We start from the raw sequence: 144,179 nt of genomic DNA on the forward strand, positions 1-144,179 counted from the left end.
GTAAGTAAGTATATGTCACACCTGAATGGTCACTGGGGAATCTAACAATTATTGTAGCTATCGGGGCTAGTGCAGTGATAGCTGCAACCTTCTGCCTCCAGCTCAGATTCCATGCAAGCGGATGCCCTTCTAAGCACTGACCGCAGGAGGCTGCACACTCATAACTGCCACTATTTATAGAAAGCCTTGTACATTGTTCAATGAATACAAGGTGTTCTCTGATTGGGCGAGGTGAAGAAGAGGAGAGGTGACATCATTATCTCCACCTTGTTCAATCAGAAAATGCCTTGTATTCATTAGCTCAGAAGATTGCGGTTATCATTTTAGTAGTGGTGACTACTACAGTGACTATTAGCTTCCTCAGCAGACACTGAGATATAAGATATGCACACTTTCATTGTTTCAAGCTGGGCTATAAAAAAGATCATACCTGGGGTTCAGCTTTAAGCTATACAACTTTTTGCCAGGACCTCCCCAGCCTGTGATAGAGAAGCAGCACACTGATAAAGTCATCTATTTTCTAGAAGATTACAGATGGCCGATAGGAAGACAAATCAATGGCCTTGTACTAGTTCTAGTGTTCAGTACAGAAATAAACATCCTAGGCAGCAAGCGGTTAAAGCTGCAGCCATCATCCTGGTACCATTTTTTTTTTAGTGCTGGTGATCTGCTTTCCATAAAAAAGTGATTGAGTGGCTTTACAGCTGCCTGATCACTTCACAGTGTTTCCAGGCTCTCCTGTTTCACCTGTAAATGGTCAGGTCAGCTGTGCACAGAGAGATGGACAGAGAGATGGAAGAACATCCATTCACCGATCTTCTCTGTGAAGAATGAAGCCAAAAGTGACGAGGATTTAGTCACTTCCAGTTTCAATGCTGTCATTCCTTGCCCGTCAAAGTTAGGGAATCATCTAATCAAATAAAACTGCCGAAGAGATATCAGGGGTCTAATAGATATCTCTCAATAAGGAGTACCTGTCACTGCCCAAAGTAATCATAAATGGCTTGTTCTTTTCTTGTGATAGCAAGTTAAAAGAAAAAAAAAATAATAATAAAAAAATACAAAAAAGTGTAAAAAGAAAATAAACACCCCTATAAATAAACTGAGATATATTGGCATGGACCATGGGGTATTCACCTGGATACTAAACTAGTTATGGGGGCATGTGCAAAGTGTGGTGATAAACAGCGAGTACTCAGAATGGCCTGGGCTGGTAAGTGGGGTCCACCAAGAATATGTCCTGAGACCAATTCTGTTTAAATTATTCATTAATGATATGGATGATGGGATAAATGTCTCAATCTCAGTAGTTGCAGATGATACAAAGCTAAGCAGGGCAAAAAAATCTGTGCAGGATGTGGAAACCTTACAGGAGGACCTCAATAAAATAATGGGGTGGGCAACTACATGGCAAATGAGGTTTAATGTTGAAAAATGTAAGCAAATGGGTGCTAAAAATGCATGTAGCACTAACCCCCAAATGAGCTGCTGGTTAGATTGGGCTTACCGTTACCTTCTTTCTCCTCACTTCACGTCTAGGGGTGTTCCGTGGTAGATGGCCCAGTAACTTGAGGGACTGACGACAGATCCACTTAAATGGATTTTATTTGCAAAAATGTAGACAATGAAATAAAATGGGATCAGAGGGTTGGAAAGGAAAGTTCAGGTACTCTTAGTGTCAAAGTCAATATTGAAGAAGTTGCTTACTTTGACTGCATCCAGAGAATAGCCATTTGCAACTGGATGTTCTCAGGTTGGATAGTCCCTCTCTCACAAGGCCTAGCAGCCAACAAGGTGCTTAAATCAGGAACAAGTCTTTGCCACAAACGTTGTTGTAGAACATACAAGGATAAGTCTCTGCCACAGACGTTGTTGTAGAACACGTAGGAAAACTAAACTTGTAGAACACTCGTGGGATACCTGGATCTTTCAGCCAGCTTGGCAATATCCATGAGACCAGATTCTCTTGGGTACTTCAGCTCCTCCAGGCTCTTGCTAGGAATCCAACCCGTACGTGGCCTTTTTTTGAAGAGTCCTCCCCTGGACAGCATGAAGTCACTGGGTCTCTCCCAAACCGGAGACGGCACCCAACCACCTCAGAATCCTCCTTTAGTTTCCTTGCCTCGGGCTAACCAGCCCCGAGACAACAAGATTGGGTGGATCCGCACCCCAGGCCATAGCCTTCCTGGGGGATGGTCAGGAGGACCAGGACTATGAAGTTAGTACATCCTTCTGGACTGGAACCCCGAACCACGTGACATCCGCATCTTAAATACCCTCTCCCAGAAAGCACAGCAAGAACGCCACTCCCACTGGGCGGGCCCCGAGAGAAAGTAACTTAAACACCCAACCAGACCATAGTTCCATGCCTGCCAGAAAAGACAGCGCCCCCTGTGGCCAGGCTGAGCATCTCATAGTCCAGTCAGACTGAAGTCCAAATTTAGACAATTGTACCCAAACCAAACTGTAGTTCAGGTGTAACCTTAAATTTGAAAAACACATAGCGAGTGCTCTTCAGGAGTCGGCGCTACATGCGAATGCAATTTACTCTCTAGGGGGAGAACCTCTGAAATCAAGGAAGGAAAAGGACCTTTGGGTCCTAGTAGATGACAGGCTCAGCAATGGCATGCAATGCTAAGCTGCAGCAAGCAAAGTCAACAGAATATTGGCATTAAAAAAAGATTCATTTCAGAGATAAAACGATAATTCTCCCGCTCTACAAGACTCTGGTCTGGCCGCATCTTGTCGTCCAGTTCTGGGCACCAGTCCTCAAGAAGGATGTGTTGGAACTGGAGAGAGTCCAGAGAAGGGCAACAAAGCTAATAAAGGGTCTGGAGGACCTTAGTTATGGGAAAATACTACAAGCATTGAACTTCTGGAGAGGAAACGCTTGAGAGGAGATAAGATAGCAATGTACAAATACCATATTGGTGACCGTAGCATAAAGAAAAAACTTTTCAGTGGGAGGGAGTTTAAAAAGACACACAACCATTGATTGAAACTAGAGGGGAAGCAGTATAGCCTTAACCACTTAAGCCTTGGACGATTTTGCTGGCCAACGACCAGAGCACATTTTGCGATTCGGCACTGCATCGCTTTAACTGACAATTGGCTCCCAGACAAAATTGACGTCCTTTTTTCCCCACAAATAGAGCTTTCTTTTGGTGGTATTTGATCACCTCTGCGGTTTTTATTTTTTGCGCTATAAACAAAAATAAAATGACAATTTTGAAAAAACACATTATTCTTTACTTTTTGCTATAATAAATATCCTCAAAAAATATATAAAAAAACATTTTTTTTCTTCAATTTAGGCCGATACGTATTCTCCTACATTCTATATAAGTGTTTATTGATTGGTTTGTGCAAAAGTTATAGTGTCTCCAATATAGGGGTTAGTTTTATGGCATTTTTATTATTATTATTTTTTTTAACTAGTAATGGTGGCGATCTGCGATTTTTATTGGGACAGGGACATTATGGCGGACACATCGGACAATTTTGACAAATTTTTGGGACCATTGTCATTTTACAGCGATCAGTGCTATAAAATTGTACTGATTATTATAAAAATTACACTGGCACATTCAAGCGTCATCAGGAAGCCTGACGACGACGTTTCGCATTCAAGCATCGTCAGGAAACCTGACGACGACGCTTGAATGCGAAACGCGTAGGAGTTGTGGGAGACATACTATCTTTGAACACAAGCCAGGAACAGGTTGGTCCAGTGGAGGAAGAACATCACCACCTGCGGAACATCATTGGCTTGTCCGATTCTAAACGGTTTTCTCATTGCTGGAAATGCTTGGTGTCAGCCAATAGACACATTGAAATGTAAGTGCAATATGTTTTTATTGATTTTCCATTAAAGTTGAAACGGTTTTACACTATATTGGTTCTATTTAATTTTGTATGAATATACGGACATTTAGGAATTGCTAACGGGAGAAGTGCATTGAGGATTGGTTATTTGTTGAATGAACCGAAGGCTTACTGGTTGGTGACGTCTGGTGAGTGGCCATTCTGCTTGGTGACGGTGGCACAAATTTGGTTTTCTTAGTTGACACATGTGGACTTTCTACTAGAAGATGAATGGAGATTAAGATCGCACAGCTGGAGGGGTCGCATTAACTATCGCACAAGAAGGACGCTATTTTTGCAAACGCTTATATGTTGTTATAAAACTATTGTGTTGTTTATAATTTTAGGACACTATGGTGGCACAGTGATTATTCAGTATAAGTTACTTAGAAGGGGGTGGGTGAAGTAGTGAGTGAGTTGCTATTTGATGGTAACTGCTTGTGTAACTGTATGTTTATGTGCTTGCTCTGGGGGTGGGGATCCACACAGACAAAGGGACCAGGATCTTAAGTCTGTCTGTGGTGCCCAGAGGGCAGTGGCTGGTGGTGGTATATTTTTCTTTTTTTGGGGGGCGGGAGGGAGCAGCAAACAATCCACCAGCCGCCACCTGTTTAATCAATAGTTCTTTATTGGAGTTTTCAGAAAAGGTACATGCCTGGTACATGTTATTGGCATAACTGTTGCAGCAGAAATAGATGTTCCAACTGGAAATATGCTCTTCTAACAAATAACACTGTGTTAAATGCAAACATTAACATTTGAAGTGGGTTGGGTGAATCAAGGTAGCTGAGTAATGAGAGAATCCAAATGGAGAAGGGGTGAGGGGGTAAGGGGGTTAGGGTAAAATGAAGGAGGAGGAAGAAGGGCACCAGCAGACCAGTGCGAAAGACAGAGACGTTCAAAGAGCATTTCAGTATAATTATACTTGAACAGTACTTTTTGGGTGTTGTAACCAGAGTGACCACATGGCCATACATTTTTTAACAGCCGCCACCTGTTGATGACTTTTGGCTTGTGTTCTGGCTTCACTCCTCTTCTTATTGGGTGTCACCATGTTCTAGCCCCTAGTCCTCTTCTGGTGGTCCTGTCATGGGAGAGATGCCTAACAACACAGATGGAGGAAGCAGAAGCAAGGGGGAGCCGGAGGCAGGACTAAGGGGACAAGCCACAGAAACCAGGTACACGAAACAGAGTCCAGTACAGGGCAGGAATCGGATCAGAAACGGGTTTCAGGCAACAGGTCAGATCAGGCAGGGACAAGGCTTGCAGGGAGGAATTATGAAGCCCTGAGCCTCAGTGAAGGGCGGGCTTATATGCTCCCAGCAGTTCTACATCAGGTGCAGCATGATCATTAGAATTTCCATCTGCTGGGAAACACCCGCTGGTGGCCACCAGAACTGCACCCTTTGATGCTGAAAGAAATAGTGACACCAGCAGGTGATCCAAGCAATAACACTGATCTTGACAGGTCCACAGTCATCTGTGTCCTGCATCCAACAGTTGGCAGTGAACACAAAATCAGCCCTTATGCCACTCTGTGTCCTCACATCCCCTGTCACCACCACATGGCCTCCTGTAGGGGGCCCAGCACACAGTGGGCCCGAACAGCATGGGGATCAGTGTGGAAGGTCTGGAGGACAATAACAGGATGATGCACTGTGTCTGTGTCTCTCCCTCCAGCAGCTGTAAGCCAGTTTCTCCCCCTCTCCCTCCCGCTGGCTTTCAGCAGCTGGAGGGAGAGACACAGACACAGTGCATTGTTCTGCAATTGTCCTCCCACACCAATCCCCCTCCCTTTGCTGCCCACATCTGATTCCATCCAAGAGGTGCAAGAGAAGCCCCCTCTCCAGTTTGATCTCCACCAGGTACATAATAACTATATTCAAAGTAAATGTACAAGTGGACTGAAAAATGAAAACCTTAATGAATTACTGAGCTGAAACAAGTGTGTAGATCAGATGTCCTCATGGTACAATGTCTGCATGCTTATTTCAGATTAGTAACACACTAAGTGGTTGAAAGAAGGATAAGGATGGCAGCCTTGTTGCATTGTGTCTAATGCTGCGTACACGCGACCGGACTTTCCGGCAGAAAAGGTCAGACGGTCTTCCCAACGGACTTTTGACGGAGTTATGATGGACTTCCGAATTAACGGACTTGCCCACACACGAACGGCCTAAAGTCCATTTGAAAGTCCGTTTGTTTTGAACGTGATGATGTACGACGGGACTAGAAAAGGAAGTTCAATAGCCAGTAGCTAATAGCTGCCCTTGCGTTGTATTTGGTCTGTCGGACCAGCATACAGACGAACGGCTTTCCCGATGGGAATTGAGACATGTTCTATTTCTAGGTCCGTTGGATTTTTTTTTAAAGAAAAACGATCAGACGATCCCACACGCGATCAGACCTAGTCTGCCGGAAAGTCCGGTCGTGTGTACACAGCATAAGGTACATCCTGTGTCTACATTACAGGCAGTGCAGACTACAATACAGGTAGAAATACTCCCATCTCTTAGCCCCTGTACACACGGTCGGAGATTTCCACAACCAAATCCGTCGGATTTTGCCCGTCGGATTTTGTCCGTCGAATCTTGTCCGAAACTGTTGCATACACACGGTCGGACAATGTTGGCGAAAAATCCGATCTTTCAGAACATGATGACGTAATTTTGTTACGATGGGACTACATTCAGGCTACTAGCCAATAGCTTTGATGTAGGAATTTGATCTGAGCATGTGTGGCACTTGGTCCGATCAAAATTCTCTACACATGATCGGAGTATGTCCGATCGGCCCAGTTGGTCGGGAAATATTTCCAACATGTTGGAAAATTGGGTCCGACGGAGATTAGGACGGAATCAGTCCAATGCATACCACACACAGTCGGATTATCCGACGACACGGTCCGATAGGACACATTCCGACAGATTCTCCGACCGTGTGTACAAGGGCTAAGAGCCATTGCCCCGTGTTGCCATTGTAGCCCTGTTGTTAAACACTCCTAGATGTGTCTCTCTTCAAGCTACTAAAACAAAATAGGGGGAATAAACTAAGAGTGGCACAGGCATACAGCTTGTCATCTTTCTATCCCAATGAATGGCACTGCCATTTATAGAGCAGGCGCTTTGACATGCGTTGTGGCAATGTGCGTTCTAGAGTTCATACAACACACAAGTTTGAAAAAGTTCTCAGAACTGTGAAGGGATTTACCACTGATCAACCATAACAGTATGACCACCCACCATAACCCATCAAGCCATGGACTCTACTCTGGCAGCAAGCCGTCAGTAGCAGATCCTTTTAGACCTGTAAGTTGCGAGGTGGGGCCCCAAGGATCCGACTCGTTTTTGTCAGCACACCCCACAGACACTGGTGGATTGGATTGAGATCTGGAGAATTTGGAGGCCAAATCAATACCTCAAACTTCTCGTTGTGTTCCTCAAACCATTCTTGAATTCATTAGACCAAGTCACCTTCTTCCATTGCTTCACGGTCCACTTCTGTTGCTCATGTACCCATTGTAGAAGCCTTTGGCTGTGGACACGGGTCAGCATTAGCACGCTGATCTTTCTGCAGCTACTCATCCCCATACACAACAGTCTGCAATGCATTGTGTATTCTCATACTTTTCTATTGGAACCAGAATTAATGTTTTCAGCAATTTGAGCTATAGTAGTTCTTCTATTGGATCGGACTACACGGGCCATCCTGTGCTCCACATGTACATCAATGAGCCTTGACTGCCCATGACCCTGTTGCCAGTTCACCGGTTTCCCTTGGACCACTTTTGGTCAGTCCTGACCACTGCAGATGGGGAAAATCCCACAAGAGCTGGAGCAGTCTTGGAGCTGCTCTGTCACAGTCGTCTAGTCATTACTATTTGGCTCTTGTCAAAGTTGTTCCAAACTTTAAGCTTGCCCGTTTTTTCTGCTTTTGAAACATCAACTTCAGGGACAGCATGTTTACTTGCTGCCTAATATGTCCCTCCCATTTTAAGGTGTCATTGTAATAATAGTATCAATGTTATTCATTTTACCTGTCAGTGGTCATAGTGTAGCATTTGTACTGGCCGAGCGTTCAAGTTTATACACTTACCATCTTTATCATGGAGGAACAATAATGACCAACCGGGAAAATGTATTAGGTATTTTAGATACATTGCGTGGTAGGGGGTTATTCTTCAAATTAGTTTATAAATGTTCCTATCCCAAAACAATTATTGGAAAACAAATCTGTTTATTGCACAAGAAGTTTTTTTTTTATTATTATTAATGTAGATTGGTCGTTCTTTTTCATCATTTGCCTTCTCTCCCTGTAAACTTTTATATATTGTGCAATTATTCCAGGATTTAATTTGCATTTTTTGCGTTTTTAATAATTACTAATTCTTACAGAGCACTTTGCATAATTGAAATTAAAGTCACATTAAGACCCTTTTCATATAATTTAATTTTGTTAGCAGAGGAACATGGAGATAATGGCTTGTCTCAAAGCACAAATGACTGACATTGTTTTTCAAAATAAGTTCCCATCCAAATTTCACTCATTCCTAATCGAATCCTTGTTTACTGGAGACACAAAACAGCCGCAGCCTAAATAAGTTATTCCATTTATTATTTTTACTTGTTACAGCAAAATAATTGCTGATGCGTGTCGGTGCTGTGTCATGCATTCAGTTGGGCTAGGTAACTGTTTGCATGATATAGCGGTACTTTTGGTCACTGCCTTGAGATGCACCAACACTAAAGGACAACGTCATGAATTATACTTCTTCATTACATTCTACAGTCGCAATGATACTAAATAAGGCATTTTTACATTATTATCCTTGATTCACAACAAACCTAAAGAGTTATTTGAACCGTTTGTTAATTGAAGCTCTTCATAGAAGTCTGCAACATCCGCCATAATCGTTCTCCCCTCCGGGACTAGTAAGGGGTCCAAAGGGCTGACTATCTCTTATCACTACTAAACATTATTATCCTAGTAATGTGTATAAACCATTAGTGTTTAAGGACCTGGAACACCTACGGGTTGCCCTATGCTTCCAGGAGATGGAGTTTGTATTTCCAGTTTCCACCAGTGGGGGGGGGGGGGGGTCTCTCAGCAGTCAGCAGATTCTAGTAATCTCCACCTGATGCTGGCTGGTGGGAGGGTATTTAGTCCCTCCTCTACTATTACACTTTGCTTCAGTCTTTTGCTTTGCTAGCAAGATAATTTATCCTACTCCTGATCTTGCTCATGTTCCTGCTGCATTATATCTGCTCCCCTTGTTCCTAATCGCAGTCCCAATTCCCCCCTTCTCCTGGCGTCTCAGCTATTACCCTATTTATTCAGGGCTTTTTTTCAGTGGGAACATGGGGGAACACAGTTCCGGCACCTCCAGCACTGCATGTATGTAACGATATTGAGTGCTGGAGGGTCTATTGATGCAGGCTGCTGGGGATCTATTGTCGCAGGTGGGTACTTTGTTGTGACAGGGTCTTTTATTTCTGGGGGGATCTGTTGTTGCAGGAAGGGGTCTATTGTTGCTGGGGGGATCTGTTGTTGCAGGAAGCAAACTATTGTTGCAGGAAGGGATCTGTTGTTGCTGGGGGATCTATTATTGCAGGAGGATCTATTGTTGCAGAGGGGTTCTATGGTTGCTGGCTGCATGGGATCTATTTTATTGTTTTTCTTTTTATCATTATCAAATTCCATACAAATGAATTAGCACCACAAAATGATACTCGGTTCTTTATTCTCTAAAAGGGACGTTGCTGGGAGGTGGGTAGGGAGTGGATCCAAGGGATGGTGCTTCGAAGGTGGGTAGGGGTGGAGATAAGGGGTGACTCTAAAAGGGAGTACCTGCACCTATTCTCTGAGAAAAAGTTCCTGTGTTTATCTATATTCTCCATTTTTGTACACATTTTATATAGTCAGTTTGTTAGTTGGGCTTCCTTTTAGTTAGGTTGCTAGTTAGGCATTTTGATTATATGGTTATGGTTCACTTGTATCTTCACTTTTACTGTTTGCTGGTGTTAGAATGTTATTTGGTGTCATAAACCAGATGTGACCAGAACTGTGTGACTGCGACAGAGGGAACCAAACATAAGTAGGTGAAAGTAAGTACTTTTATTAAAGGCAAATGCATATAAATGTGAATACACCACCAATACAAAACAGAGTGAGAAAACCAAACAACCAAACAGTGATAATAAACCAACTAGCATATATAGCAAAGGGGAGTACCAGAATCGTAGTCAAGCCAGGCCAGGGTCATAAACAGGAGGTCAGCAAATGGAGGGCCAGGAGTAAACAGGCAGGGACAAGATGGAAGGGATCAGGCTACAGGGCAAGGATTCAGGGATACAGGAACAGATACAAACAGGTACAGAATACAGGTATCAGGGATCAGGATCAGGATAACAGGTAAACAGGATTCATGTCAGGGCACAAGGACAATGCCAGGGTAAGGTGTGTGTGTGCACTTGCCGGGTATGTATACTATTACTTGCCATCAAGCTCGGTTGATGCCTGACTGCAGAGAGTAATATCTGCTCCACACTGCCAGGATCCATCCGCTGGTGGACACCAGTACTGTGGCCCAAAGGGGACATAATACCAGCAGGGGAAAGCTCTCCTGACAGTTCCAAACTGCCAGGAGACACCTGCTGGTGGACCTCAGTACTGCATGCCTGATGATAGGTATTACCAGCGGATGGAACCTTTCCTGACATCTGGTTTCATTGAAAATAATAATACAATTCTTAAACATACACAGGGTGGCCCCAGTTACCTAAGTGAAGCCACACAGACCTAGCCATCCCTGCTGCTGATTCCTGAAATAGTGGCATGTGCACTCACAGTGGCACGAGCTTGGCATCTGAATTAAAGAGCAAGTCTTATTGCCCGACAGCATGTGCATTTACTCTTCCTGACAACTTTGTCCAGTCTTCAAAAGTGCAGTTGAAGGCTGGGTAGATAAGACATATCTCCCAACATTTTGAGATGGGGTGAGGGGCACCTACTAGCAAACGTATGTAGGTATAGGACACGCCTCCTGCCACACCCCCTTGAAGGAGAATTAACCAAAAAAAAAGGTTAATTAAATCCACAAGGGCTTTTTTTAATCACTACTATTCCTTTATATTGGATTTTAAAATTTACAAATGCAGCAATTTAGAAATTGGATGAAAGGCTTAGCACTGGGAAAGACTTTTTGAACGATAAAAAATGCATTTTATATACAACTATATAGATCAGACCAAAATAAGGGACAGATGAGGGGGAAAGAGGGACAGAGGGACATTGCTCCAAATCAGAGACAGTCCCTCAAAATCAGGGACAGTTGGGAGCTGTGGATAAGACAGGGACCCTCCTTTTTCTATATGGCCATCCAGCAACACAGCAAGCAAAGAGATGGCTTCACTGATAGCCAATGCTTGTCTTTGGCTTCAAGCACTTTTCCAAGACAAATGAAGGCAAGAGGAATGCAGGATAGGGACATGTGTTATCCACCCATCCTTCTGTAGCTCTCTTGCCAAGGTTTGTCAATGCAGTTTTTCCACTTCCGCATTGTCAGACATCTGTGGGGGAAGGAGGAGAATCCTGTTGGACCTCACAGCTAGCAGCAAAGAAATGTCTCATTTCTTTTTTTTTTTTTCAGTGTTCTGTCCCCCAGGGTACAAAGTACTACATGTACTACATGTACTTTGTCCCATCCTTCTTTGAGCTTTTGAAGGATAGCTACATGAGCAGACAGGATTCTCCCCATTGCCCCATGGCCGCCTGACAACGCAGCTAGCAAAGGCATGGTTGCATTGAAAGCTGGTGCTTATTTCTAGCTCTAAATGCTGTGAAAAGCTATTTACATGATAAGACAGGAACCCTCCCCTTCCTCCACAGCCATCCAGCTATGCAAATAGCATGGAGATGGCTGCACTGATGGCCAGTACTTGTCTTTGGCTCCATGGACATTCCCAAGACAAGGGACGGCAAAAGAAAATCCGTAAGGAGAGGGCTGCAAGTTATCCACCAATCCCTCTGTAGTTCTCTTGCCGATATTTGTCAATGCAGTCATTTCCTTGCTAGTTGCGTTGCCAGTTGCCTGTGGGGGTAGGGGGAGCATTCTGTCTGACCTCACAGCTAGCAGAAGTCTTTTTTTTTCCTACGGGGTTCTGAATCCCAGAGGACAGTGTACTACACATATTATATTACTTTGTCTCATCTTCCTTTGTGTTGTGGAAGACAATCTATGTGGTCCGACGGGAATCCCCCCCGCCTCCTACAGTAGGGTGACCAGACATCCCCGGTTTCCAGGGACAGTCCCTGGATTGAGGACACTATCCCCGAACCAAGTCTGTCCCCAGTTTTGTCCCCTGATTTGATTTGAACAGGGGCTGGGGCAATTTCAAAGACAGTCAGTGCAGAATTTAAAAAATAAATTCTGAATTACATCCCCCCCGCTCCACCACACCTACTAGCTTACAAGCTTACGGGTTGTATTTTTTCCATTATCTGTGCCCCTATTTGTATTTGATGATCATATACTGGTTGGAATGGAGGGACCATTTGTTCAGTTTGGGAGCCAATCAGCGGCTCCGGCGGACTCGATGTCCACCGGTTTCCACTGATCGTTATGTACACAGACAGAACGGTGGTCTGTCAGTATGGAAGACATCGATCCTGTGTTCCTGCAAAGCAGGTACAGGGATCTATGCCTTCCCTTTAGTAAAAGCACCTCACCCACAGTAAGAAAACACTTGTTAGGCACACATTTAACCCTTTGATTGCCCTGGATGTTATCCCCTTCCCAGCCAGTGTCATTAGTAGAGTGACAGTGCATATTTTTAGCACTGATCACTGTATTAGTGTCACTGGTTCCCAAAAAGTGTCACTTAGTGTCCACTTTGTCCACCACAATATCACAGTCCAGCTATGAGTTATTGATTGCCGTTGTTACTAGTATTTAAATCCCTGGATTTAATTTTAAAAATTTGATAGAAGTGATCCTTGTACCGGACCGCCAGCCGAACACAGGGATACCAGGGTTATGGCAGCTAGCTGCTGTCATAACAACGATATCCGTCCCCAAAGTTGGAATGTACATCAGCGTGCGGCGGTCGGAAGTGGTTAATTTATTGGATATGTTTTATAGCAGAAAGTAAAAATAACTTTTTTTTTCAAAATTGTCGCTGTTTTTTTGTTTCTAGCGCAAAAAATAAAAACCGCAGAGGTTATCAAATACCACCAAAAGAAAGCTCTATTTGTGGGAAGAAAAAAAAAAAAAGGATGTACATTTTGTTTGGGTACAGTGTCACACGACCGCACAATTACATAGTTACATAGTTAGTCAGGTTGAAAAAAAGACACAAGCCCATCCAGTTCAACCACAAAAAAATAAATAATATACAATCCCATATACCCAATTCTATACCCACAGTTGATCCAGAGGAAGGCGAAAAACCCCAGCAGAGCACGATCCAATTTGCTAAAGTAGGGGAAGAAATTCCTTCCTGATCCCCCGAGAGGCAATCGGTTTTTCCCCGGATCAACTTTACCTATAAATGTTAGTACCCAGTTATATTATGTACACTTAGAAAATAATTCAGGCCCTTCTTAAAGCAATCTACTGAGCTGACCAGAACTACCTCTGCAGGGAGTCTATTCCACATTTTCACAGCTCTTACTGTGAAGAAACCTTTCCGTATTTGGAGATGAAATCTCTTTTCCTCTAGATGTAAAGAGTGCCCCCTTGTCCTCTTTGTTGACTGTAAAGTGAATAACTCAACACCAAGTTCACTATATGGACCCCTTATATATTTGTACATGTTGATCTTATCCCCCCTTAATCTCCTCTTATCAAGAGGGAATACATTCAGTTCCTCTAATCTTTCCTCATAGCTGAGCTTCTCCATGCCTTTTATCAGTTTGGTTGCCCTTCTCTGCACTTTCGCCAGTTCCCCAATATCCTTTTTGAGAACTGGTGCCCAAAACTGAACTGCATATTCCAGATGATGTCTTACTAATGATTTGAACAGGGGGGCAAAATTATATCTCTCTCTCTGGAGTCCATACCTCTCTTAATACAGGAAAGGACTTTACTCGCTTTGGAAACCGCAGCTTGGCATTGCATGTTATTATTGAGCTTATGATCTACCAAAACCCCTAGATCCTTCTCCACTATGGATCCCCCAGTTGTACTCTCCCTAGCATGTATGATGCATGCATATTCTTAGCCCCCAAGTGCATAACTTTACATTTAGTCACCCAATTAGACAGAGCATTGAGGTCGGCTTGTAAATTGGAGACATCCTGTAAGGACGTTATTCCACTGCATAGCTTGGTGTCATCTGCAAAGACAGAAATTTTACTTTTGATCCCAGACCCAATGTCATTTATAAATACATTTATTCAAAAGTAAGGGTCCCAGCACTGAACCTTGGGGTACACCACTGATAACCATAGACCATTCAGAGTAAGAATCATTAATCACTACTCTCTGAATTCTGTCTTTTAACCAGTTTTCTATCTATTTACAAACTGATATTTCCAAACCTGTAGACTTTACCTTACATATGAGCCGTGTGTGCGGAACTGTATCAAACGCTTTTGCAAAATCCAAGTATACCACGTCCACCGCCACCCCTCTGTCCAAGGTTTTACTTACCTCTTCATAAAAATAAATTAGGTTTGTCTGACAACTTCTGTCTTTCATATATCCATGCTGGCTGTTGCTTAAAATATTTTTTTCCTGCAAGAACTCGTCTATGTGGTATTTTATTAATCCCTCCAGTATCTTCCCAACTATAGAAGGTAAACTAACAGGTCTATAGTTACTTGGTAAATACTTTGTTCCCTTTTTAAATTCTGCACCACATTGGCCCTGTGCCAATCCAGCGGTACTATTCCTGTCATTAATGAGTCCCTAAAAATGACATACAATGGCTTTGAAATTACAGAGCTCACTTCTTTTAGGATAAGTGGTTGGATGCCATCAGGTCCGGGTGCTTTATCCACCTTTATTCTGTCCAAATATTTCTGTACCATATCACTTTTGAGCCATTGTAGATTTGGGGCTGTGTCACTACCACCCCCATTATGGACATGAGCTCCCCCATGCTCCTTTGTATACACAGAGCTGAAGAAAGTATTTAATAGATTTGCCTTTTCTTTATCCCCAGTCACCCACTCCAGATTATTTTGTAAAGGGCCTACATGCTCAGACTTGACTTTTTTACTATTAAAATATTTGAAGAATTTTTTGGGGTTTGTCCTACTATCTTTTGCAATCTGTCGTACGTTTTGAATTTTTGCGTCCTTGATTTCCTTTTTACATGTTCTGTTATATTCTTTGTAACATTTAAATGACACTAGTGTTCCTTCATTTTTATATTTTTTAAAAGCTCTTTTCTTATAGTTTATAGCTTTTTTAACTTTGGCCGTGAGACACATAGGTTTTATTTTTAGCCTTTTAAACTTATTGCCCATGGGAATATACTTTGCCGTGAGATCACAAACAGTCTTTTTGAAGAATTCCCATTTCTGTTCTGTGCCCATTGATGCCAATATTCTCTCCCAGTCTATGTCCTGGAGAGCAGCCCTCATCCTTGGAAAATTTGCTCTCTTGAAAGCATTTATAGTGTTTTTATCTTTCCCGTATGTGATTTTTGCTTACAGCTAACATCAAATGAAATCATGTTATGGTCACTGCTACCCAGGTGTTCCTTTATCTCAACATTAGTAATACGTTCTGCGTGGTTTGAGATTACCAGGTCCAACAGAGCATCATTCCTAGTTGGGGCCTCAATAAACTGGACCATAAAATTGTCCTCTAATAGGTTTATAAATTTTTGTCCTTTAACTGCCCCAGCAGTGCCATTACTCCAGTCAATTTCTGGGTAGTTAAAATCCCCCATTATTATCACTGTCCCATCCCTTGCAGCCCTTTTCATCTGTGCAAGGAGCTGAGTCTCCACCTCCTCATTAACATTGGGTGGCAATTGTCAGTTAAAGTAATGCAGGGCCGAATCGCAAAAAAAAGGCCTGGTCATGGAGGGGAGGGGGGTAAATCTTCCGGAGCTCAAGTGGTTAATTGTAAGTGGTGCCATGCAGCTGGCTTGGCTGTGTTGCATGGCTGTGGGAAGCTCAGGACTGGATTAACACAAATACAAATCCTTTGGTGGGTAAACCATCTTCTTTGTATGTATTTACGCAGTGTATTTAGCTGTTTGCCCGGAGTTCAGCTTTAATCCATGAATCACGGTTGAAGTGACTGGCAGGAGAGTTTCCCTTTAACTTCTCAGGCTGGTGATAGTTAATGCCTAAATCAAATTCTCTCTTCTGCCTCGTGCAATAATCCTGAGCTAATATTTTAAGCTACGTTGGCACTAGTAAAAGATATTAGTCGGCAATGCCTCACGGGTGTAGGCATAATTATGTAATATTATAATTTCGCTCAAGGCAAGAACCTTCAAACCACAGGAGTAAAAAAGGTATACAAAATGGGTAGATAGTTATTAGCCCTCCATAAATACAAAAGGACTCCTTCTTGAGCATGTCTTCTTCTCCTGCAGGATCATTTTTATCCTGCCTTACTTTTCTTGTTAGAATATTGCAATCGGCAAAAAAAAAAAAAAGGCTTCTTAACCACTTCAGCCCCGGAAGATTTGGCTGCTCAATGACCAGGCCATCTTTTTTTGCGACACAGCACTGCGTCGCTTTAACTGACAATAATTGCGCGGTCGTGTGACGTTGTACCCAAATTGACGTCCTTTTTTTCCCAATAGAGCTTTCTTTTGGTGGTATTTGATCATCTCTGGGTTTTTTGTTTTTTTTGCGCTATAAACAAAAAAAGAACATCAATTTAAAAAAAAAATATATATATATATATACAGTATTTTGTACTTTTTACTATAATAAATATCCCCAATTTTTTTTAAAAAGCTAATTTTTTCTTCAGTTTAGGCCAATATGTATTCTTCTACATATCTTTGATAATAAAAATCACAATAAGCGTATGGATTGGTTTGCCTAGAAGCTATAGAGTCTACAAAATAGGGGATAGATTTATGGCATTTTTATTATTATTTTTTTTTTTACTAGTAATGACAGCGATCTGCGATTTTTATCGGGACTGCGACATTATGACGGACACATTGGACACTTTTTTTTTTTAAATCAGATTATTTTTATTGATAAAAAAAAAAAAAAAATCTCTTCTATTAAACAAAAAACATATATCAAATTGCATTACAGAGGACATAGGATTATCCATACGTACAGCCAGCCGGCTTTACTTCTTATACATCAGCACATTTAAAGTTACAGTCCATATAAAAATAAAAAGACAAATCTTTACAAGTATATATCTGTGTCTGTCATTTTGTTTTATGCTGTTTATGAAGCGCGTCCTCTTAGGCCGCGTACACACGGGCGGATTGTCTGCCCAACTAAGTTCGTCAGACAATCCGACAGACAGTCTGTTCAACTTTTGAATGAACGGACTTGACCACACACGATGAGCAGACAGTCCGCTGAAAGCGTGCGCGATGACGTGTACAGCACGTACGACGGGACTAGAAAAACGATGCCTATACACTGCAATGCAACCTTCGGCCGTGTAAATCCTTTCTGAGCATGCGCCATACTTAGTCCGTCCAACTTGCCTACACACGAACGGACTGTCCGCTGAAACCAAGTTTGGACGGACAAAACCAAGTTTGAACGGACAAAATTACGGAAATTCCGTAAGACTTTGTTCGTCAGACAGTCCGCTGAAGCCCACACACGAGCGGATTGTCCGCTGAAACACGGTTCAGCGGACTAAGTTGGACAGACAATCCGCCCGTGTGTACGCGGCCTTAGGTTGCTGTTCCCCCACTTGGCTCCCGGTCCAATAATGGACTATCGGTCGGGACAGGGGTACTTCCCTCCCCTAAAGAGGGGGGGGGGGTGGGATTTCCAGTTTCTATTTATTAATTATCTTAGAAAATTAAACCATATAACGCATCCTTACAGAGCAAGACAATACCTCATTAGAAATATTATTTCAGATTGATCCACATTCTAAATTCCCATGCTTCCGTCCCACCGTCAACCACCTTGTAAAATCAGTCACCATTCCCCTAAAAGGGGACAGATGACTATATCCTGCCAACAAGTACTCTATCTTGGACCATCTGGAAGGGAGCCAAACCAGGTACCTCCAACCAGGGATCCCAGATATTTTCAAACTTCGTTGGGCTACCTCTGTTGACATGTCAGCTTCTCGCTCAGAAGGGTGCCACTTATGGCCTTAACCCATTCTGCGTGTGTAGGTGGCAATACTGAGATCCATTTTCTAGCAATAATTTTTCTGGCGATAAACAGAACTCTGAGAATGGCTGTGTAGGTGTAGGGTGTGTATAATTCCTTCTCTAGCCATCCAAGCAGACACATTATTTCAGATTGGGCCACATTCTAAATCCCTGTGCTTCTGTCCCACCTGTCAACCATCTTGTGAAATCAGTCACCACACCCCTAAAAAGGGAACAGATGACTATATCCTGCCACCAAGTACTCTATCTTGGACAATCTGGAAGAGAGCCAAACCAGGTACAGTACATCCAACCAGGGATCCCAGATATTTTCAAACTTTGTTGGGCTACCTCTGTGTTGATATGTCAGCTTCTCCCTCAGAAGGGTGTAATTTATGGCCTTAACCCATTCTGCGTGTGTAGGTGGCAATACTGAGATCCATTTTCTAGCAATACGTTTTCTGGCGATAAACAGAACTCTGATGCCGCGTACACACGGTCGGAGAATCCGTCGGAATGCATCTTATCGGACCGTGTCGTCAGATAATCCGACTGTGTGTGGTATGCATCGGACTGATTCCGTCCGAATCTCCGTCGGACCCAATTTTCCAACATGTTGGAAATATTTCCCGACCAACTGGGCCGGTCGGACGTAATGCGATCACGTGTAGAGAATTTTGATCGGACCAAGTGCCCCGCATGCTCAGATCAAATTCCTACATCAAAGCTATTGGCTAATAGCCTGAATGTAGTCCCATCGTAACAAAATTACGTCATCACGTTCTGAAAGATCGGATTTTTTGACAACTTAGTCCGACCATGTGTATGCAACAGTTTCGTCAGACTAAATCTGACGGACAAAATCCGACGGATTTGGTTGGCAGAATCTCCGACCGTGTGTACAGGGGCTAAGAATGGCTGTGTAGGTGTAGGTGTAGGGTGTGTGTAATTCCTCGTCTAGCCATCCAAGCAACCATAGCTTGGGGTCAACTGCAAATGCAAGGTTCTATATTTTATTAATAGAGTTAATCACTTTAGACCAGTACCTTTGCAGTTTTGGGCACTTCCAGAGCATGTGAATAAGGGTACCGTTGTCTACCCTACAACGAGGACAAAATGGACCATCTCTTCTGTGCCATTTGTGTAGTTTGTATGGGGTATGGTAAGTTCGGTGTGTAATGAATAGTTGAGTGAGTTTTTAGAAAGAGGAGAGTGATAACCTAGATACATTCTCCAGTATGGTAGACCATTCCTCATCTGTTATGTGACCTATATCTTCCACATCAGACACCAAATGGCCATATTAGGGTAATGATGTCTAAAAGCAGTTGCAAAGTGGGAATTTCCTGTGTCATAGTTAAACTTATACTTATATATTAAAGGCTGGGGATGCTGATAACATCATTGATCTACTATAGCCCACATAGCCTTATTAGGGCAATGACCTTGACCCAATATGACCATAAGGCCTTATTAGGACAATAATGTCAAAAACATCCCCACCCTTTTGTCTTTTTGCAGCCGGGGAATGGGGGTTCTCTGTCCCACAGCTGCACATACACGAAAAGCGTGGGAATGCTCATGACATCATTGGCCTAATATAGCCACATGGCCTTCTTAGGCCAATGACCTTGTCCTAATATGGCTAATATGACCATATCATGGAAATTATGTCACAATTATGTCTACATGCAGTTGCAGGGTGGAAATTCCCTGTGCCACAGCTGCTCGTACATAACGGGGCGGGGATGCTCAAAACATCATTGACCTACTATAGCCACATAGCCCTCTTAGGCCAATAACCTTGACCTAATATAGCCATAAAGCCATATTAGGGCAGTGATGTCATAAGCATCCCCACCCTTTTGTCTTTGTGCATCTGGGGAGTGGGGATTCCCTGCCCCACAGCTGCACTTACATGAAGGGCAGAGATGCTCATGACATTGTTGACCTAATATAGCCATATGGACTTCTAATATAGCCGTACAAACATATTAGAGCAATGATGTCTATGTGCAGTTGCAGGGTGGGAATCCTCTGTGCCACAGCTGCACATACACAAAGGGGCAGAGATGCCCATAACATTCTTGGCCTACTATAGCCCCATAGCTCACTTAGGCCAAGGACCTTGAACCAATATGATCATATGGCCATATCAGGTAGATATGTGCAGTTCGTTTCATTCCGAATGAAAATTCGGATGAGTTTGTTATTCGGAGATTCGGATGTTTAGTACCGAATTTAACCACTGCGGTGGATTCGTCATGAGATCACTTTTATCAGTGGCGGGAGAGGAGAGAAGAGAAGCCAGCAGTTCTGCATGGGGAGCCGCAAGAGAATCAGAGTCAGGCTGACAGCAATAAGGCAGTACAGCCATCCCTCCTGCTCGGCAGTTGCACGGACCCCCCTTTGGAACTGATGGGGCCCAGGCGCCGTATAGGAGGGCTGGCTGTTCTGCCTTATCTCAGCCCTGATTGTATCTAATCAGATGCAGCCTCTTTGTTGGTATTCTGACAGCGCCAGCTATTAAAATGCAATAGGCGCAGCGGGAGAGCCATCCATCTTTGCTGTACAGTGTGCATGGAGGAAAGCGGTAAATCTGTTAAATCTAAGAGTCTATGCCCAGCTTTTATTAAATTTACAGGTCTTGTTCCTCCCTTGCTGTGAATGGACATGGATGGGCTCAGCCCTTCCTTCTCTGAGCTGGCCGCTCAGCTGTCGGCTAATTGCCAGCTCCTATCTCTCTCCACAGTGACTCACCTGTTGATGCTCATCAATCCTGCCTACTTAAGCCGTCCAGTCCAGATGATCTCTGCCTTCCCCTTGGTCACATCTCTAGAGACGCTCTCCTGTGTTCCTGTTAAAGACTTGCTTGGCTGACATTCCATCTGGCTCCAGATCCTGCTTGCAGTTCTACTACTTCATCTCTGGCTCCCTGATGTTTTGGCTTGTCTGACTATCCACTATCCATTCTGGTTCCTTTTTTTTATTATTATTAAACAAGTGTGATTTAACTGTACTTCTGTCTCAGCCTGATTCATGGTTTCTGACACTTCCCCTCCTGTTTACAGCTAGCTAGTTCAGTCCTAGCTAGACTCTCCCCATTTCTTCCATGTTGTTTCAGTCAGTGTAATGTCCCGTACACACGATCTGAAAATCGGACGAGAGCTCTGACTTTTTTTTTAGCTTACTAGTCACCAGTAAAAATTGAATAGGTTACTAAAGTCATGAAAATTCTCGTACGACAGAAAAAATAATCATCAGTGATGTAATGTGTTGTGGTGTATTTGTTTTGTATTTTTGGATGAAAACTGTACTGACTAAATGAAAATCATACGAGGAAAATTTTCGTGCTTGTCCGATTGAATAATATCGGATGAACAGTTGTGATCGGTGTCAGAAACCATGAAATCAGACCAAGACAGAAGTACAGTTAAATCACACTTGTTTAATAATAAAAGTAAAAAGAACAAATGTAGTCAAAACATAGCCAAAGTTCAGTAACCAAAACGGAGTCAGCCAAGCCAGAAGTCAGGGATCAATGTAGTGGAACAGCAAGCAGGACCTGGAGCCAGAAGGGATGTCAGCAAAGCAAGTGTTTAAACAGGAATGCAGAAGATAGGCTCTGTAATGTTGACCAAGGCGAAGGCAGAGATCCTTTTGGCTGGACGGCTTAAGTAGGCAGGACTGACGAGCAGGATATCATCAGCAGCCGAGTAACTGTGGAGAGATGGGAGCTGGCAATTAGCCGACAGCTGAGCGGCCAGCTCAGAGAAGGAAGGGCTGAGCCCAGCCCTGACAATCTGCTCTCGAAAACTCTGTACTAACAATTCGATTATCATACGATCACGTCCAAATCTGTATTTTTGGATCGTGTTTACGGTCCATTAGTACTTCACAGAGACATGGTTTGGGAAAGTCATTCTTACACTTGAAAATTTTTGAAAAAACATCCTCTGTACTGCAATTATCTGCAGGGACATCTTTAATATTGAATGGACCCTGGGCAACAATTTTCTTGGGGCCCTCCCGAATTCACTAATCAACTATTTGTGGGCAGTGCAGGCTCAAGGGGCAGCTGCTTTGGGCCCCCCAACAATTACTGGGCCCGGGGCAGCTGCCCCTTTTAACCTGTGCTAAAGGCGACCCTGATTATCTGAAGTAAAATTGCATTTGATTCACCTTCTATGTCTAAAGAGTTAAAGTGTTACTAAACCCAGGACTCTGCATTCACTATATCTGGTCTCCCACAGTACACAGAACATGGAAATGCAATAGTTTTAGTAAAATAAACTGATAAATACCTTCTCTCATCAGCAGTATATAGCAGTTTTGTGACTTCTCTCAGTGTCTGGTTAAAGCTTGTAGGAGGAGTTTTCATTCTCCTCTGACTATCCTATAAGGTTGCAGGACCCCGACCTTCTGTCTAGACAGTACTGATTGGCCCTGTGCTGATCACATGCACTCTCCCAAGAAAAAAAAAATACACACCAAACTGAGCATGTGCAGAGGAGATGGATTGGGGACTGTGGAAGAAGGGGAGGATCAGAGAAGACAGGATCAAACAACCTTTTTACACAGTGCAGAGGATTAACCCTTTCCACAGTGAGTATAACAAGCATGCTTTACTACATATACGGACTATGTTAAATGTAGGAGGGATTGGGATTTTTAAGGTGCAAATCAATTTGAAAAATAGTAACAACTATAATATATAAGAATTTTTTTATTTTAGAAAAAAAAAATTAAATTCTGAAAAACAACAATTGGCAAGTACAGATCAACAAGATTTGCTGGGTTCCAGCAGCTGCTTGAACCCAGGGACACACATATGCTGTTGCTAAATGCCAGTCTTATCAATAAGTACTGGCAGCAGTCGTTCCTTGGTATTGAGTCCACTGCAGAATGTTTTTTCAGTCCTCGAATGCTGCCTATGGTCACCTTTAGCACATGGTTCTCTGGACACAGATAGACACCTGTGACCCTTTAGGGATTTGACCAATATTTCAAGAGACTAATGCCACGTACACACACGACCATTTTTTTCCATCAGAATAAACTCTGACGGTCTTTCCAATGGAGTTCCGACGGAGTTCCGCTGAAGCGGACTTGCCTACACACGATCACACCAAAGTCTGTTCGTTTAGAATGCAATGACATATGACAGGACTAGAAAAAGGAAGTTCAATAGCCAGTAGCTAAGAGTTGCCCTTGCATTGTTTTTGGTCCATCGGAATAGCATACAGACGAACGGTTTTCCGGATAGGAATTGATTCCATCGGAAAGATTTAAAACATGTTCCATTTCTAGGTCCGTCAGAATTTTTGAAAAAAAAAAGTCAGATGAAGCCCACACATGACCGGAATATCCGATCAAATTATTCCGTCTGACCTTTTCTGCCGGAAAGTCCGACCGTGTGTATGCAGCATTAGAAGGCCTGTACCTCTAGTTGGACAGCATCCCCTGAAGAAGCCTGATATATGGGTGAAACGTGTTGGGAGTTCCATCTTATAATGCTGTACCCATAAAATCTTGTTGATCTGTACATGCCAACTGTTGTGTTTTAACAATTTTTTTTTTTCTAAAATAAAACATTTCTTACATATAATGCCGCATAGAAACAGTCGGATTTTCCGACGGAAAATGTTCGATGGGAGCTTTTTTTTCCGGAAATTCCAACCGTGTGTAGGCTCCATCAAACATATTCCATCTGAATTTCCGACACACAAAATTTGAGATCTGGATCTCAATTTTTCCAACAACAAAATCCGTTGTCGGAAATTCCGATCGTGTGTACACAATTCCGACTCACAAAGTTCTACGCATGCTCAGGATCGAGCAGAAGAGCCGCATTGGCTATAGAACTTCAATTTTCTTGGCTCGTCGTACGTGTTGTACATCACCGCGTTCTTCACGTTCAGAATTTCCGACAACATTGTGTGACCGTGTCTATGCAAGACAAGTTTGAGCCAACATCCTTTGGAAAAAATACCATGGATTTTATTGTCGGAATGTCCGATCAATGTCCGATCGTGTGTACGTGGAAATTGTTACTATTTATCAAATGAATTTGCACCTTAAAAATCTCAATCCCTCCTTCTACATTTAACAAATTATGGGATGTGGTGCTATTATCAAGTTATCAATAAAAAAATTGCAGATCGCCGCCATTAGCAGTAAAAAAAAAAAATGCTATAAATCTATCCTTGTTATAACTTTTGCGCAAACCAATCAATATACACTTATTGTGATTTTTTTTTTACCAAAAATATGTAGACGAATACATATCGGAGTAAACTGAGAAAAAAATAATTATATATATATATATATATATATATATATATACAGTATATATATATATATATATATATATATATATATATATATATATATATATATATATATATATATATATATATATATATATATTAACTTATTTTTATTTATTTTTTTCATTATAGCAAAAAGTAAAATATATTGTGCTTTTTTTTTCAAACTTGTCACTCTTCCTTTGTTTATAGCGTAAGAAATAAAAACCGCAGAGGTGATCAAATACCACCAAAAGAAAGCTCTATTTGTGGGGAAAAAAATGCCAAAAATTTCATTTGAGTACAGTATAGCATGACCGCACAATTGTCATTCAAAATGCGACAGCGCTGAAAACGGAAAATTGGCCTGGGCAGGAAGGGGGGTGAAAATGCCCGGTATTGAAGTGGTTAATAGAAGCATGTTACTGAGTAAACTGCTGCACACTCAGATTCTATTTCCCCCCGATGACGGATACCCTTTTAACTTGCTGTCTCCTTGTAGAGTTGTATCACTTACAGTTCTTCGCTGATTTTCTATGAAGAGGACAGATGTTTGTTGAAAAGTCACAGCAAGCTGTTAATGAAGCTACGCTGGTAATTGATAATTGAGGTAAATGACGCAGAGTGCATACAAGACTCACTCATGTTTTTGTTGGGGTTTTTTTTTTAGCTTGGGACGGACAAATCATTGGGATTCATCTACTGTTTCCGGACCCCTTACTCTTGTGCTACTGTAACGTTTAAGGCATTTGTTAGCCCACCACTTCATATTCCTGATATGTGCCTGCAATACCATGTACTTGTATGAAAAAAGTACCCCATTCTCTTTGTATTGCTTCCTTTATGTGAGCTCCCTGGTGTTCCTGCTAGTTCCTCTGCTTTCCTATTAAAAACTGACCGCACTAAGCAGGCAAGCACAGTGTGGTCAGTTATCTAGCTATACTGCGGTTAGTCGTGGCTTGAGCGCCTGTGTGCAGATCATCTGGCGTCTGGACGAGTGTATGTGTGTTATACGTATTCGTTTTTTGTAGGTGTTTATTGTTGTCTGGGTTGCCCCACCCATTGGCTATTTAGCACGGTAGGCTTTGGGTTTTCATCGTGTTTGGTGCCAGCGTTTTACCTCCACTGGAGGATATGTGTTTTAACAATTTAACCGCTTCACACAGATATACTGTGGCAGAAGGGAACGTACAGGCAGAATCGTGTACCTGTACATTGCCCTTTAAGAAATCAGCTTGCGGGTGCAAGCTCCGTGAGTGTGATTGCGGGTCCCGCGGATGCAATGTCCGCGGGGACACCCGCGATCGTCTCACGGAGAGGAAGACCGGGGAAATGCTGTTGTAAGCAAGCATCACCCCGTTCTGCCTGGTGACAGTGTCACTGATCACCGCTCTCTGTAAGCGGTGATCAGTGATGTGTCACACACAGCCCCGCCCTCCACAGTCAGAATCACTCCCTAGGACACACTTAACTCCTACAGCGCCACCTAGTGGCTAACCCCTTCACTGCCAGTCACATTTACACAGTAATCAATGCATTTTTAATTGCGCTGATCGCTGTATAAATGTGAATGGTCCCAAAATCATGCCAAAAGTGTTCAATCTGTCAGCCATAATGTTGCAGTCACAATAAAAATCGGTGATCGCCACCATTACTAGTAAAAAAAAAAAAAAAATGAATAAAAATGTCATAAATCTATTTTGTAGACGCTATAACTTTTGCGCAAACCAATCAATATTCGCCGATTCCCAATGTATCAATGTATGGCGCAGCAGGGAAATTACATCTTTTTTGACTGATTTCAGAGGGCTGGGGATCATGGCGAGGAGGGCTATTTCTGGTGTAGGTTGGAGGGTTGTCGCCATCAGCCTGCAGTACAATTCAAATATAATTTGCAAGAACTTTTTGAGAGGGGGGCAGTCCCACCCCAGACGTGGAGCATAGTTCCCCTTAGCCCTTGTACACACGGTCGGACAAAGTTGTTCGGAAAATCCGATAGTTTATAACGTGATGGCGTTATTTCGTTATGACGGGACTAAGTTCAGGCTAGTAGCCAATAGCTTTGGTCTCATAATTTGATCTGAGCATGCGTGGCACTTTGTCCGATCAGAATTCTCTACAAACAATCGGACTAAGTCCGATCGGATCATGTTGTCGGAAAATTTTATAGCCCAGCTCTAAAACGTTGTCGCTCGGATATTCCGACGGAAACAGTCCGATGGAGCCCACACACTGTCGTATTATCCGACAACACGGTCCGATCTGACATTTTCCGTCGGAATGTCCGACCGTGTGTACAAGGGCTTAGAACCCAAACATCTCCAACAAGCGTCTGAAAGGGAGGGGTCAAAAACATTTTATGCTTGCAGGGCATCTGTACCATCTATACAATTTATTCATTGGAATAGCACACTATTATTTATTTTTCATATTGCTCTTTTTCCCCCTGAAAATAAGACCTAGCTTGATTGTCGGTGATGGCTGCAATATAAGCCCTACCCCCACAAATAAGCCTTAGTTAAAGTCCTTGTAGGTATTATTTTCAGGGTAGGGCTCATTTTTGGGGAAACAGGGTAGGGCTTATTGGGGGGGGGGGGGGTAGGGCTTATATTGCAGCCATCACCAGGGCAGGACTTAGGGTGGTGGGGGCCCCTGGGCTTGAGTCACTTTCGGGCCCTACCTTCTATACATTATCAGATTTATCAGTGTATAACACGTACCCGAAGTTTAGGATGGGATTTTAAGGAAAAAAACTTTTAGGAGGGAAGTTTAAGGAAAAAAACTTACATTTAAATGCCGATCAATGCACCCTTATCAGTGTCCATCGGCAGCCTTGCCCATCCATCTGCAGCCTTGTCCAGTGTCATTTCAGCATTGTCAGTGTAGCCTTGTCATTTGCAGCCTTGCCCCAGTGTCATTTGTAGCCTTGTCATTGCAGTCTTGAAGTTTAAAAATGGTGCATCTCGGTGGCTCTCGGGTCCTCTTGGCGGCTGTCGGGTCCTGTCGCAGTCCCCGAGTGGAGCAGAGAGTATCCGGCTTGGCTCACGTTCACGCCCAGTCCCTGAGTTATGTCCATCATAGGGCTGGGCGTGACTGTGAGCGGAGCCGAGCCGAGTACACTCGGCTATGTAGCTCTGCGGGGCCCCCTATTTGGTGGGGCCCATGGGCTTGAGCCCAGTCAAGCCCAATGGTAAGTCCTGCCCTGGCCATCACCGACAATCACGCTAGGTCTTATTTCCGGGGAAACGGTGTTATAAGAGTGAGATCACTAGTGAATAGTTGTCCTGTTTTTACAATATTTTTTTCACTACACATAGGGAGCGCTTAGGTATTTCATACACATTTCTTTACCAATCGTTCGTTGCAAGCAAGTCTAGGGCCTTCAATGCCATTTCCTCTGGTGGGTCCCACTGGGGTACATGCTAGAGGTGACTAAACTTTATTACACTACTTAAATCAGAAGTCCCCCACCCTGGAACAGGTGTCTGAATGGCAGAACAGAATCGTAAATATTACATCAACTCTACATATGGCGATGCAAGTAAAGTCCAGCTAGAATGCTGAGAACAGCCAACCTGGCCTGATCTCCATATAAGCCTATAGGAATGAGAAGCGCAGGGTCAGCTAATGACAAGGCTGGTCAGGGCTTATAATTGCCGTGCCGAGTATTAACCGTCGTCAGCATGACGGCCTGTCTGTAGCCGAGTTGTGAAACATTAAAAAGATAAAGGGCGGGAGACGGAGGGAAATGTACTACATGGAGTGCGGATGAAATGCTGACAATATATAGAAAGGGCTGAAGATGAAAGACATCAACTACACAGCTGCTGCTTCAGCAAAGCTGATGAGCTGACCAAAAGTGACATTACACAGGGACGGAGGAAGAAAGGTCACCAGCCGTCACAGCGCTTAAGCCACGGCGCATTCTGCAAACCTGCTCAAAAATATAGGAAAAAGAAAATGGCTTGCTTCCATCAAAAGTCATCATATTTCAATGCAATGTGAAATATATTCAGTAATGACCCATCAGCTGAAAGCTAAAATCAGGCTTGCCTTGGGAACGACTGGGGAAGGTGGAAATCCAAGAGGGAGAGCTCGGGGTTGATGTCTATGTATCCACTCGAAGACCACAATACATATACCATAAAACCTTGGTTTGAGAGTAATGCCCCGTACACACGATCGGAAATTCCCCCCAGCAAAAGTCCGATGTGAGCTTTTCGACGGAAATTCCGACCGTGTGTACACTCCATCGGACTTTTGCTGGCAGAATTCCCACAAGCAAAAGATTGAGAGCAGGTTCTCTATTTTTCGGTCGGAAAAAAGTTCAGATCGGAAATTCTGATCGTCTGTACAAATTCCAACGCGCAAAATTCCTACGCATACTTGGAAACAATTTGAAGCATTGAACTTCATTCTCTCGGCTCGTCATAGTGTTGTACGTCACCGCGTTCTTGGCGGTCGAAAGTTCAGAGAACTTTTGTGTGACCGTGTGTATGTAAGCCAAGCTTGAGCAGAATTTCGTCGGAAAACCCATCCAACAGAAAATCCGCTTGCGTGTACGGGGCATAACTTGATTTGAGAGTGTTTTGAAAGACAAGCAAAACTTTTAAATACATTTTGACTTGATATACAAGCGATATCAAGGCATAAGAGTAGCATCATGTCTCAACTGAGTATAAAAGAGAAGAGAGGTGCCTCTAAGTGTGGCAATATGGTTACATTTAATGAAGGTACAACATTTAGTAACTCACATGGTTGATGATTAAAACAGACACATCTAAGTATGCATGCATCTGGGGTAAAGCTGTCCACATAGACCGTCCTCCTCACTGCCCTCGATATTATCCCTTCCACACTGCACTCCATTAGCGGCTCAAGTCTTGCTTTCAGATCACTCTACTGCAGGGTAGTCTTCCAGGTCAGGATCGCAGACTGACAGCGGTGAGAGCCGGCGGTGTGAAGGACGGTCTATGTGGACAGCTTTACCCCGGATGCGTGCATACTTAGATGTGCCTCTTTTAACTATCAACCATGTGAGTTGCTAAATGTTGTACCTTCATTAAATGGAACCATATTGCTACACTTAGAGGCGCCTCTTCTCTTATACTCTGGAGCTCCTGCTGGATTTTTCTTCTAATCCCTTTGTGGAGGCTTCCTTTTGTGCAATGGAACATTTTATGGATACACAACCTATCACATTGCCATAATCTTTTTATATGGACTATAAACTGAAGGACTTATGAATAAATGTTTGTGGAACAAATCATTTGCGTTTCCAATATTTCTAAGCCCTTGTACACACGGTCGGACATTCCGGCAACAAAATCCATTGGATTTTTTCAGACGGATCTTGTCCGAAACTGGTGTTGCATACACACGGTCGGACAAAGTTGTTGGAAAATCCGATCGTTCGGAACGTTATGACGTTCTTTCGTTACGACGGGACTACGTTCAGGCTAGTAGCCAATAGCTTTGGTCTAGGAATTTGATCTGAGCATGCGTGGCACTTTGTCCGATCGGAATTCTCTACAAACTTTGTCCGATCGGATCATGTTGTCGGAAAATTTCTATATCCAGCTCTCAAACTTTGTTGGTCGGACATTCCGACGGAAAAAGTCAGATGAAGCCCACACACGGTCGGATTATCCGATAACACGGTCCGATCGGACATTTTCTGTCGGAATGTCCGACCGTGTGTACAAGGGCTCATGGGGAAATTTGCTTTGATATACAAGTTCTTTGGATTACAAGCATGTTTCCGGAACGAATTATGCTCGCAATCCAAGGTTTTACAGTATATACGTTACATAGTTAGTGAGGTTCAAAAAAGACACAAGTCCATCAAGTCCAACCTGTGCTGCTTTGAAGTAGTTTACAGGGGTTATGACTTAAGATATCAGTCATAACCCCAATATTATTTTTACAGCTTTCAGCTGGCTTTCTCATGAAAGCGTTCCGAGTGGCTGGAATGCTTTCAGAAAAGGCGGGAGGGGATGGTTTGCCCAAGAAACGACCCAACGGTGTGGCTGGCTGCTCCCCACATGCAATCAAAGAGTAGATCCTCTTTGATCACCCCTATGGCTTTTTTTTAAGCAAAAGATCAAAGATTTTTTTATTTATTTTTTTGCTTTTAAAGACAACGAAGAGATTTGGGGTCTATTTGACCCAATATCTCCCAATGTCATCCTTATTTCTAGTACAAGGGATGTTTACATTTCTTGCAATAGGAATAAAAGTGATTAAAAAAAAATTAAAGGGACAGTGTAAGAATAAAAAAAAAAAAGTTAAATAAATAATAATAAAAAGTAAATTAAAGGGCCCCATCCCTCTGTGCTCACGCGCAGAAGTGAATGCATACATGAGTCACGCATGTATATGTAAACGATATTTGCACCACACATGTGAGGTATCACTATGAATGTTAGAGCAAGAGCAGTGATTCTAAACTCTAAACAGGTAACCTGTAAAATTTTGAATCGTCGCCTCTGGGGATTTTTCAGTACTGTATTTTTTCGCAATTCCATGAGCGTGCGCAATTTTAAAGCATGACTTGTAAGGTATCTATTTACCCAGTGTAACATTTTACACATAAATTGGGGTATATATTGTGTTTTTTTATTTTTTATTTATTAATGCGTATTTTTTTCCAAAACTATTGTGTTTACAAAACCGCTCCACAAATGCTGTGTGATATAAAAAATTGCAACAAACGCTATTTTATTTCCTAGGGTCTCTGCCAGAAAAAGCCTGGTCTTCAAGTGGTTAAAGGATAAGTTCACCTTTTTTTTTTTTCTAAATTCCAGCTCCCCTTTGTACCAATTTAGCATTAATCTACTTTTTATTTTGCAAAAATATAAAAGTTGTCCATTAAATTTACAGACACTTACTTCACTTGTCCTTATCCATGTTTCCAAACTTATCCATTCATTTTGTCTTACTTCCTGGTCAGGCTTTAGGTCATGACACAGGAAGGAGTTGACCAGCTGACCTCATTAGCACACACCCTGCCTCATCTACCCTCCTATCTACCCACCCATTCCCAGCTGCACATTTTTTTTAAATTAAATACAATCAGTGATTGCACTTACTTTGAAAAAAAAAAAAAAGAAAGTGAACTTATCCTTTAAGTTCACTTATCCCAAGGTTCAAATGTGCCGGCAGTAGAGATGAGCCGTTTTAGTAAAACTGACTACTGACTTCACCATAGCCTCAAATTTCCCAGTGTGGTCTGATTAGGTGAAATTTGTTTATCAATACAATGTGGCTTTCATTTACATTTACAGTTTACATTTTCAAGCCAATAAGAATGCAAAAGCAGCTTGAAGCAGCTTGATGCAGCTGATGTCGAATTCACGCAGAATGAGCTTGAATGAAAGAAAAAGAAGCCTCTCTAAGCACCCCCATAATCCTCAACTCCTCAACTTTATTGCTCAGTACAAACAGAGACACAGAATCCTTCTGCTAACATTACAGCCGGTTCGGCCCTTCATACGACCAGAAGTGGCCAGAAAACCAGGTGAAGATGGAGGGTGACAGCACGCCACTGCACAGCTTCATTTAAAAAGTATCTCTGCCATAATGCGATGCATACTAGCACATTATAGAATTATTTTGCGGGGAGGGTTATTTCGTTTTTGTAGGAAGATTTTGTTCCCGCTTCAAGCAGAGTCCAGCAAGTGGCTTTGATGTCAATCTGTGTTGGAGCTTATGTGCAGAGAAAGATATAGAGATATTGTTTTTTTGTTGTTGATGGTATGTGCCTCCCGTGGCAGTGCCTGGCTTCCCATGCTTTGTTTGAATTGACAACAGTTTTCTTTCAAGCCCTACATGATTGAAGAACAAGAAAAGTGAATCCTCCCGTTCAATAGACATCAGATGGGTTCACTTCAAAGTTTGGAAACTTTGAACTTCATGCAAGATTCAGAAAAAATATTTGTGGACCAAACCCAGGCAGATTCTCTCAACCCGATGAAGCACTCTCAGCATAGAATGCAAGGAAAATATTTGGCTCATTCTGTAGTCAAAGGAGCAGTAATTAATTGCTCTGGTCTGTTCAGAATTTCACAGGCTGGGTTTGAAAGAAGTTTGCAGAAAATGGGGCTTGGGAGAGTCAAATTACCAGACTGAATATTTATCTTGCCCAGGGCCGCCAAACTGGTGGCCCGCGGAGCCCTCTGATGTGGCCCACGACCACCTGCTCTGGTATTGCAGGTTGGCAAGCCCAGATTGTGGGTTGCTGACCTGCCATCCCAGAGCATCGGTGTTGTGGATGGAGCCGGCGGTAGAGGAAGCAAGTGGCTGTGGAGGGAGCAGAGCATAAGCCGATGCTTCCTCTATAGTGCCGGTGTCTTGTCGAATACTGTCCCCTGTTGGATAGTGTCCGCCCTGTACTGTGCTTGCACAGTACTGAGGACAAGGAGATGCCGAGAGTCTCTGAATATGAACGGCGCCTGCGCACTGAGTCCAGGTTCAAGCCCCACCATTCAAGTGGAGATAGAGTTAGAATAAAAAATTGCCGAGCACAGCGAGGCTGTGTCCGAAGCGTGGCGAGCGAAGCGAGCCCACGAGGGGATCTGTTACTAAGTGCTTACCGTATGTCAACTTGCATGGTGGGGCTGAACTCAGGGCAGAAGGTACTATTAAGTGCGCAGGCGCCATTCATCTTCGGAGACTTTCGGCATCTCCTTGTCCTCCATACTGCACAAGCACGGTGCCTGCGCAGTATGAGGTGGACACAATCCAATGGGGGGGGGACAGTTCTCGGCAGAACACCGGCTCCTGTCCCAGGTGAAGTGATACCAAATGTACTTCACCTTGGACAGCAACATTTTCAACAGCTGGCGATTCCTGCAGATGCAGAAAGTGAAGGAAGGTCAGTGTACGAAAATACATTTTGCAATGATTGCAGTATTAGGTTGCTTTCACACTGATCCACAGGTGCAGCGCAGTGCACCTGCTGCTTTCTTGCAGGTTACCTGCACTGAGCCATAGACTTCTATTAAATCCTGAAAGTTAGTGTGCCTTCTAAAAACACACCAAAACCCTTGAATGCAGGAGTATTATTGCACTTTCAAAAAGTAAACTGTGGCATATCAGGGTGAAAGCAGCCTTATAGGGAGCTCAGGACAATAAGGGCTCATTTGCATTGGCGGTGTGGAGGGGGGGTAAAAGCCCATAGTTCATTGTGACTCATGACTGGTTGCTAAATCACTTAAGCGGCCCTCACTCTTCAAAAGATTGAGTACTCCTGAGCCAGTCCCTCGAGAGGAGTGTCCAGAAGGTGGCTGCGGAGGTAATAATTGGTCTAGAGCATTTCTCTGGGAGGGTGAATTTCCTGATGGTGACAACACTAGACTATGCCTATGTAATGTGTGCTGAAACCAGGAGCACAATTAGGAAACAGGAACAGGGTGCTGTCATCCTGTAATGGGATGTGTTTGAACGGGGGTCTTCATGGCAGGAGCACCCGGAATAGTTTTCCGAAAGCTAACAATATAATAGTAGTGAAAATTACATTTACAAATTACATTAACGTGTTAAAGATTCTATGGGATTTTTGTGCTTGGGTTTAGATAACTGTCTATATCAGTAATGTTTGGCTGATTATGTGTACGGGCACCATAAATTCCAACAAGTGTGGCAAACTAGTAGGAGACTCAAGCAAGAGAAAGAGGTAAATCTGTAATGGGCTTCCTTGAACAAATAACGTTTACATAGAGATCAGGCTAATGAAAGGACTCAGCACTCGCAAATATACCCGAACACACTTCTATAGACTAAACAGTTTAACCTTCCACACATTATCATTAGCACTGTGTATATGGAGGGCCATTTCAGGTCTCGCTAAGAAAGGAGTAATTATTTTCTGCTGTGCTTACCCATCTAAACCAATTGACCTGCTCTCATAATCCCCCCTGGCTTTAAACATTGCCAGAGTTAAACAGATGCTGCATTTTCAGGTACACTTACATTAACTCTACCACCATCTTCATTACACGTCACTATGCAGCTTAAGTTGTCCTTGGGAGGGGCATTGCTTAGAATTATGAAGGAACTGGGGTACTTTTGGGGACCCCACAGAGAAATGATGCGCCACACTCTGCGACAAACAGTTAGTGCGGCCAAATTGAACAGTGGGAGGATCTTAAAGGAGAATGGTTACATAAACCTGAGCCTACTTGCTGTATGCAAGGAAAACATATGCCATGGTCCTCCTTGTACCCATTAGATACATACATATACAGTAGAGGGATCAACAGCTTATCAGCAGGAGAAAGGAGGTCTTAATTCTCTCCCCTATATAGGTCTTGTGTTATCACTAGTGAGATCACCAGCAGGAAGAAGGATCCCGATTCCCCTATATATCTTTAGGTATCACTCACTAGAGTGGTAACCAGCAGAAGGAAGAAGGTCCTGATTCTTCTCTATAGATATTTAGGTATCACTGGATAGACATGTGTGCCGTCAATAAATTTGTTTTGTTTCGTATTAGCCGAAATTAAATTTGGATTCTTACGAAATATGAATTTTCGTTAGGTTTATTAACTTTTAACAATTACGAACATTCATTATGAGGAGTTTATCATTATGAGGGGCTCCCACCATCCCTGTGCTATGCTCCTTATGAGGGGCTTCCACCATCCCTGTGCTGTGCTCATTATGAGGGGGTCCCACCATCCCTGTGCTGTGCTCATTATGAAGGGGTCCCACCATCCCTGTGCTGTGCTCATTATGAGGGGCTCCCACCATCCCTGTGCTGTGCTCATTATGAGGGGCTCCCACCATCCCTGTGCTGTGCTCATTATGAGGGGCTTCCACCATCCCTGTGCTGTGCTCATTATGAGGGGCTTCCACCATCCCTGTGCTGTTCTCATTAGGAGGGGGTCCCACCATCCCTGTGCTGTGCTCATTATGAGGGGCTCCCACCATCCCTGTGCTGTGCTTATTATGAGGGGCTCCCACCATCCCTGGGCTGTGCTTATTATGAGGGGCTTCCACCATCCCTGTGCTGTGCTAACTTCCTGGGTTTTTAACTTCATCATAACGAATAATCGTAATTGAGGAACATTCTTATTTTGTCTGAATCTCCCATCGACTACCAGTACCAGTCTCCCACTCCCATATTAAAAAAGGTAACTTTCCCAACCCTCACTTAGCAGCAGAAGGAAAAACTCTGATTGGTCAACAAAACATCAGTCACGTTTCCGTTGTAACGGAATTTTGATCCGAAATTCGTAAACGAAATGTCATATTTCGTACAAAATTCGGAAGCATAGCAATTTGTATTTCGGATCCTCCCGAATTGTAAGAATTTACGGAAATTTTTACGAATTTTTGATTCTTACGAAATGAATCGCAGATGTCTATCACTGGAGGGATCACCAGCAGGAAGAAGTAGGTCCTGATTCCCCCATATACTGTATATTTTTAGTTATCACTCAAGGATATCCTGATTCATCTATATACAGTAGAGCAAATTAGTTGACACTAGAGCGATCACCAACAGGAGGAAGAAAGTCCTAATACCCATATAGAGGTAACCAGCATGAGGAAGAAGGTCCTGATTCCACTATACAGATCTTTAGTTACCACTAGAGGGATCTACAGCAGGAGGAAGGGGATCTTGATCCTTCTAGTCTATATAGATCTTTAGTTAGACCTCATTTAGAATGCTTTGTCCGTTTGGTCAGGGTTTACGCGTTACTCCATAGTCTACTATGAGTAAATCTTAAAAGAGATCCGTTTGAGGCACTCCTTGGCAAACCAATCAATGAATTATTATGCCCAGAACGGCAACTAGCACAACATCTCTTTACTGCGACTAAATTGATAATAGCAAGAGCATGGAGAACCCCAGCCCTGAGTTTTGAGGCAGTCAAGAACCGCCTGAACGATGTTATGGTCAATGAAAAATTGTCTTCTGTTCTTTCGGACACTCATACCAAATTTCTTAGGGTTTGGCAACCATGGATTGTAAATCATTATTCTCCTAGATTCTATGTCACTTTACTATCACTGTAGGAGCTCGACTGGGCATAACCCGTGAACCCATTGACTTCTCCCTCCCCCCCCCCCCCTTCTCTGACTTCCCTTTCTTCTCTCTTGACTCTCACTACTCCTCCTCTACTTTCCACTCTAAAAGCTCTTCTAATCTATTCTTGGCCTTTCGTACATCTCCTTCGTCCCTTCTCCTCTTTTCTTCTAACCAATTTTCTGAAAATGATTACTATGGGCTTTCTGTATGTTGAATGACACTCCTGTGTTGCAGTAATGTAAAAACCCGGAGCCGCCTGGATCCAGGAACTGTGTAAATTGCTAGGCAACAGTTTGCTCAAATTTGTACTATACTGTGAAACACCTGTATTGAAATCTGAATGTAAGCCTATTGTATTGGAACATAAGTCTATACGTTTACAATAAAAACCTTTGTTAAAGAATGCTTTGTCTGTTTCTGGTGGTGACTGGTGAAGACATATGGGACCGCTAACAAATTTTCCCCGAACACAGCCCAGCACACACAGACCCCACCCCCTCTCTCTCTCTCTTCATTGGCTCACTGAATTGGCTCAATGCCAATGGTGGTCAGCCAATGACAAGGGAGAGTCCCGGACAGCCGAGACTCTCTTGCAACATTGCTGGATAGAGATGGGGCTCAGGTAAGTATTAAAGGCACTGTTGGGGGCTGCTGCACACAGACATTTTTTTTTATCCTAATGCATAGAATAGAGCAGGTAAGTATAGACATGTTTGTTATTTATTTATTTTTTATTTAAGTTTACAATCGCTTTAAATCATTACACATCAGCACCAATTTGAATCCCTTCAAAGACCCCAAACTGCCTAGCTGCTGTAAGTTCCAAGACTGTGCATTCTCTCTCTGTTCATCGAAGACCAGCTGATCTTGTTACTCTCCACTAGAGATGGGCTCGGGCGTGTTCGAAAAACCCCACGTTCCCGATCCTGCCAGGAAGCCAACACTGCACAGGGCTAATCACAGCCAGTGAGACATTTCCTGATCGCTGCGGACCGGGAAATGTCTCACTGCCTGGGATTAGCCCTGTGCAGTGGCAGCTTCCTTGCGGGAACGAGCCCCCTTAAACCATCTTCTAAGCGCTTTCTGAACTTGTACCCTAACCAACAAGGTAAGTGATCTCTCCTAAAAATGATTCAAGGCCTTAACGCTTCAAATCCCTGTCTCACCTTTTCACCTAGTCATGTATGCCCTTACTTAATTTTTTTTCTTGCTCGGGGCCTGTCTCTTTTATTACTTTTAAACAATCACTCTGAAAAAACAAAGTGGTTTTAATGTCTTTGATTAGTTACATCAAAACACAATAGGTTGGAGATGTTGCGTTTAAATTGCTTCCTGTTAATTCATGTTATCAGGCCTCATTGCTTGCCGCTGGTGGTTTGATGTGCGTCAAAAGCCATCATAAAACACCAGAAAAGAGTGAAATTATTATCAGATGTGATAAATTGTCCCCTCAGCAGAAAAGCCATTTTCTCTGGATGTTCTCTGCGTGGTGAGTGATGGCTCTCTGACCCTTGTTGGGAATTGTTATTTATTTGACAAAGAATAATTGTTTGTCTCTTTAATGTGGTGGAAGACTGGCTTAAATCACTGGCGGAATATTCCACATCGAACCCTCTGGTTTACAGCGAGTTCCTCGACAGCAACAGCAGCTAGTAACAATTTTTAAAAAGGGAAAAGTATGGAAGCTCAATTACTGTACTGTATAGTGTGCAATCTCTTACCAAATGGTATTTGGTTTGGTAAAGCAAAGTGTATCAAGAGAGACGGATGGGGGAAATTCATAAAAGATGTCTTAGACACCCTGTAAAATTCTGCCTGGGCACAGCACTGAAAACGTCGGTGCTTGTGCCCTATTTATGTATCTGTCAAAGACAGGTACATCAATTTACCCCAGAACAGCATACTCAAAGAGGCACTGGGAACTTTTAAACTTGCAAGTGTAATCAGATGAAGGAAAACTTCAAACAAGCTCAATAGCTTTGTCGAGGTGACTCCCACACAGCAAAGCTTCCCTCAATTCAAATCCAAGAGTAGGCCTCTCTCTCTCACGACCTGGGTAACTTGCTTGTGCAACTGTGCTTTCCAGAGTGGGAAGTTGTAGTTCCAGTGTCCACCAGCAGGCGTCTCCCTGCAGCCAGCAATTTCTAGTTACCAGTCTCCACCTGATGCTGGTTGCTTGGAGAGTATTTAGTCTCCCCTCTGCTACTACACTTCGTGTCAGTGTTTTGCTTTGCTTTCTGCCAGATACTGTGTGCCGTTTATTCTGGTCCTGATCTTGCTCTTGCTCTTGCCCTTGCAGTTAGGCTTCCTGTTACTTAGTTAGGCTTTTGGGTTATATGGCTGTAGTTCACTTGTATCTTTGTGTTTGCTTGTTTCGTGTTTACTGGTGTTTGGATATTTTTGTTTTCTATTAATAAATGTACTTTACTATATATAGTCTTTTCTCAATTTCTAAGTGTAGCCACACAGATCTGACAGTCTCTGCTGCTGATCCCTGACAAGTAGCTTAACCACTTCCGGACCACCCACCGCATATATACTGCGGCAGGGCGGGCCGGCTGTGCAAAACAACGTACCTGTATATTGTTTTGTCTTCCGGGTCTGGGGTGCACCATCAGAGACCCACTTCTAATGTGATTGGACACAGCAGGAGCCAATCAGCGGTCATTCATTGGAGAGGCAGAACGGTAGTCTGCCTATGTAAGGATTGGTTGTATTTGTAAGAATACCAGTGCTGTGGAAGGTTTGACGGAGTTTATTCTGCCACCTACCACCGGTCTCCAGACATCTTTTCCCATCAGGTGGTAGACTCATTCTTGTCTGGAGAAGTATCTGAGCCCTGGGTTTTTCTGAGACCTTGTTTTGAGTGACCACCTTCCAGGTTTCTGCTACACCCAAGTCGGCACATCTCTAGATCCGGAGGCGTTCAGCCTGTACGAGCCTGATTGACCCACTGCCGCTGGCAAGTGGGTCCACCTTGTCTGGTAAGAGTACCCATCTACATCTTCTTAACAGAGTATATTCTTGTTTCACAGCCACATTCACCTTGTTGCTTTACCACTATAATTGATAGAGGGTTCACTAGTCATTTATTTGATGGGCATACCTCTCAGGAAATGTATTAATTTGATGTATTTTTGAACTTCATCTTCACTGATTTGCTTTTTGTATATGTAAACATTGGACTTACATCTTGATGTTTGCAATATGTTTTATACACCAATATTTTCAGTATTTCACTGTTATATTGTTTTTTATTTAGCGCTACAATTTGTTTTTCACATTTGGCTAGGACTGTTGGTTTTAGTGTTTGCAGCTTTTTTCTTTAATTTATTTAGGTCAGTTTTTCTGTCACAGAGGAAGAGAGAGATCTTGTGTTCTTGCTAATCAGGAACACAGATGTCTCTCTATCTCCAGTCAGTCCACCACACACAGAGTTAGAAAGCATTGCCTAGGAGCACACTTAACCCTTTGATCGCCCCTGATGTTAACCTCTTCCCTGCCAGTATACAGTGACAGTGCATTTGTTTAGCACTGATCCCTGTATTAGTATCACTGGTCCCCAAAAAATATCACTTAGTGTCTGATTTGCCTGCCGCAATGTCACAGTCCCGCTATAAATCACTGATTGCCTGGTCATTAAGGGGGGTAAAACCTTCTGGGACTGAAGTGGTTAAACCATAAAAATACAGAAAAGAGTGAATAAATAAGTCCAAGGTACTTTTTATTGTTGATAAAAAAAAGCCATATAAAAACATCAACACATTTCAGGGGCAATACTACTCCCTCTTCATCAGGGCTCTACACAGGATAAATCTTGGATGGACTATGAGGAGAGTTCAATACTGGTCCTAATACAGATCTGTGAAGTCACTGGTTTCTCTGAGTCCATCCAAGTTTTATGCTGTGTTGAGCCCTGAAAAATAGGAGTGGTGTTGCCCCTCAAATGCATTGGCTGTTTTTATATTTTAACTTTTTTTTTTATTAACAATTAAAGTTATCTTGGACTCTTTTCTTCAGTTTTGGTCTGGTGCTCCATTCTGTATTTTTAAGGTGCATGAATTGTCCTGTGTCTGCACTGGGGAAGGAATGTGCATGCTGGCAGGCACTTGACCAAAGAGTTGTATACTAGGGATGGGAGGAGCCTGACAGGGAACTGGAAAACTTTTTCCCCCATCATGTTCATGTTCTTTACTTTTGATTGACAGCACACGGGAGTGGGTAGATCCATAGCCGCTATTTAGTCCAAAAGCTTTCGAACCCGCCCACTGTTGTGTACTGTCTGGAGAACTAGTCTCTCAATTCTCCATGAGGCTCTGCCCACTCAGTGACAACTCATTTCCCAAATATGGGCATCGCCTATATATGGGTAATGACTTCAGCTATATCCCCAGCCCTTTTTGATTACATTTAGCCTTCGGCTGGGGATTCTCCTGGCTGACAGCTGAATAAGGCCATGGATGAAGCCCTCTGAGGGAACTTACAACTTATATGACAGCTTCCCTGCACAGGCGTGGCCCGCTCTGAGTACTGGCGTACCTTTTGTATGCCAGATCAGAGTTGGTCTTAGTTACAGCAAATTTTCCAAACAGAGAACTGGTGATAATTCTTTAAGAATCTGTTACTGCCACAGCAATAGATTCTTAAAGTGGCGGTAGTAAGAACAACCTGTATTTGCCACACGTGCCAGTAGTTATTATTATTACACTGGGCTACAAATTTTGGGAAAATATCGACCTCCGAGATAAAATTTGCTAAGTCTTACATATTGTGATTAGTTGACTTAGAACATTGTTTCTCAACCTTTTTTTTTATCAAGGCACCCTTTAACCACTTCCAGCCCAAGGAGGTCATATGACATCCTGGATTTTGAGTGGGGATATCAGAATAATGCCTGCAGTTACAGGCATCATCAAGATATCATATTTTTCAGCCAGCAATTCCCTGCGCTGTAAGAACAATCATAGCGGAAGTTCAGCCGCTTTGACCGTTCTTACAGGCGGCCGGAGGGGGCCCCCCGCAAACCGGAGAATGAATCGGCTGCCACCAAAAGTTGAGCATAGAGATTTTTGGTGACTAGATGGTCCCCAATCATCTCTAGGACCCTCGCAGGCCCAGGTGCGACATTATGACTTCCGGGCCGGTCGAAGTAAACAATGATGGGGACGCGGCTGGAAAGGCAGAGACAGTTTATTTTTTATCTGTTTTTTTCCAGCTGAAGGAGAGATGTAGGGTCCTATTGACCCCACATCTCTCCATAAAGAGGACCTGTCACGCATTATTTCTATTACAAGGAATGTTTACATTCTTTGTAATAGGAATAAAAGTGATAAAAAAATAGAATTTTAAAAAGAAAGTGTAAAAAAAAAAAAAAAAAAAAAAAAAAGGCGCCCCCTTCCCCGCGCACAGAAGCGAACACATACATAAGTCGTGCCCTCATATGTAAATCGAAAATTAAACATGTGAGGTATCACCGTATGTGTTAGAGCAAGACCTCCGCTGTAACTCTAAACTGGTAACCTGTAAAAAAAAAAAAAAGTAAAGCGTCGCCTTAGATTTTTTAAGTACCAAAGTTTGGGGCCGTTCCACAAGTGTGCACAATTTAAAACATGACATTAAAAATCGATTTACTCGGCGTAACACCATCTTTCACATTATACAAAAAAAATTGTGCTAACTTTACTGTTTTGTTTTATTTTAATTCATGAAACTGTTTCCCCCCCCCCCCCCCAAAAAAAAACATGTTTCAAAAATTGCTGTGCAAATACCATGTGGCATGAAAAGTTGCAATGAACGCCAATTTATTCCCTAGAGTCTCTGCTAAAAAAAAAAAACACATATATAAAGTTTTGTGGTTTCGAGTAATTTTCTAGCATGTAGGAGGGGAGTGCCAGAATATGGAAGTGGTTGGTGGTGACAGGTGCTAATTGCAAAGCAAGATCCAGAGTATAGCCCTCAGTGCTGCATGCAGGACAAGGCATAGCTGGAAACCAGGCTAAATAATGAACTGAGCTGTGGCTCAGAGGCAATGCAGCAGGACCAGTACACAGAAAGTCATGGGTTCAATATCTCCTTGAGCCGCTGGGGGGTGGCTATGCCTGGCCGTTTGTATGGCACAGTAGGAACCGTGACAGAGGCTCAATGAAAACCTGTGACTAAATGGCAGGCTTCATCCACCCACTGGTTTGTATACACATTTTGGGCAATTTTTAGGGATTTTGCACCCCTGGATAATCTTGAAGGCACCCTAGTTGAAAAAGGCTGAATTAGAAAACAGGTGATAAAGGTGCTAGTTGTAGTTTCACAACATTTCTCCGTTCCTCCCAAGACCTCCTGCTATGTAGCTCCCTCGTCCCCTCCTCCCATACTCTCCTCCAGAACTTCTCCAGAACTTCTCCCATCCTTTGGAATTCCCTACCCCAATCTGTTTGACTATCTCTAACTCTATCCACTTTTAGGTGATCCCTGAAAACTTTTCTCTTCAGAGAAGCCAATCCTGCCCTCACCTTACAACTTAAATTTTCTTCATCAGATCATCCCCCACAGTTATTACCTTTTTTATCACTTGACCCTCCCTTCTAGATTGTAAGCTCTAAAGAGCAGGGCCCTCTGATCCCTCCTGTATTGAATTGTATTGTATCTGTATTGTCTGATCTAACGTTGTAAAGCGCTGCGCAAACTGTCGGCGCTATATAAATCCTGTATAATAATAATAATAACAAAGATTTATACACAGGCGGGTGTATTTGCCTACAAGGAAGGGAGGTGTTTGATGATCATGATGCCTCGTAACTTCTCGACAAAGTACGGTAGAACAATGAAAATGAAACCACATGGAAGTGTATAAAATTTATCTTCACTTTGAGACTAAAGATTATTACCTAACTGTAATTTATTGTTCTTTTATTGCAAGGTACATTTGTCTTGGTCAGATCTACGCATCATACAGTTACATCTGGTGGCTTGTGAAAAATGTCAACGCCTAGCATTTCCAAGGAACAATTGTGTGATATTTTCCCACAGAAGCCAAGATGCCTTGAAACTGTGTGAACAATGCAGATAACTTCGGCTTCATTTATGGTGAGGTTGCTTTTGTATCTCCAAAAAGTGGTAAAAAAGGCATACCACCTATATTTTGCAAATAGGGGATCAGAATAAAAGTTGGGCCCCTCATTATTATTGCATTACTTGTGCAACTTATCTGCGTCATTGGCTAAACAAGAAGAAAATGTCCATGCCTTTGGCAGTCCCAATAGTATGGAGAAAATGTCCATGCCTTTGGCAGTCCCAATAGTATGGAGAAACTGTCCATGCCTTTGGCAGTCCCAATAGCATGGAGAAAATGTCCATGCCTTTGGCAGTCCCAATAGTATGGAGAAAATGTCCATGCCTTTGGTAGTCCCAATAGTTTGGAGAAAATGTCCATGCCTTTGGCAGTCCCAATAGTTTGGAGAAAATGTCCATGCCTTTGGCAGTCCCAATAGTTTGGAGAAAATGTCCATGCCTTTGGCAGTCCCAATAGTATGGAGAAACTGTCCATGCCTTTGGCAGTCCCAATAGTATGGAGAAAATGTCCATGCCTTTGGCAGTCCCAAAAGTATGGAGAAAATGTCCATGCCTTTGGCAGTCCCAATAGTTTGGAGAAAATGTCCATGCCTTTGGCAGTCCCAATAGTATGGAGAAAATGTCCATGCCTTTGGCAGTCCCAATAGTATGGAGAAACTGTCCATGCCTTTGGCAGTCCCAATAGTATGGAGAAACTGTCCATGCCTTTGGCAGTCCCAATAGTATGGAGAAAATGTCCATGCCTTTGGCAGTCCCAAAAGTATGGAGAAAATGTCCATGCCTTTGGCAGTCCCAATAGTTTGGAGAAAATGTCCATGCCTTTGGCAGTCCCAATAGTATGGAGAAAATGTCCATGCCTTTGGCAGTCCCAATAGTATGGAGAAACTGTCCATGCCTTTGGCAGTCCCAATAGCATTGAGAAAATGTCCATGCCTTTGGCAGTCCCAATAGCATGGAGAAATGTCCATGCCTTTGGCAGTCCCAATAGCATGGAGAAAATGTCCATGCCTTTGGCAGTCCCAATAGTATGGAGAAAATGTCCATGCCTTTGACAGTCCCAATAGTTTGGAGAAAATGTCCATGCCTTTGGCAGTCCCAATAGTTTGGAGAAAATGTCCATGCCTTTGGCAGTCCCAATAGCATGGAGAAAATGTCCATGCCTTTGGCAGTCCCAATAGCATGGAGAAAATGTCCATGCCTTTGGCAGTCCCAATAGCATGGAGAAGATGCCCATGCTTTGGCAGTCCCAATAGTTTGGAGAAAATGTCCATGCCTTTGGCAGTCCCAATAGCATGGAGAAAATGTCCATGCCTTTGGCAGTCCCAATAGTTTGGAGAAAATGTCCATGCCTTTGGCAGTCCCAATAGTATGGAGAAAATGTCCATACCTTTGGCAGTCCCAATAGTTTGGAGAAAATGTCCATGCCTTTGGCAGTCCCAATAGTATGGAGGGAGCATGAAAATGTTACATGAAAAATAAAAACATGTTATTGGTATCAATAAAAGATATATCACATTTTGCAGAAAAGTTATAGAGCATAATCTCACATCCCCTTGTAATTTTTTATTATTTTGATGCAATTTTGACCTGAAGCTGTATCTTGGAAACTGGAGCCAATTAATACTCAGGACTTCATCTTTATTAGTGACCCAATTCTGGGATTTTTTTTTTTTTTTACCAAAATTGTTTAATTGATCAAAAATAAAAGGAATATGAATGTACAGAGCATAGTTAGATATCAATCAATAGGTACAATTTAGTGTGAAGAATCACATAATGTACATATCAGGAATGGTAAGCCTAGGTACAGTGGTGTGAAAAAGTGTTTGCCCCCTTCCTCATTTCCTGTTCCTTTGCATGTTTGTCACACTTAAGTGTTTCGGAACATCAAACCAATTTAAACAATAGTCAAGGACAACACAAGTAAACACAAAATGCAATTTGTAAATGAAGGTGTTTATTATTAAAGGTGAAAAAAAATCCAAACCATCATGGCCCTGTGTGAAAAAGTGATTGCCCCCTAAACCTAATAACTGGTTGGGCCACCCTTAGCAGCAACAACTGCAACCAAGCGTTTGCGATAACGTGCAATGAGGCTTTTACAGCGTCCTGGAGGAATTTTGGCCCACTCTTCTTTGCAGAATTGTCCTAATTCAGTTACATTAGAGGGTTTTCGAGCATGAACGGCCTTTTTAAGGTCATACCACAACATCTCAATAGGATTCAGGTCAGGACTTTGGCTAGGCCACTCCAAAGTCTTCATTTTGTTTTTCTTCAGCCATTCGGTGGTGGACTTGCTGGTGTGTTTAGGATCATTGTCCTGCTGCAGAACCCAAGTTCGTTTCAGCTTGAGTACACGAACAGATGGTCGGACATTCTCCTTCAGGATCTCTTGGTAGACAGCAGAATTCATAGTTCCTTTTATCACGGCAAGTCTTCCAGGTCCTGAAGCAGCAAAACAGCCCCAGACCATCACACTACCACCACCATATTTTACTGTTGGTATAATGTTCTTTTTATGAAATGCAGTGTTCCTTCTACGCCAGATATACTTGGATACACACCTTCCAAAGAGTTCCACTTTTGTCTCATCGGTCCACAGAATGTTGTCCCAAAAGTCTTGGGGATCATCAAGATGTGTTGTGGAGAAATTGAGACGAGCTTTGATGTTTTTTTTGCTCAGCAGTGGTTTTCTCCTTGGAGCTCTGCCATGCAGGCCATTTTTGCCCAGTCTTTTCCTGATGGTGGAGGCATGAACGCTGACCTTAACTGAGGCAAGTGAGGCCTGCAGTTCCTTGGACGTTGTTGTGGGGTCTTTTGTGACCTCTTGGATGAGTCGTCGCTGCGCTCTTGGGGTAATTTTGGGCGGCCGGCCACTCCTGGGAAGGTTCACCACTGTTCCATGTCTTCGCCATTTGTGGATAATGGCTCTCACTGTGGTTCGCTGGATTCCCAAAGCTTTGGAAATGGCTTTATAACCCTTTCCAGACTGATAGATCTCAATTACTTTCTTTCTCAATTGTTCCTGAATTTCTTTGGGTCTCGGAATGATGTGTAGCTTTTAAGGATCTTCTGGTGGACCTTACTGTGTCAAGCAGCTCCTATTTAAGTGATGCCTTGATTGTGAACAGGTGTGGCAATAATCAGGCCTGGGTGTGGCTAGAGAAATTGAACTCAGGTGTGGACAAACACAGTTATAGTATGTTTTAACAAGGGGGGCAATCACTTTTTCACACAGGGCCATGATGGTTTGGATTTTTTTTCACCTTTAATAATAAACACCTTCATTTACAAATTGCATTTTGTGTTTACTTGTGTTGTCCTTGACTATTGTTTAAATTGGTTTGATGTTCCGAAACACTTAAGTGTGACAAACATGCAAAGGAACAGGAAATGAGGAAGGGGGCAAACACTTTTTCACACCACTGTATATAGCCTCAAAGTTACATATATATAAAACAAGAATATAGTAACATATGAGAGAAAAATAAAGATATCAAGTAGGCTTCTGAGCTTTAGGTAAGGGAGGACTTCCCATCTATTAACTAGTTATGGACCGCCCGCCGCAGTTGTACTGCAGCAGGTTGGCTCCCCTGCGTGAATTGCCATCATTGTATGTTGAGCGCGTACACGCCAATTTGTGGGCGCGCGTGCACCGCCAGAGGAACACCTACGGGCCCAATCGCGAACGGGGGAGCCAACCAATCGCTCCAGAAACAGGCAGAACTGGGATCTGTCAGTGTAAACAAACAGATCCCCGTTCTGTCGGGAAAGTAGAGAGAGATCTGCTGTTCCTAGTCATTAGGAACAGTGATCGCTCTCCTCCTCCAGTCAGCCCAGCCCCCATACAGTTAGCAACAGTTAGCAACACCTCTCAGAAAAATGGACCTAACTCCTTGATCGCCCCCTGGTGTTAACCCCTTCCCTGCCATTTACACAGTAATTGGTGGCTATTTTTAGCTCTGATCGCTGTATAAATAAATGGTCCCAAAAAAATGTCAAAAGTGTCCAATCTGTCCGCTGCAATGTTGCAGTCCCACTAAACATCACAGATCACCGCCATTGCTAGTAAAAAAAAAAATAACAAAAATGCCATAAATCTATCCCATAGTTTGTAGACGCTATAACTTTTGCACAAACCAATCAATATATGCGTATTGTAATTTTTTTTTTTTTTACCAAAAATATGTAGAATACATATTGGCCTAAGCTGAGGAAGACATTTTTTATTTATTTTTTTATTTCAAAATGGTCGTTTTTTTTGTTTGTTTGTTTATAGCGCAAAAAATAAAAACCGCAGAGGTGATCAAATACCACTTAGCCCTTGTACACACGGTCGGAGAATCCGTCGGAATTAGTCCTATCGGACCGTGTTGTCGAATAATCCGACTGTATGTGGTATGCATCGGACTGATTCCGTCAGAATATCCGTCGGACCCAATTTTCCAACTTGTTGGAAATATTTTCCGACCAACTGGGCCGATCGGACATACTCCGATCATGTGTAGAGAATTTTGATCGGACCAAGTGCTACGCATGCTCAGATCAAATTCCTACATCAAAGCTATTGGCTACTAGCCTGAATGTAGTCCCATCGTAACGAAATTACGTCATCACGTTCTGAATGATCGGATTTTTCGACAACTTAGTCCGACCGTGTGTATGCAACAGTTTCGGACAAGATCCGACGGACACAATTCAACGGATTTGGTTGTCGAAATCTCCGACCGTGTGTACAGGGGCTAAAAGAAAGCTCTATTTGTAGGGAAAAAAAAGGACGTCAATTTTGCTTAAGTACAACGTCGCATGGCCGCGCAATTGTCAGTATATGCGACGCAGTGCCGTATCGCAAAAAATGGCCTGGTCATTAAGGGGGCAAATCCTTCCGGTCCTTAAGTGGTTAAACTATACATTAGCGTGAAATAACCATCAAAGAAGATTTGGGGGGAGTGAAGAATAAAGGACTGAGGTGAATAGATTTCCGCATTCTCACTCCTGGAAAAGCAATGGGCAGGGGAGAGCTCAAGAGGGTGTTTTTAAGGTAAAATGTTTCAACTATGGCCGATGTTAGAGGAGTAGATTGAGGACAGGGATATATGCAGGATATATTTTACTGCTTTTCTTGTTATTAATTCAAATGACAAATTCCAAACAAATTACTTAGCACCACAAATCATACTTTGTTCTGTATTCTCTAACGGGGGGTGGTAGTGAAAGGGTGCAGTTAGATTGTTCTCAGGAGAGGCAGAGCAGCGGTCTGCCTATGTAAACAAGGCAGACCGCCGTTCTGTCAGAGGGGAAAATGGAGATCTTGTGTTTCTGCTAAGCAGACACACGGATCTCTATTTTCCCATAGTCAAAGCACATCCCCCACACAGTTAGCAGGCACTCCCTAGGGACACATTTAACCCTTCCCTGCCAGTGTCATTTGTACAGTGACAGTGCTTTTTTTTAGCACTGATCACTATATTGGTGTCACTGGTGGTCAGGGCTGGGCTCAGCCCTTCCTTCTCTGAGCTGGCCGCTCAGCTGTCTACTAATTGCCAGCTCCTATCTCGCCACAGTTACTCAGCTGTTGATGATATCCTGCTCGTCAGTCCTGCTTACTTAAGCCGTCCAGTGCAGAAGAGCTCTGCCTTTGCCTTGGTCAACATCACAGAAACATCTCATGCGATCCTGTTCAAGACTTGCTTTGCTGACATCCCTTCTGGCTCCAGATCTTGCTTGCTGTTACATTGATCCCTGACTTCTGGCTTGGCTGACTATCTGTTCCGGTTACTGAACATTGGCTATGTTTTGACTACGTTTGTTCTTTTTACTTTTATTATTAAACAAGTGTGATTTAACTTTACTTCTGTCTTGGCCTGATTTCATGGTTTCTGACACTGGTCCTCAAAAAGTGTCACTTAAGCCGCGTACACACGTAGCCGTCTGTCCGACGTACTTAGTCTGGCGGACTTCCCGCCAGACTGTCCGTCGGACTTTCCGAACGGGCTACTTGCCCACACACGGGACTTTTTGAGCGGACTAATACGGCGTACTAAGTCCGCCGTACTATCCGCCCTACTTTTCAAATGAACGGACTCGCCCACACACGCGGAGGAAAGTCCGCTCATTTCGAACGCGTCTCCAGGTAGGCGGGGCCCGCAAAGGAGACGTCGCTGGCCCCGCCGCCTGGTATGGACTTAAAGGGGAACCCCAACGCCGAAAAAAATCCACAACAGACCCTTGTCCGAGCACGCTACCCGGCCGGCCAGGAAAGGAGGGGCGAGCGAGCGCCCCACCCCCCCAAGCCGTACCAGGCCGCGTGCCCTCAACATGGGGGGTGCCTTGGGGAAGGGGGGGCCGCGCGGCCCCCCCACCCCAAAGCACCTTGTCCCCATGTTGATGAGGACAAGGGCCTCTTCCCGACAACCCTGGCCGTTGGTTGTCGGGGTCTGCGGGCGGGGGGCTTATCGGAATCCGGGAGCCCCCTTTAATAAGGTGGCCCCCGGATACCGGCCCCCCACCCTATGTGAATGAGTATGGGGTACAATGCACCCCTACCCATTCACCTGTCAAATAAAAGTACAAAAAAAACACAACACACAAGGGTTAAAATAGTTTATTGCACAGCTCCGGGGGTCTTCCGTCTTCGGGGGTCTTCTCGCCGGACTCCTCCACTATCTTCTTGTAGCTCTTTTGCTAGTGGAGGAGTCCGGCTTTCTTCCTCGCCGCTGGCCTCTTCTTCCGACTTCGAGGGTCTTGTCCCCCTCTTCGGTTCTTCTGCCGGGCCACCGCGCCTTCTTGTAGCTCTTTTACAGGCGGTGGCCCGGTCTTCAGTCGCCGCCGCCGCCTTACGTTCTTCTGTTCTTCTCTTCTTCTTCTTCTTCAGATGTTGCCTCGCCGAGTCCTCCACTCACAATGACAGGGAACGGGCACGCGGCGACTTATATAGGGACAAGGGACGGGGTCTTCGGTGGATGTCACATGGTGACCCCACCCCCTTACGATGTCACAGTCCTGGAGGATGCTGGGACTGTCGCCATGTGACATCAACCCATGTGACATGAACCCATGTGACATCCACCGAAGACCCCGCCCCTTGTCCCTATATAAGTCGCCTCGTGCCTGTTCCCTGTCATTGTGAGCGGAGGACTCGGCGAGGCAACATCTGAAGAAGAAGAAAAGAAGAACAGAAGAATGGAAGGCGGCGGCGGCGACAGCGACAGAAGAACCGAAGAGGGGGACAAGACCCCCGAAGTCGGAAGAAGAGGCCGCAGGGAAGAAGAAGAATGCCGGGCTCCTCCGCTAGTAAAAGAGTTACAAGAAGATAGCGGAGGAGTCCGGCGAGAAGACCCCCGAAGACGGAAGACCCCCGGAGCTGTGCAATAAATTATTTTATCTTGTGTGTTGTGTTTTTTTTTGTACTTTATTTGACAGGTGAATGGGTAGGGGTACATTGTACCCCATACTCATTCACATAGGGTGGGGGGCCGGTATCCGGGGGCCCCCTTATTAAAGGGGGTTCCCGGATTCCGATAAGCCCCCCGCCCGTAGACCCCGACAACCAACGGCCAGGGTTGTCGGGAAGAGGCCCTTGTCCTCATCAACATGGGGACAAGGTGCTTTGGGGTGGGGGGGCCGCGCGCCCCTCCTTTCCTGGCCGGCCGGGTAGCGTGCTCGGACAAGGGTCTGTTGTGGACTTTGGGGGGACCTCCACGCCAATTTTTTTCGGCGTTGGGGTTCCCCTTTAAGTCCATACCAGGTGGCGGATCCAGCAGCGTCTCCTTCGCGAGCCCCGCCTACCTGCAGACCCGCTCGAAATGAGCGGATTTTTCTCCAGGCGGGAAAAGTCTGCTCATTTCAAAAGTACGGCGGACTGGCACACACAGGCCGGAATGTCCGCCGAAATGCGAGTCCGGCGGGAAGATTGGAGTGCAAAACTTTTTTCTAAGTCCGCCGTACTTTCGGGTCAAAAAATATGCCGGAGGCTACACACGGGGGGATTGTCTGGCGGACTTGAGTTTGCCGGACTTTTCCACCCGCTTGTTTGATCGTGTGTACGCGGCATTAGTGTACAAGTTGTCCACCGCAATGGCTGATCGCTGACATTACCCATAAATATATCCCATAGTTTGTATAACTTTTGTGCAAACCAATCAATATGCGCTTATTGGGATTTTTTTTTCTTTTCTTTACCAAAAAACATGTAACGGAATACATATTGGCCTAAATTGATGAAGAAATTTTTATAATTTTTTTATTGGATGTGTTTTATAGCAGAAAGTGTGATTGATTCAGATATGAAGTATTTACCAGCCCCCAGCTCTCTATACTGAAACCAATCCTCCTGTGTGCTCTCAGCAGCTGCAGGAAGGAAAAAAGAGGAGGGAAGCCAGAAGTACTGCTGGGGAGGCAGGCACACAGGGGGGACTGGACAGCAGGTGGAATGGGGGGGGGCAGATACAAGAACCGACCCCCTGCAGCGCAGCCTGAGGGAGAGAGCTGACAGCACTGCAGGGTGATCCACAAGAGTCACAAGGCAGTATAGCTGGCCCTCCTGCTCGGCAGGTGCCGGGCCCCCCCCCTTTTGAACTGATGGGGCCTGGATCCAGGTGGGCCAGCTTTACAGTTTTATCAGCAGCCTAGCCTGTACTCTCACATATTATGATTTGTGACTAATCTTGTTTGCCTTTAAATACTTTTCTTCAGTTTACTGCCCTCCCCCTACAGATTTCTGTGCTGGCAGAGTTGAGTAACAGTAAGACAGTACAAGTGTTCTTACACAGACTTGTATGACCAGACCCATTATTGATTAGTGCTGATTATCAAGGGCACTGGGTTTATCTCTGCTGCCTTTTGGACTGCACAGCCTTATTTAGACACCCTTCATATCTGCTCTGAAAGGGATATTATTACAATATTGGCTGTAAGGCCCCATTAACACTTCCAAATGGTGCTGTCACCAATTACATGCATGGACCCCAGTGGGGATTACCGGCAAATAAATGTGGGAGGCAGCCCCATTGCTAACAATTGATGCTTGTATGTAATTGCTCATGGTGTCTGCCTCCAGTGCCCATCATTCGCCAGGCTATGGGCGATTACGTGTGAGCGGGTGCCATTAGCTGCAGGAGTTATCAGCCTCTCATTCATTTCAATGGGGCTGCCCCCTGCATCTAATCGTTGGGAACCACCACTGGGGTTCTCGCATGTAATCGGTGACAGCCAGCATACAAGCTCGTAGAAGTATAAAGAAAAGTGCATAGACACAGCTACCATGACTGATCCCAACATACAGCAGGGAAGCCATACTTCTACAGGAGTAGAGTCAAGAGTAGGGTCAAGAGTAGAGTAGAGTCAAGGCTTATGCTAATGCCATTTGCAGTGATCCATGTGTACACCTATCGAATGCTGGTGTCATTGTCACATCAGACCTACAGAGCTGTCATCTATCACCAGACTTCCATAATGATTACCCCATCCCCACTCCTGAACAAAAAATTGAATGCAAATACACCAGAACTCTCCACCTCCTTGGCTGATATAAATTAAAAATTGAACGTATGCAGCCAGTAAAAGCCCCCAAACATCTGCCTCTTATTCCAGCACAAGACATTAGTGAACATGATGAAAGTCCCCTCTATAGTGAACACTCACCCTTCTTCACCATCTGCCAAGTCTGCACAAAGTTTTCCATCTTTTGCAGGCTATGTATTATGTGCTATATGTGCGCAAACAGAATAAAGCTGAGGGATCTCTCCATGCCATTCCCGCTCCTGTGTCTGCTGCCCCCTCCCCTTGGTTTTGGCTCATCCCCCTCTCACATGTCTCCAATTCAGCGATGATTGCCTTTGTGCTGGGCCCATACCTGAGACTGAGGGATCCCTCCATACCATTCCCGCTGCTGTGCCGGCTCATTGCCGCTGCTGTGCCTGCTGGCCCCTCCCCTTGGTCTCATTTTGCTCTTCCGGGTCTTCCCCCTCTACATACCTCTCAGTGCTGGGCTGGTGCTTCTGCTATTGCCCAGGTGGGAGAAAATTGTTATTCCTTTCGGGGCTGGGGGAAGAGAAATGGGTGGAGGCAGCTAGGTATTTGCAAGCATAAGCCGGCCAGCATAAGCACTTCTTTAGGAATCTCTGGATTTAGCACCCCCCTATATTGGCTCACTAAGCAGGTGTCTAAGCTGCCTTATGTAGGCATCACTATGGTTCAAATGGCAGAGGTGCCCAATTGAAATGTGTTTTGTGTTGTATCTAGGAATGGATATAGAAGTCACCCAGTCACTCTCCGGTGAAGCCTGTACAACCAGGAAGTGCAGAACCTGTGTGTGTGTGTCACTTTGAGGAAATTGAAAGTTCAAGCCATAAAATGCATCTTTGATTAAGTAATTTGATGTTCCTAACACATTATGACTTCGAATCATCCCTTGATACACAACAATACACATTCCAAAGGGTGCCTCTAGTTTTAGCCAAGGTTCCTCAAGACCAGGGGCGGATCCGGGGGGGGGGGGGGTAATGAGGCAATTGCCCCCTCCGAGAATATGGGCAGCGGATGACAGCGCGGCCGGTTCCGCGGGTGCCAGAGCGGCCGGTACTGCGGCCGGTTCCGCGGGTGTCAGTGCGGCCGGTTCCGTGGCCGGTTCCGTGGGTGCCAGCGCGGCCGGTTCCCTGGCCGGTTCCACGGGTGACTGCGCTGGTGAGTGGACGGGTGAGGGGGGGGGGCAGCTGGGTGGCTTAGGAGTGCTGCTGGCCAATCAGGAAGCCAACGGGAAGGGGAGCAGGGAGATGACATCATCTCTCACTGCCCTGCATCCCTCCAGTTCCGCCCTCACTGTGCGGGAAGCTGTGTGCAGCAGAGAGATTACATCATCTCTCTGCTACTTATCTTCAATTTAGGAGTGGGACACAACAAAAGACCACCTTAGCAGAAAAGTGACACAGTAGGTGACAATCCGCAATGTGTGGCAGGCTATGTGGCAAGTGGCAATCCGCAATGTATGGCAGACTACGTGACAAGTGACAATCCGGAATGTATGGCAGACTACGTGACAAGTGACAATCCGCAATGTGTGGCAGGCTACGTGGCAAGTGGCAATCCGCAATGTGTGGCAGGTGACCTGGCAAGTGGCAATCTGCAATGTGTGGCAGGTGATGTAGCAAGTGGCAATCCGCAATGTGTGGCAGGTGACGTGGCAAGTGACAATCCCCAATGTGTGGCAGGCTACGTGGCAAGTGGCAATCCGCAATGTGTGGCAAGTGACGTGGCAAGTAACAATCTGCATTTGGTGACAAGTGACAATCCGCATTTGGTGGCAGGCGACATAGCAAATTACACCCTCAGGGCTCCCACTGATTCTGCATTATGTTGAGTTGAACCATTTAATTTTATATTACAATGTAATAATAGAAATTATGCGCTTCAATCATCCTGACACCATAACAGCCATGGTGCCATAATGATTGAAGCGCCAATACCAGCCATTTCCCATATAAATTGCCCCCAAAAAAACATATTTTATAGCAGTGCCCCTCCCGAGACTGGACTCTGGATCCGCCCCTGCTCAAGACCTAAACATGATTTCAAAGGTTCCTCAGGGGTAAAAAGGTTGGGAAGGTCTGCTATAAATTATACATTGTTATTTTCTTTGCTGCTCTTTAAAATAAAATGAACAGAAATGGAGAATTCGAACCATGAAACATATCTTTGGTAAAATAGAGTAACTTGATGTTTGTGAAATATGATGACCTTGATCCATCACCTAGGTACTCTACAATACACATTCCAACAGGTGCCTCAAGATCCAAAAAAGATTTCAATGGTTCTTTAGAGGTAAAGAGGTTGAGAAAGATTGTGTTAAACAATGCATTATTCTTTTCTTTGCTACTCTTTAAAATAAATGTACAGAAATGGAGAGTTTGAACTACGAAATGTGTATTTGGTGAAATATAGTAACTTGATGTTCATAAAATATGATGACTTTGATCCATCACTAAATAAATTATATCACAATACACATCCCAACAGGTGTCTCTGGTTTTAGCAGAGGTTCCTCAAGACCTAAACAAGATTTCAAGGATTCCTCATGGGTAAAAAAAGGTTGGGAAGGTCTGCCTTAAATGATGCTGTTGATGATGTTTTTCCTTTGCTGCTCTTTAAAATAAAAATCAATAGAAATGGAGAGTTCGAACCACGAAATAGGTCTTGAAATAAAGTAACTTGATGTTCATGAAATATGATGACTTTGATCCAACCCTAGATACACCACAATACAAATTCCAACGGGTGTCTCTGGTTTTAGCAGAGGTTCCCCAAGACCCATCCAAGATTTCAACGGTTCATCAGAGCTAAAATAGGCTGGGAAAGTCCAATTTAAACGATATGTTGCTTTTTCTTTGCTGCTCTTTCAAATAGAATAAACAGAAATAGAGTTCTAACCATGAAACGTGTCTTTGGTGAAATAAAATACCTGGATGTTTGTAAAATATGATGACTTTGATCCATCTCTACCCTAGATACACCACAATACACATTTCAACAGGGACCTCTGGTTTTAGCAGAGGTTCTTCAAGATCCAAACAAGATTTCAAGGGTTCTTCAGGGGTAAAAAGGTTGGGAAAGTCTGCTTTCAATGATACATTGTTCTTTTCTTTGCTGCTCTTTAAAATAAAATTAACAGAAATTGCATGTTATTTTAACACCAAGACATCAAATAATTTTCTGGTCTCCTCCTAACAAGAGATGGCAGCATTGTCACGTCTTTGTACGGCCTCTGCTCCTCCTGAACGCTCACACTGGAACTAAACAAAAGGAGGGGAAGGGAAAAAAAAAAGTATATTATTATTATTCGACACCTAGGGTAATAATATTACGTTTTGTATATTGTTAGTGTACTAAAAAGGGAAAATGGGTGTAGTTGTCAGAATAATTGTTGACAGAATGAACACAAATGGAACCCGGGGAGATAACATGAAAGGCAGGGGATGAGAGGGATGGTGAGAGGCCTTTGAAGAGGTAATAAGAAATGAAAGCTGAGTATCTATTGTTAGCTTTTGACTTCTGCACACTATATGAGAGATTTGGCCTGCTTTTCTCCATGCATCAGAATATGGTCGTGCTACTTATTCTACGTGATCGGGTTATTGTTCAAACACAAAGTGTGGAATATAAATGCTGCGACTCCTGATGGGGAAATTTACCGATGTGTGCTGAAAGCGTTAGAAATTGTAGAGAGATTTGCAGCTCGTCTACGGCAGAGGTTTTCAATGCCTGGCAACACGAGGAGCTGCAAGTAGTTTAAAGGGGAATTAGACTTTCATAAAAAAAAAAAAAAAATACATAATAAAATAAATAATACTAATACTAACATGGCATATGGAATTGCCACACAAGTCATGTTGTAATTTATTGTTAATAAAATTTACCTTTTCTTTTCAGTCTGAAATTGCTGTCATTTTTCTAAAATGATAACTCAAATCAAATTCAATACCATATGATAACCTGGAAGCGTTCTGTACACTGTTGGGGTACAGAACGCAGCCCATTTCCTGCTTGTGTGATTGGCTCACTAATCTTCTCAGAGGTCTGCACTAAGACCCCTTTCACACTGGGTCCATGCCGCGTTAGCGGTAAAGTGCTGCTAGTTTTAGCGGCACTTTACCGTCGTTTTAGTGGTGCTTGTCAGCCACTAGTGGGGTGCTTTTAACCCCAGCTAGCTCCTGAACAAAGGCTTGAAAGAGCCTGTGTTGCGGCGCTGCCATATGGCTTTGCAGACGCTTCGGCAGGACTGCCTATTCATTTCAATGGGCAGGGTGTTTTGGGAGCGGTGTATACACCACTCCCAAACCGCCCCAAAGATGCTGCTTGCAGGACTTTTTTTCCCCTCCCGCAAGTGCACCACCCCAGTGTGAAAGCACTCGGGCTTTCACACTGGGGAGGCATGAGAGGCACTTTTCAGGCGCTTCGCAGGCACTGCTTTTATGCCTCGTACACACAAGCAGATTTTCCATTGGAAAAAACTTGGATGGTTTTTCCGACGGAATTCTGCTCAAGCTTGGCTTGCATACACACATTCCGCTCAAGCTTGGCTTGCATACACACAAAAATTAAAGAACGCAGTGACGTAAAACACTACGACGAGCCGAGAAAATTAAGTTCAATGCTTCCGAGCATGCGTCGAATTGTTTCCGAGCATGCGTAGGAATATTGTGTGTCGGAGTTTGTACAGATCATCGGAATTTATAATCTGAACTTTTTCCGAACGAAAAATAGAGAACCTGCTCTCAGTCTTTTGCTGGCTGGAATTCTGCCAGCAAAAGTCTGATGGAGCGTACACACAGTCGGAATTTCTGACCAAAAGCTCACATTCAACGTTTGCTGGCAGAATTTCTGATCGTGTGTATGGGGTTTTAGCTCTAAAACGCCTGAAAAGTGCCTTCAGTGTGAAAGGGCTCTAAGATACCAGCAAATTTTTTGCTATCTTCTGCAACAGTAATTCCATTTTTGATGAGATGCTCCCTAAGGGCTAGTTTACACTAGGGTTTACCTTCTGGGAAGTGAGGAGGCATTATGTCACCTCTATTTTAACCCCTAAAAGCCCATGCCACATCTGTATGTATTGCACATGTTTGTTGGGCAATTGCAATGTGGCCCCATTCACTGGATACAACAGGGTTTGAAATTCTAGCCATGGCCATGAAACAAAGCTGCATGGTCGCAGCATGTGTACACCCCTGAATTGCAAAATAAAAAAAAAATACAGCATGGAAACCCTTAAATATATACAGTAGCCAGCACAGCAAAGGGCAAATTTGAATAGATAATTATACAAATATGTGCTGCGCTAATGTGAAAAAGGTCCCTGTATGGCTACAAGACAATATAAGTGACAATAAGAACAATATATAAAAAAATACCCTTATTCCTATAGGGTGACATGAATGAACAGTTCACATTGATAATGAATGAACATTAACTACGGTAAATAAAAAATGTGACAAAAGTGAATGTGTCCATATAAAAATTATAATAATTAATATTGACAGAAAAAAAACAGTCCATAGAGTGAAATTATAAGTTGATCCACAAAAGGAAGTTTAGTCCTTGTGGCATCAGTAAATCTTAGAAATCACATGAATATAGAAGACAGACACCACCAACTTTGAGAAGGCTTACCGGAATTTATGGACTCAGTAAGGCATATGCCCAATGAGTCACCAAGGCTTGTGGTATATAAAAACCAATGAGATGAAACCTCTGCCCCTCTAGCTTTTGGCCAGAATAAGAGATGATCCCTCTGTCCCTCGAATGGCTTGGAATAATAGTAACCCAATAATCTGGTAGTCTCAAACAAAGGGTTTACCAAGTCTTCTCCATATATTCGCACGGTATAACCAAAAATGAAACAAATGCTCCACATAGTGTAAAACCATAGGCATAAAAAGGAATTTATTAAAATAAGCAGGAACACTCACATTTGGATGAATATAAACGCGTTTGTAGAAATATTCAAATAGCAGTATGTTTACACCCCAGATGATGTCTTTGTAGACGAAACGTGTCGGTACGAGCCTAGCTGATGCCGTTGCGTTAAACATACTGCTATTTGAATATTTTTACAAGCGCTTTTATATTCATCCAAATGTGAGTGTTCCTACTTCTTTTAATAAATTCATTTTTACGCCTTTTTGGTTAAAAAAGAATGCAATAAGCATTTATTGATTGGTTTGCGCAAATGTTATAGTGTCTACAAAATAGGCGATAGTTTTATGGCATTTTTGTGATAATTTTTTTAACAAGTAATGGCGGCGATTAGCGATTTTTATCATGACTGCGACATTATGGTGGAAACATCGGACAATTTTGACACTTTTTTTGGACTATTGGCATTAATACAGAATAAAATGTCACTGGCAGTGAAGGGGTTAACCACTTGGGGGGGTTAAGTGTGTAGGGGTTAAGTGTGTCCTAGGGAGTGGCTCTAACTGTGGGGAGGAGGGGCTACATGTGACACATCACTGATCACTGCTCCCGATTACAGGGAGAGCTGATCAGTGACAGTGTCAGTAGGCAGAATGGGGAGATGCTTGTTTACATCAGCATCTCCCCATTCTTCCTCACTGTGAGACTCTCCCAGGTATCCCCGCGGACATGGGGTCCGCGGGACCTGCAATCACGGTCACAGAGCTCCTGTGGGAGCCTGCAAGCCGCCTCTTAAAGGGCAACGTACAGGTACGTTAATCTGCCTGTATGTGCCCTTCTGCCGCAGTATATCTGTCTGAAGCGGTCGGGAAGTGGATAAAGAAGGCCTAGGTTATAGGAAGATTGCCAAGACCCTGAAACCGAGCTGCAGCATGGTGGCCAAGACCATACAGTAGTGAGACCAAGATAAACTTATTTGGTTCAGATGGTGTCAAGCGTTTGTGGCGACAACCAGGTGAGAAGTACAAAGACAAGCTGTGTAAGGGGCCCAAAAATTTCTGTAGGCTGCCCTGGTCATCATGGAGGAGGGGAGGAGGACTCCAGTGGCAATCTGTGAAGCTCTGGTGAACTCCATGCCCAAGACAGTTAAGGCAGTGCTGGAAAACAATGGCGACCACACAAAATATTGACACTTTGGGCCCAATTTTCACTTAGAGGTGTACTCAGTTTTGTTGCCAGTGGTTTAGACATTAATAGCTGTGTGCTGAGCTATTTTGAGGGGACAGCAAATTTACACTGTTATACAAGCTGTACACTCACTACTTAAAATTATAGGTAAATGTAATTTCTTCAGTGTTGTCACATGCTTAGCATTAATAAGTACACCCCATTACTCTCAGTGACTCTCACCTGTGTTCATTTAAATCAAGCAGCCCAGTTCTCCCAGTGAGCCTCACCTGTGTTCCTGTGATCCCAGCACCCCAGTACTCCGAATGACTCTCACTCATGTCGATGTGAACCCAGCACCCCAGTACTCCCAGTGACCCGCACCTGTGTTCCTGTTATCTCAGCACCCCAGTACTCCCAGTGACTCTCGCCTGTGTTCATGTGAGCCCAGCACCCCAGTAAACCCAGTGACCCCCACCTGTGTTCCTGTTATCACAGAACCCCAGTACTCCCACTGACTCTTACCAGCTTTCCTGTGATCCTAGCACCCCAGTACTCCCAGTGAACCTCACCTGTGTTCCTGTGATCCCAGCACCCCAGTACTCCAAGTGCCTCTCACTCGTGTTCATGTGAACCCAGCACCCCAGTTCTCCTGGTGACCCCCACCTGTGTTCCTGTTATCACAGCACCCCAGTATTCCCAGTGACTCTCACCAGTTTTCCTGTGATCCTAGCACCCCCGTATTCCCCTTACATTAGTGTCCTCAGAGAGCCCCTCCTTACATCCGGGTCCCCAGAGAACCTCCCTACTTACATCAGGGTCCCCAGAGAGTCTCCCCCTACATCAGGGTCCCCAGAGAGCCTCCCCTTACATCAGGGTCCCCAGAGAACCGCCACTTACACCAGGGTCCCCATTGGGCCTCCTTACTTACACCAGGGTCCCCAGAGAGCCCCCCCTTACACCAGGGTCCCAAGAGAGCCTCCCCTTACATTAGTGTCCCCAGAGAGCCTTCCCTCTTACATTAGTGTCCCCAGTGGGCCCCCTCTTACATCAGTGCCCCCAGAGTGCCCCCTCTTACATCAATGTCCCCAGAGGGCCCCGTCCTTACATTAGTGTCCCCAGAGAGCCTACCACTTATATTAGTGTCCCCAGAGGGCCCCTTTTCTTTACATTAGTGTCCCTAGAAAGCGCCCCCCTTACATCAGGTCCCCCAAACAGCTGACTCCCCCTCTTGTAGAAGTTCCCCTGTACCTGGCTGGTGGAGGTGGGAAGTGGCGATCGGCAGCTCTATGGTGTTCACAGGCAGAGGGATCTCCCTGGGGCTAGTAGTTCTATCTCCGAATGTATACAGCGGAGAGGGGAGGGGCCTCTGACCCGCATCAGCAACAGTGTTCAAGCAGAGTGAAAGTGAAACTGATACCTGCCCAGGTCAGAGGCCCCACCCTTTTCCTCTCCACTGTATACACAGTACACCACTGAGAGTACTACAAGCTCTAGGGAGATCCCGCCGCCCACTCAGGCACCATAGAGCCACCGATCACTACCTTCCACCTTCTTCCACCTCTCCCCACTGCACTCTAAACGACCAGCCAGAGGTGCAGGGGGGATGCTGGGTCTTAGGGGCCCCTCCACAGCGCAGGCCCTATGCAGCTTGCGTAGTGTGCATATAGGGCGTGTGCCAGAATCTGCTGTTCCTGTTGCCATCCACTGCTTTAGCCATCCAGCCCAGCCCAGGTGACACACCTGCCACACACTTCTGCAACCAACGGAAGATCTTGTAGGCACTCTTACCTCACCGCGCTCTCGTGACCTTTGTCGCAACTCCAGTGGCCCTTGAGCCAGGGCTGTACGTGAGGCCCCTCTACTATGTGTTACCTCAGCTTATATAGGAGGCCTGCCCCCTGCCAATTCCAGTTGGGGATTGGTCAGGGCTCCCAAATGAGCTGTCTGCATCTCCAGTTGTAGGCCCTGCCCCTCTTCCAGAACATTCTCCCTGGAAACAGGGGAGGCACCTCAGCACTGAAGCACAGGTTGTCACACCCACTGCTACACTAACCACTCCCTTCCCCCAGATCAAAATAGACAGGCCTAGCTCAAAGCATAGGCTTGCCTAAATTTACCTGTGATGACAGTTTCCTTAGCAAATATCCTATGCTAGCACCTACCTATGGTAGAGGGTGCTACATTTACCCCCACCAAAATCACAGCTGTCCTCAGCTGTGGAAAACATTTTTCTTTTACAAAAGTACCTCCTGGGCCCAGGAGTAAAGGCATCCCATATCAATAGGTTGGATGCGGGAAAGGGTGAAAACTTGGACAGGGCTATGCACAAATAAATTAAGTACAAAAGTACAAAAATATAATATGTATAATCTGTTCTCAGATCCCTGCAGCTAGATACATACTGTACAAGTGAAGGCATAGCACTGCTCCCTGGGGAGGAATACTCTGCCTATCACAGATCTTCATCTGTTCCCGTGGTGGAGATGGACAGCTGGCGTTCCTAAGAGAAGACACAAACATACATACAAGTAATTCAGCAGGCAGAGGGGGTTACAATCCTCCATTCTTCAAAACTTTACAAGGGGCAGCATGTTTTTCTATGTCACTCCCTCAGGAGGGATCTAAGGGAACCTCCTGATGAGCACAGTCAAAACATACATGCTGATGAACAATAAAGTCTAATTGCTCCTGGGTGGAGGGGCCTGAAGGTTAGGTAGCAAAAAGGTTTGGCAGGGACAGTACACCCTAGTGTCCGTGATGCACATGTCCTCCCATCAGGCACCCTGGGTGGCGGGCGAAGGCTGTCCCTACAAGGAATTTGAATTGTCAGTGGAGAAAAACCACACAGGCCCTGCCCTGTCCTTGCAGTCCTTGTGGCCGCTTTTATATGGGCTGCACAGCAGTCCTCCTCTCTTATAAAAACATGGATCCGGCAACCTCCTCTGGCTATCCCCTTCTCCTTTAACAATAGTCCCAAACCAGGTCATCCTCCCATTTTCCCCATGAGTCTTCAATGACATCCATGGTTTGGGCTGGGGCATATGGGTAATCTAAGCCCCACTCCAAGGCAACCCTACGTTGTACCTCCCGCTAGAAATGACAGAGCTGGGGTAACTCTTTAGGTTTTCCTTTTCCAGGCAGGACTCTGGCATCTGGGGCCTTAATGACCCACTGCCTGTATGTGGATGGTCTGGGTAGTGGAAGGCTGATTGGTGAAAAGTCTGCTGGTTTGCACTGAGGTCCATGCTGGGAATTGTGGTTCCGTCATTGTTTCAGATGGGGTATCTACAGATGGGGGATCTCTGGTCTCCCACTCATCTTCACTGGAGCCCTCTTCTGGGGAAGAGCGAGAGAATAGTTTTTTCACTGACCTGAACCTCTTCAGCACTCTGGGCGAATCCTAGTCTATGACCCGGCCCTCGCTCACCTCATCCAGCTTACCTGAGAGTTCTCCCCCCTCCTGCAGCATGGGCTCCTTCCAAATGGGCTTAGCAATGGTCTTACTTGGAGCCGGCTCTTCGGGGAGATCAACCGGAAGCTGCACACTGACTCCTGCAACCTCCGGGCCCCTGGTCAGGCCACGGGTCTCTTCAGCAGTCTTTACTTCCAATATGTCCCCAATCCTGCATTTCAGGCGACCACTGTATAGCGGGCATCCTCCGACCGTCCTCTGTCATCTTCCTCCACCTCATGGTGTGCGCAGCATGCTGGTCTCTCTCTCTCACTGTTGTCCGCTGGGGCGTGACTCCGCTCATACTCTCGTTGGTTCAGTGTGCGAGGAACTGTAAGCAGGCTTCAGGCAGTGTGCGCTGTAGTGACACCTGGTGGCAGGCGCTGTGGAATTGCAGGCACTGTCCAGGCTGAAGTTTTAGAAACTGTGTCACTGAGGCTGGAAACTGAAGGCAGGCAACTATACAGGGATCACCATTAAAGCGGGAGTCCACCGGGACTCCGCGTTTTTTTTTTTTTTTTTAAAAGCCAGCAGCTACAAATACTGCAGCTGCTGACTTTTAAATAGTGACACTTACCTGTCCAGCGCGCCCGCGATGTCGGCCCCCGAAGCCGATCGCTCGCTCGGCTGCCGGGTCCCGCCGCCATCTTGGGTATGGGAATCAGGAAATGGAACCTTTCGGCTTCATTTCCCGTTCCCTACTGCGCATGCGCGAGCCGCGCGGCGCAATCCGGACGGTCCCCGCTGCCTCTGGGAGCTGTGTGTTTCCCAGCAGGCAGCGGGGCACTTGCTGAAGGGGGCGGGCGCTTGCGGAACGGGGGCGTAACGTACGCCCCGTTCCGCAGAGAGCTAGCCCGGAAGTGGGTGCAGTTACCTGGATTATCCAGGTAACTGCACCCCCCTCCCCCCTGAAAGGTGCCGATTGTGGCGCCGGAGGGGGGGGGGGATTCCGATGAGCGGAGGTCCATTTTAGGGTGGACCTCCGCTTTAACATAGTAAAGTCTCTCCTGTAACATCCTACTGTGTGGGACTGACCGTGCAGCATCCCGTCATAGACACCCCCTCGTTGCATACCATTGCAACAGCAGACATTCACAACTCCTTTTACTGTGTTAAGCAGGATTAATAAAGTCACCAAAAAAAGCTTATTGCTGTAGCGAGTGTCCATTGAGACAGCTGAGTGCAGGGACATGATTACAGTGCTGATCCTGGATGGTTGCTATGGACAACAACACTGGGCGACAAGTTTGGATTTGGGTGCTATGAGCAACAGCATGTGGCAAAAGTCAATTTTTGAAAGCAAACATAGTCCTTTCCTCATTATACCCCAAACTTGGCAAAACAGGCAAAGTCCCCCCTGGCTTTTAGTGGTTGCGAGGGGCCAGCAGGTTAAACATGAAGGCGGATATCGTGGAACCTCCAAATGTAGCAGTGTAGTTGTAACTAGTAACATACATCCACCATATCACCCTGTTGCCAGACAGGGTGATATGACCGTGCAATGACTCTCTACAATGACCGTGTAAAGGTGAAGTTCCCTCACAGTTCTCTCCGGGCCTCTTCCTGCGATTGGCGCACCCCCCCAGGTGGGGGTGCCCTCCAGCTGCTGTCTAGTACTCCATTCTCCAATTCTCCCGGCCGACAACTCCTACCAGTGGCCAGTTACCTCAGCATATATATATATATATATATATATATATATATATATATATATATATATATATGCCAATTCCAGTTGGGGATTGGTCAGGGCTCCCACATGAGCTGCCTGCCACTCCAGTTCTAGGCCCTGTCCCTCTTCCAGAACATTCTTCCTGGAAGCAGGGCAGGCTCCTCAGCACGGAAGCACAGGTGGTCACACCCACTCATACACTAACCACTCCCTGCCCCCAGATCAAAACAGACAGGCCTAGCTCAAAGCACAGGCCTGCCTAAATTTACCTTTGCTGACAGTTCCTCTAGCAATACATCCTATGCTATCACCTACCTATGGTAGAGGGTGCTACACAAACATACATCCATAACATTCTATTAAACGCATTGCCCACTGTTGGTGACATAGTGGTGAATGGCATGATCTGTCATAAGGGCAGGAAAGTAATATAAATATCTCTAAAGGATCACTGGATAGCAGTAAAAATCTATCAAGGGATCAAACCCTTCCCCACTTCATCCAAAACATAGAACTTTGGGTTTGACATACATTTAAACTGTTGTTTTATACTTTTTTTGTTTTACATATAAATATTTAACACATGTGTAGCACCCTTCTCTAGGCCGGATAAATTTAGTTTTTGGCTCTGCTGTACCTAACTGAGCAGCAGTTTATTTTCTAGGTCTGGTCAAGTCTCCCTAAGCTTGTTAGTTGATTGCTTCTGCCTGCCTCTGGGAGAACCTTCCAGAAATAGAGTTGGAGGGTTAGCCCCTGGGTCATAAATATTTATCTGACCTCAGTCAATCCCCTGCAACCCGTATGGACGGGCTGCCACTGCTCCTCTCTCTTGTAGAATTCTATGAAGCCACCGTTGCATGCAGGAACTAGAGTTGTGTCTCCCTTCACTGTGTGCCTCAAAAGAATCACACAGCCCCACAGCCTAGGATGACACGGCACCAGGGGCGGACTGACAACTCATGGGGCCCCCAGGCAATAGGAGATTATGGGGCCCCCCCAGGCAATAGGAGAAGATTATTGGGCCCCCAGGCAATAGGAGATTATGGGGCCACACAGTATACACACATATATAGTATACGCACACAATATACCCACACAGTATAAACACACAGAATACGCATACACACACTGAAAAGGTACTGGAGAGGCAGTGCAGCTATAATCTTGGAATTAAAAAAAAAAACACAGATTTTTACATACTGTCCCTGGTTTTATTGAGGGTGGCAACCCTGATGGGGCCCCTTAGTGGCATGGGGCCCTCGGGCAGTGCCCGAGTGCTCGAATGGTCAGTCTGCCCCTGCACAGCACCTCCTTATCCTCCCCTCTCTCTTCTTCAAGCTAACAGACTGGCTCCAGACTGCACTGTCCACTGTTAACTGTTTACTATGAAGACCAGAAGAGTAGGGAAGCATTGAAAGTTGTAAACTGCAAATGCTGGGCTAAAAACAAAAAAAACAAATTTTTTTTACTGCATAATGTTTATTTTATTGTACTTAATGTGTTAAGCAAAAAGCTCTGAGAGTTTAATATTACTTTCATTGTATTACTGACCACTGCATTATACATTCTCAAATGCCCTTGCAACCTTGTATCTGTTCGGAGGATTGTCAACCTGTAACAGGATGATAATCTCCTTTAGGGCTTCTCCTGCCCCTTTTCCAATCAGCGAGTGCTTCTGACTTCTGCCCACCTTGGGCATATACAGTTTCTACATTGGTTGGATGGAGAGCTAGGCCGAGGTTGTGCAATGGGAATCAGCTGTATGATCTGCAGTTCTACGTAGAGATGTGAACTGTTTAAAAAAGACATGTTGAGTGCTTTCTCTTTCGGGAAAAGTGAGTATATAGTTACATAGTTAGTCAGGTTGAAAAAGTCCACAAGTCCATCCAGTTCAACCAAGTAAAAAAAAAAAATACAAAATACAATCCCATATACACAATCCGTCACCCACAATTGATCCAGAGGAAGAAGAAAAACTCCAGCAAAACATGATCCAATTTGCTACAGCAGGGGAAAAAATTCCTTCCTGATCCCCCGAGAGGCAATCAGATTTTCCCTGGATCAATCTTAGTACTCAGTTATATTATGTATATTGAGGAAAGAATTCAGGGCTTTTTTAAAGCAATCTACTGAGCTTGCCAGAACCACCTCTGGAGGGAGTCTATTCCAGGTTTTTACAGCTCTTACTGTTAAGAAACCTTTCCGTATTTGGAGATTAATTTTTTTCCTCTAGACGTAAAAAAAATGCCTTGTCATCTGTGATGGCCTTAAAGTGAATAACTCAACGCCAAGTTCACTATATGGACCATTTATGTATTTGAACATGTTGATCATATCCCCCTATAATCTCCTCTTCTCAAGAGGAAATAAATTCAGTTCCTCTAATCTTTTCTCACAGCTGAGCTCTTGCATGCCTCTTATCAGTTTGGTTGCCCTTCTCTGCACTTTCTCCAGTTGCCGATATCCTTTTCGAGAGCCGATTTCCAAAACTGAACTGCATATTCCAGATGAGGTCTTACTAATGATTTTTACAGGAGCAAAATTATATTTCTCTCTCTCTGGAGTCCATACCTCTCTAAATACAATAAAGGACTTTACTCACTTTGGAAACTGCAGCTTGGCATTGCATGCTATATGCTATTATTGAGCTTATGATCTACCACAACCCCCAGATCCTTCTCCACTACGGATCCCCCCTCCTAGTGTGTATGATGAATGCATATTCTTAGCCCCCAAGGGCATAACTTTACATTTATCAACATTAAACCTCAATTGCCACATAGTTGCCCAATTAGACAGAGCATTGAGGTCGGCTTGTAAATTGGAGACATCCTGTAAGGACGTTATTCCACTGCATAGCCTAGTGTCATCTGCAAAGACTGAAATTATACTTTAATCCCAGACCCAATGTAATTTATTAAGACATTAAAAAGTAAGGGTCCGAGCACTGAACCTTGGGGTACACCACTGATAACCTAATCATTAACCACTATTCTGGGAATTCTGTCTTTTAACCAGTTTTCTATCCATTTACAAATTGATCTTTCCAAGAATTTTTGACCCCGGCCAGGGGTGACACCATCAAGTTGCACCAGGACCGGGATAAGGGGGGGTGGAAGGACCAGAAGCCCTGGACACAATAACTTTCTGGTAGGCAGGTCCGGACTGGCCTACCGGGATACCAGGAAATTTCCCGGTAGGCTGCCTGCCCTGGGGCCGTTTTGATCTGTGGCTGCCCTCCCTCCCTCTCTCCTCCTCCACTTGTGTGTCACACACAGCAGGCATCTCCCGCTGTGTGTTACGGAGCTGGGTTCTGTGTTCGGTGGCACTGTAACAAGGTCCCGCCTCCAACACCAACTCGTGTGATAGTCTAGATGGAACACTGATAGAATCAGTGTTCCACCTATCACATGAGTCGGGTGGGAACAGGTAAGTCCAAGACTGTGGGGGATGCTGGGAGCATGTGGGCATATTAAGGATAACTGTAATAAAAATACAGATGTCCCTTATGTGATGCATGTTCAGTATGGTGTAGATGTAACACTGCCAGGTATTTATTACCTCTTTCAGAGATCACAATGCCTCTTTTTGAAAATACTTACTTCAAATACTCACTTTTTTGTTCCTCCAGAACAAACGAGCCAACTTTGTTTAGTTATTGCTGCAGTACATCTGGGATACTGACCTGTACAGCCAGGGGCATTGCCTGTCCTATTTATCTGCTGCATGATATGCACCAGCTCACAGGCTTATGCCTAGGGCTGGTCGTGCTAGTTGCCAGTGATGCTAGGTGTGCTCATTGGCTTGGAGGGTATTTATATATCCATGTGACGACTGCTGTGTCTTATCACTAGCTACCCCAGAGCCAAAGCTCTATGCTACTTACCTGTTTGCTGCCTGTGTGTTGCCAACCTAAATTGACCAAAAACATTTTCATCTACTGCCTGCCTTGACCCCTAACTGGACCTTCCTGGAAATACTGACTGATTTTGGTCATTAGATGGAGCTGATGATCATAAGAAGTCATTATGCCCCATACACGCGATCGGACTTTCCAGCAACAAAACCGTGGAATTTTGTTCAAAGGTTGTTGGCTCCAACTTATCTTGCATACACACAGTCACACAAATGTTGGCCAACAATTACAAATGTAGTGACGTACAAGACGTGTGGCGAGCCGATAAAAAGGAAGTTCAATAGTCATGCGCCACCCTTTGGGCTCCTTCTGCTAACGTCGTGTTTGGTGAGCACTGATTCCGAGCATGCGTGTTTGTACGTTGAACTTTTGGCCGGCGCACTTGTGTACACGTGATCATTTATTGGCAGAAATTTTGAGAACATGCTAGTCAACATTTGTTGGCGGAAAGTCTGACAACAATTGTCCGACGGAGCATACACACGGTTGAACTTTCTGCCAACAAGCTCACATCCAACATTTCTCGTCGGAAAATACGATCGTGTGTACGCGGCAAAGGTATAAGCTCTTGTACACACGGTCGGACATTTCGACAACCAAATCCGTCGGATTTTGTCCGTCGGATCTTGTCCAAAACTGTTGCATACACACAGTCGGACAAAGTTGTCGAAAAATCCGATCTTTCAGAACGTTCAGGCTAGTAGCCAATAGCTTTGATGTAGGAATTTGATCTGAGCATGCGTGGCACTTTGTCCGATCGGAATTCTCTACACATGATCGGAGTATGTCCTATAGGACCAGTTTGTCGGAAAATATTTCCAGCAAGTTTGAAAATTTGGTCCGACAGATATTCTGACGGAAACAGTCTGATGCATAACACACACAGTCGGATTATCCGACAACACGGTCCAATAGGACACATTCCGACGGATTCTCCGACCGTGTGTACAAGGGCTTAGAGAAAATATGGGGAAAATGTGTGTAGCCTGGACGAAAGCTTGTGAAATCTGTCCAACAAATGTTTTATGAATAGACCCTAATGCCGCGTACACACGATCAGAATTCTGGCCAAATATTCATAGAGGGAACCAGTGGAAAACCAACCTATGGACCATAGAGTTTGTTTGCTGTCAAGTGACTTTTTATTCTTTGACAATACCTACTTTAGACCTCGGTCCATCCAGCCAGTATGGAAGAAGTCCTTTCCACAGACCGTTTAACTTTCCAAAAACATACAGAAGTTTAATCCTTGAGAGAAACTACAACACACGACAGGGATTCAGGTATAGGATGCCCCCAAAAGTATTGGATGCCAAAGGTTCTTTTGCAGGTGTTCAACAGATAGAAAGAGGAAAAGGAGGCATAAAGGGTCCTTTATTAACATTTTTTTCCCAAGCGTCTTTAAGCCAGTACCATCACGCTTTGTAAAGTAACATATCTGCACTGAATCTTTAAACGCATGACTGAACAGAATAAAGCAGACGTGTTCTTGAGCGCTTTTCTTTTTTTTCTGCTAGATATGAAAGCAGGAATAATAATTTAATATTATTTGACTCATCTTGTGACTGGCAGTGCACACCGTTGTAATATAACACGGCTTGTATTGAAAGCATCTGTCACAGCAGATAAATGCAATATAAAGAAAAGCACAATTCACGCTCGTCACGAGTTGATGGATCTGTTGGTAAACAATAATGTTTTTTACTTGACAACTTTTCTCGGTTAATTTTCCTGGTGCCGGCGGATCTGCCCGGTAATACGCTATAAATAGTATCAATGCTTTTCTTTTAAGTTATTAATATGCCACAACTTTCACTGGGTCATAAATAAGGACGGGTGTAAATAAGTTTAAAACCTCGTAACTGTGCATGCTTTGTAGTATAACATGTATAAATAATAATGTAATGCGGGAAATATTAAATGTTTTCTTGTTTTATTAACTTTGTACATCACATCAAACTGGAATTATTATTCAGGGTAAGAAGAATGCATTTAGACATCTAAAAAAAAAATTAGGCTTTCAGGTCGTCAAAGAAGACAAGTCCTGGGCTGTGCGGCATATTCTGAATAATTTCACACCATGTTGCTGTGATTGGCTTTGTTAATAAACAAAGCCATGTGATCTCCTTGTTGGAGCTCCCACGAGGATCACATTACTTTGTTTTTAGTTGTGATTAAAATGGTATTTCTATATACCAGACAAAAACCAGCTATAGGTATATCTAACGCAATTACAATACTCACGAAACCCTTTACTTAACACTGCAGTGATAAGGAGACAACAAGAAAACAGCTCAGTCAAGATTGTAGTTCAGCAGTTGTCTAATGTATTGTGGGAGGGACTGCATTTTTTATGCACCCTTATCAGCCAATCATTGTATAGAACATGGGTGTGGTTAATACAGAGGCGTACATTACACATCATCATTACATATCATTACATATCATTACTGAGTTTTGGATAGCACTCGGGTTAGGGTTACCTTTGTGGCTAGGATCGCTAATGCCACATACACACGATCGGAATTCCGGCCAGAAAAGGACCAATGAGAGATATTCATCGGAAAATGCGACCGTGTGTATACTCCATCGGAATTTAGCTGTCTGAATTCCCACCAGCCAAAAATTGATAGCATGTTCTCAATTTTCCCGACGTATAAACTTTCTATCGGTAATTCCGATCGTGTGTATGCAATTCCGACACGCCAAGAATCACGCATGCTCAGATTCAACTACGAGACAGAAGCTATTGGCTACTAGCTATTGAACTTCCTTTTTCTAGTCGCGTCGTACGTGTTGTACGTCACCGCGTTATAAACGATTAGAATTTGGTGTGACCGTGTGTAGGCAAGACAGCTTGAGCCGAATTCCATCGGAATTCCGTCGGGAAAACCATCAGAGCTTTTTCCAATGAGAATACCGATCGTGTGTACGCGGCATTTGGGTTAGGGTTTTTAACTGTGCTCTGCAAATTCTTTAAAACTGATTACCGCTTTACCACAAAAAACACTTTAATTTAGGGAAACGAAATGTACAAATTTTGCATGTATGCTGATGATGTTTTGATGTTTATTACTAACCCTCATGTCTCTCTCCCCAATCTTTTCATGACACTGTCTCACTTTGCGAAAGTCTCTGGCCTTTCCATTAATATTTCCAAATCTGTAGCCCTCCCCATAGGCTTTACCCCAAATGAATTGGCCCTTATTAAACAAAACTACTCCTTTACTTGGGCTTCCTCCCATATTCCCTACTTAGGTGTGGGACTGCCCGGGAATTTCGAGGACCTCTTTAGGGTCAATTATCCCCCACTGATTGGCAAACTTAAAAACACCCTTAAAAGCTGGCTCTCATTACGTATCCCCTTTATAGGACGAATCACGGCCCTCAAAATGGTTATCCTACCTAGGTTGCTGTATCTATTTCGCTCTCTACCGGTTAAGCTCTCCAAATGTTTTCTCCTTGACCTTCAGTCTCATTTCAACAGATTTATCTGGAACAATAAAGCTCCCAGGTTTGCCAGGGGGGTACTTTACAGATCTATGAAAAATGGGGGTTTGGGGGTACCCCAGATTTGGTTGTACTACCTTTCCTGCAGATTTACTCAACAAGCACAGTGGTCGATCCCTAATTCTAGAGTCCCCTGGGTGAAGTTTGAGAGTGACTCGATCGCTCCATTCTTCCTCCCTGGACTTATGTGGTCAACCAATCGTCCTCACTCGACGCTAAACACCCGTAATACTATAGTGGCAGATGGCCTCTTACTGTGGCACCGCTTTAAGCAGAAATACGACCTTGTCCTGGGTGGCTCTATGGGCGCCTCCTTCCTGGGTGACCCTAGGTTCCCCCTGGCTTACCTCCATCCTGAATCTTTTGGTATGTGGGTCCATTGTGGGCTTACCCAGCTGAAGGACTTTGTGTCGGGCTCTGGCTTTGTTCCTTTTTCGACACTGCAGGCCCAACACCAACTCCCGGATTCTGAACGTTTTAGATACCTGCAGATCCGCCACTTCTTTCTCTCCCGTTATGCACTCCGTCCCCAGGCACAGCTCACTATCTTTGAAGACGTATGCTTTAATTTCCCACGTCAAAGAGGATTGATCTCTCTGATATATAAGGCCCTGGAGGGACATTCGGAAGGTCAATCTCTGCGTTATAGAACGCGCTGGGAGGAGGAATTGGCGCTGGAGGCAGGAGTGGTGGATTGGGAGGAAGGTTGGAACAATATGCGCAAATGCACCAGATCCCTAACTGTTAGGGAGACGGCCATCAAAGTTCTCACCAGGTGGTACTACACCCCGGTACGATTGCGCCAGATTTATCCCCTTACATCCCCCAACTGTTTTAGGGGGTGTAATCACCCCGGCACTTTTATTCACATTTTTTGGGACTGTGACTTAATTCGTCCTGTCTGGCAGGAGGTCCTGAGACTGATGGACGGGTTCGCTGGCCGAGCACTGTCCCTCTCTTATCACCACTGTCTTCTCTTCCAAACCCCGCCTGACACTCCTAAACACTTTGTGCGGTTGGTGCACTCTATGTGCGTCGCTGTACTATGGACTATTGCACTTCACTGGAAATCCCAGTCGATACCATTAGCACAGGTTCTCTCACGTATTGATCAGGTGATGTTGTCTGAAAAGATCTTTCACACTTTACATGATACGGAACGAATTTATGACCTTAAATGGAACCCATGGTTCCTATTTCGCTTATTGAAGTGATCGCACCTTCGGTTTTTTCATGCAGCTTTTTTTATTTTTTTGCTCTCTATTTGCATCTTTCCTCTTCTCCCTTTGTTTCTTTCTGTTCTTTTTCCCCTCTTTCTCTTTCATGTTCCTTCTTTTGTATTTTGGCTATGATGGTCAGCTCATTGAACGTGTTAGTCTCCTTTCCTTCTCTAACCTGTGGTTGGATGTGAGACCCATACTGTTTATCTGTAATTGGTGGTTTGTCCTGCAGTGTTCTGCTATTTGTTTATCACCTGTCTGTAACCTTATCATCCAACTACTTTTGCTAATGTTGAAATTTGATTCATTTTGCTGACTCTGTATTTCTGTTAATGTCTTTAATAAAATCCTTTTTGAAAACAAAAAAAAAAAACACTTTAATTTTTGCCCATGGAATTCAGTGCATTTTGTTAAAATGGCAAAAACCCTGGCTATGTTATACAAAAAAAAAAAACTTCAATTTGTATGGAACTCAATCATTTGATTGATACATGGCTTGGGCTATGTGGCCTATTTACAATTATTTCACACCATGTCACTGTGTTTGACTTTGTTAATAAACAAAGCCAAGTGATCTCAATGTTGACATTGTCATGAGTATCACATGACTTTGTTTATAAGCAAAGGCACTAGGGTTTGTGATAGCTTTGTGGTTACTGTTATGGTTAGGATTACTTTTAGGGATAGTATTTTTAACCACAAAATTATTAAAAGGAGCCAATTACATCCTTAACTGCTTCCTGTTGTTGATACACATTTATATGACAGTATGATGGCAATGCCATGATGCCACATACACTATATTGTCAAAAGTATTGGGATGCCTGCCTTTATACGTTCATGAACTTTAATGGCATCCCAATCTTAGTCCGTAGGGTTCAATATTAAGCTGGCCCACCCGTTGCAGCTATAACAGCTTCAACTCTTCTGGGAAGGCCGTCCACAAGGTTTAGGAGTGTGTCTTTGGGAATGTTTGACCATTCTTCCAGAAGCACATTTGTGAGGTCAGGCACTCATGTGGACAAGAAGGCCTGGTTCACAGTCTCAGCTCTAATTCATCCCAAAAGTGTTCTATCGGGTTGAAGTGAGGACTGTGCAAGCCAGTCAAGTTCCTCCACCCCAAACTCACTCATCTATGTTTTTATGGATCTTGCTTTGTGCACTGGTCCAAATCATTTGGAGGGGGGGGGGGGTTATGGTGTGGGGTTGGTTTTCAGGTATTGGGCTCGGACCCTTAGTTCCAGTGAAGGGAACGCTTAAGTTGTCAGCATTCTCAGACATTTTGAACAATTTAATGCTCCTAATGCTCCTAACTTTGTAGGAACAGTTTGGGAATGGCCCTTCCAGTTTTAACATGACTATGAACCAGTGCGCAAGGCAAGGTCCATGAAGACATGGATGAGAGAGTTTGGGGTTGAGGAACTTGACTGGCCTGCACAGAGGCCTGATCTCAACCTGATAGAACACCTTTGGGATTATTATTATTATTATAATAATAATAATACATGATTTATATAGCGCCAACAGTTTACACAGAGATTTACAATGTATGGGGGGGGGGGGGGGGCATCACAATTACAGTACAGTTCAATACAAAAGGTACAGGAGGGCCCTGCTGGTAGATAAATTAGATAAATAAATGGGATAAATTAAAGCAGAGACTGTGAGCCAGGCCTTCTCATCCAAAATCAGAGCCTGACTTCACAAATGTGCTTCTGGAAGAATGGTCAAACATTTCCCATAGACACACTCCTAAACCTTGTGGACAGCCTTCCCAGAAGAGTTGAAGCTGTTATAGCTGCAAAGGGTGGGCCAACTCAATATTGAACCCTATGGACTAAGACTAGAATGCCATTAAAGGCCATGTGTGTGTAAAGGCAGCTGTCCCAATACTTTTGGTAATATAGTGTATATGCATACAGACAGTGCTGCTGTTTTGTGCTGAGAGCACATTCACTCAGTTCCCCTAGCACAGGAATGAGAACATTTAACGGATAAAATGTAGGTGTTATCCCAGTTTGACTGCAAAAGTAAAAATACACTTTAAAACTTAAATGATCATTTAATACACCAAAATACACTTAAATGGCAAGAACTTTCTCTTTGCAATATTAAAGGTGAGAAGTGCGCTTTAAAAATAGTTGTGCTTTTTCTCCCCCAGACATCAAAAACTGGCATTTTCTAAGAGGCCTAATAAATTATGAGTGGAAAGATTCAGGACTGTGACAACTGGTATTCGATAAAGACTCTGCAAATCATTATTGAATACCAAAGCTACTCAGAATATGCCAAACAAGAGCCGGTATATTTCCTAACTGACAGCTGAATGATTAATCTGTCCCCAACAGTGGCATAGTGAGCTTGTTTTGCTATAGTAAACTTGCTGAGAGAAAAATCAGGCAAAGATGTGTAGACCCTTACACATTATATATATTTATATACTTTATAGAATTGTTTTAGGATCAGATGTCAAGTCATTTGTCAGTAGTGATTATAAGGGAAATAAGTACAAATTGCATTGATTTATTTAAAAAAAATTGTATTTTTGTTCTGGTTCAGCCCTCTAATATGCATGTCAATGCCATCGGCCTAGCTGTTGTTGTGATTGGGATTTGGCTAACATCCAGTCCAGGCTTTCCAAACTAGGGTCCCCCCAAAGCTAAGGGTTCCTTAAGTTATTGGCAGATTGCTTGTCAATGTAGGAGGACAATTCACTGACCACCAGTGTAAGGGGGGGTTCTTTTACGACTGACGACTAATCTATGGTACTTCCCACACTGACACACAATGTAAAGAGCAACTATACTGACCATCCAATGGGAGTGGACATTTTTCCACTTAGTATAAATGTAAGAGGACACTGCAATGACCACCATGTAAGAACTCTTTCTCCCACTGACCACTAATCTAGGGTACTTCCCACACTGACATACAATATAAGGAGACCACCCAATGGAAGTGAACATTTCTCCACTGACTGTCAATCTAAGAGGACACTTCAGTGACCACCAGCGTAAGGAGGTCATCCTCACACCAACTACTAATCGAGAGTACTTGCCAAACTGATATACAATATGAAGAGCAACAACACTGACCACCCAATGGAAGTGAACATTTCTCCACTGACTGTCAATGTAAAAGGACACTACAGTGACCACCAGCGTAAGGAGGTCATCCTCTCACCATCTACTAATCTAGGATACTTCCCACACTGATATACAATGTAAAGAGCAAGTACACTGACCACCCAATGGAAGTGAACATTTCTCCACTGACCATCAATGTAAGAGGACACCTTAACCACCAGTATAAAACGATCCAACCGATCACTATTCTAGGGTACTTTCCCCAATGTAAAGAGCAACCACACTGACCACCCAATGGAAGGAAACATTTCTCCACTGACCATCAATGTAAGAGGACACCTCAATGACCACCAGTATAAAACGGTCCTACCGATCACTATTCTAGGGTACTTCCCCCAATGTAAAGAGCACCTGCATTGATCACCCAAATGAGGGAGACCTTTCTTCACTGACCACCAATGTAAAGAGCTGCTACAGTTGATAATGTCTGTTCCTTCTGGCCATTATTATTAATTTCATTTAATGACTATTACTGAAAATATTTGAATTCTATAGCTTGGGAGATGTTAAAAATGTTATGTTCTGGTTGTCACGTTCACTAAATACTTCTTATTCTTTATTTTGCATTTATTTTTATGTCTACAGCTTACTAATCTCACAAAATGTACCATGAACTGGATATAAATATATATTTGACAAGTGATTCCTAAAACTTTAAAATTATTTAAAGGGTTCCTCTGTGGTATAACAGTTGAGAAAGGCCGATCTAGTCAGTATCAAAAGGCATGATTTCCTTTCACTACTGAGTGTTTGGTTTCCAGACATGTTCTCTGACCCTTGTCAGGGTTTATTGCTAATTGTATTCAAACAAGAAGGAGCACCAAACAAACATTTTAACAATCCATACGCATTTTATTGATTTTGTAATTGACAAAAGGAAACACAGAAGGCACCCAACACATTTTGGGGGGGGGGGGGGGGCAAACAATGGACTCAAACCAGATTGATATATATACCCTGCCTCCATTAGACACATTATAACTGCTAAAGCCCAATTCAGGAAAGATTGTTTGGCCTCTAAAATGTGTTTTCATGACTTCTTCTTTTTCTTTACTCAATTACAGAATCACTACTACTTCTGGACTCTTCAATCCATTTGATGTTCTTTCCTATTTAACCACATTTATACTTCTCAATTTGAGTAACTCTTGTCCCTCGGCGGGGGGGGGGGGCCTCTCATTGTTAAGAATTCCCAAACCTAAGACCATTGGGCAAGGAACCCTTTTCTACTAAGCTAGAGATTTTATTCAGCTCCTTGCTCCCATGTTTCTTTGTTTTTTTCAGGTTGACTCTCTGTGCCCCTGCTTGGGAAATTTTCCCTCTCTATTTGTTCTTTTGAAAAGTGAGGGGAAATAAATTGTTTCACTGGAACAGGAATAGACAGGAAATCCTCCAATAAATAAATGTATTATCAAATGTTTGATTGAGTCTAATGCCGCGTACACACAGCCGGACTTTTTACAGCAAAGGTCCAACGGAACTAGTCCGTCAGACAAATCGATCTTGTGTGGGCTCCATCGGACCTTTGCTTGCCAAAAATCCGGCGGACTTTAGAAATAGAACATGTTTTCAATTTTTCCACCGGAACTCCGCCGGACCGAGAAATCCGTTTGTGTGTATGCTAGTCCGACGGACAAAAACTGAAGCTAGGGCAGCTATTGGCTACTGGCTATAAATGTCCTTATTCCAGTCCAGTTGTACGTCATCACATTCGAATCTATCAGACTTTGGTGTGATTGTGTGTGGCCAAGTCCGTTCATTCGGAAAGTCCGTCGGAACTCCGCCGAAACTCCGTCAGAAAGACCGCCGGACCTAGTCCCTTGAAAAGTCCGGTCGTGTGTACTAGTATTAGTACAGACTATAATAGTCTCAAAAACTTAGTGACACAGATTAATATGTAATACCCACCTCTAGTTAGACTGCTAGGCTAAATTTCATTTTTGGCCCCACTGTGGTGAGTGTGGCAGTGACTGATTGTTTTGGCCTGTTCAGGGTGTCCTGAGCTGAGAGTTGAATTCCTCCCATCCGCCTCTGAAAGAAGTTCCAGGTAAAGAGCAGGGGGATGTAAAAGATCAGTTGAATAGTTGGTGGCTGGGGAGGTGATACATTTCCAGGAGGCCTGAAAAGAGGGTTCTTTTTTCAGCAGGGAGGTTTACAGTCCCCCTGGGGCTGTTGCCCCTAGGAGAGGTACACTATGACAAGAGACTGCAGTCTGGATTTCAGTAGCAGATGAGCTGAGGGCCTGGAGAAGATTGCCAAAGGATTGTACTCAGCAGAGGGCACTCTCCTTAAGTTCTGGTCTGGAGAAAGATCTTTTTTATTTCCCCCACAGTGTGAATACTGGCTTGCAAACCGCACCTGTGACTGTGAGTAATGACCCTGCTGGGGACTATTAGCAGCTGTGCAAGTGCCAGAAAAGAACATGTTGTCTCCAGAAAATCTACTATTGGAAAATTAGAGATAATTTTGTCCTCCTATCATTGTTACTTATCAGTTTGGGGTATCCTGTGACCCACAACCCCTCTCCTGTTGAAATTCTTCAGCAATACATACTAAAAAGACATCCCCTAGACTGGGCCTCAATTGTCGGTGTGTGTGAGACTGAGCTTGTGTGACTGGCAGCCTCTGTACTAGTGTGGAAGACCTGAGCACATGCGAAGTGGCCTCTTCATGAGTGAGCACTACAGATACTGTATATCTAGGGGTCTTTACTCTGAGTCCATTAGACACCTTATTGTATGAGCTAAATAAGGTGTCATCAATTCAAGATGACACCATAGCGAGGGGGAAAAAAAGACACAAAACATTAGACACATTATAACTGCTGAAATCTTGTGGGGGATATCTAAAAAGCATTGACTGCCTTCTATTTTTCTCTTTGTTAAATGCAGAATCAATAAAATACCTATAGACACTTCAAACATCTGTTGACTTCTCAATATTTGTGGCCCTTGTCCTTGATGAGAACTGCTGAGCCCAAAGACATCGGTCTCAGTCAAGGATTCCTTTGTCTACTAAGGTTAACATTCGTATCCAGCACCTCTTTTCCATCCTTCTTTGGTTTTGTGTTGTTGTTTGTATCCCTGCCGGAGAAATTCACCCTCTCTCATTTTCACTGGGACAAAAATTGAGGAGAAATCCTCATTATTTAGCTTCACTGCAACTGCAATAGGAAGTAAATCTTGCAATGGGAATATTTGTTCACATGACAACTGTCTAAGATGGGATTTAACTTACTTTGCATGGATTTGCTCTGATTTCCTGTTGAGTTTACAGGACAAGGAGTTAAGGAACATCTCCCTGATTCAACACATAGCAAAATAATAAAAAAAAAATTACATGCTTTTTAACCATCACCTACTTATTACAAAATTGAAAAAAAAAAGTTTGGGATTTAGAAATACTTTAATGGTGGTGGAATAACTAACACTTGCCTTAATGTACCTTTTTTTCGCAATAAAAAAAGCAATATGGACTTCAATTATAGCATGATTATCAAATTTCATTGGCTTCTACCCATTATGACTTCACAAGGATTTTTATAGATCTGTTAATGAATGCCCCCGGTAGACTTGCAATGTAATGGAATTTGTATTAGAACACTCGCTGTTGCGTCCTGCCTTGGAAGGTCACTTCCATTTGTTCTCATTATAAGCCAACGAGGACAAGGGGAGATGGGTTCACCTATCTCTTCTGTTGTCCGTGTTATGGTGTAGCTATTATTATATATGAGGATTACATAAATAGCTCAAATGTTTGATGGAAAGATCTGGAAAGACAGATGAGATCATCGAATTTTTAATCTCAAAGAGGTGAGAGGTTTAAGTGGTCCAGTTATTGTTTTTATATGAGATGACCCGTGACATTTCCATCAACGTTTACTGCTCGCAAAACATGTCAAGTTTTACAAATCAAAAAGTTTGCCTTCCTCTGCCTTTTCTAGCCTGGCAGAGATCCGATTCCTAAATTTTGTTAATTGCGACACAACGATCCTCTCAGTTGTATAATGAGGGCTGCTAAAGTGAAACGCCAGCTCTATTTAGGAAAGAAAAGGCCAGGCCTTTAGCAAATATTAATTTGATTGTATTACAAATAGCATTACAAATATTCTTTCTCACTGAGTGTATCTAAACCCAAGAACAAAAATACAACAGATTTCAGCTTACTAGTCCTTAGATGTGGGGTATGCATTTGTATTTTTTATTTTTTTTGGGGGGGGGGGGGCTTTTTTCCCTTATTGCCAAAAGTTTTGAGAATGACACAAATATGCATTTTCACAAAGTCACAAAGTTTGCTGCTTCAGTGTTTTTATATATTTTTGTCAGATGTTACCATCTTATACTGAAGTATAATTACAAGCATTATATACAGTGGTGTGAAAAAGTGTTTGCCCCCTTCCTCATTTCCTGTTCCTTTGCATGTTTGTCACACTTAAGTGTTTCGGAACATCAAATCAATTTAAACAATAGTCAAGGACAACACAAGTAAACACAAAATGCAATTTGTAAAGGAAGGTGTTTATTATTAAAGGTGAAAAAAAATCCAAACCATCATGGCCCTGTGTGAAAAAGTGATTGCCCCCCTTGTTAAAACATACTATAACTGTGGTTGTCCACACCTGAGTTCAATTTCTCTAGCCACACCCAGGCCTGATTATTGCCACACCTGTTCACAATCAAGGCATCACTTAAATAGGAGCTGCTTGACACAGTAAGGTCCACCAGAAGATCCTTAAAAGCTACACATCATGCCGAGACCCAAAGAAATTCAGGAACAATTGAGAAAGAAAGTAATTGAGATCTATCAGTCTGGAAAGGGTTATAAAGCCATTTCCAAAGCTTTGGGAATCCAGCGAACCACAGTGAGAGCCATTATCCACAAATGGCGAAGACATGGAACAGTGGTGAACCTTCCCAGGAGTGGCCAGCCGCCCAAAATTACCCCAAGAGCGCAGCGACGACTCATCCAAGAGGTCACAAAAGACCCCACAACAACGTCCAAGGAACTGCAGGCCTCACTTGCCTCAGTTAAGGTCAGCGTTCATGCCTCCACCATCAGGAAAAGACTGGGCAAAAATGGCCTGCATGGCAGAGTTCCAAGGAGAAAACCACTGCTGAGCAAAAAGAACATCAAAGCTCGTCTCAATTTCTCCACAACACATCTTGATGATCCCCAAGACTTTTGGGACAACATTCTGTGGACCGATGAGACAAAAGTGGAACTCTTTGGAAGGTGTGTGTCCAAGTATATCTGGCGTAGAAGGAACACTGCATTTCATAAAAAGAACATTATACCAACAGTAAAATATGGTGGTGGTAGTGTGATGGTCTGGGGCTGTTTTGCTGCTTCAGGACCTGGAAGACTTGCCGTGATAAAAGGAACTATGAATTCTGCTGTCTACCAAGAGATCCTGAAGGAGAATGTCCGACCATCTGTTCGTGTACTCAAGCTGAAACGAACTTGGGTTCTGCAGCAGAACAATGATCCTAAACACACCAGCAAGTCCACCACTGAATGGCTGAAGAAAAACAAAATGAAGACTTTGGAGTGGCCTAGCCAAAGTCCTGACCTGAATCCTATTGAGATGTTGTGGTATGACCTTAAAAAGGCCGTTCATGCTCGAAAACCCTCTAATGTAACTGAATTAGGACAATTCTGCAAAGATGAGTGGGCAAAAATTCCTCCAGGACGCTGTAAAAGCCTCATTGCACGTTATCGCAAACGCTTGGTTGCAGTTGTTGCTGCTAAGGGGGGTCCAACCAGTTATTAGGTTTAGGGGGCAATCACTTTTTCACACAGGGCCATGATGGTTTGGATTTTTTTTCACCTTTAATAATAAACACCTTCATTTACAAATTGCATTTTGTGTTTACTTGTGTTGTCCTTGACTATTGTTTAAATTGGTTTGATGTTCCGAAACACTTAAGTGTGACAAACATGCAAAGGAACAGGAAATGAGGAAGGGGGCAAACACTTTTTCACACCACTGTAAGTGTCAAAGGCTTTTATTAACAATGACATAAAGTTTATGCAAAGAGTCAATATTTGCAGTGTTGACCCTTCTTTGTCAAGACCTCTGCAATTGGCCTTGACATGCTGCCAATCAACTTCTGGGCCACATCCTGACTGATGGTAGCTCATTCTTGCTTGGAGTTTGTCAGAATTTGTGGGCTTTTTTTTGTTCACTTGCCTCTTGAGGATTGACAACAAGTTCTCAATGGGATTAGGGTCTGGGGAGTTTCCTGGCCATGAACTAGTGATGGCCGAACGGTTCGCCCGGCGGTCGTTTCGCGGCGAATTTCCGACTTTCGCCGTCCGCGGGTTCGAACGCCTTTTTCCGTCGTTCGCCCCGGCGGACTTACGTGTTTAATGTATACAAGAACTTTAACCTTTCGTGACACGTTTATCATGTGTTACAGGACAACCAATTGAGACATGACAGCTCATGGACACTTGGACATTCCCCCTAACCTATAAATACACCCGATCCGGTGGCCATTTTACATTCTTTCTTCTGTCACTGTAGGGAAAGGATCCTGTGTGGAGTAGGGACAGAGAAAACGCTAGCTATTTGGTACACAAAAGTTCTTTTCAGGACTGGTATAGGTGTTAGGTCAGCAGCCTGAGTTTCTTTTGTCAGTTTAGATAAAGGGACAGAGCGCTGTATGCTGCTATTTTAGGGACAGCTCAGCCAGATTAGTCTTTCTTCATCATCATCATCATCATCATCATTAGCTGTTACTATCAGGTCCACAAAAGAGCTGTTCCAGCTAATCGTTCCAGCCTACTCTTTTTTGCCAATTTGTATAGGGACAGGCAGGAAGCAGTGTGTCAGGCAGTGAGGATAATTTTAAAGACTTGCTGTTACTATTAGTTCCACAAAGGTTCTTTTCAGGACTGGTATCAGTGGTACGGTAATAGGCTTGTACACGTATAATATTCTTTCTTCCAAATATAGAAAGAATATTATACTTGACTGCTGCCCTTCTGCTGCAGTCTGCTAATCATTCACAACTCACTTGTTCCACAAAGCTCTTTATCAGGACTGGTAACTTGGTCTGTCTAGGGTGCTACGGTACATAGGCTTGGGTGCGGTACAGTCTGCTGTTCTGTAAGGACCGCTATCGGTCCACAATACATAGGGTTGCCGTGCACTACTGCTGACCGCTGCCCTATACTGCAGCAGTCCTTCATTGGTATAGGGACTGACGTACAGTCTGCTAATCACTAACACACAACCTGCTTGGTCCACAAAAGTTCTTATAAGGACTGGTAACTTGGTATAGGGTGCTACGGTACATAGGCCTGAGTGCGTTACAGTCTGCTGTTCTGTAAGGACCGCTATCGGTCCACAATACATAGGGTTGCCGTGCACTACTGCTGACCGCTGCCCTATACTGCAGCAGTCCTTCAGCGGTATAGGGACTGACGCACAGTCTGCTAAACACTAACACACAACCTGCTTGGTCCACAAAAGTTTTTATAAGGACTGGTAACTTGGTATAGGGTGCTACGGTACATAGGCCTGAGTGCAGTACAGTCTGCTGTTCTGTAAGGACCGCTATCGGTCCACAATACATAGGGTTGCCGTGCACTACTGCTGACCGCTGCCCTATACTGCAGCAGTCCTTCATTGGTATAGGGACTGACGTACAGTCTGCTAATCACTAACACACAACCTGCTTGGTCCACAAAAGTTCTTATAAGGACTGGTAACTTGGTATAGGGTGCTACGGTACATAGGCCTGAGTGCGTTACAGTCTGCTGTTCTGTAAGGACCGCTATCGGTCCACAATACATAGGGTTGCCGTGCACTACTGCTGACCGCTGCCCTATACTGCAGCAGTCCTTCATTGGTATAGGGACTGACGTACAGTCTGCTAATCACTAACACACAACCTGCTTGTTCCACAAAAGTTCTTATAAGGACTGGTAACTTGGTATAGGGTGCTACGGTACATAGGCCTGAGTGCGTTACAGTCTGCTGTTCTGTAAGGACCGCTATCGGTCCACAATACATAGGGTTGCCGTGCACTACTGCTGACCGCTGCCCTATACTGCAGCAGTCCTTCATTGGTATAGGGACTGACGTACAGTCTGCTAATCACTAACACACAACCTGCTTGGTCCACAAAAGTTCTTATAAGGACTGGTAACTTGGTATAGGGTGCTACGGTACATAGGCCTGAGTGCGTTACAGTCTGCTGTTCTGTAAGGACCGCTATCGGTCCACAATACATAGGGTTGCCGTGCACTACTGCTGACCGCTGCCCTATACTGCAGCAGTCCTTCAGCGGTATAGGGACTGACGCACAGTCTGCTAAACACTAACACACAACCTGCTTGGTCCACAAAAGTTTTTATAAGGACTGGTAACTTGGTATAGGGTGCTACGGTACATAGGCCTGAGTGCGTTACAGTCTGCTGTTCTGTAAGGACCGCTATCGGTCCACAATACATAGGGTTGCCGTGCACTACTGCTGACCGCTGCCCTATACTGCAGCAGTCCTTCATTGGTATAGGGACTGACGTACAGTCTGCTAATCACTAACACACAACCTGCTTGGTCCACAAAAGTTCTTATAAGGACTGGTAACTTGGTATAGGGTGCTACGGTACATAGGCCTGAGTGCGTTACAGTCTGCTGTTCTGTAAGGACCGCTATCGGTCCACAATACATAGGGTTGCCGTGCACTACTGCTGACCGCTGCCCTATACTGCAGCAGTCCTTCAGCGGTATAGGGACTGACGCACAGTCTGCTAAACACTAACACACAACCTGCTTGGTCCACAAAAGTTCTTATAAGGACTGGTAACTTGGTATAGGGTGCTACGGTACATAGGCCTGAGTGCAGTACAGTCTGCTGTTCTGTAAGGACCGCTATCGGTCCACAATACATAGGGTTGCCGTGCACTACTGCTGACCGCTGCCCTATACTGCAGCAGTCCTTCATTGGTATAGGGACTGACGTACAGTCTGCTAATCACTAACACACAACCTGCTTGGTCCACAAAAGTTCTTATAAGGACTGGTAACTTGGTATAGGGTGCTACGGTACATAGGCCTGAGTGCGTTACAGTCTGCTGTTCTGTAAGGACCGCTATCGGTCCACAATACATAGGGTTGCCGTGCACTACTGCTGACCGCTGCCCTATACTGCAGCAGTCCTTCATTGGTATAGGGACTGACGTACAGTCTGCTAATCACTAACACACAACCTGCTTGTTCCACAAAAGTTCTTATAAGGACTGGTAACTTGGTATAGGGTGCTACGGTACATAGGCCTGAGTGCGTTACAGTCTGCTGTTCTGTAAGGACCGCTATCGGTCCACAATACATAGGGTTGCCGTGCACTACTGCTGACCGCTGCCCTATACTGCAGCAGTCCTTCATTGGTATAGGGACTGACGTACAGTCTGCTAATCACTAACACACAACCTGCTTGTTCCACAAAAGTTCTTATAAGGACTGGTAACTTGGTATAGGGTGCTACGGTACATAGGCCTGAGTGCGTTACAGTCTGCTGTTCTGTAAGGACCGCTATCGGTCCACAATACATAGGGTTGCCGTGCACTACTGCTGACCGCTGCCCTATACTGCAGCAGTCCTTCATTGGTATAGGGACTGACGTACAGTCTGCTAATCACTAACACACAACCTGCTTGTTCCACAAAAGTTCTTATAAGGACTGGTAACTTGGTATAGGGTGCTACGGTACATAGGCTTGAGTGCGGTACAGTCTGCTGTTCTGTAAGGACCGCTATCGGTCCACAATAGATAGGGTTGACGTGCACCACTGCTGACCGCTGCCCTATACTGCAGCAGTCCTTCAGCGGTATAGGGACTGACGTACAGTCTGCTAAACACTAATACACAACCTGCTTGGTCCACAAAAGTTCTTATAAGGACTGGTAACTTGGTATAGGGTGCTACGGTACATAGGCTTGAGTGCGGTACAGTCTGCTGTTCTGTAAGGACCGCTATCGGTCCACAATAGATAGGGTTGACGTGCACCACTGCTGACCGCTGCCCTATACTGCAGCAGTCCTTCAGCGGTATAGGGACTGACGCACAGTCTGCTAAACACTAACACACAACCTGCTTGGTCCACAAAAGTTTTTATAAGGACTGGTAACTTGGTATAGGGTGCTACGGTACATAGGCCTGAGTGCGTTACAGTCTGCTGTTCTGTAAGGACCGCTATCGGTCCACAATACATAGGGTTGCCGTGCACTACTGCTGACCGCTGCCCTATACTGCAGCAGTCCTTCATTGGTATAGGGACTGACGTACAGTCTGCTAATCACTAACACACAACCTGCTTGGTCCACAAAAGTTCTTATAAGGACTGGTAACTTGGTATAGGGTGCTACGGTACATAGGCCTGAGTGCGTTACAGTCTGCTGTTCTGTAAGGACCGCTATCGGTCCACAATACATAGGGTTGCCGTGCACTACTGCTGACCGCTGCCCTATACTGCAGCAGTCCTTCAGCGGTATAGGGACTGACGCACAGTCTGCTAAACACTAACACACAACCTGCTTGGTCCACAAAAGTTCTTATAAGGACTGGTAACTTGGTATAGGGTGCTACGGTACATAGGCCTGAGTGCAGTACAGTCTGCTGTTCTGTAAGGACCGCTATCGGTCCACAATACATAGGGTTGCCGTGCACTACTGCTGACCGCTGCCCTATACTGCAGCAGTCCTTCATTGGTATAGGGACTGACGTACAGTCTGCTAATCACTAACACACAACCTGCTTGTTCCACAAAAGTTCTTATAAGGACTGGTAACTTGGTATAGGGTGCTACGGTACATAGGCTTGAGTGCGGTACAGTCTGCTGTTCTGTAAGGACCGCTATCGGTCCACAATAGATAGGGTTGACGTGCACCACTGCTGACCGCTGCCCTATACTGCAGCAGTCCTTCAGCGGTATAGGGACTGACGTACAGTCTGCTAAACACTAATACACAACCTGCTTGGTCCACAAAAGTTCTTATAAGGACTGGTAACTTGGTATAGGGTGCTACGGTACATAGGCTTGAGTGCGGTACAGTCTGCTGTTCTGTAAGGACCGCTATCGGTCCACAATAGATAGGGTTGACGTGCACCACTGCTGACCGCTGCCCTATACTGCAGCAGTCCTTCAGCGGTATAGGGACTGACGCACAGTCTGCTAAACACTAACACACAACCTGCTTGGTCCACAAAAGTTTTTATAAGGACTGGTAACTTGGTATAGGGTGCTACGGTACATAGGCCTGAGTGCGTTACAGTCTGCTGTTCTGTAAGGACCGCTATCGGTCCACAATACATAGGGTTGCCGTGCACTACTGCTGACCGCTGCCCTATACTGCAGCAGTCCTTCATTGGTATAGGGACTGACGTACAGTCTGCTAATCACTAACACACAACCTGCTTGGTCCACAAAAGTTCTTATAAGGACTGGTAACTTGGTATAGGGTGCTACGGTACATAGGCCTGAGTGCGTTACAGTCTGCTGTTCTGTAAGGACCGCTATCGGTCCACAATACATAGGGTTGCCGTGCACTACTGCTGACCGCTGCCCTATACTGCAGCAGTCCTTCAGCGGTATAGGGACTGACGCACAGTCTGCTAAACACTAACACACAACCTGCTTGGTCCACAAAAGTTCTTATAAGGACTGGTAACTTGGTATAGGGTGCTACGGTACATAGGCTTGAGTGCGGTACAGTCTGCTGTTCTGTAAGGACCGCTATCGGTCCACAATAGATAGGGTTGACGTGCACCACTGCTGACCGCTGCCCTATACTGCAGCAGTCCTTCAGCGGTATAGGGACTGACGTACAGTCTGCTAAACACTAATACACAACCTGCTTGGTCCACAAAAGTTCTTATAAGGACTGGTAACTTGGTATAGGGTGCTACGGTACATAGGCTTGAGTGCGGTACAGTCTGCTGTTCTGTAAGGACCGCTATAGGTCCACAATAGATAGGGTTGACGTGCACCACTGCTGACCGCTCACCTATACTGCAGCAGTCCTTCAGCGGTATAGGGACTAAGAGTTTTGTCACAGGGTCATTTAAAAAATGACATGCAGAGGAAGAGGCAGGCCCTTCCGCAGGGGTGGTAGGGGTAGGGCAGGAGCAACAGGCTTGAGCCAAAGTGGGAAGTTGCAGAAGGTGCGTTCAATTACTTTAAAGGATGCACCAGACTTGGTTGAGTGGCTCGCTCAGCCTTACTCTTCTGCACCCTCCTCATCCTCTCGATCTGCACCCTCTTCTTCACTCTCTGCTATGTGCACCCCCAAAGACACTACCACCAACAACACGACCACCACCACCACCACCACATACCTTCCGCTTGAGTCACTGGAATTATTTTCCGATCCATATCAAGAGGACATTTCTGATGCGCAGCCACTCTTGGTATTGGATCAGGAAGAGGAGGTAGCAACAAGCGCTACTCAGCAGTCTGACGCCAGTACCCAGATCAGCCCAAGGAGGAGGTTGGTCCCCGGTGTTGCTGCCTACTCTACTTATAGCGGTGGGGAAGGTGACGTTGATGATGACGTGTCTAGTGATGTCACGTGGGTGCCCACAAGAGAGGAAGAGGAGGGGAGTTCAGAGGGAGATATGGACCAGCAGATAGGGAGGAGAAGCAGCAATGACTTACATTGCACAGCAGGGACAAAGCAGACTGCAAATGTATCAGGAGCGAGTCATCGACCATGTACGGTCACATCTGGCGCTCCCAGGACACCGGCACATGGCTCCGCAGTGTGGGCTTTTTTTAACGTGTCCGCTGCTGACAATAGCGTTGCCATCTGCAATCTTTGCAGTCAACGCGTTAGTCGCGGTAAGCCCAATACTCACCTAGGGACGACCGCCTTAAGAAGGCACATGAGCAGCCATCACCGAGCCCAGTGGGAGCAACGGAACACACAAAGCCACACTGCAGGCTCTCACCGTCCAGCCTCGTCTTCTACTTCTCCTTCTCCTCTCTCCTCACAATTGTCCTCCACTCCACCTTCCATCACGCCAAGCTCACATTTTTCTGCAAAAAGGCAGGCTTCCGTGGGCCTAATGTTTGAGCGTAAAAAAATGATGACGCCGGATAACCCTCTTGCCCAACGGTTGGCGGCTGGCTTGTCAGAACTCATAGCCCGCCAACTACTGCCATATAAACTGGTGGACTCGGAGGCCTTTCGCAAATTTGTGGCCATTGGAACACCACAATGGAAGGTCCCAGGAAGGAAGTATTTCTCAGAGAAGGGCATCCCAGAGCTATATGGCCATGTTCAGCGGCAAGTGAATGTATCTCTGGCACACAGTGTCGGTGCCAAGATACATCTGACCACAGACACGTGGTCTAGCAAACACGGGCAGGGAAGGTATATCAGTTTTACTGCCCACTGGGTGAACCTTCTGACGGCCGTCAAGCATGTAACCCGTGGCACCCGTGTAGATTTGGTTTTACCGCCACGGATTGCATGCAGGCCTGACTCTTCTTCTCCTCCTCCTACTCCATCCTCCTCCCTCTCCTCCTCAGCTGCCTCCTCCTTTTCCGCTGCTAGCGTCTCTTCCACTGCACCGCCCAAGCTCCCCAGAACCTATTCCACATGCCAGGTGAGACGTTGCCATGCCGTGCTGCGTCTGTTGTGCCTGGAAGCAAAGAGCCACACTGGCCCGGCACTCCTTTCAGCTTTGCGTTCACAGGCAGATGAGTGGCTAACACCGCTCAATTTGACAGTTGGTAAAGTGGTGTGTGACAACGGTGCCAATCTGCTTAGCGCATTGAAACAGGGCAAAATCACGCACGTGCCGTGCATGGCACACGTCTTAAACTTGGTCGTGCAGCGATTCCTTGTCAAATACCCTGGGGTCCAGGACATCTTGCGGCAGGCAAGGAAAATCTCGGCCCATTTCAGAAGATCTTACACGGCCATGGCTCGCCTTGCTGACATTCAGCGGCGACACCATCTGCCGGTCAGACGTCTTATTTGCGATTGCCCGACGCGATGGAACTCAACCTTCTATATGCTTGATAGGCTGCTCCAGCAGAAACGTGCAGTTAACGTCTACCTGTATGAACTCTGCGAAAGAAACGGTTCTGGGGAGCTGGGTTTTTTTTCACCGCGCCAGTGGCTGCTCATGCGCGACACATGCAGACTTCTGCGGCCATTTGAGGAGATCACCAAACTGGTCAGTCGCAGCCATGGCGCCATCAGTGACATGGTACCTTATGCCTTCTTTCTGGAGCGTGCATTGCGTCGTGTCATTGATCAGGCTGTGGAGGAGCAGGAGCGGGAAGATGAGGAAGTCGCAATGCTGGATGAATTCCCAGGGGGGGCTACTCTATCTGAGACAAGTCAACAACAGGAGTCTGATGAGGAGTCAGAGGAGGATGGTGCCGGGGCGGATGAGCAGGAGCAAGAAGAGCATGCTTTAAACCTTTCTGGGATCCCTGTTGTGCGAGGATGGGGAGAGGAGAATGAAGAGGACGACATTATCCTGGATGATGAGCAGGAGCCAGGCCACCACACCGCTTCCACTTTAGTGCAAATGGGGGCCTTCATGCTCCAGTGTTTTAATAGGGACCCCCGTATAAAAAGCATGAGGGTCAAGGACCAGTACTGGGTGGCAACGTACTTAGACCCCCGGTACAAACACAAAATGGCGGAAATGTTACCGCCGTCGCAGAGGGCTGTCAGAATGCAGCACTTCCAGGCCTTGCTTCGAGAAATGCTGCATTCTGCTTTTGCGTGCGCTGGCAGAGGAGCAATTCCCACTCCCAGAGAAGGATTTGCGGGTACCAATCCAACAGCGCCTGCAAGAAGAGGCCGGTTTGAAGATGTGTTGGTGACTTCGGATATGAGGTCATTCTTTCAGCCGACCCATCGACAGGTGTCATCCGGATCCAGCATCAGGGAACGCCTAGACCGTCAGGTGTCCGACTACATTGGGTTAACGGCCGATGTGGACGCTCTGAGGAGTGATGAACCCCTAGACTACTGGGTGGGCAGGCTTGACCTCTGGCCAGAGCTTGCCCAATTTGCAATCGAACTGTTGGCTTGCCCCTCATCCAGTGTCCTGTCCGAAAGGACGTTCAGCGCAGCAGGGGGGATTGTGACCGATAAGCGTACTCGCCTAGCTCACCACAGTGTTAACTACCTCACATTTCTAAAAATGAATGAGGCATGGATCTCGGAGGAATTCAACACATGTGATCAGTAGACCATGTATATGTCTATAAACAATTTTTGGAATCAAGCACACAGACCTTCTTAATTCATTTGGCTCACTTCCCTGACCCAAAAAAGCACACCGTACTATATGCCCCTACCCTCCTCTTTGAAGAGGTTGAGCGGTGTCATATTTCTACTGGGGCTGCTTATTATGAGGGGTTCCCACCATCCCTGTGCTGTGCTGACTTCCTCCTGGGTGTTCTTATTATGAGGGGCTCCCACCATCCCTGTGCTGTGCTGACTTCCTCCTGGGGGTTCTTATTATGAGGGGATCACACCATCCCTGTGCTGTGCTGACTTCCTCCTGGGGCTGCTTACGGTGCTGCTGTCAGCGCTGTATGTCACGGAGCTGCTGTCAGCGCTGTATGTCACGGAGCTGCTGTCAGCGCTGTATGTCACGGAGCTGCTGTCAGCGCTGTATGTCACGGAGCTGCTGTCAGCGCTGTATGTCACGGAGCTGCTGTCAGCGCTGTATGTCACGGAGCTGCTGTCAGCGCTGTATGTCACGGAGCTGCTGTCAGCGCTGTATGTCACGGAGCTGCTGTCAGCGCTGTATGTCACGGAGCTGCTGTCAGCGCTGTATGTCACGGAGCTGCTGTCAGCGCTGTATGTCACGGTGCTGCTGTCAGCGCTGTATGTCACGGAGCTGCTGTCAGCGCTGTATGTCACGGAGCTGCTGTCAGTGCTGTATGTCACGGAGCTGCTGTCAGCGCTGTATGTCACGGAGCTGCTGTCAGCGCTGTATGTCACGGAGCTGCTGTCAGCGCTGTATGTCACGGTGCTGCTGTCAGCGCTGTATGTCACGGAGCTGCTGTCAGCGCTGTATGTCACGGAGCTGCTGTCAGCGCTGTATGTCACGGAGCTGCTGTCAGCGCTGTATGTCACGGAGCTGCTGTCAGCGCTGTATGTCACGGAGCTGCTGTCAGCGCTGTATGTCACGGTGCTGATGTCAGTGCTCTGTATTACGGTGCTGCTGTCAGTGCTCTGTATCTCCTGCACCCTCTTGTTTGCCTACCCTGGTCCCTGACCTTCCCTCTCCTCCATTGCCTTCATTAGCTCCATAGTCCTGAATTGTCAGAACAATTTCCCAAATAAAAAAAAAATGCTTGTAGTTATCGATCCCAAATTCACCTCATACATGTATTATGCTATTGTCCAGGTGGTGGGACTACGTGCTACCCCCTAATAATTACCCCGTGGCCGCAAATTCGACCTAAAGGTTTGCGAAATTCGCCTCCCATTGAAGTCAATGGAGCCCGCGGCGAACGGTCGTTTTCGCGAACGTTTGTGTCCGTTCGCGTTTCGCGTTCGCGAAACGTCCCGTCGGAAGTTCGTCCATCACTACCATGAACCCAAAATGTCAATGTTTTGTTCCCAAAGCCACTTAGTTATCACTTTTGCCTTATGACAAGCTGCTCTATCATTCTGGAAAAGGCAGTGTTTGTAACCAAACTGTTCTTGGATGGTTGCGAGAAGTTGCTCTCTGAGGATGGTTTTGTACCATTCTTTTTTCATGGCTGTGTTATTAGCCAAAATTGAGATTTAGCCCACTCCCCTGGCTGAGAAGCAACCCCCACACGTAAATGGTCTCAGGATGCTTTACTGTTGGCATGACACAGGACTCACCTTTTCTTCTCCGGACAAGGGTTTTTTCAGATGCCTCAAACAACCAGAAAGAGGATTCATCAGAGAAAATTACTTTACCCTAGTCCTCAGCAGTCCAATTCCTGTACCTTTTGCAGAATATTAGTCTGTCTCTGATGTTTTTTCCTGGAGAGAAGTGGCTTCTTTGCTGCCCCTTTTTGACACCAAGCCATCCTCCAAAAGTCTTCTCCTCACTGTGTGTACAGATGCACTCACACCTACCTGCTGCCATTCCTGAGCAAGCTCTGCACTGGTGGTGCCCCGATCCCGCAGCTGAATCAACTGTAGGAGACGGTTCTGGTGCATGCCGGACTTTCTTGGCCACCCTGAAGCCTTCTTCACAAATTCAGTGGAAATGGGATTAAGTTCATTTTCATGGCAAAGAGGGACTTTTCAATCAATTGCGATTCATCTGATCACTCTTCATAACATTCTGGAGTATATGCAAATTGCCATCATAAAAACTGAGGCCGCAGACTTTGTGAAAATGAATATTTGTGTCATTCTCAAAACTTTTGGCCACGGCTTAAGGTTCAGGAGGGCAGTATATTTAATATGAAACTAATCGCAAGAATACGGAGACATGACCTCAAACTAGCAGGAGGAAAGTTCAAAACTAACCTTAGAAAGTATAATTTTACCTAAAGAGAAATTGACGCTTGCAACAGACTTCCAGCAGAGGCAGTGCGTCAGGCAACAGTAATTGGATTACTCGCTTATTAACCCCTTCCCACCCAGCTTATTAGAGAAATGGTTGGTATGGGAGTGCTGGGATTGCCGCTCATGCTAGTCCTTTAGGCAGTCTCAAACCAAAATGGTGAAAATTGGACTATACCGGTACTTGAATAGTAAGAAAAACAAAAAATAACATTTAACATTTCATCTTATTTAATAGACATATAGAAAAATAACAAACATCACTCATTAAAATACAATTAAATGTACACCACAATAAAAGCGTCCTTGACAAATTCTCCACAAAGGGAGTTCAAACTTAATGGCGCACAGGGGTCTCCTCTACTAGTTTTGCGGGACAAACCGCTTCTTCAGGAGGATATCTATACAGAACATAGTAATTAATATATAAACAATTAACAAACAAGAGCAAAATATCATAAAACGAATCATTAATTTTATAAAATACATCATATAATTGGGAAAATAAAAAAGAGGAGGTCAGCTCACCCCGAATTCGAAAAGATGGATTGCAGACAAAAAGACCCAGGCATCCACGCTATTGTAAAATAACAGCTGGGTGGGAGCACTGTTGTTCTGGAAGGACGTCATATGACGTCCTCCCAGAATCGGGCAGCGCTTTGGACATGACTAATGACAGATCACTGTACTTGTCCACTGCCGGTACCATGTGATCGCTGTGGCCAACCACAGTAGATCACATGACAGTTGTACACAATGAAAGGCTTTTTTGCATACCCTTTATTGTGTACTATTGTGATGAGCTGTGTGATTGGTCACAGTTATCACATGGTACTACAGCCCATCTGTACCATGTGAATTATTGTGGCCAATCACAACTTTTCCCAATAGTAAATACTGAATGAATAGTTTTCATACAGAAAAACATGGTTGCGTATAACTGTACAATGCAGTTATAAAGAATCATAGAGTGTGAAAAAAAAAAGTAAAAAAAAATCCTGATCACCTCACTAGGGTAGTGCAGTGTTACTGTGGTAACACTGTATTGTTCAGGTGACTATATGTAAAAAACAAAAAAAACTAAAAAAAATGTAGAAAAAGGATTAAAAATGTGATAAATATATATATATATATATATATATATATATATATATATATATATATATATATATATATATATATACATATATATATATATTGTAGACATGTCACTGGAGAAGTGATCGAGGGGGTGTACATCTCACCTAGGTTGCTACACAGTGTGAGATGGTAAATCCAGGATGGATCAGTTTCTCAGCAGCGATATGCTGCTGAGTTGTTATTTAATTTTGCCGGGCCTGGGTTTATATGGAATGGCAGGTAGGTTTGGTAGAGGGACCTGTCATTCCACACCCCCCGATCCAGTTCTGGGTTTTGGATCAGGTGAGCTTTGATCCTAATTAGCCTGGGAAGGTAAAGGCTCTGCTGGGCCTGCAGGTGATTGCTCTCAGCCAGGGAATGAACAGTCTGTGTGTTGAAGGAAGCTGCAAGCACAGCCACTGCTGGAGCTAAAACTCACCCTGCGATATCCAGGCGAAAGACGCTGTGTTTGTAAGTGTCAGATAGGTGAGAAGAACCTGTTAGTAAGCGCCCAGCCAGGCTAGGTCTTTTATTTTTGTTGTACTTAGAAAGCACGGTGTTGCTGTATATTTTTGTTTGCTGGACTGTTTGTACCACGAATAAACGCCAAGATCTGCTTTATAAATTCCAAGTCTGCTGTGAACTGTGTCCAAACACACCCTACCCCGGGAAGATCCCTTACAATTGGTGGAGAATGCGGGCATAGGATACGCATCGAACTTGGAGATCTCATTCAACTTTCTGAAATCGTTACAGAACCTCCAAGTTCCATTGGGCTTTGGGATTAGCACAATTGGGCTGGACCATTCACTCTGTGACACCTCAATTACCCCCAGAGCAAGCATACGTTTTACCTCGGCAGATACGGCTTCCCTACGTGCCTCCGGTATCCTATAGGGCTTAAGGTTTACTCTGCTTCTAGGCTCAGTTTCAATGTGATGATGGATGAGGTGTGTACGCCCTGGGAGGTCAGAGAACTTGTTTTTGTTTTTCTGTAAAAATTCCTGAGCCTCCTGTTTCTGTGACACTGATAGAGTATCACTTACCTTGACTGGAGGGATTGGTTGTGACAAATTATTAACAGTATTTGTCGCCACCAAGGATTCCCTGTCTTTCCAGGGCTTGATCAAGTTTATGTGATAAACTTGGAAAGGCTTCCTTCTACCTGGTTGGTGCACCTTGTAGTTCACCTCACTGATCTTTTCAACAATTTCATAGGGACCTTGCCACTTCGCCAAGAATTTACTCTCAACAGTGGGGACTAGTATAAGGACCCTATCGCCTGGGTTGAATGTCCTGATTCTTGCGGACCGGTTGTAAATTCTACTTTGGGCCTCTTGAGCCCTCTGGAGGTGTTCCCTTACCAGGGGCATTACAGTGGCTATACGGTCCTGCATTTGTGCTACATGCTCAATAACACTCTTGTATGGGGTGGACTCATTCTCCCATGTCTCTTTTGCAATGTCCAGTAGACCCCTAGGGTGACGACCATAGACCAACTCGAATGGTGAGAACCCTGTGGACGCTTGGGGCACCTCCCTAATAGCAAACATGAGGTAGGGTAATAAATGATCTTTTCTATAGAGTCAATAAGGTTAAGGATGAGATTGTGGAACAGCTTCTGGTACCTAAGCCGTACCGGCGTCAGGTGCTTGACATGGCACATAACCATGTTCTTGGGGGACACTTGGGGACTGACAAAACGCGAGAGAGGGTTCTCCAGAGGTTTTTTTGGCCGGCCATATATGATGACATTAAAAAATACTGTGAGTCGTGCCCCACATGTCAGGTTAGTGCCCCAGTGTCACATTTTCGCAGTCCTTTGGTTTCACTCCCTATTATAGAGGTGCCTTTTGAGCGTATTGCCATGGATTTAGTGGGTCCCATTGTAAAGTCAGCTAGAGGACACCAGTATATTTTGGTAGTCATGGATTATGCGACCCGCTATCCTGAGGCTGTACCCTTAAGAAACACTGCATCTAAAACAATTGCACGTGAGTTGTTTTATATGTTCTCTAGGACTGGGATCCCCAAAGAAATCCTAACTGACCAAGGTACGCCATTTATGTCGAAAGTAATGAAGGAATTTATAAAGCAGATCTTGGCGTTTATTCGTGGTACAAACAGTCCAGCAAACAAAAATATACAGCAACACCGTGCTTTCTAAGTAAAACAAAAATAAAAGACCTAGCCCGGCTGGGCGCTTACTAACAGGTTCTTCTCACCTATCTGACACTTACAAACACAGCGTCTTTCGCCTGGATATCGCAGGGTGAGTTTTAGCTCCAGCAGTGGCTGTGCTTGCAGCTTCCTTCAACACACAGACTGTTCATTCCCTGGCTGAGAGCAATCACCTGCAGGCCCAGCAGAGCCTTTACCTTCCCAGGCTAATTAGGATCAAAGCTCACCTGATCCAAAACCCAGAACTGGATCGGGGGTTGTGGAATGACAGGTCCCTCTACCAAACCTACCTGCCATTCCATATAAACCCAGGCCCGGCAAAATTAAATAACAACTCAGCAGCATATCGCTGCTGAGAAACTGATCCATCCTGGATTTACCATCTCACACTGTGTAGCAACCTAGGTGAGATGTACACCCCCTCAACCACTTCTCCAGTGACATGTCTACAATATATATCACATTTTTAATCCCTTTTCTAAATTTTTTTGGTTATAAAAAGTCTACACACCCCTGTTAGAATGTCAGGTTTCTGTGATGTAAAAAATGAGACAAAGATAAACTACTTCAGAGCATTTTCCACCCATAATGTGACCTATAAACTGTACAACTCAGTTGAACAACAAACTTAAATCTTTTATATGGAGGGAAGAAAATATAAAAAACTAAAATAATATGGTTGCATAAGTGTGCACACCCTTAAATCAATACTTTGTTGAAGCACCTTTTGATTTTATCACAGCACTCAGTCTTTCAGCATGGCACATCATGACTTGCCAATATTTGCCCACTCTTCTTTGCAAAAACACTCCAAATCTGTCAGATTGTGAGGGCCTCTACTGTGCACAGCCCTCTTCAGATCACCCCACAGATTTTCAATTGGATTCAGGTCTGGACTCTGGCTGGACCATTCTAAAACTTTAAACTTCTTCTGAGGAAGCCATTGCTTTGTTTATTTGGATGTATGCTTGGGACGGTTTGAAAACAAAACATAGCAATGGGACTTTAAATGAGACAGCGGTGTGAATAAACCACTGTCTCCATCCCTAACAGTCGTATCAATGAGGGAATTAAAAGAAAAAAAGAGGGAGGGAGGGAAAAGGGAGAGGGGGAGGATGGGGAAATGTAACAACAGGTAGAACAAGTATTGATAGGATTATAAATGAGACGATGACTAAAAATAAGTAACAACGTCTCAATCCCTGGTAGTAAAGGGGAGAGAAGAGGGAAAAAGGGAAAGGAGGATGGTAATGGGGAAAAGGGATAAAAAACAGGAATTTGGAACTTTAAATGCAATACACCACCGGAATGTACTGAATAACTGCTTTGGGCTGTTGTCATGCTGAAAGATGAAGTTCCTCTTCATGTTCAGCTTTCTAGCAGAAGTCTGAAGGTTTTGTGCCAATATTGACTGGTATTTGGAACTGTTCATAATTCCCTCTACCTTGACTAAGGCCCCTGTTCCAGCTGAAAAAAAACAGCCCCAAAGCATGATGCTGCGATCACCATGCTTCACAGTGGGTATGGTGTTCTTTTGGTGATCTGCAGTGTTGTTTTTGCTCCAAACATATCATTTGGAATTATGGCCAAAAAGTTGGTTTCATCAGACCAAAACACATTTTCCCAGATGCTTTTGGGAGACTTCAGATATGTTTTTGCAAAATGTAGCTGGGCTTGAAAGTTATTCTTTGTAAGAAAAGGCTCCCATCTTTCCACTCTACCCCATAGCCCAGACAAATGAAGAACACAGGAGATTGTTGTCACATGTACCACACAGCCAGTACTTGCCAGATATTCCTTCAGCTCCTTTAATGTCGATGTAGGCCCCTTGGCAGCCTCCCTGACCAGTGTTTTTCTCATCTTTTCATCAATCTTGAAGGGACGTCCAGTTCTTGGTAATGTCACTTTTGTGCCATATTTTATCCACTCGATGATGACTGTCTTCACTCTGTTCCAAAGTATATCTAATGCCTTGGAAATTCTTTTGTACTCTTCTCCTGACTGATACCTTTTAAAAATGAGATCTCTCTGATGCTTTGGAAGCTCTCTGCGGACCATGAGTTTTTCTGTAGGATACGACTAACAAAATGTCTTATTTATTTCAATAAATGTCAGAACTTTATTTGAGGTTAATGAGAGGAACTTTAAATGATGGCAGGTGTGTACTGACTCATATTTAACATGAGTTTGAATGCAATTGCTTAATTCTGAACACAACTACATCCCCAGTTATAAGAGGGTGTGCACACTTATGCAACCACATTATTTAATTTTTTATTTTTACTTCACCCCCCTAAAAGATTTCAGTTTATTTTGCAATTGGGGTGTACAGTTTACAGGTCACATTAAAGGTGGCAAAAGTTCTGAAAGGATTTACCGTTGTGTCATTTTTTTACATTGAAGAAACCTGACATTTTAACTGCTTAAGGACCGCCTCACGCCGATATACGTCGGCAGAATGGCACGACTGGGTACAATAACGTACCTGTGCGTGATTCTTTAAGTGCCCAGCTGTGGGTCGGGAGCGCGCCAACTGTGGGTCCTGAACTCCGTGACCGTGGCCGTGGGACTAGTGGACCCGATCACCACTGGTGTCCCGCAATTGGGTCACAGAGCTGAAGAACGAGGAGAGGTCTGTGTAAATAAACCTCTCCCCGTGCTTCCTACTGTGGCTGTCACCAATCGTCTGTTCAGTCAATAATCTCTAATTGAGATTTTTTTTTACCAAAAATATGTAGAAGAATACGTATCGGCCTAAACTAAAGAAAAAAAAATGTATATATTTTTTGTGGATATTTATTATAGCAAAAAGTAAAAAATATTGAATATTTTTGTTTATATCGCAAAAAAATAAAAATCGCAGAGGTGATCAAATACCACCAAAAGAAAGCTCTATTTGTGTGAAAAAAAGGACGCCAATTTTGTTTGGGAGTCACATCGCACGACCGTACAATTGTCAGTTCAAGCGACGAAGGGGCGAATCGCAAAAAAGGGGCCTTGTCCTTTGGCTGCAAATTGGTCTGGGGCTTAAGTGGTTAACAGGGGTGTGAAGACTTTTTAGAACTACTGTATATATATATATATATATATATATATATATATATATATATATGTTGAAAGGCCAGTATGGTGGCCTGTATTTATGGGAGGAGCCCGGAGGAGTAATTGATCAGCCCGTTCAGCTGTGTTCCTTATCAGCCAGTACGGTGGCCGGAATTTATGGGAGGAGCCCGGAGGGGTATTTAATCAGCCCATTCTGCTGTGTTCCTTGTCGGTTCCTGTGTGCAATACCACAGATCTAGGGCCGACTATTCGAGACCGTTCGATAGAAGGAGTGCAGTGTTCGTGAGTTCCGTCTTCATTGAAGTCCTGTCTTCATCCTCGTGTTACAGTCGGTTTTGCCGTCGTGAGCGTTCGTGTATTGTCTGAGGCACAACAACTCGAAACTTGCCGGTATCGTGCAACGCATCTGGTTCGGCGGTCACGGGTAGGGCTTCGGCTCCCATTTCTCATTTCATGTTATTTCATGTCACTAAACTGTGATCTGTTGAACTCACGAACCACTCACTGAAATATCACCTTCGTATTTTTCCGATATCGTTCACGCATCCGTTACCTCTAAACATTTGTGCTCCTTGCTTCTCGAAAGAAGTCGTGGTCATCCGTTCGTGACACCACATCGAGCATTTCATTTCACAAACCCGCTATACCGACCAAATCACTGGTCTCTACTGAAAAGTCCGAATCGTCCGGTTCATTTCGAAATTCCCAATCAGATGTTCTAAATTCTAAATAACCGGCTCATTTTAATCGTTGTAATCATTGCATTTTATTTCATTCTTCTCGAAAGAAGTCGTGGTCACTCGTTCATGACTCCACATCGAGCATTTCATTTTTCAAACCTTCCGCATACCGACCAAATCACGGGTCCCTACGTCCGAATCGTTCGGATCATTTCGAAAATTCCCAAACAGACGTCCTAAATTCTAACTAACCGGAGAGTTTCAATCATTTCAATCGTTTCAATCATTTCTATCGTTTCGATCAGTTCAATCGTTTCGATCATTTCGATCATTTCAATCATTTTCGATCATTTCAATCATTTCATTTCGGTCACGAGTCGCGCTCCGATTCGAATCTAAGTCGCATCTCCGATGCACCGATTCGCTCCGGTGTGCCCCAGTTGTCGGCCTCATTTCAATACATGCTCCAGTGACAGAATCATTCGCAGGTTCAGCCACGGTTTTCGATTCTTGTCTTTGTCATGGCATATCATTTCTGGTCACCTATCACGCCCCATTACGAATCCAGTCGCATTATATCGATGCACCGATTCGCCTCGGTACGCCCAGTTGTTTGGCCTCATTTCTATACATGCTCCAGAGACGGATTCTTTACCGAATCGGTGGGCCACTCGTTGATTCCGGTCTCTGTCATGGTATGTCACTTATTACGCTCCGATTCGAATCCTGTCGCAGTTATGTGCACCGATTCGTTCCGGTGTGCCCAGCTGCTTTGCCTCATTTCAGTACATGCTCCAGAGACAGGGTTCACCGTTGATTCTTGAGCGCAGCCGTTGATCCCTGTCTTTGTCATGGGTATCATTTCATTTCACCTATCACGCTCCGACACGAATAGTCACACCTATGTTCTAATTCGTCTCGGCGTGCCCCAGGACTGGCCTCATTTCAGTACATGCTCCAGAGTCCGTTTCGTGCTCAGTCGCAAAGTTACGGCATGGCGATTCGGGCCTCTGTCATGGCGGATTCACTCATCTCACTGTCACCTCCTGCACCTCGGTTCAAACCCAGTTGTTTTACAAATTTGGGTTCTGTACAGGGGGCCATGCTCATTTGGCCTCATTTCACTAATTGTCTCATTTCAGTACATGCTCCAGAGTCCGGCTCGCTGTCAGTGGCGCCTGTGACACGACCGAGCTGCGCTTCTGCCATGGCAGGTTCTCATCAAAGGCAACATTTCGTTTATGTTCGTTCGTCTCATTTCATTTCATTTCATTTAAAAAAAAAAAAAAAAAAGGGGGGGAAAGGAAGAAATAATAATAATAGAAAAATAAAAAAAAAATATATCTAAAAAAAAAAAAAAACATTTCATTGTGTTTGTTTGTCTCATTTCATTTTATTTTATGTCATTTAGTTTTATTTCAAAGCTCACCACTCCCATTAGGAGTCACCATTTGGCCAGTTGTCTATGACAGGTATGGAATCCTCAACTGGTTTGGCCTTTGTGTTTACAGGTCAGTCAAGTCCAGTAGCACCCTCCATGCACTGATTCATCGAGGCATGCCCCAGGTGTCTTGACCTCATTTCGTTCTGTGCTCCGCAGTTCCAACTCATCATTAATCATAAACATACCAATTCTTGTCTACACCATGGCAAACATTTTCATCGCTTACCAACTCAAATCCCTCAAACCAGCAACGCATTAATCCGCACCCGTCTTTTCAGCCTTATGGGTATAACTCAACAATTCATATTGGATTCATTGTCATCTACTCCACGATCGTTTGGGTCGGATTATCACATAACCAATTCATAGGATTCATTTCACACATACATCCGGTTCATATCGGATTCATTTCGCATGCATCCAAGTACAACTCTGTGCAAGCTTGTTGCTAGCACGCATCCAATCACAATCATCCTGCAGTCACCACAAGCACATCTAGGCATAACTCCCTGCAATCGTGGCAGACTCACATCCAAGCATAAACTTCTTGCAATCGTTGCAAACACGCATCCAAGCATAAACTTCTTGCAATCGTTGCAAACACGCATCCAAGCATAGACTTCTTGCAATAGTTGCTAGCACACATCCTAGCATAAACTTTGCAGTTGTCGCTAGCAAGCCCCAGGCACAAACGTAGTACTATCCTTGCTGGCAGGCAGTTCTGGCTGGCTCAGTGCATTGCTGGGTAAGGCCTGGATATCTTCCTAACGTACGTAGTATAACGGGGTGCTATATTGTAGGTAGGTTGATCCAGGGAGAAATCTGATTGCCGCTCGAGGGGTCAGGAAGGAATTTTTTCCCCTGCTGTAGCTAATTAGAGCATGTTCTGCGGGTTTTTTTTGCCTTCCTCTGGATCAGTTGTGGGGATAGCATTGGGTGTGTCGGGTTGTGCAATGTTGTTTGTCTAAATTGTTGATTTTGTCGTGGGCTGGGTGGACTTTGTCTTTTCAACCTAGCTAACTACGCATCCTAGCATAACTTCTTGCAATCGTAGCAAGCACGCCTCTTGGCATAACTTATTTAGCCTTTTCAGGTCATACTGCTCACAGCCCTGTGTCCGGATGTCTGCGACACCACCGAGTCCAGCCACCACAAACACATCTCCAGTGACGTTAACTCCCTTGCTATCATTGTGTGCACACATTTAAGCGCAACACTTGCTATCACGGCTAGGCGTGCAACTTAGCATAACTTGTGATCGTTGCAAGCATTTTGTTGGCACTCAGCCACACATCATTTTCAGCGGTACTCATTTGGCCACTTAGCCCCAGTGACTACGCCACTCGCCATTCCTGACGCTCATTCCTCCCGTTGGGCAGTTGAGTTCAGCTTCCGTCCTACACTAGAGGTCGAGTTGCCACACGCAGCTGGCTTCTTCTCGTAATACGGTCAGGCTATATCTAGCCAGCACCCGACATTTCTATCCCTACAGGACCCCGGTGAGCCGTCTGTTGATGGCCCATACAGTAAGATCCCCTCTAACGGGTATCCAGAAACATCTGCCCGTAGCCAACGCTAGACGCTTGCCCATCACAACTGCCATCTTTAGGGACATGTAGAACATCCTCGCACGCCAGTTTCCCCCTTGACAAGCTGACCCTATCAGGTCAGTTTTTCAAACACTTCACCCACACACAGGGGTATGCCTAGAAGCAGCTTCAGTCTGTTTCGGGTATGCTCAGTTCTGCGATATGGTCATTCCCCAGGGTTGGTCTTTATGTCATGCATCCTCGTCTTCCCCTCCCAGATTCAGGGCCCCTGTCGGACCCTTAATCTGGATGCCACGAATCTTTCAATATCAGAGGTTCCGTACTACGTAGATCGGTATATCATGTTTATACCGTCTATCTCGCCCCTATCACCCCAGCTAGGGACAGATGTAGCGACCATCACAGGCTTCGCTGCATTTTTTGGCCACCATCAGGCAACCAGCAGAGATTATTGCAAGATAGGTCTAAATCCCTAGCAGTCATGTCCTTCCTGTGTAGGCTGGTACAGCTGTCGTTATAATTCAGTTAAAAGTTGACTATACATTGTTCCTGGCCTAGAGCAATCTCGTAGCAGATGCGCTGTCGTATTTGACTGGAGCCGATCCAGTGTCAGCCGTTGTCCTTGGTCGGTCTCACCTAAACCCCGGTTTAGTACAATATCTACAAACAGCGACCAAACTCGTAAAAGTCTCACTTTCTCGCAACATGCTCAAACTACCAGACGGCCTGGAGGGCCTTCAGAAATTCCGGATACACCACTCCTATGAAACCTCCAACATCAGGCAGTTACTGGCCTTTCCCTCATACTGTCATACTCAGCTGCCTATCCCATAACACTGTTAGGCTATACCTAGCCGGCAGGCAACATTTCTTGTCCTTGCCGGACCCCGCAAACCTTCTTTATTCATGTCCCACGCTGGTTGAACCGTGCTTCATGAAGTCCAGGAAATCCAACCGATGGTCGGTGACAAATGCTTACCCGAACGGGTGACATCCTTAAGGGTATTCCGACCATCCTGACTATCCCCTCGGTTGTTCTCTCCCCTAGCATGGTCCTACAAGCAGCCAGGTGTTGGCCTACTACAGGTTCCTGTGACCTGGAAAGTTCACCTGCGGTAATCCAGCAGGCCGAGAGCTACGTAGACGCTACTTAGCCTGATACAAAGATCACTTCGTACTTCCCCTAGCGGTTTCAAAGAGCAGCAAGTAAGCTCCAGCGTAGACATCCACTTTTACAGAATCGGTAACAGCGGGTCCCCAGACAATGTCATTGAATAGCTAGGCAGGTAGAAGTCTGCCTGCTTCACCCAGTACAGCCACAATCCTCAGGTGGAAATAAGCTCAGGCATCTGTTAAACTCACTCAGTGATCAAACTCAATCGATAAAGAGCAATTCCCTACCAGTATGTTTTTGTCCCCTTATTTTGGTATACCGTACGTTAGACCAGGGCACACCCTCATGTCTATTTCAAGTGGTAAGTTTATGTTAACCCTGTTTGTCATCGTTATACGTATCGGACATAGGGCTCTGAACCATAAGTTGAAAGGCCAGTATGGTGGCCTGTATTTATGGGAGGAGCCCGGAGGAGTAATTGATCAGCCCGTTCAGCTGTGTTCCTTATCAGCCAGTACGGTGGCCGGAATTTAAGGGAGGAGCCCGGAGGGGTATTTGATCAGCCCATTCTGCTGTGTTCCTTGTCGGTTCCTGTGTGCAATACCCACCCTCCCATCCCCTTTTTAGGGCATTTCTCAAGGCATCATACTCCTCACAGAGTACTCATTTCACTTCATTTCATGTTCATTTCATTTAATCCTCATTTCCTATCTAGGGTATGCCCCCTTATTTTGGTATACCGTACGTTAGACCAGGGCACACCCTCAGGTCTATTTCAAGTGGTAAGTTTATGTTAACCCTGTTTGTCATCGTTATACGTATCAGGCATAGGGCTCTGAACCATAAATATATATATATCTATCTATATAGATAGTTATATATACAGTTGTTTTTTTTCACTCGTGGTTAGTGTTTGGCTGAAGCCATTTATTGTCAACCAACTGTGTTTACTCTTTTTAAATCATAATCGCAACAGAAACTACCGAAATGACCCTGATCAAAAGTTTACATACCCTGGTGATTTTGGCCTGATAACATGCACACAAGTTGACACAAAGGGGTTTGAATGGCTATTAAAGGTGTGATCTGTTTGCTTGTAATCAGTGTGTGTGTATAAAAGGTCAGTGAGTTTCTGGACTCCTGACAGACCCTAGCATCTTTCATCCAGTGCTGCACTGACGTTTCTGGATTCATGGGGAAAGCAAAAGAATTGTCAATGGATCTGTGGGAAAAGGTAGCTGAACTGTATAAAACAGGAAAGGGATATAAAAAAATATTCAAGGAATTGAGAATGCCAATCAGCAGTGTTCAAACTTTAATTAAGAAGTGGAAAATGATGGGTTTTGTTGAAGCTAAACCAAAGACCAACTAAAATTTCAGCCACAACTGCCAGGAAAATAGTTTGGGATGCAAATAAAAACCACAAATAACTTCAGGTGAAAAAAAGGACTCTCTGAAAACATGTGGTGTGGCTGTTTCAAGATGCACAATAAGGAGGCACTTGAAGAAAGATGAGCTGTATGGTCAAATCATCAGAAGAAAGCCATTACTATGCAAATGCCACAAAGTATCCTGCTTACAATACGATAAACAGCACAGAGACTGTCATATATCAGATAAGACCAGAACTGTGTGGACTGCACAGAGGAAACCAGAAACACATGTAAGTGAAAAATAATGGTGTTTATTTACATAGGTGAAAAGTAAGTGAATATAATAGTGCACAACCAACCCAAAACCACAAACAACAATGATATATACAAATGATTGGAAATACCAGAATCGTAACAAAAGCCAGGCCGAGGTCATACACAGGGGGATCAGCAGATAGGTAAGGATGGGGAATAAGCAGGACAGGACGAGGACGGATGGATGGGCTGCAGAGCAGGGATCCAAGGCAAACAGGAGGGACTGGTCAAGGATGGGGTCAGATGCAGGCTCAAGGTCAGGATAGCAGGCTCAAGGTCAGGATAGCAGGGCAAAAGATACCAAGGAAAGCATGTGTGGGCTTGCCGGGTATTTATAAGACTGCCTTAATTGTCCTCAAGTAACACCTGAGTGCAGGAAGTGTTGCCTGCTCCCTACTGCCAGGATCCATCTGCTGGTGGATGCTAGTACTGTGGGCCAATGGTGCCATAACACCATCAGGGAAAGTCTCTCCTGACAGTTACAAACTGCCAGGAGACACCTGCTGGTGGACCTCAGTACTGCATGCCAAATGATGGATCTTACCAGCGGACGAACTCTTTCCTGACAAGAGACAAGCCACAAACCTTCTGGCACAAAGTCATTTGGAGTAATGAGACCAAAACTGGCCTTTTTGGCCACAATCATAAACGCTTCATTTGGAGAGTTGTCAACAAGCCCTATGATGAAAGGTACACCATTCCTACTGTGAAACATGGAGGTGGATTGCTGATGTTTTAGGGATGTGTGAGCTACAAAGGCACAGGAAATTTGGACAAAATTGCTGGCAAGATGAATGCAGTATGTTATCAAAAAATACTGAAGGAACATTTGCATCAGCCAGGAAGCTGCTCATGGGATGTACTTGGACATTCCAACATGACAATGATCCAAAACACAAGGCCAAGTCAACCTGTCATTGGCTACAGCAGAATAAAGTGAAGGTTCTGGAGTGGCCATCTCAGTCTCCTGACCTCAATATCATTGAGCCACTCTGTCGAGATATCAAACGTGCCGTTCATGCAAGACAGCCCAAGAATTTACAGGAACTGGCCTGGGCAGGAAGGGGGTGAAAAGTGTCCAGTATTGAAGTGGTTAAATGAATGAATAAATGAATAATTAAAAAAAAAAGGGAGAAAACGTAATGGACTACTTGCTCTTTTTTCTGCCATAGTGTGTATAGTATATTATATAATATAGTGTATATTGGATTTACAATTCTTTTGCCAGGTGAACAGATTACATGCACATATTATTTCACATGTGTAGTTGACTGTTCACCTGCATTTCAGAATTGTCATGGGTATATGACTAGTGATGGACGAACTTCCGACGGGACGTTTCGCGAACGCGAAACGCGAACGGACACAAACGTTCGCGAAAACGACCGTTCGCCGCGGGCTCCATTGACTTCAATGGGAGGCGAATTTCGCAAACCTTTAGGTCGAATTTGCGGCCACGGGGTAATTATTAGGGGGTAGCACGTAGTCCCACCACCTGGACAATAGCATAATACATGTATGAGGTGAATTTGGGATCGATAACTACAAGCATTTTTTTTTTATTTGGGAAATTGTTCTGACAATTCAGGACTATGGAGCTAATGAAGGCAATGGAGGAGAGGGAAGGTCAGGGACCAGGGTAGGCAAACAAGAGGGTGCAGGAGATACAGAGCACTGACAGCAGCACCGTAATACAGAGCACTGACATCAGCACCGTGACATACAGCGCTGACAGCAGCTCCGTGACATACAGCGCTGACAGCAGCTCCGTGACATACAGCGCTGACAGCAGCTCCGTGACATACAGCGCTGACAGCAGCTCCGTGACATACAGCGCTGACAGCAGCTCCGTGACATACAGCGCTGACAGCAGCACCGTGACATACAGCGCTGACAGCAGCTCCGTGACATACAGCGCTGACAGCAGCTCCGTGACATACAGCGCTGACAGCAGCTCCGTGACATACAGCACTGACAGCAGCTCCGTGACATACAGCGCTGACAGCAGCTCCGTGACATACAGCGCTGACAGCAGCACCGTGACATACAGCGCTGACAGCAGCTCCGTGACATACAGCGCTGACAGCAGCTCCGTGACATACAGCGCTGACAGCAGCTCCGTGACATACAGCGCTGACAGCAGCTCCGTGACATACAGCGCTGACAGCAGCTCCGTGACATACAGCGCTGACAGCAGCTCCGTGACATACAGCGCTGACAGCAGCTCCGTGACATACAGCGCTGACAGCAGCTCCGTGACATACAGCGCTGACAGCAGCTCCGTGACATACAGCGCTGACAGCAGCACCGTAAGCAGCCCCAGGAGGAAGTCAGCACAGCACAGGGATGGTGTGATCCCCTCATAATAAGAACCCCCAGGAGGAAGTCAGCACAGCACAGGGATGGTGGGAGCCCCTCATAATAAGAACACCCAGGAGGAAGTCAGCACAGCACAGGGATGGTGGGAACCCCTCATAATAAGCAGCCCCAGTAGAAATATGACACCGCTCAACCTCTTCAAAGAGGAGGGTAGGGGCATATAGTACGGTGTGCTTTTTTGGGTCAGGGAAGTGAGCCAAATGAATTAAGAAGGTCTGTGTGCTTGATTCCAAAAATTGTTTATAGACATATACATGGTCTACTGATCACATGTGTTGAATTCCTCCGAGATCCATGCCTCATTCATTTTTAGAAATGTGAGGTAGTTAACACTGTGGTGAGCTAGGCGAGTACGCTTATCGGTCACAATCCCCCCTGCTGCGCTGAACGTCCTTTCGGACAGGACACTGGATGAGGGGCAAGCCAACAGTTCGATTGCAAATTGGGCAAGCTCTGGCCAGAGGTCAAGCCTGCCCACCCAGTAGTCTAGGGGTTCATCACTCCTCAGAGCGTCCACATCGGCCGTTAACCCAATGTAGTCGGACACCTGACGGTCTAGGCGTTCCCTGATGCTGGATCCGGATGACACCTGTCGATGGGTCGGCTGAAAGAATGACCTCATATCCGAAGTCACCAACACATCTTCAAACCGGCCTCTTCTTGCAGGCGCTGTTGGATTGGTACCCGCAAATCCTTCTCTGGGAGTGGGAATTGCTCCTCTGCCAGCGCACGCAAAAGCAGAATGCAGCATTTCTCGAAGCAAGGCCTGGAAGTGCTGCATTCTGACAGCCCTCTGCGACGGCGGTAACATTTCCGCCATTTTGTGTTTGTACCGGGGGTCTAAGTACGTTGCCACCCAGTACTGGTCCTTGACCCTCATGCTTTTTATACGGGGGTCCCTATTAAAACACTGGAGCATGAAGGCCCCCATTTGCACTAAAGTGGAAGCGGTGTGGTGGCCTGGCTCCTGCTCATCATCCAGGATAATGTCGTCCTCTTCATTCTCCTCTCCCCATCCTCGCACAACAGGGATCCCAGAAAGGTTTAAAGCATGCTCTTCTTGCTCCTGCTCATCCGCCCCGGCACCATCCTCCTCTGACTCCTCATCAGACTCCTGTTGTTGACTTGTCTCAGATAGAGTAGCCCCCCCTGGGAATTCATCCAGCATTGCGACTTCCTCATCTTCCCGCTCCTGCTCCTCCACAGCCTGATCAATGACACGACGCAATGCACGCTCCAGAAAGAAGGCATAAGGTACCATGTCACTGATGGCGCCATGGCTGCGACTGACCAGTTTGGTGATCTCCTCAAATGGCCGCAGAAGTCTGCATGTGTCGCGCATGAGCAGCCACTGGCGCGGTGAAAAAAAACCCAGCTCCCCAGAACCGTTTCTTTCGCAGAGTTCATACAGGTAGACGTTAACTGCACGTTTCTGCTGGAGCAGCCTATCAAGCATATAGAAGGTTGAGTTCCATCGCGTCGGGCAATCGCAAATAAGACGTCTGACCGGCAGATGGTGTCGCCGCTGAATGTCAGCAAGGCGAGCCATGGCCGTGTAAGATCTTCTGAAATGGGCCGAGATTTTCCTTGCCTGCCGCAAGATGTCCTGGACCCCAGGGTATTTGACAAGGAATCGCTGCACGACCAAGTTTAAGACGTGTGCCATGCACGGCACGTGCGTGATTTTGCCCTGTTTCAATGCGCTAAGCAGATTGGCACCGTTGTCACACACCACTTTACCAACTGTCAAATTGAGCGGTGTTAGCCACTCATCTGCCTGTGAACGCAAAGCTGAAAGGAGTGCCGGGCCAGTGTGGCTCTTTGCTTCCAGGCACAACAGACGCAGCACGGCATGGCAACGTCTCACCTGGCATGTGGAATAGGTTCTGGGGAGCTTGGGCGGTGCAGTGGAAGAGACGCTAGCAGCGGAAAAGGAGGAGGCAGCTGAGGAGGAGAGGGAGGAGGATGGAGTAGGAGGAGGAGAAGAAGAGTCAGGCCTGCATGCAATCCGTGGCGGTAAAACCAAATCTACACGGGTGCCACGGGTTACATGCTTGACGGCCGTCAGAAGGTTCACCCAGTGGGCAGTAAAACTGATATACCTTCCCTGCCCGTGTTTGCTAGACCACGTGTCTGTGGTCAGATGTATCTTGGCACCGACACTGTGTGCCAGAGATACATTCACTTGCCGCTGAACATGGCCATATAGCTCTGGGATGCCCTTCTCTGAGAAATACTTCCTTCCTGGGACCTTCCATTGTGGTGTTCCAATGGCCACAAATTTGCGAAAGGCCTCCGAGTCCACCAGTTTATATGGCAGTAGTTGGCGGGCTATGAGTTCTGACAAGCCAGCCGCCAACCGTTGGGCAAGAGGGTTATCCGGCGTCATCATTTTTTTACGCTCAAACATTAGGCCCACGGAAGCCTGCCTTTTTGCAGAAAAATGTGAGCTTGGCGTGATGGAAGGTGGAGTGGAGGACAATTGTGAGGAGAGAGGAGAAGGAGAAGTAGAAGACGAGGCTGGACGGTGAGAGCCTGCAGTGTGGCTTTGTGTGTTCCGTTGCTCCCACTGGGCTCGGTGATGGCTGCTCATGTGCCTTCTTAAGGCGGTCGTCCCTAGGTGAGTATTGGGCTTACCGCGACTAACGCGTTGACTGCAAAGATTGCAGATGGCAACGCTATTGTCAGCAGCGGACACGTTAAAAAAAGCCCACACTGCGGAGCCATGTGCCGGTGTCCTGGGAGCGCCAGATGTGACCGTACATGGTCGATGACTCGCTCCTGATACATTTGCAGTCTGCTTTGTCCCTGCTGTGCAATGTAAGTCATTGCTGCTTCTCCTCCCTATCTGCTGGTCCATATCTCCCTCTGAACTCCCCTCCTCTTCCTCTCTTGTGGGCACCCACGTGACATCACTAGACACGTCATCATCAACGTCACCTTCCCCACCGCTATAAGTAGAGATCTCGGAGTAGGCAGCAACACCGGGGACCAACCTCCTCCTTGGGCTGATCTGGGTACTGGCGTCAGACTGCTGAGTAGCGCTTGTTGCTACCTCCTCTTCCTGATCCAATACCAAGAGTGGCTGCGCATCAGAAATGTCCTCTTGATATGGATCGGAAAATAATTCCAGTGACTCAAGCGGAAGGTATGTGGTGGTGGTGGTGGTGGTCGTGTTGTTGGTGGTAGTGTCTTTGGGGGTGCACATAGCAGAGAGTGAAGAAGAGGGTGCAGATCGAGAGGATGAGGAGGGTGCAGAAGAGTAAGGCTGAGCGAGCCACTCAACCAAGTCTGGTGCATCCTTTAAAGTAATTGAACGCACCTTCTGCAACTTCCCACTTTGGCTCAAGCCTGTTGCTCCTGCCCTACCCCTACCACCCCTGCGGAAGGGCCTGCCTCTTCCTCTGCATGTCATTTTTTAAATGACCCTGTGACAAAACTCTTAGTCCCTATACCGCTGAAGGACTGCTGCAGTATAGGTGAGCGGTCAGCAGTGGTGCACGTCAACCCTATCTATTGTGGACCTATAGCGGTCCTTACAGAACAGCAGACTGTACCGCACTCAAGCCTATGTACCGTAGCACCCTATACCAAGTTACCAGTCCTTATAAGAACTTTTGTGGACCAAGCAGGTTGTGTATTAGTGTTTAGCAGACTGTACGTCAGTCCCTATACCGCTGAAGGACTGCTGCAGTATAGGGCAGCGGTCAGCAGTGGTGCACGTCAACCCTATCTATTGTGGACCGATAGCGGTCCTTACAGAACAGCAGACTGTACCGCACTCAAGCCTATGTACCGTAGCACCCTATACCAAGTTACCAGTCCTTATAAGAACTTTTGTGGACCAAGCAGGTTGTGTATTAGTGTTTAGCAGACTGTACGTCAGTCCCTATACCGCTGAAGGACTGCTGCAGTATAGGGCAGCGGTCAGCAGTGGTGCACGTCAACCCTATCTATTGTGGACCGATAGCGGTCCTTACAGAACAGCAGACTGTACCGCACTCAAGCCTATGTACCGTAGCACCCTATACCAAGTTACCAGTCCTTATAAGAACTTTTGTGGAACAAGCAGGTTGTGTGTTAGTGATTAGCAGACTGTACGTCAGTCCCTATACCGCTGAAGGACTGCTGCAGTATAGGGCAGCGGTCAGCAGTGGTGCACGTCAACCCTATCTATTGTGGACCGATAGCGGTCCTTACAGAACAGCAGACTGTACCGCACTCAAGCCTATGTACCGTAGCACCCTATACCAAGTTACCAGTCCTTATAAGAACTTTTGTGGACCAAGCAGGTTGTGTATTAGTGTTTAGCAGACTGTACGTCAGTCCCTATACCGCTGAAGGACTGCTGCAGTATAGGGCAGCGGTCAGCAGTGGTGCACGTCAACCCTATCTATTGTGGACCGATAGCGGTCCTTACAGAACAGCAGACTGTACCGCACTCAAGCCTATGTACCGTAGCACCCTATACCAAGTTACCAGTCCTTATAAGAACTTTTGTGGACCAAGCAGGTTGTGTGTTAGTGTTTAGCAGACTGTACGTCAGTCCCTATACCGCTGAAGGACTGCTGCAGTATAGGGCAGCGGTCAGCAGTGGTGCACGTCAACCCTATCTATTGTGGACCGATAGCGGTCCTTACAGAACAGCAGACTGTACCGCACTCAAGCCTATGTACCGTAGCACCCTATACCAAGTTACCAGTCCTTATAAGAACTTTTGTGGAACAAGCAGGTTGTGTGTTAGTGATTAGCAGACTGTACGTCAGTCCCTATACCGCTGAAGGACTGCTGCAGTATAGGGCAGCGGTCAGCAGTGGTGCACGTCAACCCTATCTATTGTGGACCGATAGCGGTCCTTACAGAACAGCAGACTGTACCGCACTCAAGCCTATGTACCGTAGCACCCTATACCAAGTTACCAGTCCTTATAAGAACTTTTGTGGACCAAGCAGGTTGTGTATTAGTGTTTAGCAGACTGTACGTCAGTCCCTATACCGCTGAAGGACTGCTGCAGTATAGGGCAGCGGTCAGCAGTGGTGCACGTCAACCCTATCTATTGTGGACCGATAGCGGTCCTTACAGAACAGCAGACTGTACCGCACTCAAGCCTATGTACCGTAGCACCCTATACCAAGTTACCAGTCCTTATAAGAACTTTTGTGGACCAAGCAGGTTGTGTATTAGTGTTTAGCAGACTGTACGTCAGTCCCTATACCGCTGAAGGACTGCTGCAGTATAGGGCAGCGGTCAGCAGTGGTGCACGTCAACCCTATCTATTGTGGACCGATAGCGGTCCTTACAGAACAGCAGACTGTACCGCACTCAAGCCTATGTACCGTAGCACCCTATACCAAGTTACCAGTCCTTATAAGAACTTTTGTGGAACAAGCAGGTTGTGTGTTAGTGATTAGCAGACTGTACGTCAGTCCCTATACCGCTGAAGGACTGCTGCAGTATAGGGCAGCGGTCAGCAGTGGTGCACGTCAACCCTATCTATTGTGGACCGATAGCGGTCCTTACAGAACAGCAGACTGTACCGCACTCAAGCCTATGTACCGTAGCACCCTATACCAAGTTACCAGTCCTTATAAGAACTTTTGTGGACCAAGCAGGTTGTGTATTAGTGTTTAGCAGACTGTACGTCAGTCCCTATACCGCTGAAGGACTGCTGCAGTATAGGGCAGCGGTCAGCAGTGGTGCACGTCAACCCTATCTATTGTGGACCGATAGCGGTCCTTACAGAACAGCAGACTGTACCGCACTCAAGCCTATGTACCGTAGCACCCTATACCAAGTTACCAGTCCTTATAAGAACTTTTGTGGACCAAGCAGGTTGTGTATTAGTGTTTAGCAGACTGTACGTCAGTCCCTATACCGCTGAAGGACTGCTGCAGTATAGGGCAGCGGTCAGCAGTGGTGCACGTCAACCCTATCTATTGTGGACCGATAGCGGTCCTTACAGAACAGCAGACTGTACCGCACTCAAGCCTATGTACCGTAGCACCCTATACCAAGTTACCAGTCCTTATAAGAACTTTTGTGGAACAAGCAGGTTGTGTGTTAGTGATTAGCAGACTGTACGTCAGTCCCTATACCGCTGAAGGACTGCTGCAGTATAGGGCAGCGGTCAGCAGTGGTGCACGTCAACCCTATCTATTGTGGACCGATAGCGGTCCTTACAGAACAGCAGACTGTACCGCACTCAAGCCTATGTACCGTAGCACCCTATACCAAGTTACCAGTCCTTATAAGAACTTTTGTGGACCAAGCAGGTTGTGTATTAGTGTTTAGCAGACTGTACGTCAGTCCCTATACCGCTGAAGGACTGCTGCAGTATAGGGCAGCGGTCAGCAGTGGTGCACGTCAACCCTATCTATTGTGGACCGATAGCGGTCCTTACAGAACAGCAGACTGTACCGCACTCAAGCCTATGTACCGTAGCACCCTATACCAAGTTACCAGTCCTTATAAGAACTTTTGTGGACCAAGCAGGTTGTGTATTAGTGTTTAGCAGACTGTACGTCAGTCCCTATACCGCTGAAGGACTGCTGCAGTATAGGGCAGCGGTCAGCAGTGGTGCACGTCAACCCTATCTATTGTGGACCGATAGCGGTCCTTACAGAACAGCAGACTGTACCGCACTCAAGCCTATGTACCGTAGCACCCTATACCAAGTTACCAGTCCTTATAAGAACTTTTGTGGAACAAGCAGGTTGTGTGTTAGTGATTAGCAGACTGTACGTCAGTCCCTATACCGCTGAAGGACTGCTGCAGTATAGGGCAGCGGTCAGCAGTGGTGCACGTCAACCCTATCTATTGTGGACCGATAGCGGTCCTTACAGAACAGCAGACTGTACCGCACTCAAGCCTATGTACCGTAGCACCCTATACCAAGTTACCAGTCCTTATAAGAACTTTTGTGGAACAAGTGAGTTGTGAATGTTTAGCAGACTGCAGCAGAAGGGCAGCAGTCAAGTATAATATCCTTTCTATATTTGGAAGAAAGAATATTATACATGTACAAGCCTATTACTGTACCACTGATACCAGTCCTGAAAAGAACCTTTGTGGAACTAATAATAACAGCAAGTCTTTAAAATTACCCTCACTGCCTGACAACACTGCTTCCTTCCTGTCCCTATACAAATTGGCAAAAAAAGAGAACGATTAGTGGTTACTGGAACAGCTCTTTTGTGGACCTTGATAGTAACAGCTAATGATGATGATGATGATGATGATGATGAAAGACTAATCTGGCTGTCCCTGTAGCATACACCGTCCTTTCCCTTTCTCTAAACTAACAAAAGACACTCAGGCTGCTGCAAGAATCAGCAGCACAGCAAACCTATCAACACCTAACACCTATACCAGTCCTGAAAAGAACTTTTGTGTACCAAATAGCTAGTGGTTTATCTCTCCCTACTCCACACAGGAACCTGTCCCTATCTTAACAGAAGAAAGAATGTAAAATGGCCACCGGATCGGGTGTATTTATAGGTTAGGGGGAATGTACAAGTGTCCATGTGCTGTCATGTCTCAATTGGCTGTCCTGTATCACATGATAAACGTGTCACCAAAGGTTAAAGTTCTTGTATACATTAAACACGTAAGTCCGCCGCGGCGAACGACGGAAAAAGGCGTTCGAACGTGCGGACCGCGAATGTCGGAAATTCGCCGCGAAACGACCGCCGGGCGAACCGTTCGGCCATCACTATATATGACAACCTCTGCTCCAAGAAAAGATGAATAGAAATAAACAGGACTTTGTTTCACTTGGAAGAACTTTGATGTCCATGTTTGTAAGTTGTTACTTTACATTTTCGCAGTCCTTATATTGTGTTCTCTATATTTGCAAAGGTCCACTGTAAACAGGCCCGGACTGGGACAAAAAATAGGCCCGGGCATTTTAGATTGAGCAGCCAACCTTTCCAGGGACTGGGGGGGGGGGGGGGGGGTGGGTTCTGTAGACATTAGCGGGGGTGGCTGGTGTTGGTCCTCCACACTGTAATGTGCAGCGACACTGTGATATAAAGGGAACTGCACTAAAAAGGGGCACTGCAATGATTACAGTGCCCTTTTACGGGGCAGTCCCCTTTATATTATAGTGTCCTAGTCCTATTGTGGCCATGCCAGTACTGTCTGTCTCCTATTGTGTCCATGGCCCAGTGACACTGACCTGCTCTCTGGTGCTGCGGGTACAGGGTGGCTCCCTCTGGCGCTGCAGGTACAGGATGGCTCTCTCTGGTGGTGCGGTGCAGCGTGGCTCTCTCAGGTGGTGCGGTGCAGCGTCGCTCTCTCTGGGGATGCGGTGCAGCGGCGCTCTCTCTGGTGGTGCGGTGCAGCGTGGCTCTCTCTGGTGGTGCGGTGCAGCGTCGCTCTCTCTGGTGGTGCGGTGCAGCGTCGCGCTCTCTCTGGTGGTGCAGTGCAGCGTCGCGCTCTCTCTGGTGGTGCGGTGCAGCGTCGCGCTCTCTCTGGTGGTGCGGTGCAGCGTCGCGCTCTCTCTGGTGGTGCGGTGCAACGCTACGCTCTCTCTGGTGGTGCGGTGCAGCGCCGCGCTCTCTTTGGTGGTGCGGTGCAGCGCCGCGCTCTCTCTGGTGGTGCGGTGCAGCGTCGCGCTCTCTCTGGTGGTGCAGCGTCGTGCTCTCTCTGGTGGTGCAGCGCCGCGCTCTCTCTGGTGGTGCAGCGTCACTCTCTCTCTGGTGGTGCGGTGCAGCGTCACTCTCTCTCTCTCTGGTGGTGCGGTGCAGCGTCACTCTCTCTCTCTGGTGGTGCGGTGCAGCGTCACTCTCTCTCTCTCTGGTGGTGCGGTGCAGCGTCACTCTCTCTCTCTGGTGGTGCGGTGCAGCGTCACTCTCTCTGGTGGTGCGGTGCAGCATGGCTGGTTGTGCTGGGGCTATTAGTTCCCCCCGCACAGTCCTTTGTTTCATTTGCCATGTCTCCTGTAGTAGCTGCTACAAGCGCTCCTCAGCTTGTTTCTGGGTTTTCTCTTTCACCCCAGCAGAGTGCATGCTGGGGACTGTAGTCTGCTCCCTGCTGATGTCAATGGTGCCATGTATCTCTGGGACTACATTTCCCATGATGCCCCTCTAGTTTCTTCTGATTGGCCCTCTGTGTTGGCCAATGGGGAGGGAAAACTACCAAAAAGGAACGCCTTCTCTTCCCCTGCTGCCGACGTGAGAAGGGGAGGGGGAGCGAGGGGGGGAATAGTGACAGCAGCCTGAAGCTCTCCCCACCGCACGGACGCCCACAGCTGGAGGAGGAGAGCGGAACTGTCAGCGCGGCGCTGAGGCTGAGCTGTGTGTGAGAGAGACACACAGCACAGCCCATGCAGCCGCCAGTTCCGCAGGACACAGGCACGGCTGTATGGCGGTAGGCGAGCGGCGGCCGTGGCCTGTGTTACCCACGATCAGGCCGCGGCCGCCGCTTACCTCCCGCTGTGCGGCCCGGTCATCAACAGGCCACGGGCGGCCTATGGCCAGTCCGGGCCTGACTGTAAATGAAGGTCCAACCATTGAATTATTTTATTAGAATGAATGGTTCCTGGTAGCATTTTATCTAGTGGCCTTTGCCTAAATTTAAAGTATAAATAAATCCTTTTTTTTTATATTTCCTTTTGGATAGAGTGGAGTGGGATTAGAACACCTGTCAAATTTTTATCATTGTCTTTGCTCCCGTTAGGGAGATTCACCCTCTCTACTTGTCCTGTTGACTGTGATGGAAAGTGAGAGTGAAAAAAAATCACAACTTTTGAGTTGTCTCCAGTTCTCCATAATGGTAACAGTGGGGGAATCTTCTAAATGGGACGCTAGTTCTGGTGACAACCAGGGATTTCCTCAGTTTTGAGGGAAAACTGCAAGAAGTCATGGAAGTCCATTGGAAAGCTCAGCTAACCTGCACGGAAACTGTGGGTTGGCAAATGCACAGCGGGGCAGGGAAAGAGACTTTATCCAGGCCATGGTATACAGTATCTAGCAGTAGGTAGTGACATTCATCTGGACTTGTTCTGTAATGCTGAAGATGTTTCATAGCATCTCGAAAGAACTTCTTCAGTTCTAACTAGTGTCATGAAACTACCCCAGCCTTCAGAACTGAAGAAGTGGCTTGGATGAAAATGTCTTTAACATTACAGAAAAAAGCTGAATGACACTGACTACTTACTATTATCATTTTTGTTACATCTTTATTCACTGTATATCAAATCCTTACTTTTACTAATAAAAAATAATAAAGCAAAATGCATATTCCATTTCAGATGGGATACATATCATTTCCACTTTATGTATACAGGACATCCCCTCTCTACAGAGTTGTCTCTCTACATCTGAATTCTTTGGAACCAAGTGTTGATTAATTTATGTTTGTTTGATGACTATTTGAACTTGCCTCCCTGTGAAGTTTCCTTACCCAAACATCGGGGACTAGAGCTTGGAAAATATCCATCACCATTTTCTGTTATGTAGAATACCCTATGGAATGTCTCAGAGACAGTTTTGGACCATTTACACTTTCGGAGGCTTTTTGTGAAAAGTTCAAGGTTTCCTGTCTTTTGTGTTTTCAAAAGAGAACTACAGTTAAAATAAAGCAATCATGGGGCTTTCCTTCTAGCAATGTCCATTGCTTTCATCAGTTTGATTGCTGTGATCCTCAGCATCACAATTATTTAGTATAGAAAAGCTGGAAAAACAATTGTAAAATAAAAATAAAATGAAGATGACAAACTACTGGCATAGTAGGTATGTATAACCAAAACAGAACACTCTCTCTGCTATATATACTAATATATATATATATATATATATATATATATATAATGCCCCAAGGCCAACTCAGTGCTAGAAAATGTGTGAAAATTTATATAAAATGTGAAATATACAATATACAGCTGCTGGTACTTTAAAGTCTAATGCCGCGTACACACGATTGGTCATCCTGACAACAAAATCCATGGGATTTTTTCAGACGGATGTTGGCTCAAACTTGTCTTGCATACACCCGGTCACATAATGTTGTCGGAAATTCCAAATGTCAAAAACGCGGTGACATACAACACGTATGACGAGCCGAGAAAATTGAAGTTCAATAGCCAGTGCGGCTCTTCTGCTTGATTCCGAGCATGCGTAGAACTTTGTGCTTCGGAATTGTGTACACACGATCGGAATTTCCGACAACGGATTTGTCAAGGTCCATAAAGACATGGATGAGTGAGTTTTGGGGTGGAGGAATATGAATGGCCTGCACAAAGTCCTGACCTCAACCCGCTAGAACACCTTTGGGATAAATTAGAGCGGGGACTGCGAGCCAGGCCTTCTCTCCTATATCAGTGCCTGACCTCACAAATGAGCTTTTGGAAGAATGGTCAAACATTCCCATAGACACACTCCTAAACCTTGTGGACAGCCTTCCCAGAAGAGTTGAAGCTGTTATAGCTGCAAAGGGTGGGCCAACTCAATATTGAACTCTATGGTCGAAAACTGGGATGCCATTAAAGTTCACGTGCGTGGAAAGGCAAGCGTCCCAATACTTTCAGTAATATAGTGTATATATGGAAGATTTGCTCCAAGGACTCAGCCACTAGCCATTTATTTTTAGCGCAGCAATCCACAAATAAATACTCAACCTCCTGGCTTCCTCCTGCAGTATCTCTACCATAGGTGTACGCACAGGATGTGCCAGGTGTGCCTGGGCCCACCTTAATCACCCTGTGCTGTGCTGCAAAGAAAGGGACTGGGGAATCTATGTCCTCAGTTCCTTTCTTTGTCTCAAAAGTGAGACATCAGGGGTATATTTAGACCCCTGATATTATACCAAAGCTCCCCAATGGAGCTGCTACCCCCCCCCCCCCCATTGGCTGTGATTGACAGCAGCAGAGCTGTTGCCTCCATGGAGACAGAGACAGAGAGAGAGAGCCACTGCTCTTGTGCTAGATTGAGATCGGATAAGTATAGAGGGGGCTGGGGGAAGAGCAGATCACAGAAGGGTTTTCTGTGATTTAGAACCACTTTCAGGGCTTTCCCTCTAATGTACTCCCTCTGCTGTGGGAGCCTGCTGCTGGGTGAAAATGCTGACTGCTAACAGAATACTATAAAGAGATACAAGTGCTGCCTTTTTATTTTGGGGAACCCATTAGTTAGGAACTGACCAGATTTCAATTAGAGCAGATGTTTTGTATGTTTTATGCTAAGTACTTGCTGTACAATGACCTCCTGCATTATTACTGTTTTTTTTTTCTGCCTTATTTCTCTCCAACATTGGTATATATTTAAAGTAGTACTATGGCTTTCTATTCCACCTACAGTTTTCTAGACAGGTTCAATTCATTTAATTTTGAATTTAGTTTTTTTTACTAATTTTGACAAATTTTGTTTTTGGAAACATCCAAATTAACAAAAACCCGAATTTTTCCAAGTATATGTAAATTCGAATATTCGAAAATTAGTAAATTCGTAAATTTGAATATTCAAAAATTCGTAAGTTTGAATATTTAAAAAATCGGAAATTAGAAAGTTCGGAATTTCTAAATTCTAAAATCTGAAATTTCGGAAATTCGGAAATCCGAAAATGAGCAAATCTGAAAATAAGAACGAAAATTCAAAAGAACGAAAATCCAAAAATAAGAACGAAAATCCAAGAAACTGGAAAACCTGAAAGTTCTAAAATCTGAAATAATAACTAACTAACAATAACATAACTATTAGTAACAATTAAATTATAGGTATTGGAATTTACTTTCAAATTTGGCTGTTAAAAAACATAACGAATATGAATTTATCTGAAGTTAGGAATTATCTGAAACAATGAATGCCGTATCTAAAGGAATTGAACGTAACAAATTAATAATATAAAATAACAAAAACGTATTAATTAATTCTGTTCTATTTGTTTAGATGTGGTATTCGTTATTTCAGATAATTCGTAACTTTGGATAAATTTGTTTTCATTACATTGACTAATAACCAAAATTGAAAGGAAATTTCAATACCTATAATTGAATAGTTAGTAATTATTAGTTAGTTAGTTAGTTATTATTTAGAATTTTCGGATTTTCTTTCTTTTTTTCAGATTTTGGAATTTTCAAATTTTCAAATGTTTGATCATAACGTATGACCCAGAAGACGGAAAACAAAAACAGAGAACGAATGAAGCAAAAACTAACAAATTTTTCGGTAGTGCACATGTCTACAGTTATCTCTTAGTCTAGTCCCACAAATATCTGTTCAGTCTTCGATAGAAGCACAAAGGCGCTTAACCTCCTCCAGCTAAGGCTGTCCAACAGAACATCAGTGCACAATTAAAGCTGAACTCCAGCTTTTGTTACACTTTGCGTAGTTAATTTGGGCCAGAACTATGTCCTTCACTAAGGCCCCTTTCACACTGGGGCGATGCGGCCGTCGGCAGTAAAGCGCCCCTCATTTTAGTGGCGCTTTACCGTCGTGTTAGCGGTGGTCTGCGGGCGCTAGCGGGTTGGTTTTAACCCCCACTAGTGGCCGGAAAAGGGTTAAAACCGCCCGGTATTGCCGCACTGTCCCATTGATTTCAATGGGTAGGAGCGGTTTAGGAGCGGTGAATACACTGCTCCTTCACCGCTCCAAAGATGCCGCTAGCAGGACTTTTTTTACCATCCTGCTAGCGCATTGCTCCAGTGTGAAAGCCCTCTTTTTCAGGCGCTTCACATGCGCTATTTTTAGCGCTGTAGCGCCTGAAAACCGCCCCAGTGTGAAAGGGGCCTAACAATTGAGGTCACTGGAGGCTACATTCAGCATACAGCACTGTGTTCCGGGTTCCAGCCGAAACCTTCCTGTCGCATACACGGAACACAGCAGGGTCTATCTGAGTGGCGCTCAGCCATTCAACAATGTATTCTAGCAATGTATAAAAAAGCTTCTTCTGATTGGCTCAGAGAGGCAGGTTGATAATGTCACAAACTCTGACTCAGCCAATCAGAGGGAGTTTTGTATTCATTGCAAGATTACATTGCGAATGGTTGAGCACCGTTCAGATAGACTATTGTGTCCCGGTTATGAGATGGAAAGGTCTCAGCTTGCACCCGTAACACAGTGTGTTATGTGGCCTCGGCTACATACAGTTTACACAGCACATCCAACGGCCTCACATGTTAGTGAGGGACATCATTAATTTGGACCAGCTTGTAAAGTGTAGCAAAAGCCGGAGTTCAGCTTTAAGGCTACTGTCAGCCATCAAATAAATCCATGACTGAGTGGAACCGGCCCACAATTATGGTTCCTTTTTATTAACAGAAAATTTTATTAGACAAATCAGCATTACATTGCAAAGTACAGTAGATCCGATATTACACAGTTGTAGAAAGGAAAAGAAAAACCACCTTCATCCAGTATCCATTCATATATCAATAATCCAGCAGTACAGATAACAGGAGTATCCATTACCCTATCATAAATGCAGGACATCCCCAGCGGAACTTCACAGCCATCATGCAGGTACCTAACATTTGCGCGAGCCCGCGGAAGGGGGAGGCCAGGGAGGAAATGGTCGGGAGAGAGAGGACAGGGGGGGGGGGGAATCACCACCGTCTCAGCTCAACTCAAAGTTAGGGGGAACCAGGATCAGCGGACGCATCTATCCAGGATGACCAAATTTTATCAAATTTCCCCGGGCATTGTCTACTTTCATAGGTCAACTTATACAGGGGGAGCACCAGGTTCACTGATTTCCTCCACAAGGCAGGGGTAGGGGGGTCCTCGAGTTTCCATTTCAATAGAATCTCGCGTCTGGCATAATACAATGCGAAGGTAAGGCACAGTTTACAGTGCCTGTCCCCCTCAACGTCTGCCAAATGACTCAATAGTAGGGTTTGAGGGTCGACCTGAAGGTTCGACCCGGTCACAGCATTTAGCGTAGAAACCACTTCCTCCCAGTAGGGCTGGATTTTGGGACATGACCAGACCATAATTATGGTTCCTTAGAAAAAGAATATCAGTAAAGGTTCAACTCAAGTTTTAACAAAATCGCTATAGTGTAGGTATAAGCATTGTCATTGCTGATTGACAAGTTCTTGTCAATAGACGCCTGGCCACACCTAGTCCCCCCCACTTCTTTCTGGATTGACAGCATTACCACTGTTGCTGAAACCCTCCCACCTTGAGCTGCGGTGCTTCAGAGATGGATCATATGATACAAAGGAGGAATTGGCTCAGGCAGGGAAGGTAATGCAAAAAATATTGCCAAGGATGCTAAGTCTAATCATCACCAGAGCGACTGATGATGTGGTTGGAGCTTGTGTGGCATCCCTAAAGCCCAAACCCAGGGATGACCTCATTAGTGGCAACATGCAGGTAAGCCACACCCCTCATACCTCCCAACTTTTTGAGGTGGGAACGAGGGGTACCTATTTGCAAAAGTATGTAGGCATTGGACATGCCCTCTTAGTTACATAGTTACCTAGTAAGTGAGGTTGAAAAAAGACACAAGTCTATCAAGTCCAACCTATGTGGATAATTATAGAAAAAATGATTAGTTAAGCCCTCAAGTGCTTTTTTTTTAACCACTACTATTCCTTTTATATTGGCTTTTTTTTTTCATCAATAGATTTTTATTGAGGTTATGTAATATAACAGTACATTATATGTACAATAATAGCTAATGAAATACAACATTGTGTGAAGTATTATAACAATGTCAAGATGATAAGAGTAGTAGGAGCCTTAAGGTTATATTGGCTTTTGAAATGATCAAATGCATTAATTTAGATATTGGATGAAAGGTTTAGCACTGGGAAACACTTTTTGAAAGATAAAAGGAAATTTATATACAACTATATTGATAAGAACCAAAATTAATGACAAATAAGGAGTAAAGAGGGACTTTGTTCCAAACCAGGGACAGTCCCTCAAAATCGGGGACAGTTGGGGGCTATGCAGATGGATTACAAATGGCATGGCATTGCAGTAGCTCAGGTCAGCCCAGAAGTAATTTACCAAGAAGTCAAATGACCAGAGTGAAGTATAAGGGAAGACTGGGCAGTGGGGCATTTGCCCCAGGGAAAGTACAATTAATAAACATTGGGTTGGTGGCCTGAGTGGAGATATTCCCCTATTGAGGACTCAATAAGAACAGGGCCTGTAGCCAGTGACAACTAATGGGCCTTGTATAATTATCAGCGCCCTGTTCAGACCTCGGATTACCACCCCTGGCTGAGGAAGGTCTTCCATTACCGACTTCCTTTGCAAATATGATATGTGATGTGAACGAATGCAAAGAGCTGCAAAGGAAGTCAATGATGGAGGTATGCAAAACCGTGACATGTGCTGTGCTCATATAAATAAAGAAGCTATGAATTATCTGTGGTGATAGGATGGGCCTTTAGTAATTTATTTAGATTAGCCACTTTTATTTTCACAGAGCAGCAATCGTCTTCCTCAGTTTATAAAGTGCTTCCGTATTAAAATCTTATATATAGGTGAAGAGGTGTGTGATAACAAAAAAGTCTAACCTGTCCAACCTTTCCCCATGGCTACCAATCAATGCAGCACCATGGCACACTTTGTGTGTTGTATTATCTTTAGCCCACAGGAAACTGTCACTACCATGAAAGGGCCTTCAAGGCCAAAAACTCCTAGCCCATTCCTGATGAGGTACCAGAATGGAGATTTGAGGAGCAAGGCAGATGTTAGCCCTTGTACACACGGTCGGAGATTCCGATGGAATGTGTCCTATCGGACCGCTTTGTCGGATAATCCGACTGTGTGTGGTCTCCATTGGACTGTTTCCGACGGAGTATCCGACAGACCAAGTTTTCCAACTTGTCCGTAAAATTTTCCGACAAAATGCTCCGATCGGACATGCTCCGATCATGCGTAGCCTACTCCGACGGACAAAGTGCCACGCATGCTCAGATCAAATTCCTAGACCAAAGCTATTGGCCACTAGCCTGAATGTAGTCCCGTCCTAACGAAATAACGTCATCACGTTATGTACAATCGGATTTTCTGACAACTTTGTCCGACCGTGTGTATGCAACAGTTTCGGACAAAATCCGTTGGACAAAATCCAACGGATTTGGTTGTCAGAATGTCCGACCGTGTGTACAAAGGCTTAGAGTTGGTGTCAGAAACATCATGTCAAAGGCCAGCTATAAGGCTCATGCTTATAAATGTGCACAAGTTTTTGGTCATGGGAACTAATTAACCAACAATGCATACGGGCGTAAAAACTCATGCAAAGCAGCATGCACGTGGATGCACAGACACGTTCACCAAAAATACTGGCTCTTAGTGGGCTATTTAAACCGGGACCTTGCTTAACATCATTGTTGAATGGTCTTCCAGCTTGATTTCCTGTTATTCCTGATCCTGAGCCTACTTAATCCTGTTATTGACTCAGCTTTTGTCTGACCTACTTCTGGATACTCTTTGGCCATCTATGTTCACTGCCTACCTTCATTACCAACCTTGGACTCTTGACCAAGATTTTGCCTAGGTTTTGCCTAGCAATTCAATACCTCCTACCTCGCTGCTTACATTTTTCCAACCTCTGCTTGTTCCTGACCTTGACCCTTCTCATGATTTGGTGCCTTCCTGCTCTACTGTTATGAAACTTGACTTGTGACCTGGCTCTGATCTCTACTTGGCTTGATGTACTCTGGGTACCCTCACTACAGTGCTTCTGCTTACTTCCCACTTTCAGATCTTCAGGTCTAGCTTCCTGGCACCTTTGACCCTTTATTGCCCTTGCAGCCACTTTCCTAACTTTCAGGGGTGCTTGGATGAGAATTGTGCAAGAGGCCATCCTCATCATCTTGAGCTTCTCATACAGGTACATGACCGTGACAGTATATGGCAGCAAGAAAATGAAAAGGAAGGTTGAAATTGAAAGGCAAACTGGACAATTCATGAAATGAATCCAAAGAACATACAGAATTAACAGTGGACACCTAGGTAGCTGCAAACTGACAGTGTTTTTAAAGGCAGCACATGCACTTATGACGTGTACCACTGATGACGTGTTTTGAGCTGCATTACATAACAGCCGTGCAGGAAATCAGCCTCTCATGAGCGCTCAGATGTTTTTGCTGTCACACAGATACAGAAAATACATTAACATTACATCAAAAGATGCCCTTCAATAAACAATATTGCATCAGATAGAAATACATTAAAAGCCACGCATTTATGTAAACTGTGCAAACTGGTGTGAAGAAAAATATTTAGCTGCCAAAAAGTGCTCCATCAGCACTGCCAAACAACCTGTACAAATTATGTAGGTCACTGCCTGCTTCATCAGGAGCCAAGCTGAATGGAACCATATAAAACAACTTATCATGTGGATATGCATCTTAAATTATCCCAAGCGTGCGCTATAGAAGAAAGACAATCAACTTGAGTACAGAACAATAAAGCTGCTTTCCGATTAGCATCATACCAAGTGCTAATACTGTAAACCTAAACTGGCGGTGGACTGGGCCAGTAATAACCAGTAATTTTAAATTGCCCCTGTGCTTTTCACAAGAGTGTTCACTCAATCCTAGTGCTCCGGGGTAATGTATAGCGGGTCGTGATACCATATGGAAGAAAAATAAAAGTGGAGCCTTGGGCAAAATAAAGAATTAAATACTGTGCAGTCTGCTGCTAGCACCAACATAGCAATATTGCAGTACCGGACTGGGAATACTCACACAATATAGCAGCATTGTGACTGAAGATGATAGTCTCAGAGAAGCCAACAATGTCTATCTCAAGGAGTGGGGTGAAGCCTGACTGGTCTGTTCCCAAATGGGGAGGTCTCCAGGATGGATGGTGTGTTCCTACACTTTCCCTACTTCTCCAGAATCTTTCCCTGACTATAAGCACTGTCCCTGACAAATGGAAATCCTGTCCCTACTCTACCACCAGGGCCGTTTTTAAGGCAGGGCAAAAGGGGCAGCTGCCCTGGGCCCTGTCATTGCTGTGGGGCCCAAAGCAGCTGCATCATACTTGCCAACTATCCTGGTTTAAATTCCCTCGTCCCTTGAGGTTTTAGTCCTGTGTTGTGTCCCAATTTCTCAGTGTGAAGTGTTGCTACTAATGCTGCCCAGCTCTACCCTAGTGTTGTGTAAAGATGACTCACCTACAGACCCTGTGTTTACAAGTAAATTACCGGCATTCATATGTAAATAGGGGCGGCCGGTGGCATTGATACGTATATCATGCCCCCCTGAGGTCATATCCACATTAATCTCTAGCAACCGATCAACAAGCAGAAATCATGTGCTGTAACCTCTAGCAACCTGTCAGTGAGCGGTAATGATACACTGTAACCTCTGGCAACAAATCGCAATAGCTGCCTGATCTGATTCAGTAAACTGATCTTGAGTCTAGCTGCTATTTATTGTATGTCTCAGAGCAGGCGGAGAGCAAAACTGCATGGGGGGGGGCCCAGGGTCCAATCAATATTAAAGACGGCCCTGTCTACCACTCACGAAATGCACAGCAAACCCAGGAGCCAGGGTCTTAAATAGACTCTGCCTGACCCCAAGATGGCCACCAATGTCACATGGTGTGCCAGTATCCAATCAGATGCTGCCCCTCTGTGCTAGATGGATACCATAGAGGAACTAAGCTTCTCCTCCACCTGCATTGCTGCTGATGACGAGCATCACCTACAGTGGAGAAAATAGACTGCACCTACCTACAAGTCCGATCTCTGTGAAGAAGTGACACTGACTGAGGGAACATGGTTGATTTGGGCAGGGTCTAACTAGGACTAAACTAATTAGCACTAAACAGGGGAGGTGGATAGACATGTGCAATTCATTTCGTTCCGAATTCGTATTTTTTAACAAATTTTGACAAATTCGTTAATTCGGAAGCATCCGAATGAAAGAAAACCCGTTTACTGAATTTTTCCGAATATTCGTAAAGTCGAATATTCAAAAATTTGTAAATTCGAAAATTCGTAATTTCGTAAATTCAGAAATTCGTAAAATTGTAATTGAAAAAAATAGTAAATTCGGAAATTCGAAATCCGAAAACCCCAAAATTCGAAAATCTGAAATAATAACTAACTATTAAATTATAGATATTGGAATTTCTTTTCAAATTTGGCTGTCAGTGAACGTTAAAAAATGTATCTGAAGTTTCAAATTATCCAACATAACGAATGCCTTATCTAAACGAATAGAGCGTAACAAATTAATAATAAATAACAATTTTTAGTTTTATTATTTTTATTTATTAATAATTTGATCCGTTCCATTTGTTTAGATGTGGCATTTGTTATTTTGGATAATTTGTACTTTCAGATAAATTCGTATTCGTTGTGTTCACTAACAGCCAAATTTAAAAGGAAATGAAAATACCTATAATTTAATAGTTAGTTATTATTAGTTAGTTAGTTATTGAAATGGATATTTTGATGATAGGCAACTCTTATCCTCATATTGATAAGTGGTTCCAAATTAATAACTACTGCAGTAGGGAACAGACACAAAAGATACGCTCAGCATCTTTCCAAATAACCGTTCACCTTTATTATGACGCATTTGAAGGCTTTTATACACATGATTACGTAGGTATCACATTAATATTACAATTGTACGTTTATGGTAACAAGGGGCGTTACATGGGCAGGCTAATTCTAATCAGGACTTGAAAGAATGCAAAACATGTACTGAAAACATTGTTAGTGCCGTGTGCACAGTGAGGGCATTGTGCAATACATATAAAATAGAATACAATTATATACAGAACCTACAAATTTCCATTACAGTTATTATTTAGAATTTTCGTATTTTCTTTCTTCTTTTCGTATTTTTGAATTTTCTAATTTACGAATTTTCAAATTTATTAATTGCGATCAAAACAATTGACCCAAAAAAGAAAAAAAAAAACATAAAAACAAATGAAGCGAACACTAACAAATTTTTTGGCAGTGCACATGTTTAGAGGTGGACACAGGGAGACACCAATATCACTTAAGTTACAATGGCTTAAACCGACCACTAAAAGCCAGCATACTACAGAAAAATTATAACCCGATCCAGCTCAATACAACACAGAACATTTTATTGAAAGTGGGGCAGAACACTTAAATAAAAATTTCACCACTGCTACATCTCATATTGAAAATAATTACTGTATTTATTGTCTTATAACACGCACTTTTTTACCCTGAAAATCGGGTGCAAATAGCATGTGCGTGTTATACCCCAATACTTCCATTTTAACTGCCTCAGAGGGGACAGGGAAGGGGGCGGGATGAGCGCCGTCACATTACATACAGTGATAATCTCCTGTTGACTTGGCGACCTCTGTAATAGAAAGTCCCGTCTCCTGGGCTGTCATTGGACCAGTGTTCTGTGTATCATAGGAGATTCTCACTGTATGTAATATGTGGGCGCTCTAGGCTGCAGATGGGAATCGATCAGGCAGCACTGATGGCAATGGTGAGGCTGCTGCATTGAAGGCAATGGTGAGGCTGCTGCATTACTGGTAATGGTGAGGCTGCTCCATTGATGACAATAGTTAGACTGCTACATTGAAGGCAATGGGGAGGCTGCTGCATTGAAGGCAATGGTGCTTCGTTGATGGCAATGGTGAGGCTGCTGCATTAATGGAAATGGTGAGGCTGTATTGATGTGGACTGATGATGCTGCATTGATGGCACGTTTGAGGCTGCAGATGGGCATTGATTAGGCTGCATTGAAGACAATGGTGAGGCTGCTGCATTGAAGGCAATGGTGAGGCTGCTGCATTGACGGCAATGGTGAGGCTGCTGCATTGATGGCAATGGCGAGACTGCTGCATTACTGGTAATGGTGAGGCTGCTGCATTGATGGCAATGGTGAGACTGCTGCATTAAAGGCAATGGTGAGGCTGCATTGTTGATGGCAATGGTGAGGCTGCTGCATTAACCACTTGAGACCCGCGCTATAGCCGAATGACGGCTACAGCGCGGATCTCCTTTGCCGGGACAACGTCTATTGACGTCGTCCCGTGCACGAGGGGCGCGTGCGGCGCGCTCTGTGATCGGCGTCACCAATCCGAGCAAGGGGTCGATCCCGACCCCTTATCACGTGATCAGTTGTCAGCCAATGACAGCTGATCATGTGATACAACGGAGCCGGTAATCGGCTAAAAAAAAGAGCCGATCACCAGCGCCTGTGATCGGGACATCAATCCCGATCACGGCCAGCCCTGCCAGTGCCCACCTGCCCCCTGCCAGTGCCCACCTGCCCCCTGCCAGTGCCACATGAATAAAAAATGTGTCCCCCCCTGTCAGTGCCACCCAGCAGTGCCCATAGTGCCACCCAGCAGTTCCCACAGTGCCACCCAGCAGTGCCCACAATGCCACCCAGCAGTGCCCACAGTGCCACCCAGCAGTGCCCACAATCTGCCTCAACAAAGGTGCTGCACCCCAGTGCCACATATCTGTGCCCATCAGTGTCATCTACCAGTGCCCATCAGTGCCCAGCAGTGCCGCCCATCAGTGCCCAGCAGTGCCACCTATCAGAGCCACCTATCAGTGCCACCTATCAGTGCCCATCAGTCCCATCTACCAGTGGTACCTATCAGTGCCCCTTAGTGCCACCCATCCGTGCCAACCATCTGTACCACCCATCCGTGCCATCTTATCTGTGCCCATCTTTGCCCATCAGTGCCGCCTTATCTGTGCCCATCGGTGCCGCCTTATCTGTGCCTATTAGTGCCGCCTTAACTATGCCTATCAGTGCCCACCAGTGCAGCCTATCAGTGCCCACCAATGCAGCCTATCAGTGCCCACCAGTGCAGCCTACCAGTGCCGCCTCATCAGCGCACTTCAATGAAGGAGAAAAATGACCTGTTTGCAAAATTTTATAACAAACTATTAAACATGATTTTTTTTTTTTTGCATCTTTTTTTGTTTGTTTAGCAAAAAATAAAACTCTCAGCTGTTATTAAATACCACCAAAAGAAAGCTCTATTTGTGGGAAAAAAATGATAAAAATTTCATTTGGGTACAGTGTTGTATGCCCGCGCAATTGTCATTCAAAGTGCATCAGCGCTGAAAGCTGAAAATTGGTCTGGGCATGAGGGGGGTTTAAGTGCCCAGTAAGCAAGTGGTTAATGGAAATGGTGAGGCTGTATTGATGTGGACTGATGATGCTGCATTGATGGCACTTGTGAGGCTGCAGATGGGCATTGATTAGGCTGCATTGAAGGCAATGGTGAGGCTGCTGAATTGAAGGCAATGGTGAGGCGGCTGCATTGATGGCAATGGTGAGACTGCTGCATTACTGGTAATGGTGAGGCTGCTGCATTGATGGCAATAGTGAGGATGCTGCATTGAAGGCAATGGTGAGGCTGCTGAGGTGAAGGCAATGGTGGGGCTACTGCATTGATGGCAATGGTGAGGCTGCATTGATGTGGACTGATGAGGCTGAATTAATGGCACTTGTGAGGCTGCAGATGGGCGCTGACCCTTATTTTGCTTCAAAGTTCCTTATTTAAAATTTACATTTTTTTTTTCTTGAAACTTCCCTCTTAAAATGAATGTGCGTGTTATACGTCGATAAATAACTTATGTTTATCAAGTTCTACGCCTATTAAAAAAAAAAAAATTATTTTTTATCAAGCTCTAGAAAGTTAATTCCGATGTAGTACATATAACTAAATCAGAAACCAAAATTGAAAGATTAAAAAACAGGGTAATACCGCACTCCGGAACTATAGAAAAAGCGACAAAATGTTATCACAAAAATCGCAGAACACTACTCAACCCTCCACTATTAAAGCCACCCATGGGGTCCCCCCACACACTCATTTCCCTGCTAGAAACTGACATAATGTGCAGTTACAGTGAGACAGGTTAGAATTTATTTTTTTGTTTTCCGTCTTTTTTTTTTCATGGAAAACCTGCCCAAGTTGTCGAAAGCTAGAAATGCTATTTATGCCTTTCTGATGATCATATTGCAATAGATCTGGTTGGAGTCAGCTTGAAAGCCGCCTGCTGTGTGGACTCTCACTACCTGCATAAAAGTACTCCAATTGAGGCTGCTTACCCCAGGAGGCAGCGAAAGCAAAGCTGCTGTCATACACTTGGCATATTAAAAGTTCAGCTTTATTTGAACATCTATTGCAAACAGGTAAAAAAAAAAAAAATAGTGCTGTAAGCCCACAAGACACTCTGAAAGCGTACCTGCCAGCATTTAGCATTATAGTATTCAAATGAAAAGCCGTACCAGTCACACCATAAATGCATGACCGTATACGCTGCTCCCGCACCGCCCTGGGCATTGAAATCAATGGGCAGCACTGCTGAAGTGACGCTTTTAACCCCTTTGTCGAGTTATAAGTTTATGTGAAATCTCCATTAATAGCTGTAAAATATTGTAATTATGAATATATTTCATTTAGCTTGTATCTATGTAGGGCGTAGCATTATCTTCCTAGAAATGTCTGGTAGACCAGGCAAGTCAGGGCCCAGGCTTGTGTATACAAACACTGGGATTCAAACTTCATTGTTTTACACATACTCACTTCAAAGGATCCCATGCTGGGATATGCAATGAAGGGAGGCCAAGCCGTATTCAATACTTAACTTCCCAGGAAAATTAAAGTTAGACCCCTTTCACACTGGGCGGCAGCGGTAAAGCGGCGCTATTTTTAGCGCCGCTTTACCAGCGTTTTAGCAGCACTATTCAGCTGCTAGCGGGTTTTAACCCCTCATTAGCGGCTGAAAAGGGGTTAAAGCCGCCCGCAAAACGCCGCTGTGCCAGCAGTGTAGTAGCACTGCCCAATTGTTTTCAATGGGGAGGAGCAGTGCAGGAGCTCCTCCACCGCTGCAAAGAAGCTGCTAGCAGGACTTTTTGTGACGCCCTGCCAGCGCAGCGCCCCAGTGTGAAAGCACTCGGGCTTTCACACTGGTTTTGCAACTGAGGCTTTTTACAGGCGCTATTTTTAGTGCTTTAGAGCCAGGCACTTTACGTCTCAGTGTGAAAGGGGTCTTAATCTCCTGCTCAGAATAGTCACAAGGATTTTCATTAAAGGAGGCTGACTTATGCAAAGTATAGGGATTGGAGATGTAGCCAGTTCTTAACCAGGAATAGGGAAGGTCACCAATCAGAGCACTATGCCGAACTATGAGGCATCAGCCTGTAATGATATACACAGACTAGATGGGAGGAAAAGACACTTTATGGGAGAGCAGCCATCAGAATGGAACCTTGGTGAAAAGAGTAATTATGGGAAAGGTCTGCATCTTACTTGTAACCTCTATCAGACACCCATAGGTAAGAGTGTTAGGACCATCTGTTGGTGTTCCCTCTCTTTCTAGGTTAATTTATGATTATTAAGTAATTATATAATTACAATCTATTACAGGCACTCCCAGACTGGTTGCTCCTGATGAGTGGATACTACTCCACGAAACGCGTCAAGCTTATATATTTGGTGCTTTATCATGGTATCCATGTGTACACTATGGGCTTCATTCAGCTGAGTCATAAAGATTTTTCTTGAATTTTTCGTTTTTTATTCCTATATCTGTGCCTAATTTGGGGTATACTGTTGTTACGTATTATACTATGTGCTACGTTGTCTGCTATGCTATGAATTGTACATTGCTATGATGGTATAATCATGTTTGATTGTGTATTGTATCCAATTATTGATTTGATTACATTTTTATTAATTATTATAATATGCCCATAATGGCCACTTATTTAATAACATATACTATATCTACCGTATGTCTCATCCGACCTGAGTGGTGTGTTTTTATATAAAGTCCCAATTTCCCTTAATTTTCCCCCCCTTTTTTCCCCTTTATGTTTTTACTTGTAAGATTAAGATGTTTGTAGATTAATGTTTTAAGAATATACTTTGTATTCCTTCAAGTCATTCTCTTATTTTAACCTAATATTTTCTTCCTTGGTGTAGACCAGGGGTGTCCAAACTTTTCTCAAAGAGGGCCAGATTTGATAAAGTGAACATGTATGAGGGCCGACCATTTTGTCTGACATTCTTTGAACCATTAAAATTCGGTCTAAGTGTGTTTGTTCGAGCAATAATACACTGCTCAAAAAGAACTCTCTTGCATTTGTGGCTGTGTGTGAGTAAACAGATGAGCTCAGATGTATTATTGGGATATACCATATTTCTTAGGGTATAACACGCACCTTCACTTTAAGAGGGAAGTTTCAGGAAAAAAAAACATAAAATTTTAAATAAAGAACTGTGAAGCAAAATAAGGGTCAGTGCCCATCTGCAGACCCCCAATTGCCATGAATGCAGCACCACCAATCGCCAGGAATGCAGAACCCACCATTGCTAGGAATGCAGCACCCACCATTGCCAGGAATGCACCCACCATTGCCAGGAAGGCAGCACCCATTATTGCCAGGAATGCAGCACCCATCATTGCCAGGAATGCCGTACTGACCATTGCCAGGAATGCACTCTCCATTGCCAGAAATGTACTCACCATTCCAAGAAATGCAGCCCCACCATTGCCAGGAATGCATTCCCGCCATTGCCAGGAATGCAGCCCCACAATTGCCAGGAATGCAGCACCCATCATTGCCAGGAATGCAGCCCCACCATTGCCAGGAATGCAGCCCCACCATTGCCAGGAATGCAGCACCCACCATTGCCAGGAATGTACTCACCATTCCAAGAAATGCAGCCCCACCATTGCCAGGAATGCATTCCTGCCATTGCCAGGAATGCAGCCCCACAATTGCCAGGAATGCAGCACCCATCATTGCCAGGAATGCAGCCCCACCATTGCCAGGAATGCAGCCCCACCATTGCCAGGAATGCACTCACCATTGCCAGGAATGTACTCACCATTCCAAGAAATGCAGCCCCACCATTGCCAGGAATGCATTCCCGCCATTGCCAGGAATGCAGCCCCACAATTGCCAGGAATGCAGCACCCACCATTGCCAGGAATGCACTCACCATTGCCAGGAATGTACTCACCATTCCAAGAAATGCAGCCCCACCATTGCCAGGAATGCATTCCCGCCATTGCCAGGAATGAAGCCCCACAATAGCCAGGAATGCAGCACCCACCATTGCCAGGAATGCACTCACCATTGCCAGGAATGTACTCACCATTCCAAGAAATGCAGCCCCACCATTGCCAGGAATGCATTCCCGCCATTGCCAGGAATGCAGCCCCACAATTGCCAGGAATGCAGCACCCATCATTGCCAGGAATGCAGCCCCACCATTGCCAGGAATGCAGCCCCACCATTGCCAGGAATGCAGCACCCACCATTGCCAGGAATGTACTCACCATTCCAAGAAATGCAGCCCCACCATTGCCAGGAATGCATTCCTGCCATTGCCAGGAATGCAGCCCCACAATTGCCAGGAATGCAGCACCCATCATTGCCAGGAATGCAGCCCCACCATTGCCAGGAATGCAGCCCCACCATTGCCAGGAATGCACTCACCATTGCCAGGAATGTACTCACCATTCCAAGAAATGCAGCCCCACCATTGCCAGGAATGCATTCCCGCCATTGCCAGGAATGCAGCCCCACAATTGCCAGGAATGCAGCACCCACCATTGCCAGGAATGCACTCACCATTGCCAGGAATGTACTCACCATTCCAAGAAATGCAGCCCCACCATTGCCAGGAATGCATTCCCGCCATTGCCAGGAATGAAGCCCCACAATAGCCAGGAATGCAGCACCCACCATTGCCAGGAATGCACTCACCATTGCCAGGAATGTACTCACCATTCCAAGAAATGCAGCCCCACCATTGCCAGGAATGCATTCCCGCCATTGCCAGGAATGCAGCCCCACAATTGCCAGGAATGCAGCCCCACCATTGCCAGGAATGCAGCCCCACCATTGCCAGGAATGCACTCACCATTGCCAGGAATGCAGCACCAACCATTGTCAGGAATGTACTCACCATTGCCAGGAATGCATTCCGCCATTGCCAGGAATGCAGCCTCACAATTGCCAGGAATGCACTCACCATTTGCCATCAGTGCAGCCTTGGAGGGGACATGGAGGGGGCAGCATGAGCACCAAAGATATCCTACAGGAGAATCTCCTGTTTACACAGCGGTATATACTGCATTTGTATGTGCCCAAACAAATTAACATCACACAAAAAAACAAAAGAAATAAAATAATAATAAAAAATAAAACTGTGTAAAAAGTCCTTTCAGTGCAAAGAAAAAAAGTATCCCAAGTGTTGAGAAAGATGCAGGATGATGAATAGACCACCAAATCTAAGGATGCAACATGCAACCACCCACGTGACTATACCACCACCTGTACAGATGTGGGCTTACCAGATGGTTCAGACCCAAAGGAACATACATTCTATGGGTCACACACGCTTTATAATGTCAGCAGATTAATGAAATTTCTGCCATCATGTCCCCAAACTTATGGAAGGTCTTTCTCCAGATCAATGTAGATAATGCCAAGCTAAGTTATGTGCTGATCTTCTCTTTAAAACTCTGCCCTTGCTAGTGATACGGGTTTAATGTTTTATTATATTGGCCACGTTATTAGTAATTAAGCACAATATATATTTGATATTATACTAATTATTATATATTCATTTGTATAATCTCTTACACACATATGTTGTTTTTGGCATTGATTTAGTTAGGCCACTAATTTAGATTTTTAGCGCTACACTTTATGGAATCCTTTCACTTTTTAAACAAAAATGATCTGTTTTGTTATGTTAGCTGCTATTGGACAGTCTGACAGCGCAGTGTTTTTGACTTTATCTGTTTACACAGCGGCCTCTTTAAGTGAAAGCCCCGCCTCCTTTTATGGACAGAACAGTCGTCCAATGGCAGCGCTGAGATATGACTTCCTATTACAGAGGCTGCCGTGTAAACAGGAAACACTCCTCCTGTGTGCACGGCTCTTGTCCCGCCTCCTCCCTCCAAGGCAGCCGGACTATATATCGTTTGTGGCCCCGGCGCTGGGAGATCGTCGGGGGCCATAAAAGATATATATGTTTAGATAACCAGGTGGACCATTCAAAACCGGACTGCGGGCCGCAATTGGGAGATCGCTGGGAGATCGTCGGGGGCCATAAAAGATATATATGTTTAGATAACCAGGTGGACCATTCAAAACCGGACCGCAGGCCGCAATTGGCCCGCGGGCCGGACTTTGGACATGCCTGGTGTGGACTATAGATAGCTGGTTGTGTATTAGATTGACTTTCAACTACTCACCAATAAATGCTGTTATTGTGTTAAAGCTTTCACTCATGGTCAAAGAACTCTCATTTAAACCAAATAATATCTGAGAGATATTAAATCTCCAATATAGTAAACGGGTAACACCTTGTTAGCCCCTTCTTTGAGGTTAAAAGCGCCCCGCTCCCGCACGCACAGCGGTCTGAGTCGGGCAGTAGGAGTTTGAAAGTACCCTTAGTGTCAGGCTGTCCATCGCAATATCGCAGTCCCGCTATACGTTGCTGATCGCTGCCATTACTAGTATAAAAAAAAGAAAAGAAAAGAAAAAAATTCTAGTATATTGTATATCTTATTGTGATTTTTTTTTTTACCAAAAATATGTAGAAGAATACATATTGGCCTAAATTTATGAAGAAATTAGATTTTTTTTTAAAATAAAAAATTATTGGAAATGTTTTAAAGCAGAAAGTAAAAAATATTGTTATTTGTTTTTTCGTTTTTTTTTTCTTTATAGCGGAAAGAATAAAAAAGGCAGAGGTGATCAAATACCACAAAAAGAAAGCTCTATTGTTCGGACAAAATTACATAAATTAAATTTATGTACAGTGTTGCATTTGTCAGTTAAATTAACACAGTGCCGTATCGCAATAAATGGTCTCTGGTCATGAAGGGGGGGGGGGGGAACCTGAGGCCAAGTGGATAATATATCTGGGAAAACTTCCGATTTCCTACTAATATTTTGCTTAATTAACATTTAGAGCGTGCCTGTCACAAGTGAAAGTTGATCAAAAACTTGTACGACAGTTTGAAACCATGTAGAAATCCTTTTTTATTCTCTTGGCCCAATTCCTGAATAATTTGTAGTGGAAAATCATCAGTCTTGGTAGATTTTGGTCCTGTGGTCTGGGTACTCAACAGATACATAGGAAATTGATACAAAAAATAAATATAAATAAATATATACATTCCATTCCAGTCTGGGTTTTTTTTATTTCAATAATAATTAAGTGAATATATATATTAACCCCGTGACCACGTCCCATAGTGACGAAACGCATAGGGAGGAGGAGCAACGTCCTGACGCCACCAGCTCGCGTTGTTTGTTTGCGGATGTATTGGGCGCGAATCGAGACCGGCCGATCGTTTTAAACATTATTTCTGTAAGTGCGCATTTGTCTCTTACGTTCGATTAAAATTTTTACTTGGGTTTTACACTATTGTGAGTCTTATTATCTTCTATGTAAAACGGTGAGAGGGAGTGTAATTGGAGGCGAACGGGTTCCAGAGTTTCCTTTGCATCCATTTGTGAAAACCCTGGACTGGGGGAATCAATCATCCGCTCTGCATGGTTCTCTGTAATAAGGAACCATACACCTTCGGTAAGCGGCAGTAATATCTGTGGTGGAGGTTGTGCACGCTTCACGTTCGTTTTGGATATTTGTGCTGTCACCATATCACTGTGGAATATTTTGGAAATTAATATTTTTCATGGACTTTATGAACACTTTAATATTCAATGTTATAATTTTTTCTCACATACATTGAGGTTATACTTATGTTTTAAGGCAATTCGTTATTGGTTGTCATATTTTGCTGTTCTTTTGAATGATCATATTATATTAGGATAATTTATTACATATATTCTTTGATATCTTGATTGACAATATTGATATATATTTGGAATTTCCTTGCACTGAAAATCTTTCCGCATAGGATTGACAAACTATTAAGTTAAAGCTACTGGAATTTTTTTTTTTTTTTTTTTTTTTTCACATAGGTGTTTTTTCTGCATTTGTGTTATTTAGTTAAATTTATTACTCTTTCTTCTTTCCATGCCAAATGTAGTATAACATTTGGGTTGCTGCTTTTTCTTAGTTTTTGTTATCTGATAAGCGCGGCTTTTTCCTCTTTTATATATATATATATATATATATATATATATATATATATATATATATATATATATATATATATATATATATATATATATATATATATATATATATATAAATACTAATATTCTTAATATATAATAATAATAATATAAATTCTTAAAATATTCCTTATTTTTATTAGCATGCATCTAAGCTTCAAGTGCAGTAAGTAATCCCCATCTCCTGACATATACTCTACCTTATTTGATTACATCTGAATGATTAATTATACATAACATGCTAAATTACCACCCAGGATGGGAGACATGTTAAGATATGTTGATTTCCACCTGGGTGGTAAGTTTTAATCCACTTTGTTCAGTGCTCATTAAATAAACGTTAACACGTGGAAATGATTATGTAAAGGAGATTGCTCATTAATCACCCTAAATGAAATGCAAACAGCAGCTTTCCTAAACACGTGGTGCATGCTCTTTCCCATACATAAAACAATTCCCAGTCATACTTTACTATTTTTTTTTTATTTCAATTTAATTTAAAAACACGTAACATGATATTTTACTTTTTGTTTACTTTATTTTATTATATATTTACTTTATTTTATAGTAATAAATGTATTTACTTAAAAAAAAAAAAAGCATGTATTATTATTATTATTATTATTATTATTATTATTATTATTATTATATATGTATTTTTATTTTATATTATATATTATATTATATTATTATAATTTTTTTAATAATATATCTTTATTGAAATTTTTATGATAAATTTTTTTAGAAATTTACAAAAACAAAACAGGAAAAAAAAAAAAACAACAAAACAAGACAACACAATTCACAACATAATAATATATTGTAGGGCACGTAACACGTAACATGATATTTTATTTTTTGTTTACTTTATTTTATTATGTATTTACTTTATTTTATAGTAATAAATGTATTTACTTAAAAAAACATGTATTATTGTTATTATTATTATTGTTATTATTATTATTATTATTATTATTATTATTTTATTGTTATTATTATTATTGTTATTGTTATTATTATTATTATTATATATTTATTTTTATTTTATATTATATATTATATTATTATTATTATTATTTTAATAATATATCTTTATTGACATTTTTATGATAACTTTTTTTAGAAATTTACAAAAACAAAACAGGAAAAAACTAAGAAAACCCCCAAAACAACAAAACAAGACAACACAATTCACAACATAATAATATATAGTAGGGCTCAAAGGAGCCTTCCGTATTTTTAATGATATATCTTAACCTAAATTGAAATAGAATTGCAAATATATTTTAAGAAATTAAGCATTAAACACCATAGCTAATGTGCAGTGTCCAATACTGTATGAAAAAATAGGGATTTTGGGGTCAGGTGGAGGAATTCCAGGATAGAAAGGTTGTAAAATCAGGGTTTTTCAAAATCAAAATGATTTTAAGTTATTATTTTAATTAATTTTTTAATTGTTTATGCACTTTTTTTTTCTGGCCCTTTCTCTTTTATGTTACATTTTTATTTGACTTTTTAGTTGTTATATTCATGCTATTATTCTGGTACTTTTAGTTTCCTTATTTTATTGCCTTATCTACTTTCATTTAATTTTATTATTTTAATTGATTTTTTTTGTTTCTTTTTTTGTATTGCAATTTACATGTGCTTGCTGCTACTGTTTTTATATTAAAAATAAAAAAATAAAAATCATAATTACATAGTTACATAGTAGGTAAAGTCAAAAAAAGACACAAGTCCATCAAGTTCTATGTGCGTGATTATATGTCATAATTAATAAAAAAAAAAATAATAATATTAAAATTATAATAAAATCATTTTGAATTGTAATTAAATATTGCTTTTCCTGCTTTTTAAATTGTTATTTATTGTTGTATGCAGCTTTATTTTATTGTCATGATGTATTTTGCTTCTTTTTTATATTGTTATATATTGTGGTATGCAGTTTTATTTTATTGTCATGATGTATTTTGCTTCTTTTTTATATTGCTATTTATTGTAGTATGCAGTTTTATTTTATTGTCATTATGTATTTTGTTTCTTTTTTATATTGTTATTTATTGTAGTATGCAGTTTTATTTTATTGTCATGATGTATTTTGCGTCTTTTTTTTTTCTTTTTTTTCCTTTTTTAATAAATTTGTCAAGTCTTGTCAATGATCTAAGTGTGTTCAATGTACTGTCCTTTTCTTTTCTTTTTTTTTTATTTTATTTTCTGAAGCAAATGCACAGCAAATCTCAGATAAATTACGTCCCTTTCATACTAGCTCCCCCGAGGATTTTCACTCCCATTTCCTCTGTAGAGATATGTCAGAGAAAAAGACAGAATGAAAGTGTGAGAGACAACGCAGTGGCAGCAACCATCTATTCTAAAAATACCAATTATGCAAATAGTGTCTAAGAACACATTGAATGTTTGCAGCTCTCGAGGCATAATAGGTTATATTAGAAAACGCTACAAACAATTATCAATTTACCAGGACACGGACATTTTGCTAAACATTTGAGCAATCTTTTTTTTTTTTTTTTTTTAAGACTTTATAGCAAACGCTGTTCGCTTGATAAATGTAGAAATTTATTAGCTCTAATCTTCCCCAGAAAATAGACTGACACTACATGTTGGAATGAAATGAAATATAATAAACGTTTTCTCCCATTATGTAAATGAGCATCTTCTGTTGACGTGCAGAATCGGGAAAAAAAAAAAACATAAAATGTATCATAAAAATATGTAAATAAATGCCAGTTCAAATTTGAGTTTTATACTCGGGCAAAAACTTATTATTCATGTTTGTGGAAGTTGACTTGGCACATTTAAATCTAAATATGATTAATAAGTGATGCTTAACATGCATTCAGTTATAATTGTGAGATTCTGGTATCCTTCCTTTAAAGACTCCCTGAATTTATTTTATTTTATTATTTTTTTTTTTTGATTTTGAGCAAAATACTGTAATTAAACTTTGGGGTGTAATTTTCTTCAAGAAGAGACACGCGGTTGTCAGAGACTTGGCCCAAGGGAGGAAGGAGTTGTTAGTAATTTTATTGCCGTGACTATTAAAGAATAAGTAAAGCTAGAGGAAAATGATATATTAGCGCTGTCTCGGGTATCGTCAATTTTGACAAGTTTTTGACACTTTTGCATTACGTTTATGAATATTGCTCCGAGCGGTTTTAGATAACTCAAGCTGCATTCTAAGTTCATCATGAGCTCTTATTAGGAGAGCAAAATAAGGAATCTTTTTTTCTAGTGGTGGTCAAAAAATATGTTTGTTTTCAAGAAGGCAGGATAATGCATATATGGAACCTCACAGGCGATATCTA

This window comes from Lithobates pipiens, unplaced genomic scaffold (genome assembly GCF_037356315.1).
Source record: "Lithobates pipiens isolate NorthernLeopardFrog02 unplaced genomic scaffold, aLitPip1_a1.2 Scaffold_3, whole genome shotgun sequence".
NCBI lineage: Eukaryota > Metazoa > Chordata > Amphibia > Anura > Ranidae > Lithobates > Lithobates pipiens.